Genomic DNA, 144,179 nt, shown 5'->3' with positions numbered 1-144,179 from the left:
GCAAAACAAAAATGTAGAGCTTGCATGTAGACTCTTCCCTCTTCACCCCATGTGTAGACTATTTCGGCATTACAAACTGTAAAAATTAAATTTAATGTTCAGCTTTTCATCCATTTTTGTCAAATTAAATACATTTCAACAGTTAAAAATACACGTATTTCCATTTTTTTTTTTTTTTGGTTGCTTTTATACATTTAAATTTGTATGACCATTTAATGGAAGTTGTATTCATGTACTGGAATATTATTTTAACAGATCCATTCTGATCAAATAACATTGTAATCCTTTACCTAATATTATGTTGTTTATATTGAGATGCATAAAATGAAAATTGTTGCACGAAAAGATCTGAATTTCAAGCTTCATTTTGATACTTTTTAAATAAAATAATAAATTTAAGAGTTATCCTTCCTGGCTGAGGATCGGATATCCTTAACTACTACAGTTAGAATTTAAAGTTAATTTCAAGGTTTGTCCTACAGACGGGTCTCTATCCATTTAAGCCGTAGCTATAGGTCTAACCAAAACCAGAAGTTAAACTTGGACCACATGAGAACGAATGCTTTACGATTTGAATAGGTTAGGTTACGAGTTCAGCTCCAGACCAGGCAATTTAGGACTTAAAACTAACGTTAAATTTACAAGAGTGGAACACATTTTTAATGGACAAATCTAAAATTACTTATACTGGTAATAAGCAAATAACTGACAGTTAATAAACTCACTGGCGTCTAGAGCTCCGCAGAATGTCCCCTTGGCGATGTGCATGATGACCATTATTTCATACACAAAGCACCACGGAATAATGGCTGCCGTTATAGCGTTACCAAGGACGGCAATAAACAGGAGCAAGAGTTTATTGTAGCTGTCAAAAAGGACCCCACAAAGGAGGGACCCTGTGAGGTACCCCACAGAATTAGCCGTCATAAAGGCGGATCCTTTCTTTATGGTGGTGGAAGTAATGATTTGTAAGTCAAGGAAAGAGGGGCCGAATTGTCCTATGATCCACCCCTGATGGAAAAAGTAGAAGTAACAGAAATAAAACATTATAACATGTATGTAATAAAAATACTGTCAAATACATATGTAGATGTATCATGGCAAATTAATTGTATTTATTAGAACTTTAATGATCGCGTTGTAGTTTTTTTTTTCTTTTGCATATTTTTTTTTATTTTGGCTTTTTTCTTTTGACTGTTTAAGTTTTCAGAATATACATTCGCTTTTAATATTGGGGTTAAACTGAATAGCCCCGAAAATATCAATGTAAAGCAAGTATAGATTTTGATTTTTTTTTTCTCCCACTAAATAATAATAATGAAAAAAACAAAACATTTTTAAAATCATTTTTTACACTGTTTGGAATTGATCATCGCGGGTTTAGTCTATTTCCTCCCTCTCCCCATATAACAAAGCATTTTGTATGTCTAGCAGTAGTCTTTCGATATACTAACTACTAGCATGTATAATATTAAATATGTCTTTTACTTTTAGTATTAATAAATGTGTTTTTCAAGGTGAACATTTTAAAGATATTATAACCTGCAAGAAGCGAAAATCCGTCGTTGCTTACCAGGATCATAAAAGACCAAAGCAATCCAACAGTTAAGATGAATTTTCTTCTAAAGTCCAAATCATTTTTGAGCCTGGTCAAAAATTTGGGCCTCTTTTTCTTCTTTTTCCGTCCTTCCTCATCCTCATTTTTGCTTTTTCCAAAAGGGACTCTTTCATACATCCGCCGGATTCGCTCTATGATTTCGAGATCAGGACCATCGTAAGTCAGGCGGAACCTATCTACTGTTGCTAGGTCATTGTCCTCCTCCATTTTTGGAGCATATAAATGCTGGAGACCTGTACACAAAGCAGAAGACGTTATCTATTTGAAGATTTCTTAACTTGAAATGTTTTAAAATACAAGTTATTGAAAGACGCAAAAATTTAATGCTATATACATGTACTTATGAAATGAATAGTAATTATTAAGACATAAACCAAAACAATAATTCTATTAATTAAATTTATTTAGATAAATGATAAAAGAATGTTTTTGTATATCAGTTTACATCGTGCTGTATCCGGAGAGGGCTTGCACTGTTCCTAATTTTTTTCAAATGATAAAATTATATTGTTTAGAGCGAAAACACATATGTATACCTGGAATCACGCTATCAAACTGGATCATGGTGACTCAAATTGTTAAATCCTCAATAATTTAATAAACTATCCTATTAGTGATTATCAAAAGTAACTTGAAAAGCACCAGCACATATTTAGTAGCTTATTATATCCACATATCAAAAACAGTTCGATGAAACGACAGTCTGTGTCAGAAGATGAACATCTATTAGTAGTTTTGAACACTGACAAGAATTTTTTCAACTCTCTGCATTGTTAAAATAAATTGCACAATAACTTAATATGTCTGACATATATTAATGTTTATATGTTTTAGTCTTTCTGATTTATCACGTTAACTATGTACGGACGTGCCCTTGATGTATTAATTACATTGATTGACGGCGATTGGAGTTCAATGATTGAAATGTAAACATGTGCCCCCAGGGCCTGAAAAGCTGGTGGTCCTTATCGACGGTCGCCTTCCAAGACTTTTATATGCATTTAACTATTTACAAACGGTATATATATTACACCAATATATATATATATTTAAAATATTCAATTAAATTAATACTCATAAAAATAGCATCTTTATATAAGAAACAATTAATATATTTCAAAATTCAATCAAATTTGATATTTTGAAATTTAAATCGAATAAACTCCAAGAACAAATGACAGTAAAAGCGAATAGCTTTTTAAACATCGTCAATAAATGTATGTCTTAATGCATTTGTGTTTAGTAGACTTGTTTGAATTCCAAATATCATAGAGAGTTTCTTTTTCCCCGATTTCTAGCTATTATGATAAACTATGTTTAACTGAATATTAGCAAATAGGTGTTATGGCGAAAAGTAAATGAGGAAAAATAAATCGTCTCTACAAAAGTATTTCTTACCTTATGAAATCAAAATTTGGAACAATTATCCATGTAGTTTCGATATATTCGCCGTCTTATACAAAGACTTCTTAGAGAGTTCGATGATTTGTGCATGTGTGATCGAATGCAACATCAATCAACCGATTTGTGTAATTCTTTTTCTTTCACTTTTGTACTTTCCTTTTCACTCATTCAGAACTGACTAATTGATCAATTGAATTATTTTTTTTATCGTCCATGACGCAAAATGAGATAAAATTCATCATTGCATTTTGCTTTTTTAACATTTTTCGCATCAGTATCAATTTTTTAACGACAATTAAAAAAAAAGAAATATGACTTCCGGGACAAAGGTGGAGCCAAACAATTGGGGTTTAACATTTTATATAAGATTATTTTGAGAAATATTTCTAAAATATTTATTATAGTAAATCAAAGAATGATAAATTTTATTTGAAATTCAGAATCTTAAATTTCAATAATGGGAATTCTCAAATTAGATTTTTATATTAAAAGGAATATAGTCGCCCGCGTGGCGCAGTAGTGTTTAGAGCGTTCGCTCTAGAGGCGCGGAGTAAGTAGTTGATCCTTACATGTAGGTCGCGGGTTCGAAACCTACTGCGGGAAGTGGAGACCGGTTCTTCGAATAAGACCGTCTCGTGTCGCAGTAGGTGGTGGCACGAAAAATATCCTCACTGCTGAACGGCCCTGAGTGCCGAGTACAGGTCAAAATTTGCAGCCTTCAATCGGCAAGTGGTGGTGTCTCGAGAGGGACGTTAAACAACAAACAAACAAACAAAACAAACTTAAGTCTTGTATTTTCCAATATTGTTTTCAAAAGTACCAGCATTGATATGTAGTTTGAGAAATATTAATGCTCTAAATCTAAAAGATTAAAAAAAAAACCATATTCAGTAAAGGTTCATATTAAATCAAAGTCTCATAGTAAATCAAAGTATTAAAGTATATGCTATAGTAAACTATAGTTCACTACTGTTGTCTATTGTTAACTATAGTATATTTTATTTAGGGTAGTCCAAGGGTTATAATTTGAAATCTTATATCTACATTGTATGAAGATGGTTGCGTATTAATGAACAGTAATCGTGCTGAAAAGTTCAATTAGACATTACAAATTGAAAGCAAGAGCAAACATGGTTCAGATGGAGTAAGCCGTAGAGAATTCAGTGTAAAAAATAATGGCCTACCAATAAACAAAATTCGACTTAATAAAGGTTGTTTTACAAAGACGTCATTGTATCGACCATAGAATTTGTACTTGAAACGAAATTGTTGGCATCCTTGGTACATCAACTTATTTCTCAGTTGCCTGCCTCGGTTTAGAATTTGATTAGTTGTGGCACTGCTGTTCCCGAGAACATTTTCCAGGTTTTATATTCTATATACTCACAAATTGAAGTTAGTTTTCTATTGTGACCCTACCTTATTCCCAAGGGGGGACAATTTAAACGAACCTGAATTTCAGTTCTTGGGGGATGCACACATTAATTGGATCATTGATGCTCTGTTAATCTTGAAATGAAATGATAAAATGATCGATCATAAAAAACACCACAATACCAAACTGATTTAAAAAATACATACATAACTATATCTGAAGTCCGAGGAGGATTTTCTTGTGTGGAAGTGTGAGAACAGAATAATTGATGTTTTTCGAAAGACCCATCGTCATGACATACAATTTGTGATTTTTATTTCAAATATTTGGCTTGTTTTTAGTTAATAAACAATGTCATGTTATATATAATTTTAAAGAGGAAAAAATAGTCTATCAGGATCACTAAACACCTGAAAATGTGCAATTTTTGACTAAAGGATGGTTTCTGCTTGATGGTCATCAGTTTATTACTTGTGTGAGGAAGCTTTCACATAATTTTTTTTTTCTAGTTCGGTTTGTGGAGAAGAATTTTAAATGACCCCATCCTATTTTTGCTGTTTCCGAATTATGTTCCCTTCAAAGAGGACTTGGCCCTTAATCTTTAATCCCCTTCGCCAAAGGATGCTTTGTGACAAAATGGTTGAAACTTGATAAGAAATTTAACAGAAACCTGACGCCAATTGACGGAGAAATATTGACCAGAAAACTAAAAACTACCGGGAGCTAATAGTGGGTTTGATATTACGTAAACAGATATCCATCAGTGGGAGTTTGAGAACCATGTTTCTTTATAAAATGTGACACTTGTAAAACAATACATCAGAAAATCTCAAATATTTCTAAATAAAAACATCATATTGTAGCGGACAGCATAAAGGGAACTTATGCGATAAAAGTTAGTGCGATAGTTAAATTCTATCGATGCCGTAGTCTCCCCCAATTTCAGCTTAGTTAAACTACAGCGGACCTTATAGAGCTTGGATGGGTGACGACCTCACTTTACTTTATTCCATCGTTTAGAAATCTGCTGAATTGAAGTAATTTAACGCTCCTGTAATCGAAGATTTTTTGTCTGCTGTCTGTCTGTCCGCAAAAACTTTAACCTTGCAAATAACTTTTGATTGATTGGAACTAGGACATTTATGTTTCATATGTGTAATCCTTGTAACAAGAAATTTCTTTGGATACCTATCGGTACCAATATGTTTGACCTTTTGACTTTTAGTTTGACGCACTTTTGCAAAATTTTACCGAACTTTAATCTTAGTCATAACTTTTGAACGGTTGGTGCTAGGACTTTCATATTTCACAATGTACATTTCTTGTAACAAAACCATTTTGGGTTTACCAACATTTTTTACCTTGACCTCTGAGTATGACATACTTTTGAGGAAAAAAATTATTCTTGTCCATATCTTTTGAAACGGTTGGTGCTAAGGCTTGCATGTTTCACATGTGTATTACTTGTATAAAAACCTTCCTGGGGTATCAAAATGTTTAACTTTCTACCTCTGACCTTAGATTTCAACCAGGACCTACCTTTTTAAAATCACTAACCTTTGGTTGTGTGTTACTTGTGACAAGACCTTCCTTTGGGTAACAATATATTTGACCTTTTGACTGTGACCTACTTTTGAAGAACTTTGTCCTGAGTCATAACTTTTGATCTGATGGTGCTAGAGCTTTCATAATTCACATGTGTATACCCTGTAACAAAACATTTCCTTGAATACCAACAATTTTGACTCTTGACGTTTTGACCTTGGAGCTTTACTTACTTTTAAAATACACTTTAATTTTGGCAATAACTTTAGAACAGTTTATGCCAGGGCTTTTATATTTCAAATGTGCATTACTTGTAACAACTGTAACACTTTTCTTACAACATTTTTACCATTTAACGTCGACCTTTGAGTTTGATCTACTTATTAAAAACTTTAACCTTAGCCAGAATGTTTGAAGGGCTGGTGCTAGGGCCCTCATGTGTTACTTTTATGTTACTTGTGACAAGACCTTCCTTTGAGGGAGCAACATTTTTTACCTTTTGACTTTGACCTACTTTTGAAACAATTTAAACTTGGCCATAACAGCTTTCATAATTCACATGTGGATTCCTTGGCACAAGGCCTTTCCTTGAATACCAACAATTTCGACTTTTTACCTCTTGACCTTGGGGTTTTAGTAACTTTTAAAAAAAACTTTAAACTTGTTCATAACTTTAGAACAGTTGTTACTATGGCTTTTATACTTTACATGTGCATTACATGTTCTTGTAACAACTGAAACAATTATCTTTGGGTTCCAACATTTTTTTACGATTTAAGGTAGACTTTGTAGTTTGACCTACTTATTAAAAAGCTTTAACCTTAGCCAGAATGTTTGAAGAGCTGGTGCTAAGGCTTTCGTATGTTACTTTTGTGTTACTTGTGACAACACCTTCCTTTGTGGAACAACATTTTTGACCTTTTGACTTTGACCTACTTTTGAAAAACTTCAACCTTGGCTATAACTTTTGAACTGTTTGTGCTAGAGCTTTCATAATTCAATGTGTATTTTTGTCAAAATACATTTCCTTGAATACCAACAATTTTGATTTTTGACCTGGAGTTTGACCATAATTTCTGAAAGGTCGGTATAAGGCATTTCGAATTCACATGTATATATTCCTTGTGACAAAACCTTTCTTTGTGTACCAATATATTTGACCTCTTGGCTTTGACCTTAAAGTTTCTCTTGCATTTAAGAAACTTAATGTTCGCATACAGGGGCACAGACACATCTTGTCTGGTTTTGTTTTTTATATTGTCCTATTTGTGTGTTATCAATTTTTCCCGTTGATGGGAATACCCCCATAGACGTCATTATCATATAGCTTGTTTGTAATTGTCCATGGAAATCTCCCCGAGAAAGATCGAGATCGGATGAGAGGTGTTGTATAATAATTTCCAGAGGCAGCACTCCCCAACACCTATACTTCATTAATTAAAACTAATCCAACTCTGCATTGGTATCTATTCCGCGTACATCATGATTTACGAGAACTATTTTCAGTATAAGGTACTAGTATGACGTGTTGAATGGTATCTCGACAATTGAACCAGGAAATCATCAATGGAAGGAATTTTACTTTCCTTTGACGTGCGCCTCATAGAAATAATGGACGAGCAGGTGTATTTTTCAAATGCTGGTTATTCAAAAGTGAATCAAACACTTCCAAGATGTTGAAGATGCAAATAATAGACTCATGCATTTCAAGATGACTTTTTTGTTCATGCTAGGAGACACTGCGAGTTCCTTTAATTTTTGTTAAGTGTTGAGGTACATAAGTATACCATGGCGTACTGATAATATTTTTTACCCCCCAGGAACGAGGGCACGGGAACAGAAAAGGCAAGGAAATGGTATCGAACGAGATCGTCAATTACGGGTTAACACGAGGGAGCGAAGGCAATAAAGCAAAGGAGGGATGTAAATCAATTTCCTCGTTTTCTCCCCCTACCCTGTCCCTCATTTATCTCTCCCGTGTTTAACTGCCCTTTCGCACCAAAAATGAAGGAGAGATAACCCCTATCATTATATCTTGATTCTGAATGAACAATGGCAAAACACTTCTGACATTGAAATCTAATTATTATTATATATGATAAACAGTACTACTTACTCTTTAAAGATTCATTTAATACATGTGCATAGACACATAACAAAATAAATACATAATTCAACCCAAGCAAGACCAATAAACGACAGTCACATTTCTCTCAGTATATATATACTAGAATTTTATTAAAAAAATAAATTTTCACACTATGTCCTATACCAGCTACCGAAACAACTTGATATCAATTCCTGTAATTAATGGGGGAAATGCTATAAATTCCTTTAACAAAGATTTTTACAGAGAAGGAATTTCTGCGAACATGAACAAGACATTCGATACCAGTATTGACGAACAGACTGTATTTAGTAACTTGAGAGGAAATTTTGTATTACAACATCGATTTAGTGTAAGCTTGAAAATAAAGACAGATTAAATAAGTTAACAGTCAATTTAAAATAATTCTTAAATTTTTACATGACTATGGATTTTTTCTCCTAGAGATGCTATTTAATCTCGCTTTCATTGATAATACTTCTGGACTCTATGTTATCGGGATGCTCAGACTGGCTCAACTGTCTTTTTGCATCGTTTGATTCTGCTGCTTATGGTCCATATCAATACAAATACTACAAGCAACACGAAAGACTCTCCTAACATGATGTAGGAAAACCACATCGAGGTAAAATTGTCCATTAGAAATCCTAAAATAATGGGATTTATTGTAGATCCAGCAGAGGCTGCTATCATAAATAATGAAGCTATAAACCCTGTCACTGGAAGGATAGACTCCTCTGTCCAGGAGAATACTAAGGGGAAGATCATAGACATTGCCGGTCCAATCAATCCTGTTGAAATCCAAATTCCTTCAAAAATCATGAATCTTGCGGCCAAGAAAAATCCAAGAAATCCAATGAATAATAATACACAAAGGATGAAAATCATCGTGACAGGCTTAAAAATGCGAGCTAGGAAAATGCCTAGAAATCTTCCAGCTGTGAAACTCGCCCAAAATACAGAAGTCACCACTGAGGCAGTGTATTTAGTCCATTTAATCTCATTTACACAAAAAGTAGCCAAAAAATTATTGAAACCATCTTCCATAGCACAATAGAATCCTAAAAACAGCATGATTATGATCAATATCAGTACTTTCATTTTTGCAGATAACTTTTTGTCATCACTGTGTATATTTTCGGGACTTTCTGATTTGATATCAGTTGGTCTTTTAGATATGCAAGCCAGCACAAATAATGGAACACTGGCTGATAGAGCGAGGAAAGCCGCTATTGAAAAAGGAATATACAATCTAGACTCTGTCGTAAACAAGCCGGAAGATTCCCACCGTGAAACATTACTCACAACAAAATCGTTACTAATAGTTTTATTTCCAGTAACATCTTTGATGGGTAGGGTGCTGTTTTCATCCGGGGCCAGAAATGGGGCAGTTACGAAAGGCGAAATTGCTCCCCCGATAGCGAAGGAAAAATAGATGCTCTGCAAGAAAGACTTCCCATCAGCTCTCCAAAGACTAATGAGGAGAGCATTGCCATCTACAAAAATAATTTTCATGGATAAATATACAATTATCTTGTTAATTTCATATATACATATTATGTAATGACTTGGAGCAGTCAGTGACTTCTAGAAGTAACGGAGAATATAAGCAAAGGACAAACGGTTAAAATAAATTACTTATCTGAACTCATTTCCCTACTTTTTTTTTGTACTTACTGGTGTCTATTCCACCTCCTGCCATTCCTTTGAATACATGAATACCAATCATTAGCTCATAAATTGAGCACCAGGGAATGACACCAACGATCACAGCCAGACCTAGGACACTCGAACATACACAATATGTTCCCTCCTTCATCTTGTCAAAAATGAGCCCAGATATTACGGAGCCCAGAAGGTAACCCACGGAATGGCCAGTCATAAAGCCTGATGCTTTTTTTAATGATGCCTTGGTAATTATTCTCAAGTCGAGGAAGGATGGACCAAATTGTCCAATAGTCCAACCCTGTAAGATTTAAACACACATAAGCACTAAACTATACATTAGAGCGGAACATGTGCATCTGGTATTTTAAGTTTTAAAAGAATCTGTTCTACGACAAGTATAAAAATGAAGTTATTATACGAAATAATTTTGAAACCGAGAGCATTTAAAAGCTCATGCATTTATTTAATTCAAAATTTGCATATGGCAAGAATTTTGGAAGAGGTCAAGATCACATTGCACAAAGGTATTAAGCATATCAACAACTTTGAAAAGAAGAAACAATGAAAGCTTACACTGGAGACAAAGGTTGCTTGTGGCTTGAGGATATATCTTACCCCTTACTCAAGATAATTGTGTGGGATTTACGTCACATATTATTTAATGCCTTGGCCATAACTTTGAAGCTGTGAGACATTAAATAAGGTTTTTTGTAAAATGAAGGTGTGTTATAACCCTGCACCATAGTCATTAGATAATAACAAATTCGTGTCCATGGCATAACTTTGTAACTGAATATCTTTAGATGAAAATATGCTAAAAAGATAAGTCATAAACATGAACAAAGGTCATTAAAACATGTCAAGAACAGAGAACTCAGATGTATCAAATTCTGTAGGTTTTTGAAATGTAAAATTCTAACAGGCAAATTTGGTTCGTGTATTTGAGGGATATCAGGAGGTCTTGGCACAAAGATTGCTTCTGACCAAAGGGTCCATCGTGAATCTTAGCTATGGTTTTGTGTATAAGATCAAGGTCATATAACCCCAGATTTAAACTTAAAATTGAAATTCAATAATGATATGCAGGTAGGAAATGCCACTCACTAAAACAAAGAAGCTCCACACAATTCCTAGAGATATAAGAAATTTCTCTCTGTATATGGCATTACTCTTGAGTTTGGTCAGAATTCCAGCTTTATCATCATAATCACCAACACCTCCATTTTGATGGCGACATGTTTCATTATTTTCATGGTCAGTATAATTTTCATGATCCTCATCTATGGTGAATGGAGATCCTTCATCATCTTGGCCTTGTTGGCAGTTTTCGTTTTGATCTTCGTCTATGGTGAATGGAGATCTTTCATCATCTTGGCCTTGTTGGCAGTTTTCATTTTGAATTTCTAGCTCCATTGTATCTCAGTGATCAAAAATGTAAGTAAGAGGAATTTTCAACTAAAATTACACATTTGAATAAATTGCACATGGATTTCCTTAAAATTTAAAACTTTTTGATAGTGTGCTCATACAAATATATTTTCAGCAATATTCAAACCAGAAGTCTCTGAAGAAAGTGCAGTCTTACTGATTTGAAGTCATGAAAGTGTACACGAAAAGTTTCTTTCAGTTTTGGTAAACAAATATGGAAATTAAACTAAATCTTTGCGAGGTTAGAAATTTGATTCTTTTATTCAAAATATTCTACTTTTTGGTAAAAATAACATCACCGTTCAAATTTTAGTAAAAACAAACAAAACGTGTTAGCAGAATATTTTGTTACCTTAATAAATATGGCAACATAATTCCTTAAAAAAAAAAAACTAATTTCAAGTATTTTGTATCTTGGTGTACGTAGCATTCTTGTGTTATATAATTACTGAAATCAGATCAAAACTGTATCAGGAGTAGGATTTTGAAAGAACTTTACAGATTGTACTCATTAACAATCACGAATTTGATAACACTGTTTATCCGAAAAGAAAATTATGTATCCTGGCTTCGGGGCCATATAAAACATAGACGAGCTCACTTTTTATCTCAGTTTCACTTTCACATAAAGAATTCATAACGAAACAGTAAGACTGAGATCAAAAGTGAGCTCGTCTAAGTTTTATATGGCCCCGAATGTTGTTTAATTGTTGCACATTTGTATTCAAGTACGAACAAAAAAATAAAATTTGTTTAAAAGAATCCATCTAGACGAACCTCCAGTGCGTAAGCTTTTCAATCAAACATTAATATATAAAGAAGAATATGATTTATTATAATTTCCATGTTACAATTTTTTTTATATACAATCATTTTGCTAGTGTACCTATTTTTTTTTAAATCTAGGTTCTTCTGCATGATTTGTTGAGCTACCTATGTTTTCTATTATGTTAACTTATCTAGCTATTTTTACATACATTTAGTCTATACTCTCAAGCATTTTAGCACAAAGTTTTTTTTTCTTCTCGTGTTTTTGTTGTTGCTTCATGTGATGAATAACAAAGTTCAGTTCAATAATAATCTTCAGAATGAAACAGAGTAGCTTTTGTCCAGTTTCAGAGGGAACAGGAAAGATAGGTTGGATTTATAAACATTAATTTATCACATAAATAGTCAATAAGAAATCCTAGAAATTATTATGTAATAATCAGAGATTATTCCTCCATCCCTAGGCAACAATTAAAGAATTAGTTATCACTATCCCAACTAGTTATTAGTTATTACTATCCCAACGACAAATTGGAATTAAATAGCATTGCAAAGAAGTATGTCCAATTTCCGATTTGTTTCGTCAACCTCTTACATATAGTCTTGTTTTTACTTTCCAATCTTGATCTTAAGCTTGCTTCTGATTTTTCATTATTACAAAATCATATTTTAGCGATGGAAAAAAAGAAAACAGGCAAAAAATTGTCGTGATATGCAGCAAGTTTGGTTTGGTTTTCCAAAATTCTTCTCAGAATACAGTAAATACAATATTTCCTATTTTACCTTACTGTACATGTGTGATTTTTACCAGAGTTATATTTTTTGATGGAAAAATTGTAGCGAAATCATTTCGCAATTTCAAACGCTATAAAAGAAGGCTTAAAACAAAATTTTAAAATGGAATTTATTTGGAAAAAAGGAAATATAAGAACAAAATCAAATTTTTACACGATATTAAGAAGAAAATCAGCGATTAATTAGACCAAGCTTACGTCTATATCAGCACCTTCACCTATAAGCCTCACATATAATTCACTTCTCCCTTTCCCTTAGAGCATTTTCCCATAATTTTCTCTAAGATAAGATATTCTTCTATCCATATAAATTTACTTAATTTGTCTCAATGCGTTAGTTCATACAGGGTGATCTGTCCCGCATTATTTTCGCTCTGTCACTCTTAATAAGGATTTTTCCTCGTTTTAAATTCCCCCAGACAGAATGAGGTTTGTTGAAAGAGAGATCTCTGTTAAATTCGCCCTGTTTTGAATTCGCCCAATGACTGACGACGGAGAAAGAGGCGAGAACAAGAGGCCCATGGGCCACAACGCTCACCTGAGTATAACTTTGGCCTTGCTGTGTTTCATCTGACTATCCCCCTTGTAGTACCTATCGTGGCCCCGCCCTACCTCCAGGAGTCATGTCTTGAATAATTAAGAATCTACACTACCCCAGGATACTTCCACATAAGTTTCAGCTTTTCTGTCCCTGTGGTTCTTGAGAAGAAGATTTTTTTCTACATATTTCAATGTAAATTTTGAATTCCCTACCCCTGGGGGTCATGATTTGAACAATTTAGAATGTACACTACCCCAGGATGCTTCCACATAAGTCTCAGCTTTCCAGGCCCAGTGGTTCTTGAGAAGAAGATTTTTTTAATGACCCCACCCTATTTTTGTCTTTTCTTGATTATCTCCCCTTGCAAAGGGGCTTGGCCCTTCATTTTAACAATTTAAACTCCCCTTCATCCAAGGATGCTTTGTACCATGTTTGGTTAAAATTGGCCCAGTGATTCTTCAGAAGAAGTTGAAAATGTGAAAAGTTAACAAACGGACGGACGGACAGCTAGACGGACGGACGACGGACAACAGGTGATCAGAAAAGCTCAGTTTAAAGGTTTCAGCTCAGGTGAGCTAAAAAGGGGCGGAAACCTTACATGTAGTTTTTTTTTTCGTTGGGGCACTTCGCATCAGTTTTATTCAACTAACTCACTATTAGGTACATGTAGTTTGCAAATGGATAAATAAACAAACCCGGATAAAAATAATCTCCATCAGACTTTGTTTGTGATGATAGTAACTCTACCCATCTCTGAAATTTTATCAGACGTTATATAATCACATAAAAAATGTTTACTGCAAGCTGATAGTTATTATACAATCTAACAAGCTGATTATTTTTATACTAAATCCATAAGAGTGTGACTTGAATGATCGATATAAATATATATTTTGTATGTTTTTATCAGTCCAGATTTAACTATTGTAGTTTTTATAATTTCGTTTTAGAAGCAATGTATTTTCAATGTTTTGTTAGTTTTACTTTTTAAAATCAGAGTTAAGTCTATTTCAATCGGAATTTAATTCAGTTTTAAATCTTTTGAAGAAAAAAAAAACCTTAATTTGATTTTAAACATAAAACTTTGTAAAAACGGGCTTTCTAGTCTTAACCTTTATAAATTTTAATTGAATTACAAATTGAATTTCTAGGAATAAACTTTAAGATATAGGTATGCAGAGTAAAAAAGATGCCACTTTACTCTAAATTTACAGATACATGTAATAACTAATTAATCCAGGTTAAATCGAAAGAAATATTGTTTGTCGACAAAAGACTCACCTTCTTATTGTATAATATTAAATTATCAAATATCAAATAATGGGTGGGTTTAAAAGAGTCTTTGAAATTCCAAACCCGACTACTGTTTCTGAGCCCGACTAGTTCAAATATTTCAGAATGTTCAGGAATTTTATTGTCAGAAAAATTTAAGACGTATGGTCAAGATTTAGTAAATGAAACGTACAGATTTCTCAATTTTGATGCTTTATAACTATAGCTTGGTAGTATAAGGTGTATCGGGATATACTTTTTTTGATTGGTAGACGCAACGTACAAATATATTTTAAACTTTCATTTTCAATGTAAAATGAAGAAAAAAATCAGTTATAAATATGGGATAAACGTTTTAATATACTAATTCTAGGTTAATTTTATGCTGAAATAAAAGAATTTCAACACTTCAACATTTAATTGGCATTTGATCTACATTTAAACCAATCAAAATATAATCACATATAACAAATTGTATCAGGTATACAGTCAATTACACTCTATAAACAATAAATTTATTATTGTACAACTTGAACGTTAAAGGAATTGTCAGTTATAGCCATAGAAAGACAATTATTTTCATAACTTATTTTAAAGCAACACATTTATTGAACAAACATTCATGTCCTTAGTAATGCCTTATCACACTAAGTGAGACATTTTGAAGTTTTGAACTTAACAATGATTCTTTTTTTTCTGTGCACTAGTAATACATGCATGCTACAAAAAATATATCTTTCTAATTACATGGACATATGTCAATACTTCACTAGAATCTTCTCTCACATTCCTTAGTTTAAGAATGATAAAAACATTTGAAGGATATGAAACATTTTAAAATTCTTTAACTAATACATATCTATCTTCCTTATTGATCCTTTTTCAGTCAATAAGGACAGTATCTCCAAATACAAATTCTAAACCTCGTAAAACAAATTGATCTGGAACTCTACTATATACAAAGCTAGCTGCAGAACTCACTGTAGCGTTATGGTTTTATATTTTAGTCTTTACAATACAAAACTAGCTGCAGAACTGTAGCGTTATGGTTTTATATTTTAGACTTTGACCATAACGCTACAGATTCCGTAATGCAAATATTGTGCAATTTACAGCGCAAGATTTTCTGCGAACTTTGGGGATGTATTTCGCCACTCTTCAGCATTGGTCAATCAGCTACTTTTCATTGCCCGATTCTAGACATATTCTATAACCAACCTGTATATCTTATCATCCTCCTAACCCTTTATAGTCGTCTCTACAAACAAATAAACTCGCTTGTTGTGCATTTGTCGTTGGATGGCAAAAAATTCACAACAAGCGAATTTATTGGTCTGTAGAGACGACTTAAAAGGGTTAGGAGATGGATAAAATAGAATATGTCTAGAAAAGTAGTTGATTGACCAATGCTGAAAAGAGTGGCGAAATACATCCCCAAAGTTCGCAGAAAATCTTGCGCTGCAAATTGCACAATAATTGCGTAACGGGATCTGTAGCGTTATGGTCAAAGATGTAAATATAAAACCATAACGCTACAGTTCTGTAGCTAATACAAAACAAGCACCAAAACCCGACTCATCTAAGAAAGTAACTTTTAGAAATTTCTGGATAACAAGTGATAGACAGATAAAAGTACAACTTATATCCCCAATTACCAGTTAGAGTCCAAATGGGAAGGTTATACATTATTGCTTTTTAGACATGCAAAGCCAATCATATTTTGATTCATCAACTATTTTCCTACCCCCTTCTCCCCTTGAATCTTCAAAGTACCGTATAAGCAGAATTTTTTTTAGCGAGGATTCAATTTTGGTATCATAAGCAAGACTGTTGAGGTCCCTAAAATTGAATATCGCTAAAATTATTTCTGTGTAGGAGGTAATACTTGTCTTTATTGGTAGAATATAATCGCTAAAATAACCTCTCACTAAAATTATATATCAATATTTGTGAGCAAATCGCTAAATTTGCGTCTCGCTAAAAATACTTCTTACACGGTAAAATGCTACATATCCTTCATCTATATATGTTATTAATAAAGATTATAAAATTTATTCTAAAAAGATTTATATGACTTTTGCAGACTGTGAAATAATATAGAAGCAGGTTGATAATCAAACATAAGTTACTAAATTCATATATGTTTACAGATACATACACAAAATTCACGGAATCTTGACATGTGATGCCATTGCCTTAAGTATTACATTCTAATAATCTTAATAATTAGCACTGAAAGACACCTCGACTAGATAGGGGACAAGACTGTAAAGTCAATTATACATACTATAAACATATTCCAATACATAAATAAAAAAATATATAGATTTTTGCATGTATGTATAGATATCATTTGTCCCGGTATGATATTAATGATACATATAATATATAATAATAAATTTATAATTTTAAAATTATAAGCCGATCGAGACAGAACAAATTATGATTACATTGTAACTATTTAAAAAAAAAAATAAATCCAGGTAGAGATGTATCTTGGAATAGAATGTCAATAATATTTAACAAAAGCAAGTCTGGCAAAAAGCGACAATAGCTTATGGGCCACATAGCTCACCTTAATCATCCTGGCCCTGCTGTTCTCCATTAGAAGATTTTTCCCCTCTATATTACCTATCCTACATGTATGGCACAAATCATAGTCTCCAGGATTTATGACTTAACTTAAATCTACACAATTTAAGTAAGCTTCAATGTCTTTATATTGTATATTGTATTTATATTATATTAATGCATTGCTTTTCTGGAGAAGATTTTTTAACACCCACACTAGCTTTGCCTTTTCTTGATTACATCATATTTCTTGATAGTGGTGTTCTCTATTTGAATAAAATTGTTTCCCCTTTACCCTAGGATGCTTTGTGGCAAGTTTGGTTGAAATTGATTTGGTGGTTCTAAAGAAGAAGTTGAAAATATTAAAATATAACAATGGGATGGGCAGACAGAAAGACATGTACAGATGGAAGAAATATAATCTTTCATAAGAAAAGTTCACTTGAGCCTTGAGTGGTAGGGGAGATGGTTTAAACAAAATTGAATCTGCACTACCCGTGCATGCTTGCATATTAATATCCCTATCATGATCCGGCCGTTCTTGAAGAGAAAATTTAAAATCATTTCCATGTACAACTTTGATCCGGGAGTAGGGGGGGGGGGCAAACTTAAATCTGAACTATCTGAGGATATCACTTCCTGGCCATCTTTTTCTTGATACAAAGATTTAATCTTTTCCTTGTAAATAATCCCATGTTAAACCGCACTGCTTGAAGATGATTGTAGCTAATATTCTGCTGATCTTGAAAAGAAAATTTTAAATATTTTTCTTTTATATTCACCTTATTCACCCCCTCTGTTGGCCCCATTGAACCCCGGGCCATAATTTGGACAAATTTAAATTAACATCACTTGAAAATGATTGCAATTTAATCTTACTTATCATGACCTTGCTGTTCTTTTTTCCTGTACATTCTAATGTAAAACTTTGATCCCCTATTTATGGTCCCATTGTATCCCCAGGAATCAGGAATTGAACAAACTAATACTGTATTACCTGAGGATGATTGCGTCTTATTATTACTAATTCCGGCTATGTTGTTCACAAGAAATCATTTTTTTTTTCTTGGCAAATATATTCCCATGTAAAACTTTCATTTCCTATGGTAATCCGAACTTACCCCTAGGGGGCTATAATTTGAACAAATTCAAATCAACACTATGACAGGAAGCTTTTCCTTTAATAAGTTAATTATAGTGATAACTTTGACACTATGAAAACTATAGTTAACTATAGTGATAGCTTTGACACTTTGACTTACTATGGTGAAAACTGACATTTTTTATTTAATGTAGTGATCACTATGACACTATAGTGATCACTTTGAAAAACTTTGAAATACTATAGTGATCACTATGACACTATAGCGATAACTTTTAAAACTTTGATGTACTATAGTGATAACTTTGAAACTTTGATTTACTATAGTTAACAATAGTAAACTATAGTTAACTATAATTTACTATCGTATTTTTTGTTAGAGAGTGGTTCTCAAGAAGAATTTTGACTCCACCTAATTTTTCCTAATTTTGAATTTACTCCCCCTCACCTTGGAAAAGGTTGTTGCACTTCTATTGAATAATCTAAATTCCTTTCACCCGAGGATACTTAATGAGAAAACTGGATGGAATGAGCCTAGTAGTTCTTGAGAAGAAGACAAAATTGTGAAAAGTTTACGACAACAAAGACAACATACAAAAGAAAAATTTCCATCAGAAAAGCTCACAAGAAACATTGGCTCAGGTGAATTAAAAACCAAACTCCCTCAGGAAATTAAATTGTAGTGCTATGTGAATTTGGTCTCCTTAATCTAAATACCTGATGGGAATAAAATTTGTTAAATTAAGGATCGAGTGAAATTTTCAGATAGTAGATTCCGTTTTCAAAAAAAAAAGTTTTATTTGCGTTCACTTTCAGCAATAATACTCCTGCACTCAATGTGTTCATGATCTTCTGAATGAATTTCGATTTTGACTTCTTTGAATGTGTTCTTGGCTAGTTTGATTCTGTTGGCAAATATCCATGCCAAGAAAAACACTATCAACATTATGGCAGACTCCCCTAACATAATATAAGTGAACCACATAGGAGTGGAATTGTCCATCAAAAATCCTATAATAATAGGATTTATCGTTGACCCTGCAGAAGATGCAATAAGAAACAAAGAAGCTATAAATCCTGTGACTGGGAGAATAGATTCCTCGGTCCACGAGAAAATAGACGGGAAAATGATGGACATCGAAAATCCTATAAGTCCTGTAGAAATCCAAATCCCTTCATAAAACTTGAACTGAGCAGTCAGGAAAAATCCCAGAAATCCCAGGAGTAGAAATATGCTGAGAAAGATAATCATTCTTACAGTTTTAAAGCTGTGGGCCAGGAATATGCCAAGAAATCGTCCAGCTGTGAAACTCGCCCAAAATACGGCAGTTACTACAGAGGCTATGTATTTGGTCCACTTTAACTCACTGACACAAAAAGTAGCAAGAAAATTATTAAACCCATCTTCCATGGCACAATAAAGGCCCATGAAGAGCATGATGATGACCAGCATTAGCACCTTCATTCCTCTTGATAATTTCTCTATATTTCTCTCTTTGTTTTCATCTTCATTTTCAGGCTTCTGCTTTATCATGTTTTTTGGTCTTTTCGATGTGCAAGCAAGAATATATAAAGGGACAGTTGCTGTGATTGCAAGAAAAGCTGTTATGGAGAAAGGAATAAACAGTCTGGATTCCGTCTCGGACAAGTCTGAAAACCCCCAGTCTGTCGAATTGCCTACACCAGGGTTGGAAATTACACTAGCATTTTGTAAGACATTTCTCTGGTGTTGAGTGTTATTTCTATCTGGTGCCAAAAATGGGGCCGTTACAAATGGTGAAATTGCTCCCCCAATAGCATAGGCAAAATGTATACTCTGGAAAAACGATTTACCATCAGCTCTCCACAGACTTATTAAAAGGGCATTACCAGCTGAAAATTAAAACATTCTTCTTAAAAAGGTTTTACTCAAGAAAAAATTATATATATTAAAAGCAATAGAGTTTGGAAGAATTATTATCATATTAACAGTAAAGAAAAACGTACAACATTTCAACACTTTATAAATGAATTCCAGACAATAAATTAAAGGTCAAGTTTTGTGACATCAGAGACAACTGCTTCTTCAAAAACAATGGAACTCGTAAATTTTCATATCTTTTCATTGATCATCTGAAAACTTGTTTTGTAACAAAACATTCTGTTTCTACACAAGTACTACAAGGTTGATACCGGTATCAAAAGATTTTTGAGTTACTCATTGAAATATCTAGTTTTCGGAAACCAGGTCTTCCAACAATCAGTTGGAATTTCATGGGTACCAATTCTGTCCCGTTATTAGCAGACATGTTTTTTATTCTTATGAAGCAGGGTTTCTACATTAAATGTAGAAGTCTCTTTTTTGTGGCCTTAGATTCGAAATTTAGATACATTTATATCGACGACGTTTTATCATTTTCACTCCTACTTTGATTCAATATATCCCACTGAGTTAGAAATACTAGTAAACAAAAACGCAGAATCTCTCACATTTGTTTCATATTTGGATATTTTTACTAGAAAAAGACATTATGGCAAAGTAGCAACTCAGTTTATGAGAAACGCGATGACTTCATCTCTTTTACCGTCAACTTCCTTTATTTATGTAGGAAAATACCATTATCGCCTGCATATGGAGTTTATATCTCCCAGTTGAACTGATACGCAAAAGCATGTTCTACATATGAACTATATCTTAAACGGGGCAGATTATTGACAAATAAGTTATAAGATAATAAGATACAATATGAAAATCTCTTAAGTTTAAATTTCGCATATCTTATGGTCGATGCAATGACCTTCTTTGCAAACATAATCTGTTTTAAGGTAGAATGTTGACTGAAGTCTTTCATACAAATTGTTAGGCCATAATTTTCACATTGAATTGTCTACGAATTTTTTTCGTTTACCTAGTCATTACAAGGGGCACGCGGTAGGTATGACCGGTCGACAGGGAATGCTTACTCCTCTATCGCACCTGATCACACCTCTGTTTTCAGAGGTCCAAGTTGGTTCTGCTCACAATTTGTATTTCTGAGCATGATCACTTATCGCTATCTTCACATTTTATATCCATGATGAAGAAAGTTTGGCTGCAAAGTAAAAAGGAAAAGTTACGTTTAAAAGACTTTACATAAACAAAGTCAAAATAATATATTCAAATCCCTGTTACCCCTGCAACTGACTGTTAATAATATTGTTGGATGTGTTGTGTTAAATGATGGAAAAATTAACTATTTACCTGAAAACTTCATAATAGCCATAAATCTTGATAATTATCTTGATAAGAAGTCCCTCTTCAAATAAGTCCTAATTTATCGCCCTCTTTTAGAGTTGTGAATAATTAATGTCATTTTTAGATTGGGAGTAGAACTTATGTTAGGTACTAGTAATCATACAGTAGGAGGCGAAAAGTGTTGAGTAAAAAATGGCGTCAGGTTTGACGTTTCAAACACAATAAAGACAACTCGAAAGACTTACTAGGAAAAACACGAAATAACTCATCTCAATATTTAGTAAGGTGACCCTTCAATCTTTTGACCTGCTGTATTCTTCGAGGAAAAGAATGATAAAGGTATTTGATGTAATTTAAGTTAATGTCCTATCTTAAGCGTATGTGGAAAAGTTCGTCAGTGGAATTTATATTGAGTATCTGTGACTACAGTTTTCTTTTCATAAAGAGAATCATTTTAATGATAGTGTAATGTAAATGGTGTTACTAAATTTGAATTTGTCGCCATTAGTTGGCAAGTTACGTTGACTTCCGCTCTGAGGGTATATAAACGTCATACCGCTACAGTACAGTACAAAAGACATGCATTGTTCTTGTCAAATAAAATCTATTGCACGGAGAAAGTGTGAAACTTTTAAGTGTCTTATGCAGCTCCTGCTCGTACTACACAGCTTTTGAAATTATATTTGCAGAAAAATATCTCCGAAAGGAAAAGGATGAGAACACATGGAGAAGAAACGGAAAAATCAAGAAGAGGCGGAAAGAAGAAGGACCGGGAATGGGAAGGTGCCTACTATGTTTACGGAGTGCTAAATAACCAAAAATGCTATAAAACATGTAAGGAAAAAGTAAGACCATATTGCGTCACCACAAGCCATAAAAGTCCAATACACCTAAGGAAAAGGAACGGGTATCGCACTTCCAGCGGGAATTCTTGAATACTCGTGAGTCGTTTGCACATCTATCTTATATAGACTGCCTCACATCTCTCATTTTTAAATGCCACGCGTGGCGCAGTGGTTATAGCGTCTGCTCTAGAGTCGCGAAGTAAGGAGTAGATCCTTACGTCGCGGGTTCGAATACACTGCGGGACGTGGTGATCGGTCCTTCGGATGAGACCGTATAAACCGAGGTACCGTGTCGCAGTAAGTGTTGGCACGAAAAAGATCCCTCATTGCTCAATGGCCTGAGTGCCGAGTACACATGTAGTATAAATTTGCAGCCCTCCACCGGCAAGTTGTGGTGTCTCCATATGAGTGAAAAACTCTCGAGAGGGACGTTAAACAACAAAAAACAAACGACACTTTTGCGGAGATCACGCCACACTAACGTTGTTCTAACACCCACCTTACAAACTGCTTGCGACCTATTTTCCCATTTCTACCTCCATGGTCTGTACAATTCTTATCTACGACGAAACACGCAAAAGGCATGGTTCAAAAGACCCTGCGGCCAGATATGACTGAGGCTTAAAGCACTATAAAATTCAAAGTAACGATAACATTTATCTTTTATGTATAATTGGTACTTACTTGTGTCTAGTCCTCCCCCAGCCATTCCTTTTAACACGTGAATGCCAATCATCAGTTCATAAATAGAACACCATGGTATCAAAACAATAATGACAGCCAATGCTAAAGTAGAAGAGGATACACAATAAGTCTTTTCCTTCATTTTGTCAAAAATCAGTCCTGATATTATGGAACCTACAAGGTATCCCACAGAATGACCAGTCATGAAACCAGAGGATTCCTTCAGTGATGCATTTGTGATGATCCGTAAGTCCAGAATAGATGGACCAAACTGACCATATGCCCAACCCTTTGAAAAAATCGATAATATAACAATATTGGAACAATAAATACATACACGTATTGTAATTCACCCACCCCCTACATATTTATTTTGAAAACAAAAAACAAAACAAAACTATATATATATATATATATATATATATATATATATATATATATATATATATATATATATATATATATATATATATATATATACACTCACCAAAACAAAAAAGCTCCATGTGATTCCTAGTGAAATAAGGTATTTTTCTCTGTATATGGCATTACTTTTGAGTTTGGTTAGTATACTTCCTTTTTTATCTTTCAGAGAAATTGAGTGGTCTTGACAATTTTCCATGCCATTCTTCATTACTTGTATACCATTTCCACTGGCTTCTCCTTTGGTAAAAGGAGTTTTTTCATCATCACTTTTGTGCTGCAATTTTTCATTTTGGTTTATTTCTCTGGTGGCTGACCCCATGTTGCCTCAGGTATCTGGAATTTCTAAAGTGTATTTTTATAATATGAAAAATGTGGAGATAACGAACAGTATTCGAGCTCAAAAGTCCATTAAACATTACAAAATAGGAGCAGAGCAAACACGGACCTCTAAGACATCAGAGGTGGGATCAGGTGCCATGGAGGGGTGAGCACCCCCTGCCTACCGGTCACACCCGCCGTATGCTCCTTGTCATGATCGGGAAATAATGGAAAAATCCGTCGACAATTCAGTGTGTAAATAGTGGCCTAACAATTAGTATGAAAAAAGTCAGTCAGACTTGTGCAAAGTATTACAAGAATGAATAAATACTATAAAATCACATATTTTCATGGGGTCAATTTTTCGTGGTTTGAGGAAAAAATACTGGTACGCGGGGACTTGATTTTGTGATTGAAGACGTATAGCGTTGTCTTCTTTACAATTTTTACACTTCGTGGAGGACATCTTCATACCTCGAAAACAATGAAAATTAAACACCCACGAAAAAAGTATGTCTGTTTATGATGATATAAATCACTGCTACTGTCAAGCTCAGAAGACAAATATTCATTTCGCATCCACAAACTTAAAGGAAGTAATAAACCAAAACTTCAAATTAGAATGCTGAATTAAATATTTAAAGACATAATGATAGCATGATCAAAGACTGATGAAAATGCTTTCTAGATTGCCCGAGAAAAACACAATCTGAAACAAGTCATAGTTTGAGGCTAAGAAAAACACTTCATTGCAGAGGGGATGTCAGCAGACCCTAAAGAAGATCAATGCTATTAAATCACCTGCAATTCCTTAAAATGCAGGTGAACGTGTAGTCCTCTTTGAATAGCCAACTACATTTGCCATTCCATACCAAACTTTACAGAAATTATAGCTATGCTACGTATTTTCACCAACCAGAACACCACTTGGCATCGGGACAAAAAAGATCTATCCGCATCTTATGAAATGAAAGACAAACTAAGCACCGATGTTATTATTTTCATCCTGCAAAGAGGACAAAACTAATGGTTGATGCGAGTCTCGTGGGACTTGAGTAGCACTCACTCAAAATGGAGGGATTACGTACGCAAACAATTTCTCTCTCTCTCTCTCTCTTTGATGTGGAAATACCTATATAGAAAGGGAAGTGATAGCAATAGCATGGGGAATTGAACACTTTCACTTCTATTTCTTTGGAAAAGAGTGCTTACTAACTACTGCTGACAAACCCTTGTATATAATTATCAATAAACTTATGATCAGAGCAAACTCCTGACAGAAAAAACAGATGGAGGTTGGGGGTAAGATTCATATGACTATCAGGCGCGGATCCAGGAATTGAAGTTGGGGGGGAGGACGCAGAAAGTAGGCAGGGGGTCTGGGGGCCGCCTTGAGGCCCCCAGTGGGGGCCCAGGGGGCGAAGCCCCCGGAAACCCCTGGATTCTAGAGATTTTGTAGGGTAAAAATGAGGTCTACCAAGTAGACATTTTTACATTTTCTTGACGAAACTATGATTTACGCTAACTTTGACAGTTTTTTTTGGGGGGGGGGGGCGCCGGGTGCGCCCCCCCCCCTTAAATCCGCCACTGACTATACTGTTGAATATCGCTCTTAGAAAGAAGTCTGACTATATTTTCATGCATTCCATGAGATCAGAAAACACGTTTCTACGCTCATAGATAACAGAGGCATACTTGAACTTTTTCTATCTACAGCAAAACTAACGGTCCTGACACTTAAACAGATTACTAGTACTACCAACAATGACCGAATCATTGAAAAAGTCGTATCAAGAATGCTGATATGAGAATGGAAACCGACTCTGAAAATCCGGTCGTATTTTTGCATTCCAGATAAATTGATTATCGCATCAACAGAATATGGCAGCACACTACTATTCGAAAACAAAGATTACAGAGCTCACCCCAACAAGTATTCTCTTTAAGTAAGACAATGTCCCACACTTAATAAATAATCTTGTTGTCTGCATCCCTAGATGCAACATTTATGCAAATTTTTGTCCAGGTAGGGCTTGCAGTTACTTGGAAATGGACTTGTCCTAAAATGTATACTGGTCACTCCTCCAGAAATGCAGGCCAGATCTAGCAAACAAAGCAAGTCTGTAAGTGTGTATCCCTTGATCCATCACCCATACTTGTTTGCTCAAAAAGCTTAACCTAGTCAATCACCCAGAAAGCCTAGGTCAGATCCAGCATCCAAAAACTTTGAACTCACTTATCCAGAAATATAGGTCAAAACCAGCATCCGAAGCACATCTGGTAGTGTGCATAACTGTTCTTTTTTAGTCAGATACTTCGTGTGTCTTTGCGTCACTCCAAGATAAATGTGATAGACATTACTTATTTTGAACTCCATGCAACATGACATCCCTTTGCAGCAGCTACATATTGAAAGGAACTCTACGGTGAAGATTGCCAGATATCACAGAAATTGAGACAGCTGTTCAGAAATATTTTTTAAAGAAACTATACCTTTGTAACACCTGGACAGTTCCGCAGGTTAGAGCCGTCAGACCACACATGTATACGTAGTTCCGTAAAATTTCGAACCCGATCAATATTGTTGATTCCTTATAGATACACTGAATATTATAAAGCAACAGTAATATAATTTAAAATATAAAGGAAAAACAAACAAAAAGTCAAATGTAAAATTTAAACAATGGTTGAAGAATTTAAGTGGCATAGACATAAATTCTAAACACGGCATTCTGTGTAAACATAGGTAAACGTTTTACCGAACTCGAGCTTGGTGTAAAATGCGGAGAATGGAGTCTCCAAAATGGAGTGTCAGAAAGTGCAAGAGCCGGAGCCTCGCATCTCAATTTCAACACATTTGCCTGTTTTATCTTTCAATCATTTTAGAAACTAAATTCAACTGGGTTATTTGTAGGGCTCTCCATCAGTGATTATATGTGCCTGTCAAAATTAATTACTAAGTCTAGATATATTGTCGTAATTTTTTTTTACTGCAGATAATTTTGTCATGGGTAAACCACGACAAGAAGAAACAATAAAATGTCAACTGAAAATGAGATTTAGCAAAAAATAACGACCTAGAGATATTTCAACAACAAAGGGGAGAGGCAATTTCAAATTGTGTTTCTTTACATTAATGTATTTTTTTTAATTTCATGTTTATTAATACAGTTTTCCCTAGAGGTTTCGGTGATCTAGCCCTTAGCAGTTAAATTTTTGCTTTTCAGATATTTGATACCTATACTAATAAAATCTGTCAAGACTTCATGGGTTACTGTGAGATAGCAGCATGAAACATAAATCTTACAGAAGTTTCCATTGCACTCAGCGTCTGTTATCTAACAAAATTTAAATCAAAAGCAGAAGCTGCATGTGCCTCATTTGTTTCTCATATCTAAAGGTCATTTTTGGGTTTCATTTTGTTGTTTCTTGATCATGTTGCATTCTCATTCTTTATAGGAAAAAAATAACAACAATTATTGCTCAGAACTCTCTAATATAAGAATCAGTTTATTTACTGAATCTTTAACTAATTATTTTTAATTTTTCTAAAATGTTTTTGTGTCCAGTATATAATTGAGATGATATTTCTGAGTGAATAATGACATTACGGCACAGTTCAAACATCGGACATTGTCTTCGACAACAATAATAATTCAGACGGTAATAGGTGTTTTGTAATGAGGCCGATACTCTCTGTATCTTTGAATTAGGGCTTAGATACTTCCTGTGATAATAATGCTTTAGAACAAGGTCATTTGGTGGTTTAACTTATCTTAAAATTGCTGTCCACATCCATCGCACTTTTTAACCAAACCAGCAAGAAATGTGAGATGAAATGGTTGTTCTAAATTACTTTTTTCTGAAATAGCGTAATCCATTACTTCTAGATCTGTAAAAGTCTTATTGTTTCTACCTTTCCTAAATGGCGTTCCCTTTCGTTTCTGGCCCATATTCCTAGGCATTCCTGTTAGGGAAATTACTGTTAGATTTCTTTCATTTCTATTGTATTTCTTCGTATACTGTTGTATGTAATCCATTAATAAATTACAATAAAATTCTGTCGCAATTGTATGTTCACAAAGTTTGTAACAGTTGTAGCGGTGGCATTTGATTTCACGCGTGAATAAGGTTGTGCATTTAGATTTGTACACTTTAAATGGATCACATCTTTGATTTTTATTGAAGACAAAAAATAAATGTAGATTTGTCATCACACCCAGGCATTTGAACGATTCCATTTGCAGACTGAAAAATAACTTTAGCATCTTGGACGATGCGTTCAAGTATTGGAAATGGAATGTTGGTTATATCTGTGAAATCAGAAGAAGGATATGAGGTGAATAAAGACTGGGCAGCATCTTCAACAGGCCTATTTTCTACCACTTTTTCTTCTCCTTTTGATCGAAGAGGTTCTCGGAGCATTCTATCAATAAAATATTTATCCTATTATTTATTACATATAGTCGATATTTACTCATAATATTAACAATTACTATTTTGAAATATTGTAGCTTTGAAGAGGAAAGATGTCTAATGTATTAAACTTTAATTTTTTAGTGTAATTTAACATTCTAGTACTTACTTTTCAAATACAGCCTCTCTTTGCTTCACATACTTTCGCCAGTAAATATCTTCAATAAATTCCAACTGCTGATATTCAGTTTTCAATCTGTATTCACCCTTTCTTATCAAAGCTAATTTTACTACTGTTTCTTGTCGTTTTACAATTTTTTCCAGAGAGATGACAAAGTCTTTCTCACTCATCTTTAATTTTCCCTGCTCAGTCTTTCTAAGGTCTCCTTTGATGATCGCATTCATACACTCATTTGCATTTTAGCTGTATGGTTGAGAGGGGTAGCCAAGTCCAGCCAAACTTCGTTTATCTGCATTCATACAATTTTTTATCAGATCAGCTTTATGTTCCAAGAAATAGTTCAGAAATGATGATCCGCTGGAATGACGAGACTTCCACTCATTTTGTAAACTAGACAATTTTTGATCAAATTCCTCTGGACTCATGGAATCAACAAAACCCTTGATTTTACTTTCATGAGATATTTTTCCAAATATATCCTCCATGTATAATTTAGCATCTTTATTTTAGAATTCCAAGTTCTTTTAATTTTTTTTCAATGTTGTCTTGCATGTGAATATCACATAATAAGTGTTTTGCTGATGTAAAACAAACTTCGAATGCATCTGATAATTTTGTATCTCCATCAGTCCCAAACACTTTAATTTAGAGATTTCATTTCAGGACATATTTGCAAGACTGAAGAAGAAAGTTTGAAATAACTATCGAAGTTTTTTCCCAGGTGTATTAAAATCGGCCCAATCATCACAGGTTCGGTTTTTTGGTTAATAACATGGTATTTCGATATGTTGTAAATGTAACAAAAAAGCTCCAATGTTAAAAGTTGTATCTACTCCTAAAACAGAAAAATTCTTAAGATTTGTACAATATCTCTGTATTTGTCTTATTTGTCGATCAGTAGCCATGAACACTGTAAATTCAGGCACACAACATACTTCGCTGACAAAGATGTTTTTAACCTTTTCTTGTGACTTTGCTAAATCCATAAGCTTTTCTATGGAATCATGATTTTTGTTTTCGGAATTTCTAGCAAAATTTCTTATTTGCTGCCTGTCTCTTGGTATATATGCACCTTACAATGCGTTTTCAACAACACCTTGATCTTCAACTATTTTGTTGAATACTGTCTTTGGTTTCATTTTATCATCATTTATCAAACATTTAATTTGCTGCATTATTGTTTCATTTGCTCGCCTGTAGTTTTCATTTTTTTATTGTTCTTATGAGGAACGGACTGAAAAGAATTGGATTCCTTAACGAAACAGTATTGAACAAATACCCGATCAAGTACAGTTCCATCAGCTTTTTCAAGATGTATGACAATTCTGTGTAGATCAGGTTGTGTACTGTTCACAAATTTATGTCGAATTGATTTCAGTACTAGACAAGCTTTCAAATCATCTTTCATTTCACTTGAAATGTCGTAACCAATGTCATGAATATCGAAAGTATTTGTTTGCTTTCCAGTTTGTTCCATCACATAAAACATTTTTCCAATGGCCAGTGAATTTGATACTGTATACAAATGAAATGTTTTTATTGATATGTGATGGAATGTTTTTGGCTATGTTATTTTCATCTTGAATACTAAATAAAGTTTGCACAGCTTATTTTGTGTCCACGCCCTTTAATGATCTCATAAATTGGCATTAAGGGGTCGTTTTGAAAGTATACATTCTCGGACTCAAGTGAGAATGGAAGTGCTTCTAGTGATGGTGATGATGATGATGATGGTAGAGGTTAAGAAGTTGGATCGGGAACTTCAAAGAGTGGGGAATCAATACTAGGTATGGAGTCAGACTCACTTCCAGACTCAGAGGAAATAGCTATACTAGTATATGGATTCCTGTAATGAAGAGTCTTCTTCTCTAAGCAGCTGTCGTCTATCTTTTTTTCAGGGATGAGGGTGATGTATATGTTAAATCTGATGGTTCGCTGATTGTGAAAGGTGATTTTTCTGGTGATGATAGGATTTCGATGATCTCATCAATATCCTCATCAATAACCTTTGTTACATCAATCCTCCTCTTCAGTGTTGGGTTCTTCAGTCTATTTCTTATTGGAAGTCTATATATTATTACCAAAAGATAATAATTTTGATGCTGTTTTTGTTTCATTCAGTCTCTGCTGTCTTAAAAAAATTCAATTAAAAGTAAAGCTGTTCCCCCTTGTTGACATGTGAGGGTCATTAATTTTTTCACTGTTTCCTATGTATTTGTTTCTCATTTTGTGTTTTATAGACTTTATAAACATATTTCATAAGTTACTGTCAAATGGTCATCACAAAATTGGGTTGAGAGATAAAATAGAGTTTCATTCAGTCAACTTCAAAGGACGTTTTTTAATTGTTTGGATAATGTGACTAACAAGTTCTCACGGAATATCGGAAAATAAGATGACAGATTTAACAAATAAGTGCTAAATTTGCAACAAGCATAATGCTCCACCTCTTGCATCATCTGACTCAAGAGGCTCCACCTCTTGCACTTTCTGACACTCCTCCGCATTTTACACCAAGCCACAGATAAAACGTGTAGTACACCGTATTCTCATTTTAAGACTTAGAAGCTTAAAACCCTGTCAGTTGATGCACTGTTAGTTGATGCATCTTGGGCTGGGGGAAAAGTAATTTCCAGCAGTAGATAACTTTGATCTTATTTTAGAAATATATAGCTATCCAAGTAAAATATTTTCCGGGTCACATCCTTCACACTGAGACCTAGTACAATTCATCTTTTATTGACACTTTGATAAAACTTGGAACAACTTGTGTATTCTTAAACACATACTAACGATTACAACTGAGCGACTCGAATACACCAGGACATTAATTAACGCAAAGTCCGGAGACAATTGAAATTATACAATCTTAAGTTCTTGCTTATTGTATCCTTGGTTAACTTTATTTTAAAGAAATGGCCTAACAATTAGTATGAAAAACATCAGTCAGCATTTTACTTAGTGATAGGTTGTATTTGCTGACAAGGTCATTGTCAATAACTTACCTCGTTTTAGAAATTGTTCATACGTAGAGCATGCTCTTGCGTATCGAGTCAGCTGAGAGATATAAACCCCATATGCAGGTGATGATGGCATATTGCTGCATAAGTAAGGGAAGTTGACGATTGAAAAGTTAAATTCATCACGTTTATCATAAAGCTTTCTTGTTAGATTACCATTAACGTCTTTTTCTGGTAAAATGTCCAAATATGAAACAGATGTGTCAGACTCTGTGGTATCTTTTATTTCAAGCTCACTGGGATATATCGTGTCGACATATGAATGGAACTAAAGTCAAACAGGCAGATCCAATAGCTTAAGAAGATGAAGAACTGCTTTGGGAAAGAGAAATACAAGGAAACAAGTCTGTAGAAACTCCAACATACACTTTTTTTTCATATGTGTAAACTATTCGGGCTGTGAGAATTTGATGAGCATGGAGACCTGACATGTGCAAACGTTACCATTGGAGAGGATGGACGAGGTAAATATATACATATTTTCGGCCATTCAAACAAGACTTTTAAGGGAGAACTTGCCCACCTATCGATATTCGTCACTATTATCAACCAGGTATGTCAGATAAAACGTACCGTGGTATTTTCTATATACATGTTTATTGATATTAAATTGTTTCAATTATATATGGAATGTTTGAAACTACAATCTACATTGATAGACGTACCGTAGTATTTCCCGTATACATATGTTTATTGATATTAAACGTTTCAATTATAATGGAATGTTTAAAACTACAACCTACATTGATGAATATGATTTCATTTTTGTTACTTTTTTAAAGGAGATGAATGCATGGCCGACTTTCCGCCAGTATCTCAATGCATTCGGAAACGACGGCGAGTTTTACTGACTTCCCCTTGCAATGAACCCTATTCGATATGATGCACAAATTGGTGGTGTAAACAAAATTAAGACCTTCATGAAAATCATCAGTAAAAAAGAGGACCTCGTTGGAAACTTTACTAATCACAGTGGCAAGTGCACTTGTTCTAGTCAGTTATATGGCACAGGCCGTAGGAAGCAATTTCAGTTGGGGGGGGGGGGGGGGGGTACAGCCAAACATTTTCAGTTGAGGGCACTGTTGCAACCACTATATAACGTTCACTATTGAAATAATCATTTCAATAGTGGTTGAAAGTGCATTTCAAAACCCAACACAGGTTGCAACCACTATTGAAATAACGTTTACTATTGAAACAATAATTTCAAAACCTAAATTAGGCTGCAGCCACTATTGAAATAATGTTCACTATTAAAATAAAGATTTCACTAGTGATTGAAATAAAGATTTCAATAGTGATTGAATTAATGATTTTAATAGTTCAATACCCAAACAACATTGCAAGCCTTATTGAAATAACCCCGCTCTTGAAAATAAATATATATAAAGATAAATTCTTCATTATGTTTCCCAACATAATGAATTAATTTATTGAGTTTAAAATATGATATATAATTCTATGTTTTAATTTCTGTCTAGAAATACTATTTATATCTGTGATTTAAGTGATCTAGTAATTTTAAGTAATTTTGGTATACAAGGTTCATCATTGCTATTAATTGCAGAAAATGAAAGTTTATAAAAACAGATAGTTTTAGAAATTAGAATATCTACATCTAAAAAAAACGAAAGAAGAAATCTATGTGACATCTATGTGTACAAACTTTCTGATGAAAATATGGTTATTTTTAATCAATAGGATATAGAATAGAAGTAAATTCTCACTTATTTATATATACATTGAAATCAACTATTCGGGAAAACCTTGTATAAGCATTATAATATGAGGTTGTTATTTCAATAGTGGTTACACATATAAAACCGCTGTTGAAATAATTACTTCAGTAGTGATCACTACTTCAATAGTTGATAGATTGTTACAACCACTATTGAAATAATGACTATTAAAAAATATTTCAATAGTAGATGTTATTTCAATATCGGTAGTATTAATGCAACCGCTATTGAAATAACGATCACTAATGAAATAATGATTTCAATAGTGGTCATTATTTTAATAGCGGTTTTATATGTGTGACCACCCACTATTGTAATACATGTAATGCTTATACAAATTTCCCTTTAAGTTCTGTTTTTTAATGTCTTGAGAAGTAGATGTTGGATTTACTATCCATATTTGTAGTGTAGGCAAGCCCATGAATATATGCGAGAATATAACCCTATTGTATATTCTTTTTATTAAAAATAACTATATTTTCATCGGAAAGTTTGTGCACATAGATGTCAGTCTTCTTCTTTTTAATGTAGATGTTCTAATTTCTACTATTATGTGTATTATGATCCTTTCCTTTAAAATCAATGGCAAAGATGAACAATATTTACCAAAATTACTTAAAACTTGCATATATTGATTGATTGTCTGTTAGCTTTTTCCGAGTCGGCCAGATTCAGGGAAAGCTTGCATGCTTTGTTTGAATTCAAGGTACGTCAGTTAAATAAAAAATGTCCGTGTATTAATGGAAATTTATAGAAAAGAAAGGAATACATAAATTTACACGTCATATTTTAAACTCGATAAATATTATATATTATGTTGGAAAAAGTAATGGACAATTCATCCTTATATTTTTTGCAACAGTGGATTTATTTCAGTAAGGCTTGCAATGTGGTTTTGGTATTGAAATCATTGCCAGCAACTATCATAATAATTATTTCAATCACAACTGAAATCTTTATTTCAATCACTAGTGAAATCTTTATTTCAATAATGAACATCATTTCAATAGTGGTTGCAGCCTGGTTTAGGTTTTGAAATGCATTCAAAACCTCTATTGAAATCATTGTTTCACTAGTGAACGTTATTTCAATAGAGGTTGCAATCTGTGTTCGGTTTTAAAATGCATTTTCAACCACTGTTGAAATAATTATTTCAATAGTGGTCGTTATTTCAATAGTGGTTGCAACAGGGCACTATCAACTAGCAAAACTCCTTGACAAGCAAAAAAAAAAACAAAAACAAAAAAAAAACCCGGGTTCCTACGGCCATGTAGCGCTGGAATGGATGAACATGCGATCATGGAGAGAACAGGTCATAGGTCGGAGAGAGCAGTGCGGAAGTACAAACGATCATGCCCAGAGGCAGCTGAGAATGGGAGTAAAATACTAGATCCTCCCGCGACGAAAGTATTGAATAGACAATCACCCTATGACGAAATAACGACAACCAAGAAACTATGTGTGCTGAACATACGCTGGATAAAGTTTTTGTGGTTCTGGAGTCTAGCAGCAATTCGTCAAAAAAAATTGACAAAGGGGCAATGACGGATTTGATCAACCAGTTTCAGTTTGAAAACTGTAAATTTTCATTCAATTTTTGAGACAAAAACACACTTATGACCATGTTGCGCATTGCAGGAAAAAAAGTTAAAAATTAATTTAAGTTCTTGATCATACATGACTAAACATATATCAACTTTTTTTTTGGTTGATAAAGAAAATATAAATATTGTTTGTTTGCACTTCTTTTTTACATTAAAAGCGTGAGATATTACGTTATCATATTGGAAGTTAACGCATGCTTGATTAAGCTCCACCATGAGCGGATCCAGGATTTTTTTCCAGGGGGTTTTGTCCACCCCAGTCAAAAAAAAAAATCCAACCCAGACATTTGTTGACAAGCAAAAAAAAAAAAAGAAAGTAAACTCGCCACCCAAACGTGAAAAACCTGTATCGGGGGGGGGGGGGGGGGGGTAGTCGTTGACTTAACACAGGTCCGCGTTTTCGAGGGGGGTCTGCGTTTTCTAGGGGGGGTCTAAGGTCACTTTTTACCTGGTTTAGTATATAAATTTAATAACTCTGCTAATTCCAGGGGGGTCCGGACACCCCCCCCCCCACCCAACCCCCACCCCTCTAGATCCGCGCTTGCTCCACCCCTTTCATTTAAATATAGGCAACTTTAAAAACAATTTATGAGAACAGCCAGAAGCGTACAAATAACAAAAATGGTATTTTTACCAATTCCAGTAAGGTGGGTTTCACATGTTATTACCAACGAACAGAAAAGAAATAATTTTCAAAAATACTCAAAACTATTGAAAATATTTAAAATATACATGGACACTGACAGTATAAAACCGAGTTCGTCACAGGTGAGGAAACTTTGGTGCTTTTTTTCCACTCAGATAGAAAAGTGATAAAATTAAGTCTGAAAGAATACTATAAACTACTGTCAAAAGACTCCTGACGGCGAAGAAGTGTCATATGCCATAATTTATTCGCAATAGGATACTGTAACCGTACTTATATTAGCGATCGTCAAAGTTCAGCACCTTTGGAGCTGGTTCTTGTCCGCTAATTAAAGTACACGCTAATATATGATTACCTGATAAATCAAATACATTAAAAACCTTGGCTCCAAAAGCGCTAATTTATCATTTGTACACTAATCATCTAATGAGAAAGTTTGCGCTAAATTTTGAGTACAGTAAAACTCGTTTAGTACGAACACGGATATAGCGAATTCAAGGATAATTATAGCGAAGTTTTTCTTGGTCCTCGGCAAAATTCTTAGCAATTCTTTGTAAAATTTTACGGTTATAACGAACTCTAATATAACGAATTTACGGATATAGCAAACTGATTTTGAGTCCCGTAGAGGTTTAAGATAATGAAATTTACATATTTTATAACGAATTTTCAAAGATATCAAAATTTGATATATTGAACTGACTTTATTTTCGCTAAGTATTTGTATATAAAATTAAATTCATGATAATAAAACCTAAGTTATCCAAGGTTTGTTTAATAATAATTTAATTCTGTTTGTATTCTAGCCTCTGGTTGGTTAATATTCAAAAAGGAACACAAATTATTTCTGTATAACCTGGTTTGGTATGGGGACACACCCCCTGACAACCAGCTGAATCATCTGTATCCATGCAATCCTCTCATTCCAGTCTTCGGGATTCATGGAAAATTCCAGATTTAATAAATGTACATTTAACCTCAAACAGTAACTCGACCTTACCACATGTAAACAAACAACATGGCTGCTAGGTCTATGTATCAGTTTTTACCTCCCCTCGCTTCCGATCACTTCCGTTACTACGGTTGTATTATTGAGCGGTAAATTTGAACTTATAAATAGCAACGAAATTTTGCACCCAGAGTTGTTTAATGATTTTAAAATTAAAATAATTGCTTCCCTAACGTATTCGGTGGTAATACTTGAAGGAAAAAGTGTATATTGCGAATTCGCTATATTTAGTTATACGAATTCGTTATACAGATATAACGAATTACGGATATAGCGAATTAAATTCACAGGTCCCCGGGACTTCGCTATAACCGAGTTTTACTGTACGCCAATTCATGTACATTATTATTTACAGTATCCACTTCTACAAGGCAAATGCTTTACTAGAAACCTGTATTCTTTCAATATGCAGACATCCAAACACTGGCAACAAAGTCATATAAAACTTTTGATGACAATGCACCAGCCCATAAATCAAAGGTCATGCAGGTTTATCTGCAGTGTCATAAATATTCTGATAAGGAATTTTGAACAAAACAAGTTTTGAACAAAACATGTTCAGACACGTAAACAGATGCATTTTTCGGCAAAGAGCTACAACTAGGGAGTTATAGGACTGGTCCCTTAATATTTCTGTTCTAGATATCTCGGAAACAAAAAGGAATTTCAGAATGGTTGTTAAATTCACAGTGAATGAAATCACATGTGTCTCAACTGTTATCGATGAAAAGGGGTTGGTCCTTTAAATCAGGGGTCCAGTGGAGACAGAAAGTTTTCGTGTCTAGCAGAGATCTCAACTAGGCCATTTTGATATTAAGTGAAAACAGAAGTAGTAGTTGATATAAAGTAACACGATGTATATAAACAAGTATATACTTACAGCCGCTCTTAACCTTTTCTTGTACATGTACAAGTGAAAAAGATAATAACAACAAGAGGCCCATGGGCCACAGCGCTCACCTGAATAACTTTGGCCTTGCTGTTTTTCACCTGATTTCTCTCCCCCCCCCCCCCCCGTAGTACTTATTGTGGCCCCACCCTATCCCCATGGGTCATGATTTGAACAATTAGAATCTATACTACCCCAGGATGCTTCCACATAAATTTCAGCCTTTCTGGTCCAGTGGTTCTTGAGAAGAAGATTTTTAAAGATTTTTTTTTTTGCATATTTCAATATAAAACTTGGATTCCCTATTGTGGCTCCGCCCTACCCCCGGGGTCATGATTTGAACAATTTAGAATCTACATTACCCCAGAATGCTTCCACATAAGTTTCAGTTTCTCTGGCCCAGTTGTTCTTGAGAAGATTTTTTAATGACCCCACCCAATTTTTGTATTATCTTGATTATCTCCCCTTTGATGGGGACTTGGCCTTTCAATTTTACAATTTAAACTCCCCTTTAGCTAAGGATTGGCCCAGTGGTTCTTGAGAAGAAGTCAAAAATGTGAAAAGTTTACAGACGGACGGACGACGGGTGATCAGAAAAGCTCACTTGAGCTTTCAGCTCAGGTGAGCTAAAAAGGATTCAAATGACGGAACGTGAATACGTGTATAACAAGTTAATTAATTATTTCCAGAAGTTTTCATTTAAAAGGAAATTTATAAAGCATTATATAATAATTATGTTATATAAATATTAAGTAGTTCTATTTTCGGACATTATTATTTAGAACAGCCGAAATGAACTTAAACTATAAGCATGATTAACCCTTTCCTCTTCAACTTCGGGTGTCAATAAGTTGACCTTAATACTCACACGAGTTGCCAACTTCCCTCTTTGTAAGGTATCAATTCATAAATCTGCTAGGATTTGGAATACGTGTCTGTGATTAAAAATCAATTAATAAAAAAAAAGAATTTTTTAATGGTTTATTGCTTAATAGCCAAGCCAAATTTCCTGCTTATTCATCAAAAAATAGTAGAATATACAACAAAAAATTATTACTGAGATGGTAATTAAAGTAGAATAACTTGGGTATAATTTTATTTGTACACTTGAATAATTATCTAAACAGCCTAAACTTTAACCGTATGGCACAAGTTTTAGACTATGAAAAAATCCAATATTTTTATGCTGCAATGCTGACATAAGGCATTGTAACAGTATTAGAAAAGTGCTAAATGTACAACAAAATATATTTGGAAAACAATTAATTACACTGTAATAAACAATTTCAAATAAAACTTTGAACACTAAAAGAATTTTCAACTACAATCCAGTGAAATGCAATTATTTTTCATCACCAATTAAAAAAAAACATTTAATTTACAGTATAGTATTTTGTCTTAAGTAATGACTTAAAACACTACATGTATTTGTCAAACTGAAGGAAGCAAGTGGATGTCTTAATTACAATGTGTTTCTTTTTTATGTAGAAGCAATAAAAATTACATTACTAATTAAACAAGAGACCCATGGGCTACATAACTCACCTGAGCACACTGACTAGGAAAAAGCACAAATCAGTTCAGTATTGAAAAGTTAACGAGGGGGGGGGGGGGGGGGGGGAGGCTTGAATTTTAAACTACCTAAGGATGCTTCCATTATGATATCAATACAACAAAGGCTTTGCTGTTCTTAGCAAATGATTTTCTCCTATATATTCCTTTTAAAAAATTTGATCCCTCATTGTGGCCCCTCCCTACCCCTGGGGGTCATGGTTTGAATGAGCTTGAATCTACACTACCTGAGGATGCTTCCACATCAATATGACTAAACATGGCTTTTCTGTTCTTGAGATTTCTTCCAATATATTCCTTTGTAAAACTTAGATCCCCCATTGTGGCCCCACCCTACCCCGGGGTCATGACTTGAACAAACTTGAATCTACACTACCTGGGGATGCTTCCATTTCTTGAGAAGAATTTTAAAACATGCCACCAAATTCTCACTATTTCTGAATTATCTCCCCTTGAGTGAGAGTGTGACCCTTCTTTTGAACACATTTAAATGCCTTTCATTCTAGGATGCTTTGTGGCAAGTTTGGTTGAAATTAGCCCAGTGGTTCTGGAGATGAAGTCGAAAATGTGAAAAGTTTTACAGACAGACGGACGGACGGACAGATGGACTACATACAAAATGTGATCAGAAAAGCTCACTTGAGCTTTCATCTCAGGTGAGCTAAAAATTGATAATATTATTTCAAAATGCTTGTTATTTAAATTATCTGTTTATATCACTACTTAAAGTCTTAAAACACTCCTTGGTTGAAATGCAAGTAAACTAAACAAGATTAGGTATTAGCATATACATGTATTGAGTTACATGTTAAATGCACTTGTTATTTGGTCCAATTCTATTATTATTAAATAGACAAGTGTACATAATATAAATAAAATTCTCAAAATATCACAGTATGTTTATAACTAGTAAGTAATAAATACAGTGCAGGGAACTAATTTTGTTACATAAACCAGCATCAGCATAAGTATTAGTAGCATCAGGATCGAGCTAGCATCAGCAACAGCATTTAAAAAACAGCATTACCAGGATCAGCATCAGCAAGCAAAGGATAAAACCAGCATTGACCTACATAAAATCAGCATTATCCTACTAGCATCAGAAAATCAATGAGTTTTAATTCAGTAAAAAATTAAAAAAGAAAGAAAGAATATTGGTTAAAGTATTCACATTATTGATACATAGTGAGATATTATGATCAAATAATTGTAAAGGGCACTTTTATTGCTTTAAACGGCAATGCTGAAATTCATTATCTACTTCCGGTAGCATGATGCTACTTCCGGTAGCATTGACCTAATTATAAAACAGCATCAGGATAAGGATTACTAGCATTAAATCAGCAAGCAAAGGAAGCATTCAAATCAGCAAGCAAAGGAAGCATTCAAATCAGCATCGATGCTGTAACAAAATTAGTTTCCTGCACTGTAGTAATCCAACAATAAATGAACAACAAATTGTTATTTTAAGTATTGCCAAATTATTTTTTTCATTGATGAAAGTGAATGTACAGAGCAATGAAATCTGTCACAGAAGTGTCACCTGTATATTATATGATGACTGAGAGATAAACAAATGAAAACTATCCTTATTTCTGCTAGGCAGGAAACATGAGGATCAATAATCATTTACATGTATTTTATACAGACTATGAGAAAGGTTATCCATTTTCAATGTTTATAATAACTGGAATGATCTATACATGTCACTTATGCATTTTTTACTTTTATTAAAAGTAGCATGAAAACAAAAGTAAAAAAACGAAACAAAACAAAAATCTTTCGATCCGGGGGCATAAAAAAAGCAAAACAAAAAATTCAAGAAAAAGATGTATTTTAGATTCTTTAACTTAATACATATATACATAATATATATTTCTTTCTCTTGATTAATCAATTTTCCATCCAATTAGCGAACCCCAATAATCATGATAATTAAAAATAGTCTAAATCCCATGAAACTTAAACTAATCTGCTGATATACAAAAAGTACCATTTAAAAGTGATAGACAGTTGAAGGTACAATAATTTATAACTCCATATACATATACTTCTATCTAATCCTACTCCCCTTTGATCCCCCACATAATATGCTGAATCCCCAATGGCCACAAAGGCTATAAATTTAACAAATTACCATCTTAATGTAAAATTTTATGATTTTTGACAACTTTAACTGTGAAGTAAAATTATAAGCAGATTAATTGATATACAAATTAATACATGTAACAGATGGGTCAGGCACTGAAAGGGTACACGTGCCCTCTATCAATATCAATTGGAAATTAATTAAAACATCCTCTAAACAGAAGCTTGTTAATAAAACTATGTAACAACCTTGCCTACACATAGATGCACAAAAAGCAAAAACATAATACAATCTTCTGACCAATATATTAAAAACACCATCACAACCAAACACATGGTCCAGTGCACACAGAATATTTTAGATGGATTGCAATTTGATCATGTACAAGGAGGTCTAATGTCGTAAGTATTTACAATTCTAAAAATCTGAATATTGAAAGTCACCTTGACTAGATAGAGGTTACAGACTGCCATGGCAAATATACATACAAAGTCTCTTCACCGAATATTCATAGATTTTTACTGTACAGTAACAAAAGTTTAATTTATAACTCTGAATTTTTAGTACAATGTTACAATCTGACATACAATGGTCATTTAAAAAAGATTTATATATAAGTAACCTATAAATAAACTAAAACCTGAGACAGAACAAACCATGGATAAATATTGATCCAAAAGAAATAATAAAACCCAGGTATAGCTGTAAACTGGAATAAAATATCAATAATATTATATGCAAGCAAGTATGAAAGAAAAACAATAAAAAAGTATAAATTACTGAAAAATATACTGACAATTTAAATCAATGCACTTTCTTATGCTTATATAAGCCACAGAACATGTACATGTAGGCAACAATGGCTTTTGAAAACATCTAAAATCAGGCACCGGGTATAAACTTTCTTTTATACAGTACGTATGTATATATGTTTAATGTGCCCTTGATTTCCTTCCTTTTTCTTTAGTGTTTAGGCTTCCTAAACAACAAGCAATGTTATCATTTAACCAATTAATTAGCCAAATATGACTAATGAGACAGTCCATCATAAGAAAATATTTCAATCATTATGAAGTATACCAAGTTTCTAATTCCATAATCATGAAAAAGATGGACTCATCAAAATATTGTTTTGGTTTGCAAAATTTTAAATACACTAGGTGAATTAAATTTGTTAACATTTCATTGAGTAGAAATTTTCGAAATTTAGTGTGGACTTAATTTAAAATACAGTCATAAATTCATTTATTTTACTTTCAGCGATAATACTCCAGTACTCGTTTTGGAAATCCAGAATAAATTTTATTTCAGAGACGGTCTTCATTTATTTCACTTTCAGCAATAATACACCTGTACACATTTTTGAAATCCAGAATGAATTTTAATTTCAAAGACGGTCTTCATTTATTTCACTTTCAGCAATTATACTCCTGTACTCAATGTCATCATGATCTTCTGAACGAATTTCGATTTTGACTTCTTTGAACGTGTTCTTGGGAAGTTTGATCCTATTAGCAATTGTCCATACCAAGAAAAACACCATTAGCATTATGACAGACTCCCCTAACATAATGTAAGTGAACCACATAGGAGTGGAATTGTCCATCAAAAATCCCAGAATAATGGGATTTATCATTGACCCTGTAGAAGATGCAATGAGGAACAGTGAAGCTATAAACCCTGTGACGGGGAGGATGGAATCCTCAGTCCATGAGAAAATAGACGGGAAAATGATGGACATGGAAAATCCTATAAGTCCTGTAGAAATCCATATCCCTTCATAAAACTTGAAATGAGCAGTCAGGAAAAATCCCAGAAATCCCACGAGTAGGAATACACTAAGGATGAATATCATTCTCACAGGCTTGAAACTACGAGCCACGAATATGCCAAGAAATCGCCCAGCTGTGAAACTCACCCAAAATACGGCAGTTACCACAGAGGCTATGTATTTGGTCCACTTTAGCTGACTAACACAAAAAGTGGCAAGAAAATTGTTAAACCCATCTTCCATGGCACAATAAAGGCCCATTAACAGCATCATGATAATTAACATTAGCACCTTCATTCCTGTTGACAATTTCTCAACATTTCTCTCTTTATCAACCTCCCCATCTTCATCTTCAGAATTCTCCATTTTTTTGTCAGTTGGTCTTGTTGATGTGCAAGCCAGAACAAATAATGGGACAGTTGCAGTGACTGCAAGAAAGGCTGCTATTGAAAAAGGTATATACAGTCTGGACTCTGTTCTAGAAAATTCCCACTGGGTCACATTGCTTAGATCAGAAGTGGTATTTCGACTAGCAATTCCAATGATGTCTCTGCTGGGTATAGTGTTGTTTTGAGTGTTTTCATCCGGAGCCAGAAATGGGGCAGTTACGAAAGGCGAAATTGCTCCCCCGATAGCAAAGGCAAAATGAATACTCTGCATGAACGATTTCCCATCAGCTCTCCATAGACTAATTAGAAGTGCATTACCAGCTAAAAAAAAAATTCAAAATTCTTTTAAAGTAGTAAGTTTATTAATATCTGGGTTGTCCCTGAGACCCGGGGGCAAGGGAATTTCCATGCCTATAATGATGTCATTCCCCAGTTAGTCTGGTATTCTGCCTCATCACCCTGTTAATGGAGGAACCCCAGATCCCCTTCTCCTTTTTAAATGTCCCCTGCTCTTTTGATTCTTAGGGACAACCCTGAATATATATGCTGAGAGCAATACATTGAAGAAGTAATACCATAGGGAAGAAAAAAATCATACAGTTCAATAAAAAAAAAAAAGAATTAGATCTCAATAGATCTCAAAGGGTTACCGTTAATTATAAAATAACACTTTTAAATAATAAAAAATATTCTATAACTAACTTTCAAAGAATTTGTTTGATGAGGGTGTTGAATGACACTGCAGTGTCATACATACCGTTAAAAATCAACTATTTTTAATAATAACCCTTCTTGAAAAAAAAAAATCAGCTAGATAGACTAATTTCTTGCACTATTTGATTATGTTTCTTAAAGCTATATATGGCGTATCTGAACTAAAAAAAAAAAAAAGAAATTGAATATAGATAAACATGATATATGTTATTTATGTTCAAATTAAAATTTTTGCCTATTTTGAACTTTGAATAACCTCATGTTTCCATAGTTAAATTGACTTTAAACTGTGTCTTTTATTTAAATGCAGAGTCGGTAAATAAATCGGTTATTGTTTTAAATTTCTAATATCTTTGAAACATGATTGATTTAAATTGTGTAATTTACAGGAAAGTCCTATCTTTATATAAAGTAATAAAACAAATAGAAAGATCTTTTTAATTTTAGTTAGTCTGAACTTATAAAAAAATCTGCCATATATGACTTTAAAATAAACCATACTTTAAAAAAAAGTTGTTAATTTGACTAAGAATATAATTTATAATATATATGATTAGTACTTACTGGTATCTAACCCCCCTCCTGCCATTCCTTTGAACACATGGATGCTAATCATCAGTTCATAAATAGAACACCATGGTATCAAAGCCACAATAACAGTCAAAGCTAGACTACAAGAAGACACACAGTAAGTCTTCTCTCCTTTCATTTTGTCAAAAATCAGTCCAGATATTATGGAGCCCATAAGGTACCCCACAGAATGACCCGTCATGAAACCAGCTGCTTTCTTTAGGGATGCATTTGTGATGATTCTTAGGTCCAGGAAAGATGGACCAAACTGACCAATAGTCCAACCCTGTAAAGATTACATTCATAATCAATAAAACATAACAATCCTTGCAGGCACAACAAATATTCTAACATCTACCCAACCACCACCATCATTTTACAAAAAAGGAAAAAAAAAATATATACTGTAAAACAAAAATATACGGCGCACTACTAATTTTAGTGCGTTTGGCGCAAGCACCCCTGAATGCTAAAATTTATTGTGCGCTAATGGATTTCTAAATATTATTTGGGGGGGGGGGGTCAAAGCTATCCCTTAAGTACATGTAAACTGGAACACGAGATAATGTAACGTACATGTAAACCGGAACACGAGATAATGTAACGTACATGTAAACTGGAACACGAGATAACGTAATGTCATTAGGGTCCCTGTATTTTTGTAAACACACTCGCACTGGTAAACTGTAGGATGGATCGAGAAAGTTCTGCCAAATTTTGAATTAATTAAACTATTGTTAGTTGTTACCCGGTACTTATTATTAGCAACTTTAAAGTTGGGCTTCTCTTCATGTATATAATATCACTTACTAAAACAAAGAAACTCCACATGATTCCTAGTGATATCAGATACTTTTCTCTGTATACAGCATTGTTTTTGAGTTTGGTCATAATGCTTCCTTTTTTATCTTTTGAAGAAGTTGAATGGTTTTCACAATTTTCGATGCCATTCTTCACAATCTGTACATCATCTCCACTGACTTCTTTTTCAGTAAAGGGAGTTTTTTCATCAGCATTGTTGTGCTGTGCATTTTCATTTTGGTTTACTTCTTCAGTGGCTGACCCCATTGTGCCTCAGATGTCTGGAATTTTTGGTAGAAATGCATGTAAGTGTATTACCAATCACAAAAAACTTGTATAATGTGAATACATGCAATTACAATCCTAAATCAATGAAATTGGTTTATACTTGACAGCTATACATACAATATATATGAGATAATGTTACATGTTACCGTACTAGTTTTCACAAATCTGATATTTTTGAACACTAATTCCTGGGTCAACATGTACATCAGTATACTAAATGTGAATTAGATACTAGCAGTATACTGACCAACATGGTCCATGATAACCTAATGTATATCTTCAGTTATATAACACCCAATACATAACATCCTTCTAAGCTTTGCCTCCAGTACTACAGATAATATCTCTCTTTCCTGTTACCAATCAACATATTTTTTTTTCTTTTTAATACAAAAATTGTAATAATAAAAATAATTCTACACAATCCAACATTTTTACAGATTTTTAATCCACCAATGCAACATTTTGATACACTATGACAATAATCTTTATTGCATACTACACCCATATGGGTATTTCACACTGGCACTTGGCAATTTAAATATTTTTATTTATTGATAAAAAAAAAATGTACTCTAATAGAATTTTTTATCCATAAAGAGATATTTAAAATGTCAAGTGCCTGCATGTGGTCAAGTAATACAATTCAATACAAAGAAAAAAATGCACTAGTGTATACATAATGCAAATCTACCTTAAATTTCTACACACTGTCACACATTTAACTTCAAGTCTTGTGTCACTGCTTGCCTGTGGGGAATGCTGTGGAAAAATCATTACATGTGTGCGTGTGTTTGATTTTAATGAAGCTCACCCCCACCACAACTAATTGATTGGTTGTCGCTATAATGTCCATTTTGGCATTGTATTCTGCCACTTTAAAAAGCCTAAATTAACAAATGCTCTTGCAGATAAATAATCGTGAAAGCAAGTTCCTTAACATATCAGAACCTCAACCACTGTCAACTGTGAGCATCAAACAGTTCAACTGTTAAATCTCGATGCAATATGACATTCCAGCATTTGTTCGGTGTGTTTTTCAAATAAAACTCTAAAGTGAAAATCTTCAGATACTACAGATATTTTCGATGAGAATGTTCCTGATAATTATTAAACATACCATACCTTTACCACATTAACACCTGTTAGTTTTTCACAGAGGGTCAGATCAGGCCAATGGATAGTCAGGCGTTATATTACTGTAAAATTTCGAGCCCGATCCATAATATTACATTCCTAATCGGCGTCAGCTAATAATTTATATTTGCAAGTGTGAATATCTATACAGAGCACAGCCTTATGTTTTAATCTCCAAAAATGTACCAAAAAATAATTAAAAAAAAAAACATAACATGCAAAATGTAAACATCGATTGAATTTTGAAGGATCGGGTTGTTTTACTTTCGATTTGGAAACGCGCGTTTCCTACTTTCGTTATGACTGATATGAGTCGATCGCTGCATGAGCTTCCCAGAGAGACGATTCGTCTTCTTGGAAGCTCACAAGTCATAACATCAGTATTCAGCGTCGTGAAGGAGCTCATAGAGAATTCACTGGATGCAGGCGCCACGTCTTTGGAGCTGCGTTTGGTAAGTATAACGTTTTAATGAATCGAATAAAATGTCAACACTGTACCAGATCTACCACAATCTCATGATATAGCTATATAGCTCACAGGGGCTTGCTCCCGGCGTGTAATAATTATTTATTTAAAAAAATCATATACGATAATACTAAAACAACACTGTTTTAGTATTACCTTATAGGCCTATGATTTTTTTTAAATAAATAATTATTACACGCCGGGCGCAAGCCCCTGTATATAGCTTGAATTATCTATATAGCTTTATTAAAATATTCAAAATAATTTGATAGCGCCATTTCAATACAGTTCCTCATAAGTATTTTTTTTATTATTAAAAATAGACAAAAATTCACAAGCACTATAAAAACTTTGCAAAAGTTATTTCCCTTTGCAGGGTCAGCCAAAAGGTCAATAGGGAAAAAATAATGTTTCAAATGGTTTGCAATGATGCAGTAAAACATAATATATTAAATACAATTAACACATTAATATTTCTAAATTTCGCAACTTTTTCAATCCCATTTGAAAGGGTACAGAACCCTGTAACAAAAAAGGGTCAAATAAGCCATATATACCACCAAGAGATTGAATTAGTTGTGATTTATCAATGATATATGATATTTGATTGATGAACAATGCAACAGCTTTAGTTTCCTTGCTATACACGGGCACTGGAAGTTAATGTACATATTGAGTAATATGTGCATGTATAAAAAGGGAGCCTTCCTTTTTTTATACATGCACATACTCAGTATTTACGTTAACTTCGAGTGCCTGCGTTGCTGTACAAAAAAAGGATAAGATATATCTTAATGAAAAATTAACTCAAAGAAGTAAGCAGGATCATCTCATGTTAAACATCACCTTGAATAATTAACTTTAGGAAAACTATGGTTTGGACAAAATCGAGCTGAGAGACAATGGATCTGGTATACCTACAGCAGATGTCCCATTAGTAGCCAAGAAATACCACACCTCCAAAATCACCAGCTTTTCTGACCTGGAGGATCTTGTGACCTACGGCTTTAGAGGTGAGGCCCTTGGGTCTCTGTGTAGCATATCTAACCTGTCAATCACCACTAGGACAAAGGATGAGGAGATCAGCACCACCTACTGTTATAATTACCAAGGGCAGATAACTTCATCTAGACCCACCCATCTTGGAAAAGGTGTGTGCATATACTTGACACCTAATTCATTTTTTTTTAATATTTGGAATACTATATTTGTACATTAACTAGTATGTGAAAATCTATTGTGAAGTTTATTGTGAAGTTACCTTTTTTCACCAAACTTTCCTTTCTCGATTCGACAGTAATGATCAAATTTATTTCACTTCATTTTGCTTCTCGATAATAACTGTGATCCATGCCGTCCTCTTCAAAGTCATCTCCAATAAGGCATCTTGCACTACATATTATGAAAAAAATGAAAAATCAAGGTACCAATAAATTAATATTATTAAGATATTTTTTACAGGTACTACTATCACTGCCCTTAACTTGTTTAAGAATTTACCTGTGAGGAGACAGTTTTACAACACAAACAAGAAAAAGAAAGATGAGTTAAAACGCATTGAGGACCTACTACTGTCCTATGGGATCATATTCCCTTCAGTACGGATCAGTCTACGACATAATAAAGATGTTGTCTGGCAGAAAAATCCTGTGTCTGATCTTAAGACAGCCATTTTTGAAACTCTTGGAAATGTTATTGGAAGTAATCTTCAGAAGAGGGAGCTTGTATTGGAATTTCCAAAGGTATATGAAGGTGTCGGGTGGAATTTTCATTCAGTAGGTAGTCATATAAAATGAAATGATAAAAAAAAACACTTTTTTTTTGTTATGATTGAGATGGGCTTGTAATAGGTACAAGTACAGTGCTTAAAATTGTACACTGATAAAGAGTGGGATCAAAATATTCTATCATATTTCATCTACATGTATATGATCTGATTTTGTAAACAACACTTAAGATAAATAACCCCCATGTCACTCAAAGACATAGATTTCTATGACATTGAATCTTTATTTCCTTTCTCGTAGGAAAATACTGTAATATGATATAATAACTTGTAATCTTTATAGGTAGAAATAGAGATGTATTTACCTTCTGTGGGATGTGAGTGGACATCAGTATCACGCAGTGTTAATGACCGAAGCTTTGTGTTTATCAACCATAGACCTGTCCATCATAAAGAAATCGAAAAGGTGAAATACAAAAATAGTCAAAGGAGGAAATTGTTTCTTAAGAGAGTTAATTGTTACACTATAAGAAATAGAAAACATATCTGATCAAAATCTGCTAAACACTAATGTGTTAAGAGATGTATTATTTCTGTACACCGCCCTTTAATGATCAAAACATCACCTGTGCCATTGAACTGATAAAAGTTTTTACTATGAAGAGTCATGTATATTATGAGTGAACCTTTTTTTAGATGATCAGGAATTACTTGGGCTTGGAGAAGGGCAGATACCCCGTGTTCATCATTTCTATTGTGATCCCACCCTCAGATCTAGATGTCAATGTTGAACCAAACAAAACTAGAGTGTTCCTGCATAAACAAGTAGGACATTAGTGATTATGCCTAAAAAGAAGGGGGGAGACTTTTGGTTGGTTTCAGAAAATTCAAAGTTTGTTTCATGCTTAATTATCTAGGACAGGTAGTAATTTGTCCAGTATTTGATCAAAGCTAGCTAGTTATCAATCTAGGACAGGTAGTCATTTGTCCAGTATTGGATCAAAGCTAGCTAGTTATCAATCTAGGACAGGTAGTCATTTGTCCAGTATTGGATCAAAGCTAGCTACAGCTAAACTTCGAAATCTCGAACACGGATATCTCGAATACCCCCGATATGTCGAAGTAAGACCGCAGTCCCGACGAAATTTGCTTTATAAATGATTAAAATAAACCCCTCTATGTCGAACACGGTAATGTCGAATACCCTGGTTATCTCGAAGTAAAATTGTGTACCCATTCATTCAAATCACATGCGTTATCTCGAAGTCAGGATAATTTTCCGCTCTAATGATCAAATCCGTTAGGTAAACTGACCGCTCTATTGATAACAGCCACCTGTCTGTCACGCACGGGTTACCTGTGTTCCTGTGATCAACAGATAATAGCGCGATAATTATATGAGGTGTATGTATGGCTTACCTTGATTTTAATTATGCAAGCTAAAGGTTGTGTGTATTAGTCTTATGCATACGCGTGGATGACACGTTAATTGTTTTGTGGCCGTGGTACTTTATCTTGAATGCTATGTGTAATATGCGCGCTTGCATAGTTTATGCATATGAAAGTGAAAATTATAAACATTAAAGTGAAACAAAATTCTGTAATTTAATGCAATTAGAATTTATTTTTCGTATATGGGCGTGCAGAATTTACAATCGTCAGTACTCGCCATCGTGCGAGCGTGTGTCGCAGTGAAAACTTGTGCTATAGTGCCCTGTGATTCAGTGTTGTTCTGAAGTTAGACAAAAGTGCGTATTTCTTCTTTTGCATTTGATTTTATTACGGTAAAATATTTTCTTTTAACTGATTATACATGTATGAACATGTTTTTCCAATAAAAAAAATTGTATATTTCGTTTCCGTTATTCTGACAGCGACCGGTTTTAAATTCACAATGCATAGACGATAACCGGTTATGTATACATGGGAAACGATGCTAGCGGTTGAGTAGACTTGCCGTGTTGGTAGAAGGATTATACTTATGTGCATACTATACATAGTTTTTATTTTGCGAATTATAAAGAGGATGTAAAATCTTTTAAATGCTAAATACCTGTACATGTATATTAAAGAAATCCTATACAGAATTTCAAACAAGAAGGAATTTTATTAAGTGCATGTTCACTACAATAAGTTTATCTGAAGTTCATTAAAATTATACCCCTCGATATGTCGAACCCCCGGATATCTCGAAGTTCATCAACGGTCCCGTCAACTTCGAGATAACGAAGTTTAACTGTAGTTATCAATCTAGGACAGGTAGTCATTTGTCCAGTATTTGATCAAAGTTATCAAGATATGAGATCATTATTGAGAATATAATGAAGCAATGAATTGGCTTTTGAAGTTTGATGTTTTTGATAGATTTAAGACATGTAAAGTGTTTCATATTTCTGCTTGCATTCAGTTGAAACTTGTACATATATGAATCTGTGATGTGACTTATAATCATATGCACTGTTAGATGAAAGGTAATCTGTAAACCTTCCTTTTATAATCTTACCTGTAGATGAAAAGTTTTTTTATCATTTTTAGGAGGCCATTTTAGAACTGTTGGAAGATTATTTAAAAAACACATATGATCCAATGAAGCACTGCAACAAAGAAAATAATGTGACATTAAATGTTAATCTGCAAATGGAAAATGGAGAAGATGAGGCACCTGCTGTTACAATCACTAAAAGTCAAGGTTCTTATAAAGAGGTCAGAAGTACTCCCATGGAAACCACAAACCACCAGGTCAAGGTCATAACCATGGATGACATGAGTTTACTTGACGAGTCCCTTCCTGTTATTAAAGTTACCTTAGCGGAAGGAGAAAAAAATAATGAAGGTCATCTTGAAAAGGTTGCTAATGTGGCTCCTGAAAGTGAACCAGGTCAGTCCAGTAGATCTGAAAATCCAAACATGTTCAGCACTCAAGGATTAAACATAAGGAGTTCAGCTCAACAACCCCATCCTGTTGGAGAAAATGGCACAATAGAAACTTTGAGTGATAGATATGATGAAAAGACTGCACTTGTTACAGATGGCTTAGATATGCCTGTTATATCATTTGATGTTGTGACCCCAGATGACCCCAAAGAGAGGTCAAATGTCATTTCACAAAACAATGAATTTACAGATGATTCTTTATCAGAACTTTTGTCATCTTGGCCAGAAACATGCAACTCAGGAAAAGAACAGACAGAAAGTGCACCAGATGTGGCTGTTATGGAAAATTATAGTAAAGAGCCTACTGCACCTAGTGGAGAGCAATGGAGCAAAGGTCAAGGGTTAAAAGGTTCAAGTGGAGAGGTCATTGAGGTAAAGTCTTTGCCACCACTTCAAGGTCTTCAATGTTTTTTTCAGAGGATTTTAAAATATTTGATCTCTAAATCCTTATTGGTGATACTATGTTCAAAGAAACATTTTTTAAAGATAAATTTGATATACACTATAAATGTACCTGTTTCCATGGGGTCATATTTCATGGGAATCACAATTTCTGTTCAATCCGCAGAAAGAAAATTACACAGATTCTTGGATTGCCTTTGTACATGTATGTCTTAAATGCATGCACTTTAATTTCAGCAGAAAATTTGTGCATGCATACATATAGAGTAAATTAATCCCACGTGGAAAAAAGTATGTCTACAGTAACCTTTTGTTGTACATGTGTAAGGATAAAAGTTAAGAGAGAACGGCTACACTATATAAAGTAGGATTTTTTCTGTAATTTTCTAACAGAAGTTACAGATAAAATGTAATTGAAGTAAATAAAGTATACTACAGTATATGAGGCAATGTTTGAGACAAATTGAGGTTAAAGATGAAAGAGTTATTTCCCTTTGCAGGAACAATCCTCCCTTAAGATTGTATGTAGATATAGAGATAATTACATGCAGACACATATTTTTCTTTTAAAGCCAGTGAAGATTCTAAATTGTGGGAAACGCCCCCTTTCCCCTGACAGTGGACATTCACCCCCAATGAAGAGGAGATCCTTAGAGGTACACGTAACAGATAAAATCTTACTGAGTGTGAATTGTTGTACTTACATTTGCTTCTCTATGGATACTTACAAAATCAAATAATAATGACTATAAATACTACAGCGGAAACTGTTATACATTTATACTCATTTTCACATCACAGTATATTATCTTTTTCAAACTTTCGACTTGTATTAAAATGATAAAAAAAAGATCTGAAGATTTTTTTTTCTTTAATAAACATAAAATGTCAATAAAAATTATTTTGATTTTCTTTTCCAGGTTAATGCTGATGACAGTGGTACATTTTCAACTCCTCAGAAAGAAAATGCATTTAAACTTTTTGCCAAAAAGATGACTTCAAAAGGTATGTAATTTCCCAACATTTATTTATATACATGTACTATATAGTCAAGATAGATGGCAGTATATTTATAAAGAGCAATACAGAACATTCTTGGGTTTGCATAAAGTACAGATCCATTTTTTGTTCCAGTTATCACAGCTAATCCAAACTGCTCCGGTAGCAGGATATCAGAATTGATCCGAGAAGCCTGGGACAATTTGTCAGTGTCAGAGAGAACCACGTACGAGCTCAGAGCTGGGGCACAGACTGCAGAGAAGGGGTGAGCTCTTTACCAGGATGGAATATTGTTCAGTCTAAATTTTACTGATCTGTGTATTAAATTTAAGGGTTCCCTTACAGTTTATTTTCACTTTATTTATCCATGCTGTACACACAGAAGTTTTGTTATCAGTCAATAGCAAGGTTGGTTATTTAAGAATCAATGAGATCAACATTGTGAAAGTCTTTTGAAAAGTTTGTTGTACTTATAATATCAAATCTTAAACATTAGTCATTTATAGCCTTTCCTTGAATTATGAATCTGAAGTTGATTTTGCCAGTAAAAACAAGTACATAGTATATTCCCATATCATTTGCAAATAAAAATGTGCTTGAATCATGGACTCAGATTTAGATCACATTATAATTTCAGTGGGACAAAACCATTGTTAAACCAGAGCTTAAAGAACAAAGTTCAGAACAGCAAACTTCACAGAACTCCCTCAATAAAGGAACAGTTATTGAGGACTGCTCGTAAACATGGCACCTCCCCAGAAAGTTTTATTCCGAGGAAGGAGAAGGCAATACCTTTCAGTCTCAGGAAGCTAAGAGAGACATTCTCATCATGTCCACCAGCAAGGTTATTTCATACAATATTTTATTACTTTTTAGCTAAAATGATAATCTAAGATAAGTACATGCAGTTCGAGTTTGTCATGGCACCATAAATCTGTTTCTACCCTTTTGTTCTCTGTATTTCTGTCTGTCTGCCTTCAAGATAGAAGCCACCTGTGTACAGACCAGGAACATACGATAATTTTATGTTTTCTGATTAAAACACCATTTCATAAATCAACAGTTTGAGATATGTGAAAAATGTTCTAGGAAAATACAGGGTTTTATTTCTGAACATATATTTTGAATTTATCTAATAAGTTGTTATTTTTTTCTTTTGGAAATGATAATTTCTTTGAATGTCCATAAAAAAAATTAGGTCTTGAGCCAATTCCTTAAATATATAGATGTATTAAACTATAATGACAGTGATGCAACTCAAAGGAATGATTACCATATTGTCTTTTTTATCAGTCAAATGACAGAAACACAATGCTGGGAACTGATTGGTCCTCTGAAGTCATGTGGTATTTGGACCTGTTACCATGACTACAAAATCCACATCTTAAATCCACATCGTGTGCATGAGACAGTATTATACCATCGACTAATGAGAGACCATGTTTTACCAACAGAGCCACTGGAACGACCAATCAAAATCACTCCAGAGTAAGTTATCAAAAGTAGTGAGCAGCTAGGGCTAGGACTACTGCAGTCAAAGACAGCTAGATCCCAGCCAAAAAGAGAGCATATATCAAACAATACTAATATACATGTTCATGTAGGTATTGACCCACAGTTCATAGTGTAATGTCATACAAAACATGTTGGTTGCACCTCCAGTTCTGATGTGGTAGAAGTAAGTTTGAAAGTAAACTTTTTAATGAAATTTTCCTGTGTGCATGTCTACATGCATGTTGTTCATTAATTTTTTTTATATTTTCAAATTACATACAAATACATGTGTATATACAAATTAATTCATGTATATAACCTATGATATTTATTACAGAATAATACTAAATGGTAAAATAAAACCAAAATATTATTCAAATAAAGTCATGCAAGAGTTAATTATCCTTTGGGAATAAGAGTTAGTACATGTATTATTAAACAATCACTTCAGGAAAATGGTGATTCCCATGGAAATTAATGAAAAAATCTGTATTTTCTCTGATTCTGCATTGTTGTTTCTCAGAATGAAAGTTTGAATGGAAGAGGCCTGAGAAAATTTAAAAAGAATTGTTTTTTACAGGAAAAAAAAAATTTGGTGTTTGAAATTCAAATCTCTTTCTCTGAGAGATTTTTTTTCTTTATACTGTAAAATCACATGTTCCCATGGTACATGTACATGTAGGTTCAAGGTCTAAATTCAAGTAATGTCCCTATTTCTTTAAAACTTCAAATGCAAACACATCACAGTGTGAAATTAAAAAAGTACAGATACAGTCAAACCTTGTTATCTCGAAGTCAATGGGACAGAGAATAAACTTCAAGATATCCGAGGGTTTGAGATATTGGGGGTAAAATACTTAAAATATTAAGTGCTTGGGACTTCCAAATCACTTCGACTTATCCATGGTATTCGAGATGTCCATGTTTGAGATACCGAAGTTCAACTGTATGTTGTATTTATACAGTGTTTTCCCCCTTATTAGCTCAATTGAGCCGAAGGCTCAAGTGAGCTTTTCTAATCGAAATTTGTCCGTTGTCTGTTGTCGTCGTTGTTGTAAACTTTTCACATTTTCATCTTCTTCTCAAGAACCATTGGGCAAGTTTCAACCAAACTTGCCACAAAGTATCCTTGGGTAAAGGGGATTCAAGTTTGTTCAAGTGAAGTGCCAGGCCTTTTTTCAAGGGGAGATAATTATGAATTCGTGAAAAATTAATGGCATCATTTAAAAATCTTCTTCTCAAGAACCACTGTGCTTGAAAATATGAAACTTATATGGAAGCATCCTCAGGTAGTGTAAATTCAAGTTTGTTCAAATCATGACCCCCAGGGGTAGGGTGGGGCCACAATGTGCGATCAAAAGTTTTACATAGAAATACATAGGAAAAATCTTTAAAAATCTTCTTCTCAAGAACAGCAAAGCCATGATTAGTCATATTTAAATGGAAGCATCCTCAGGAGTATAGATTCAAGTTTGTTCAAATCATGACCCCTTGGGGTAGGGTGGGGCCCCAATGGGTGATCAAAAGTTTTACATAGGAATATTTAGGAAAAATCTTTAAAACTCTTTTCAAGAAAAGCAAAGCCATGATTGGTCATATTTATATGGAAGCATCCTCAGGTAGTGTAGATTCAAGTTTGTTCAAATCATGACCCTGGGGTAGGGTGGGGCCCCAGTGGGTGATCAAAGTTTTACATAGGAATACATTGAAAAAATCTTTAAAAATCTTCTTCTCAAGAACAGCAAACCCATGATTGGTCATTTTTAAATGGAAGCATCCTCAGGTAATGTAGATTAATTTTTTTTTTTTCAAATCATGACGATTCAGGAGAATAGAGGGGCCATAACAGGGGATCATAGTTATACATAGGATATTCATATAAAAATTTTCTTCTTAAGAACAGCAAAGCCATTATTTGTCATATTAATTCAAAAGCACCCCTATGAAGTATAGATTCAAGTTAGTTCAAATCAACCCCCCCCCCCCCCCCCCCCGAACCACTTTGTATTAAAACTTTTCAACCAACTGATTTCTACTTTTTCCTCGTCATAGTGCTCAGGTTAGTGATGTGGCCACTGGGCCTCTTGTTTTAAAGTAAAGGGTTTGAGATCAATTTTAACATTCTGTGGACATTACAATAATTATTTCTTAAATTTTTTATTTATAAGCGGCATTTTTATCATGTGACAATGGAAGTGGTTAATATAGCTGATAGCCAGTTCTTGGGAAAAAACACTGTTTATATTCTTCAAAGTATTTTTTAGTAATATAATATAATATATATATATATATATATATATATATATATATATATATATATATATATATATATATATATATATATATATATATATATATAAGCTGTTATGCGATGCCATTTACTTGTAAAAACTTTCATAAATCTGTTTTATCTCTAATCAGTATTTCTATTTCCAGTATGTTGGGTAGTCACTGGGAGACCTTTAGGGAGTTAGCTCTCCAGTACAGAACATCAGAGATGTACCCTATCCTCAGAGATAGCAGGTTCACTAGTAATGGAATTCACATCAAACTTTTTTTTGGTATGTGAAAAATTATTTATCAATTATGATTAACATGAAACTGTATAAACATTCATAAAACTTGGTTAAATTAATTAAATAGTTTAAATCTGTTAAAAATAAAGGGTTTATGATTCATGCATAAGAAAGAGAAAAAAGAAACTTCTTTGAACGAGGGCCGTTCAAAAATTACGGGGACTCTGCTATTATTTACTCTTATAGACGTCGTATAGAATTGAAATTTCACAGAAATATATTTCTTAAAGATTCCAATAAATCCTTGGTTAAATATTTTGATTTTATTTAATATCTCTTAGAATTATTGCTGTTTTGATACTGCTGATGGTGATGTACGGAGCACGACAAAAATGTTGAAATACAAAAATGCGGTATCCAATATTTTATTCATTTATTTTCCATATTCACGATATTATTCAACAATCTTCTCTAAAATTTCTTTTTATTGTTGTATTATTAAGTATTTAGATTTCTGACATAATATTTGAAGTACTAACAGAAATATTGCAATTTTTCTCCAATGTGACCCCTACGAAATCAATTTCAAAAATGACATCTCGTAATTTGACGGAGCAGCGCACTTTTATCAAATCATGAATCATGCTGGGAAAACGCCAGCGGAGACCCAAAATAAACTTGATGAAACATATAGTAAACCAGCGGAATTTCCGACACATCTCTACAAAATATAGAAAAGAATTTTAGACTGTTAGATCTTAATCAAAAGACAGTCTGGGAGGGATGGAAGAAGTTCATCGACAAAACACTGATCTGGACTGTTAAGAATGTGATTGAGATCGACTGATATCAAACTTTACTTCAGAAATATCTGCAGTTTTGGGGTTTAACACAAACTAGAACACACAACACTAGTTTTACAGTTTTTAAGCTAGATCAGAAATGGTATATGGATGTTTATTTTGAGTGGTTGAGGTAACCCAAACTAACGGTATCAAATACTAGGGGAGAATATTGAGAAAATGAAAGCTCCCATTTTTTTAAATGCCCGTGGCGTTGAAGGTTTTACTGCGCAGTGACTTCATATGTCCTGTTAAATAACCCGAAATTGATACTGATTTACAATATTTTTATATGAAATTTTGATGACCATATATAATAAGATTCTCTTATATTATTTGTGACTTTTTGCTTGATTATTTCGTCAAATATATTTTCTGTGCAACAAGTCAGCGTAATTTTTGAACGGCCCTCGTACCTTTCATTTATGAAATCCATTAAAATTTGAAGAAGGTTACATAATTTCATTCATGTTTGTATGTGATTTTTTTTAAAAAGCTATGAATGGATTTCTGTGAAATCTTGAAAGGAGTGAGTCTTGAACAAGGAAAGATTCATATTTGGGTAAATATTTAGCATTGTTGATTTTGTAGATTCCAGTGGTGATGTGCAGGCTGAGTTATCTTCCTTGTCTTCGTGTATTCCTACATACGGAGTAGAGGACCTGAAGGAGATACTAGAACTGATACACACCACAGGGGCAGATTCCATCCCGAGGTCAAGACCCCTCAAGGTCATCAATTATCTGAAGGTATTACAACTCATGATTTTTGAACTGCGTTGATTTAAAGTAATATTATATAGGAAGATTTTTTTTCATTATTTTCATTGGCTGAAAGACATCACAAGACACAAAAAAGCACATCCATATATCGCACTACTTACTTTTTAAATACTGCGCCAAAAATATGTAGCACAACGTGATGTCATAATATTAGAAATGTTTTACCATTACAGTTAAACACGCCTATGTTGAAGTACCAGGGACAGATGATTTTGCTTTGTAATAAGCATAATTTTTATATATCTGTTAAGTTAACAATACATTCTGTATATTTTAAAGTCACCAAGAATGAAAATCACTTCACTATAAGCGTCAATTTGTTATAAGCATGTTCCCTATAACTTGGCTATAAGCATATGATGAAATGACAGCCAATCAAGTCTGTAGCATGTACAGCTAGGACTGTGTCAGATTATTCACTTAGAGTGATTATATAACTATTATGGACTTCAGCGAACGGTCAGTATATGGGAATAAAGGACCCATGTCAAGTAATATTGACCTCATACACAGAAAATTATATTGACCTCACAAGCTGGGTCACTTTTACTTTCTCTGACTTAGGTCAAGATCACTTAACATTGGTCCTTATAACCCAAATATAGACCTGCACTGAAGTCCGTAATTGTATAATATCACAAGGTATTAGAAAGTAATATCTAACAAACACACACCAACCCCTGTGGTTTAATGTACACTTGAGAATAAAGGTAACTTAACAATGAGTGTTCCAATTTTCATTAATGGAAAAAGAAATACTAGTACCTAAACTACAACATCTTTATAATTTTGAAATTTTTGAGAACATTTTGAATTAAATGAGAGTATACATGTACCTCTTCAGTTGTAAGATTAAAGAGTGGACATGTTTCTTGATTGCAAACACTTATTAAAGGTTGTAATCAGAAGGAAATTTATTTAATGCAGTTTATTGTTTTAAAACTCAATTTAACTTTTTTTTACAGTCAGAGGCAGTAAGAATGGCCAGACAGTTGCCACGACAACAAGACTATGATGACATGCAGGACCTCTTGTGTCAAGTTAGAGATCTATTACCAAAGGGCTGCTACTCTTGTCTTCATGATAGACCCTTTTTATATGCAGTTTATGACATGAGTTCTCTACCTTTAACACAGTACTCGCAGTCACAGAGGGATAACATTTAACAGTTATAATTACATGGTCTTAGATACAGACATACTTAATAAACTATGAATTAACTGACAGTCTGACTTGATCATTTACATAAAAGTTTTATCTTTGCATGTTCAGATATGTGGAAGCTCAGATAGGTATACCCCCACAACAAGGTTAGAGGTAGGGGGAGTGAATTTTAGCCTATTAATATACCTTAGTTAGCATTTCCTATGGCTTTTCTCAAGGGTAAGCCAAACTAGGAGATATTCTGTCCGTATGGTCTTGTGCAGATGTGGTGTCTCTATGGATACTTCCTGAGATTTCCTAGTTTAACAGGACTGTAAACTTGAAAAGAAATGTGAGTTTCATTGTTAAGATGCCTAGATTAGTTTTATTTTCTCAAGACGAAATAAAATCTGAAACTCTTAATGTACATGTATTTTAACATTTGACTTGCCCTGCCAGGTTTTATATATTTTGGTTAAGATCCTCTCTATGCCCATGATTCTTTAAAAAAATGTACATGAATGAGCGCTTGCTCATTTTACAAACAAAAATATTTATTTTGCTCTACAAGGTGAAGTGACAGCACACATTGTCGTTTTGTACATATTAACACTGATTAATAAGCAACTATCCTCCTCGCACATATTGTCGTCCATTGACACACACGTGTATTCTCGCCGGCTGAAAAATTATACATGTACGTATTGTCGCTGGCGATTTTATGTACCTACCCTCACTGTACATGTTGCCGCACCACAGTAAGGATTGCCTAAAGGGTTTTTTTTCTTTCTTTTTTCTTTCTTTTATGTTTTGTTTTGTGAATGAATCAATGCAATTGGTGTTAATATCACAGAGTCGTGTCTCCTAGGCTATTTCTCACAGCGCAATGTTACGGCACACATATAGTCTTCGTGTACGTCGCTGGTGACAATGTGAACATACTGTCGTCCATCGGTACGTACTGTCGCAGCTAGGCTGCAAAATTGAACATGTAGCTGGCGACAGTATATTGAGTACATCATTCCACTGTTACAGTAATATGGATGATGTAATGATGATGATGATAGTATACGTTAAATTTTCATGAGATTGCGCATTGGACATTTTTTCAGCCCAGGTGAAGCAGCTGCAAAGTATACATATATGTGTGAAGAGATGAATAGTGCAAATAACATGATTAATAGTACAAATTTATAAAAAGACCATGGCCAGGAATCTCTCTCTCTCTGAAACTTCAAACACACACCCACTTTCTGTTAAAAAAGAACCTTTTTTTTAAACTTTCGACTCACTGATGTTCAGTGCACTAAAGGATTTAACCAATTTCACATTATGACTGAAGAAACACTTAAATATATACAGATTTTTTTTGGAACGCTTGATTCTACTTTAGTTCTTAATTGTTATCAGAGGCGGAGCTTGAGGAATCTGCTCCAATAAACCTTTTCCCAGTCTTGTACAGATAATTCCAAAAATTATTTTTGAGCTTCTCGTTCGTGTGCATCGTATCTTTGCTTGATTTTTTCCTTTTCTTCTTGTTAGATTTTTTCTTTCTCTTCCGGCTTATTTGATTTTCTTCTTTATTTGTCCTTGACCAAAAGAAACCAGAAGAACTCTCCTTTTCATCGCTTTTTTCTTCGTCAGCTTCAGAAGTGTCTGACAACTTTTGCGGCTCGGGCTGACAAAAACCGGAAGTGCAAGGCCCTGTTTCCGGTGCATTAGAAGCTTTCTTTGAAATGAAGCTTCGCCTCATGTCAAGAGCAATAGCATCTTCCAAGTATCTTCTGCATTTAGAGGAACAAAAGTAGTTTAATACTTTTTAATACATACGAAAAATAAATACTGGCTATGCAGATACCTCAATAACTGTTATGAAAATTTATTCCTGAAATATTCGTCACGTCAATAAACTTCATTTTGTTTAATGATACATGCATATTCTTTTTACGAGAGTAGAGTACGTTGAGACTTGTTTGTATGCGCAGGGAGGGGGCTGGGGGAGGGAAGAGTAGTGTCAAACAAGTAAAATTACTAGTACTTCAAAGATATTTTGATATCAAACATGCTCTAGCTATTAACCAATGTTAAAGAAACGCTATCGTTGACAAGCTAGAATTTGTATATTGCTCCAGTCCGGCTATTGGAAAGAACCCTATTGTGAGGGCTAAAGGGACTAAACATATTTTGAAAAGAGCATTTTTTGTACAAGGTATGTGATGTTGAATTATGTTCCCAGAGTTTTTCCAGGGGCGAAGTTAACGACAAAAAGAGCAATTTTTTCTTTATCACCTTTAGATCTCTCATTGCAACAACCACCCTTGTTGTAGGCAGGGAAAAGTATTATATTAACCCTCACTTTTGACCAATTTTCTACCATAATTGATTCAGATCTGTTTTTACTTCTTGATTATCCCACATCTAAATATATTTCTGTTATTTCATAATCACTTTTGGCTAATCATTGCGACAGGTTAATTGTACCTGATATCCGGGTCTTTTTCCTCTTCTACATTTTCTTTCATCTTATTCAATTTCCACTGAATCCGGTTCAGTAGTGTTAATTTATCCTCTATCTCGTATAACTGCCTTACTTCCGGATCAAACAGATCCAGATTGGCTTCAACGTCCACCAGAATTTTCTCAAAATCAGAGGCATGGATTAAGTGGCTACGAAGAATAAACAGCGCCTCCTGTTTACAAAATCGTGTTAATCTCTTTTTCGCTGAAAGTAAAAATACCTTATCCTTAAATAAAAGTATTTCATCTTCATCCATTTTTATTTTATAAATAAGTCCAAATTTATCTGAAGAAGCCCTACCTTTTCTTTCCATTTCGTTTTACATCCAATGTAACGTTATATTATGGTGTACGGACAGGGCCATTTGCAAAAGCTCAACAGTGCGTTCAGAAAAACACGCCGTCGCGCTAACACAACGACGGCGTGTTGTACGAACTTGTGTTAGCGTGTTGTGTGTTAGCGCGACGGCGTGTTGTGCGAACTTGTGACAGCGTGTTGTGTGTTAGCGCGACGGCGTGTTGTGCGAACTTGTGTTAGCGTGACGGCGCGTTGTGTGTTAGCGCGACGGCGTGTTGTGCGAACTTGTGTTAGCGTGAGGGCGTGTTGTGTGTTAGCGCGACGGCGTGTTTTTCTGAACGCTCTGTTGAGCTTTTCCAAATGGCCCTATCCGGACACCATATTATATAAAGATAAACAAAAAAAACCATTTAATTTATCAGTTGTAAAGATGAGCAGGTTATCTGCTATGCGAATAATCTTATGTCACTTGCATGAAGAGATATCGGGACACATGTTAAGGGTCATCGTGTCTGACAGTATTTAATTGGCCCAGTCGTAAGAAATAAGAATTCAATGTTTCTATAATTTGTTTTTAAGAAACTCATAGTACAATTATGGGGGTATGTGACGGTACATATTGTCGTTTTGTACATATTGTCGTCGGCGACAATATGTACCTACCCTCACTGCACATATTGTCGTCCATCGGTACATATTGTCACCGACGACAATATGTACCGAGACGAGCCTTAATTTCCTCCTGCATAATGGACGACAAAATGTACAGTCAAGCACCAGCACATATTGTCGTCGGCGACAATATGTACAGTCAAGGTCGGCTTATATTGTCGTCGATATATTGTTTTGACGAATATTTACTTGAGAAAGGAAAGAGAGATTGACAAACACACACAAGCACGGAGGGAGACAGATAACATTACTCGCAATACTGTAGGGCGAAAACTTTTTGGTCAGAAAATTGTGTTCAGGATTGATGTACATCACTATGATATGCTAAAGATACCGTAATTCTTCAGATATCTGATAAATCAGCCTATTCTTTTTCTTGTAATATATACTTGGAGATTGAATACAATATGTATTAATTTTTTTTGTTCAGTAGTAATGATTATTTGGAAATTATTTTTTGCGTTATTCTTATATACAATCATGTGCCCGTGTAATTGGTGTTGGGGTTGACATTTTTAGATCACCTGAACTGGAAATTCAATTGAGCTTTTCTGATCACATTTTGTCTGACCGTCCCTCTGCCTGTTAACTTTTCGCAATTTCAGCTTCTTCTCAAGAACTACATGCACTGGGTCAATTTCAACCAAACTTGCCACAAAACATCCGTGGATAAATGATATTCAAGTTTTTTCAAATGAAAGGATTTGTCCTCTTTCAAGGGAAGTAGATAAGAGCTACTGAAAAGAGCTAGGTTCACTTTATGCATAAAATGGCCCTGTAGATATACCAATTTATTGACTAACACCTTATGTTCCATTTTAAACATCAAGATAAAGTAGAGACTTAGTGCTTTCATTTCCTATTAAATTTTTTCTCCTTAAAGTCCAGGTCTTGGAAAACAAGCTTTATGGAATTGCAATGTTCTTAAATTTTAAGGAAAACAGGTATATTTAAGTACTTTCAGAGAAGAAAAATAATATGAGCGCACCCTCTGATCTAAAAAATAAAACATGTTTTGTAATCCTCAGAAAAGGTTCTATCAGTAAATAATTGCATATTTTAGATCAGAGATTGCGCTCTATATTAAATATCGAAAAATAGCTTTAAAAATTGGCTGTTTTTGTAGAATTGTTCAGGAAATGAGGAAAATGATGCATTTCATGACGTCATAATGCATCGACTAGCCAGAAAATTACGTCATTTTTGGTAGATTCGCAATCGCCAAATGTCTAAATGAAATTTAATGCATTGTCAACTAAAACTAAACAGTTTCAGTTTTTCAGAAATTCACAGGGCCAAAAAAGGCCCTAAGTGAACCTTGTTCTTTAGTGACATCTTTTAAAAATCTTCTCAAAAATCACTGAGTCAGAAAAGTTGAAACTAATGTGAAAGCTTCACTATAAAGTGTAGATTCAGTTTAATGCTGATTATGTTCATTGGGGGAAGGGTGTGGCTACAAAAGGTGATCAAAGGTTTTCATAGAATATTGAAAACAAATTCAATCATTTGTTTTTCAAGTCAGAAGATATGATACTTATGTGAAAGCCTCATTACATAGCTTATGTTCAATTTTGATGTCGTGGCTGGCACGAAAAAAATCCCTCACTGCTCAATGACCCTGAGTGCCAAGTATAGGTCTTAATTTGCAGCCCTCCACCGGCTAGTGGTGACGTCTACATACGAATGAAAAATTCTCTCGAGATGGACATTATTACAAAAAACAAAGAAACAAAAACAATTTTTTTTTTTTTTCAAATCATGACCCCAGGGGTAGGGTGGGGCCACACTGGGTGATCAAAGTGTTTCATAGGAATATATACAGAGAATCTTTAAAAATCTTCTCGAAAGCCGGACAGATGTACATGTAGCACCGGTGCTACCCCCCCCCCCCCCCCCCCCCCGGTGGTTTGATTTTTTTTATTTAATCATTTATTTATTTTTATATTTTGCTTTGGCAAATTCTGTTTGTTTAACTTGTATATACTCTCAATTTAGTCCACAGGTAAGATTTCATAATAAATAATTTACTCAACATATACAATAACACATCTTTACATACAAATTTCATTTTTTTGGCTTGTCAAAAAATATTCTGAACCGCACTCCCCTCCGTGCTGAGAAGCGTCCTCAGGTAGCACAGATTCAAGTATCTTCAAATCAAACCGGGCCTAGGGTTGGATCACAATGGGCGATCAGAGTTCTACATAAGAATACATGGGAAAATTCTTTAAAAATTATCTCATCAAAAATAGCAAAGCAATGATTAGTCATATTTATATGGAGCATTGCTGTGCATTGTCTTGCGACATGTTCTGATTGACGACAATATGCACAGTGAGGGTATGTACACATTGTCGCCGACGACAATATGAACAGGACGACAAAATGTACCGTCACAATCACGCTGCATGAAATGGCATACGAGACACGTCTATGTGATTTACACACCAATTACATTCACAAAAATACTAAAAAACAACAAAAGAAAATTTTAAGCAACAATATCTGTGGGGCGACAATATGTACAGTGAGGGTGAGGTACATAATGTCGCCAGCGACAATATTTACATGTGTAATTTTTCAGCCGGCGACAATATGTACCGATTGACGACAATATGTGCAGTGAGGGTAGGTACATATTGTCGCCGACGACAATATGTACAAAACGACAATATGTACCGTCACAACCCTCACTGCACATATTGTCGTCCATCGGTACATATTGTCGCCGGCTAAAAAGTTACACATGTACATATTGTCGCTGGCGACATTATGTGCCTCACCCTCACTGTACATATTGTCGCCCCACAGATACTTAAGGAATGTTTTTAAGTTTTGTGTGAGTTATTGGTGTGTAAATCACACAGACTTGTCACGTAGGCATCATATTTCATGAAGCGCGTTAGCGCTTCATGAAAAATATGCCTACCTGCAAGTCTGTGTGATTTACACACCAATAATTCACACTAAACTTAAAAACATTCCTTATATTTACATTTTACATGTTGAAAAGCACCAAAAATATACTCAATGTTTGAATTATTCGCTGCCCTATATCGTTACATTTTTATTTACGTCTCTGTAGCCTTATTGTGACGTCACTTTAGCGCGAGTTTCACCGTGTAGGGCCTATATTTCTACGCGTGAGTATACACAAAAATTACTTTCAAATCAATTTCACAGTTGGCTTAGTAGAAAAACACAGCAAATGTAAATATTGTTGCTTAAAGATTTCTTTTGTTGTTTTTTGATAGTTTTGTGAATGTAATTGGTGTGTGAATCATACTGACGTGTCTCGTATGCTATTTCATGCAGCGTGAATGTGATGGTACATTTTGTCGTCCTGTTCATATTGTCGCCGGCGGCAATGTGTACCTACACTCACTGCGCATATTGTCGTCATCCGGACATGTCGCATGAACATGCACGGCAATGCTCCATATAAATATGACTAATCTTTGCTTTGCTGTTTTTGAGAAGATGATTTTTAAAGAATTTTCCCATATATTCCTATGTAAACTTTGCCCATTGTGGCCCCACCCTAGGCCCGGTTTGATTTGAAGATACCTGAGGATGCTTTCATATAAACATCACTAATCACGGACCTACTGCTGTTCCTCAGTGGTGGATCCAGAAATTTTAGAACGGAGGGGGATAGGGTGCGGTTCAGAAATTTTTTTGACAAGTAAAATAAAAGTCATTTGTATGTAAAGATGTGTTACTGTATGTGTTAAGTAAATTACTTAATTATGAAATTTTACCCGTGGACTAAATTGAGAATATATGAAAGTTAAATGAACAGAATTGACCAAAGCCAAACCAAAAAATAAGAAAAATTGAAAAAATCAAACCACTAGGCGGGGTGGGGGTTGCCCCGGTGCTACATCTGTCTTTGGTTTTTGAGAAGATTTTTAAAGATTTTCTGTATATAATTCCTATGTAAAACTTTGATCACCCTTTGTGGCCCCATCCTACCCCTAGGGTCATGATTTGAACAAAATTAATTTTGTTTTTGTTTGTTTGTTGTTATAATGTCACTCTCGAGAATTTTTCTTTCACGTGGAGAGATGATCACTTGTCGGTGGAGGGCTGCAAATTTAGACTTATACTTGGCACTCAGGGTCATTGAGCAGTGAGGAATCTTTTTCGTGCCATCACCTTAAATTGAACGTACGCTATGTAATGAAGCTTTCACTTAAGTATCATCTCTTCTGATCCAGTAGTTCTTCAAAAGAAGATTTTGAAAGATTTTTTTTCAAATATTCTATGAAAACTTCGATTATCTATTGTAGCCACACCCTTCCCCCGAGGGACAAAATTTTCACTAATCTTTAACTATTTCCCTTGAAAGACGGAATCGCCCTTCATTTGAACAAACTTCAATCCCCTTTATCCAGGGATGCTTTGTGGCAAGTTTGGTTGGAATTGACACAGTAGTTCTTGAGAAGAAGCTGAAATTGTGAAAAGTTTACAGACAGACGGACGGTCATACAATATGTGATCAAAAAAGCTCACTTGAACTTCCAGTTCAGGCGATCTAAAAATGTCAACCCCAACACCAATTATATCGGCACATGATTGTATATACGCAAAAATAATTTCCAAATAATCATTACTACTGAACAAAAAAAAAACAAAAAAAAACATACATGTATTCAATCTCCAAGTATATAAGAAAAAAAGAATAGGCTGATTTATCAGATATCTCAAGAATTACGGTATGTTGACATATCATTATGATGTACATCAATCCTGGACACAATTTTCTGACCAAAAGGTTTTCTCCCTACAGTATTGCGAGTAATGCTGTTTGTTGTCTCCCTCTACGCGCGTGTGTGTGTGTGTTTGTCTATCTCTCTTTTCTCAAGTACATGTAAATATACAAAACAAAACAATGCACCGACGACAATATATAAGGACCTTGACTGTATATATTGTCGCCGACGACAATATGTGCTTTTGCTTGACTGTACATTTTATCGTCCATTATGCAGGAGGAAAATAAGGCTCGTCTCGGTACATATAGTCGCCGGTGTAACGACGAAAAGTGACCCCCGTAGAATATTGACCGGGGGGTCAAATTTCTCCGTAGAAAAATGACCCCCCCGGTCAATTTTCTACGGCAAGTAGGGTCATTTTTCGACCGTAGAAAACCCTTCCAGGCCATTAATTCTACGACTGCACACACGTTGAAAAATGACCCCCATAGAAATCTGACCCCCTACTTTTTCACTATATTTTATAATTAAACCTTTAGAAATATGGTGTGATATGCCTTAACCCGATGTTGGGGAGGGTCGGTGAAGGCCTAGAGTCTCCTGATTTTTTTTCTTTCAAATGTATATTGGAGGAGGAGCAAGTACCTTCCCCCCTTAACGCCACTTCATATACAATGTACGCGGGGCCAAAATAAAAAATACCTTTGTTTCCCCTAACGCGACCGACCCAATTAAAATTTGCCGACTGGAAAGTTTTTTTTTTTTCATAAGATTATTCCAAAATTTATTTATATATATATTTATTTTTGATAATTACTGGGACAACAGCATTTATTTGAACATTTGTCTGGTGAAGGGCTCCAAATATAGACTTGTACGCGGCACTTTAGACCATTGAGCATTAAAGAGTTCTTTCGTACCAGTATCTACTGCGACACTGGACCTAAGTTTTGATGGTCTTATTCGAAGAACCGGTCTCAACGTCCCGCATTGGGATTTGAACCTGCAACTTAGAAATAACTCCTTACTTCGAGACTCCAAAACGAAATGCTCTAGACCCACTGCACAATTCGAGGCCTTGAAAAAGTACATTGCATAATATTATGTAAGTACTGGAAGCTGATAGTAGACCTATATGAAAAATATACTCTGATGTCAAGTCTTTGTGTAGCCAAGAATTTTTTAAACAGATGTACAATGTATTAAATTTCAAAAAATTTACTCTGGTATGAGATACATTGTATTTCACAAGTTCCATTGAATAATAGTTGTGAATTAATTTACCTTAAATGTTGAGTCTTAACGGCATTTGTATGGTATTCTAGCTGTTTACAAATCGCTTTCTTTTGTACTGAACTTATTTATACACTGTAAAGGTATCATTCCATTTAATGTGATGAATGTATTTTCGAAGCTGCTGTCAAAATAAAAATATATATTTGCCTACCTACCTACCCAACTTGAGATTTTTTGGGTCGGGTTAGGGGAAACAAAGATATTTTTAATGATGGCCTGGTATGGTTTTTTTTTGCTTGCATCCCATTGAGTATACATTATTGAGGAGCATGAATACATAATTCATATATATATATATATATATATATATATATATATATATATATATATATATATATATATATATATATATATATATATATATATATATATATATAATCCTTTTTGTTTGTTTCTTGGTTTTTGGGTTTTTTTTTCTCAGAGGATTTGTTCCGAAAATGATATGATATGTTTTTGACAACGATATACCTGTATGGAATGGATGTTATCGGACAAGTTTGTGGCCCCATACTTCTAGCTTAAAATTTGTGCCCGCTTTCAAACCTGCCTCCACCCCAGCTTTTACATGTATCAATTTCTGGATACACCATTGCATTGAAACGAAAGCGTATTGTATAATTATTTTTAGACAAGGAAAAATTAGAGAAAGCACGGCATATGAAGCGTCCAACATTAACTGTCATTACTGCTTCATTTTTAATATCATGTAATATCTTTGTCCCTCTTTTAGGTTCATTTATCCTTATTTATTGCATGAATAATAAAAACCCCGCTTCGAAGGAAATGGGGGTATATACCTTGTACCCTGCGAATCTCTCTGTTGTGTGTACGGGGTGAGTGTTTGTGTCTGTCTGTCTGTCTGTCCGAAACATTTTTTTTTCGTTACAGTTTTCTCTGCAACAACTCATCGCCGATGCTTGAAATTTTAATACACTCTTTGGTTCGGCATGCTATACAGTGATATTCATTTTGGTACAAATCTTGTCCGTTTGTCTGTGCGGGTGGGGTATCACTAGAGAGCACTGGCTCATAGATTTCTTGTTTCCCCTGTAATTTGTGTACTTAAAATTATTGTCTGTAGAATTATATTACATGTATATCTATTGTAGGGAAAAAACGAATGTATCTTAATAGCGTTTATTATGAAACACTATATATATTGTTTGTATCAGGATCGCTATATGAAAAACACTGATAGTCTCCAACCAAAAAAAAAAAACAAAAAAAAAAACAAAAAAAAAAAACACTAAAGTTTACCAAAGTTAACTATAGTTACAGTATCAAAGTTTTCACTATAGTAAATCAAAGTATTTTTTGGATATATGATTGTGATATTTTATGTTCTTAAATATATATGTGCACATTTTTTATATTTTAGGGAACTATGAGGGGTGATCATAAAGTTCATGAACTATCTCGTTATTTACAAAACCACAGGCACAGGTCGCACGCGTGGCGCAGTGGTAAGAGCGTTCGCTCTACAGTCGCGGAGTAAGGAGTTGATCCTTACGTAGAGGGTTCGAATCCCACTGTGGGACGTGGAGACCGGTCCTTCGGATGAGACCGTATAAACTGAGGTCCCGTGTCGCAGTAGGTGCTGGCACGAAAAAGATCCCTCACTGCTCAATGGCCGTACGTGCCGAGTATAGGTAAAAATTTGTAGCTCTCCACCGGCAAGTGGTGGCGTCTCCATATGAGTGAAAAATTCTCGAGAGGGACGTTAAACAACATAAACAAACAAACAAAAACACAACCACAGTTCAGATCAAAATGAAATTTGGCACACATTTAGTCATAAACATGTTCTATAAATAGCAGATATTTGCTCCACGTTTGGACGTCACAATATAAAAATGACTCAATATGTAGACGACATGACAAAAAAGGCTGACTCAGTCGTACTTAAGCAACGAACGGCTTTAAAGTTTAACGTTTATCTTAAAATTCCTTTTCAGTAGCATATAATAATTTGTGCACGATTTATGAAGACAAAAAGACATGGCAGAAGTTCAATCATTAATTGGACTGATTGTTTTAGTAAAGGAAGGGAGGTGGTTAAAATGATGTTTGTTCTGGTGCCCTATGAAAGCAAACTTGGGAAGAGATGTGTCCTTAGTTGAGCAATCTGTTACGAAAGATCGCCAAATTACAGTTAGAAAAATAGTTGAATATCTTAACAATAATATAATTATTGAATCCCTAAAATATCGTTTACCTTAGATTTTAAATATATCATATATGATAAAAAGAAGGCGCTTATACTTTATCCACAATGGATAAACGACACACCCCAATACAAAAGAGTCGGGTTGTGATGGTCACTATGCTCATTCTGGGAAAAGGTATCCTAATCCATCAATCCTATTTGTGACAAATGGTCTATTCTTGTTATAAAAAATAACTTGCATGGTAAGAAATATATAAGACTCGGAAAAATCTGTTAATTTCTGTGAACAGAACGGTACGGAGCATGTCACGTGAACGCCTGCATGGATCACGTGATTCGCGCATGGGCAGAGCATTAAAATCGGAGAGGACCACTTTAAAAAATAATAAACATCGAAATCTGATCTTTTTTTTAATGGAAGTAATTCAATTAATTCTCGAACTTTTTTATTCCCCCCTCGTATTTCTTGTTCATTAACATATCATCCCAAAGTTTTACATTACTGATATCAATTTTAAAAAGTTGCAGCTTTGAAATCTCAAAAAAGTTCCAAACAAAGTTTCATAGTTAATCAAAGTATCAAATTAAGTATTTACTATAGTTAATAATAGTAAACTATAGTTAACTATAGTTAACTGTAGTAAATTTTTGTTAGGAGTGCCCTTCGATTGTGATAGAAATACTGGCAATATACTCCCCTTCCTTGATCATTATATAGATACATGTATAATCTACATCATCATGCACATAAGCATTATGTAGCTCGGATTTTTTTCTATAGGCTAGCAAATTTAAAGAGTGGGTTACATCCTCGTTACCCACTCCCTCCAAACTTACCACTATAGATACGCTGACACGAATCAGGTACTTGATTCGAACATAATATGTGTTAGAATATTTATGGCACAGTTCTATGGAGCCTTGCAAACGCAACTTCAATTGTGCTAATATTGCCAATCATACATAGGGAAAAAATAATATGTAAATTAGGCAGAGAAGCTTTTTCATAATGCAACATTCGGTTTTTTCTATTGGTAAAAATTATTACATGTAACTAGAAAGGCAATATACGTACTACTGTGTATAAACTTGTGTCAATTCTTAGTATGCCAAACACCTCTTTTATTAACTAATCAATTTTTTTTTAGGTAAAAAGCCTCATTTTGTTTATAGGCTTTGTTGACACTAGCAAACGACAAAAGACATTGGTAAAGTTTTTGAGTTAACCATTTTTTGTGTCTCCGAGATCGAATATCAGAGAAATTTTGAATTAGTCCTGTCTGGGTTTTTTTCACAAATTTAATTTTCCTTATATTTTTATTAGAAGTTTTTTTTTTTTTTTTTTTTTTTTTTTTTATTTATTTTTTTTTTTTTACCAGAAAATCAAAGATATATATGAGATCTCATTTTCTTGATAATTGTCCATTTTTTTCACGAAGATTTATTTGGGTAGGGTTCGAAAACATTAATCTTTCTTATAACTTCTGAAAAAAAAAAACGCTTGAGACTTTATTTTCATTCTTTTTTTTACATTATTTACCCAGAGTAAAATTTAAAGAGGATCATTACAATTATACGCAGAAACCATGCATTTTTATTCACATATGTTTCTCTCTCTGACACCAGCTAAGTAATTAATCTTGTTGTTTTTTTTTACATGCAGACTCTGGAAACTTTTTTTAATATAACATTTGATAAAACAAATCTAAGAGCACGTGAATTTTTGCCCTTATAGTCGTCGAAGAGCATAATAGCCTATAGTTATTTGTTTTCCTTTAATGGGATAAAACATCTTGTATTATTTATGTACATATGTAAGGTATAGTGTAACCTTTTGTTACTTAAACTTTAAAGCTTTTAGGTTGCGTGATTTTACCTCTACGTATTTGCCTAACAAGAATATTCCTACCAAAACAAGTTTTTGTATATAAAAAAAAGACACGGGGTCATTATTCTACGGGGTCATTTTTCTACAACCCACACGGAGAAAAATGACCCCAAGGCCATAATTTCTACGAAAAAGGGGGTCATTTTTCTACGTAGAATATTGACCGGGGGGGTCAAATTTCTACGTAGAAAAATGACCCCCGGTCAATATTCTACGGGGGTCACTTTTCGTCGTTACACCGGCGACAATATGTACCAATGGACGACAATATATGCAGTAAGGGGTATATACATGTACATATTGTCGCCGACGACAAAATGTACAAAACGACAATATGTACCGTCAGAGGGTATCTGTATTTATCAGCTATACTAGTAGCTCTGCTGGAGTGGACTCTAATAAAACTATATAAGAACTTATTGGTGCAGATGGAAATCATATAATGAACTAAGATCACATATTAGACGAACAAAGGTCTTTCTTCTCAAATTTATACAAAAGTAAAAAACAGTATGGCAATCAAAAATTATTAAATGAAAGTATTTTACTAAATCATAATGTAGATTATCAGATATATACATGTACAGAGGGAGAATCGGGAAGGAATGTAGATTATCACATGTACAGAGGGAGAATCGGGAAGGAATCCTAAAGCTTGCATGACGAGTGTATGGCTGTGATGGCTTCACTGCATAATTATAGAATTTTATACAACTTTTTTTTCGGAAGGATTTGGGAATATTGGTTTAGGAGTGTTTGTTATTCGATCTTTAAATGAAGGATATCATACAGGTCAAATGTCACCATTCAAATCTGAGGGTATATTAACTTATATTCCAAAAGTTGATGACCTATCTCATTAGTAAATGTAGACTTATCAAACAGGGTCAAAAAGGTTTTGAAAGAATTTTATCAGTAATACAGAGAAGGGATTTATAAAGGGACAATTTATTGGTGAAAATATTCGTTTTCTATATGACCTTGAAATGACTGCTTTAGAGAGAACTAGAAATATGTCCATAGGACATGAAAGCCCCGCTTGCTTTTGACCAATCATTAGACATGTCATCTGCAGATTTTTCTGGATCAAGCCTTTTTCATGAAAATGATGTTTCAGCGGGTTTTTTTTTCAGATTCAAATAAAAATTACAATCTAAAGTCAGACTTTTTAGATCCGCGCCGTGTACACTCTTGTCACGGTTCATACTGTCGTCGGTGGTAATATGCACCTAGTCTCACTGCACATATTGTCGTCCATCTGTACAGGCTGCAAAATTATGCATTACATATTGTCGCTGGCGACAATTCGTGCTCTTTCTTTCTCTTTCCCTCTCTCTCTAAATATTTTGAATAATAAGAAAAATAAATTTTCAGTTTGGGTATTGAGTGTAATAGAAACGAATGAACCCCCCTTTTAAAACAAATCCCATAGACTTCATAGTGAAGAAAACCACCCTAACACATTATTAAACGTTTTGACGTTGACTGTAAAATTCAACTACTATAATTGGAATTCATTATATATATATAGTAGACGTATTTTCATGCATATCATCAGTGGCATTGTAAAATTTTAAAATTGACTACAAATTTAAAAAAAAAATTTCAGTGATTAAACTCTTTCTCTCTCTCTCTCTCTCTCTCTCTCTCTCTCTCTCTCTCTCTCTCTCTCTCTCTCAAAATAGATAAATAAATAAATAAACAGAAAAATGTGATTTCAAGAAGAACGAAGTTTAAAAAATAGTTCACTTTTTAAAAAATTATATCTATATGAATGTAAAGTTAAATAAGTGCTCACAGTCACTGAGTATCAAACTTTGTGACAGAAAGCAAACTTGCTTATCTACAGGTATTCATTGTGGGTTATTTAACTTTGGCGATATTTAGTTCATTGTAAATGTGAAAGCTAGCGAAATGACGCAGAGTTGATCAAATATAATGGTCAGCACTTGCAATTATGTCACTGAAATAATTATCAACGATCATGGTAAGCGAGGAAAATATTTGTTCTTTTTTCTTGATTATTATTTAGCTATTTTTATTAATTTATTTCCTTCTTTCTTTCCCCTTTAATTCCTTTCTTTCTTTATTTGTTTGTTTTATGTATTTATTTAACAATTTTAGTACTCATTTTAATCAACCAAGTTCCAGTTTGTTGAACGTAACATTTTTTATTTGTTGTATATATATATATATATATATATATATATATATATATATATATATATATATATATATATATATATATATATATATATGCAAGTTCTTTATAATTTTTCATCGGTATTTTAGGTGTTCTGTATATTCAATCATCATTCCAATGGATACTTAATTTAGGCTTTTCTCATAAAAGAATGAAAATATCAATTGAGATCTTTCTCGATAGACCTATGAAATTAATCATTGAGTAAGTGCACATGTATATAAAATCAAGTCATGCAGATGAGCAATGCGGGCTGAAACATTTCGGTTTTCCTCTGTGATATTCTTCTTTTCCTTACAGTCACTAGGAACTGACTATTCAGCCGATTTTGAATTTTATGACGACAGTAGTGGACAAAAAACAGCGACACCTAGTGAAACTAATTCGCATCAGGGTCACCAACCAGGATGCCAGTACTGGGATTCTAATTTTCCAAGTTTGCTCGGTAGCCTCGGAGTGGAAGCCAAACTTCCGAAAGTTAGAAGAATCCGGCCAATGAAGAGACAGGTCTATTTAGCTCTTTGTCATATTTAGATCTATTTTCATTATCTACTGTTATTAACAAATGTTTAAGTCTTAAAATCAATTGTAGCCCTTCTCTTGAGAGGACGATTTCTAAAGATTTTTCCATTTATTACTAACGCCAAACTTTGACATAGTGTGGCCCCACTCGAGGCGCGGGGTCATGCATAATTTGAATAAACTTGAATTTACACTACATGGAAGTATTTGTATTTTAGTTCAGGAGAAGTCGAAAATAAAAAAAAAACTGATCTCAAACATACATCAAGACAGAGGGGCCACGGACAAACTTTGATTAGAAAAGCACAAAATTTTATATCTGGTGATTGGTCATGTACAAATTACTTTATAAAAAAAATCATTCTGATTTTACACACCAGTACCCTGAAGTTGATATTGAAAACAAATGCTTGAGTTCCTTATTGACAATATACTGTGGAATTCAAAGGGGGGGGGGGTGTCAATGTTCTTGGGAAAGCAAAATTTTACTGAATCATGAGCAGTAGTTTCGTTGGTAACACGTTTATACAGGAACTTCAATGAATCAATACGAGTGTTGATAAAATAATCATTCATAGGGATGTTATTTCATGGGTAAGGATGAACTATGAAATCCACGAACATATGTCCCCCATGAACAACGAGTCTTTGGAGATCAGTTCTTCCCACAAATTGTTGGATTTCTGGTGGGCCATAATTGTGCTTCATCGTTAGCAGACCTGTTTGTATTATTATGAAGCAGAATTTATTTAAAAACTTCTAAATGAGAAGAAGAAATTTCTTGCTGTGACATTCAATTCGACATTTAGACAAATCACCGATGTTTTAATCATTAACAATAGTTATTTTCCAGGGCTTAATATCTAGTTCATGCAGGTCCAGTAAAAAAAATTCAGTCCCAATTGAGAAATGACTTTTTTTTAATCCAAAGTTAAGGTTAGAATTTCAAAATGACAAGTAGAATAAATTTTTCAGTGTTTTTTATCCACAATCGTGAATTTTGAAGTTACAATTGTATATAAATAAAGATCTGAATAGAATATAAGCCTACGTTCCTACTGTCTTTAAATACTAAAGTAAAAGATTAATATATAATTAATATGTCCAAATTTTGCAACTTTTTTCCCAGTTTGAAATTTCCAATTAAAAGGTTGTTGGATCTTGTACCAAAATGGGTTAAATAAGCCCTATTTTTGTTTATTTGTTGACTCGATATACCCCATTTCACAAAATAAAAGATACAACATAGTCTGGCACACTTGTTTCGTATTTGGATGTTTCACTGACACTAAGGACCTTAATGGCAAACTAACAACAAAATTATATAAAAAATATTATGTCTACAGCTTTGAATTAATATTCCAGTATCATCACATCGTGTTCTTGTTTCTCAAATGGTTAGATACATAAGAGCATGTTCTAAGTACAAATTAGGTTTTAAACCGAGGCAGACTATTGAAAAAAATATGTTGATGTTTCAGGGCTTTCTACAGTCTCGTTTCACGTTTGCATTTTGCAAGTTCTGTGGTGATTCTAAAGATCCTGTTTGCAAATACAACCTATCGTTGGACGTATTAGTATTTGAACTGAGATATTTCATACCGATACATAGGCCATTATTTTAATACTAATTTTGACTACTTAATATTCTGCTTACATGATGAATACACGTTCACAGAGAGTGTGACCTTCGACAGGGGTTGCGCTCTGTTCCTATAGACATTTGATTCCTTCTCTGGTTTTCCTGGGGTCCGTGATTTGTTCTGAATACGATTCGTATAGTTTTACAGGATTTTTGAAATCGTTCACTGTTCATAATCTTTACTTTTTCAATTGAATAGATTTCGGGTTCAACGTCACAAAAGACACCAAGAGAATCATCTAAAGCAAGTACAAAGAATTCCTCCCCTGAAGAACCCTGGAGAAGAAACGAGGTACGTGTTTATTGTTTCAATTTTGTCCAAAAAATGCTATCTAGTAATTGAAAGATTGACCAATGAGTCAAAATTTAGGAAATTATAAAATAAAAACATAGGTATCATGATTAATGTACAAGTTAAATAGTAAATAAAAAGCAAGACGAACATCGACGAATTTTATAACGTTTCAATATTTTCAAATATAGTGAAGAAGTATTCCCAATTAAGACACTTGATCATATTACGTTGTATTTTACTGTCTGGAACAAAGCCACTGAAGCATTATTTTTATGCTTGTAACGCCTCTAACGATCGGCATGTTTTGATTTTTTATTTATTGCACCAGAACTAAACAGTAACAAAAAAGGAAACAACAGAAAAAGTTGGATTGTTTGATTTCTACTTATATGAAATTAAAATTAATATTTTGTCATATTTAAATTTTTTCCATTTTTGAAGGCCAGATGGTTGAAGGTAGAAAATATTGTAAGAGAGAAGATGGAACAATTTGATGATTATTGTACACAGCTTGTGTTACACAATGAAGCCAAACGTGCAGAAAATGAGAGGAACGCCCATCAACTATACAACAAACTCTGGCTGGAGGAGGAAAAGGTAGGATAGCCCACATATCTAGGACAAAACTGTCAATATCTTCTATATTAAAAGGACTGTTTAAAAAGGCGACATTTGTACTTTATTTAAGTACATTAGTACTTTTATAAGTACATTTGTACTTTATTTAAGTACATTTTTATTTAAAAAAAAATAAAAAAAAATTAATAATAAAAACAGCTCAATATTCTAGAAGTTAAACTTCCATGTCCATTGAAAGAAAGGACATTTACAAATATGAAAAGTACTTTCAAATCCCTGTGTATGTCTCTAGTCAAGTCTTTGCAATGAAAATGTAAAGTCTTTAAAGCATTGGTGAACGTGGTTCACAAAAGATCATAATCAAAGTTTTTATATCAGTTTGGCCTTATGTGAAAATCCTCATGAACTCCAATGTCTATCAGTTCTTTTCAAAGGTTAATTTCAGCGAAATTTTAAAAAATTAAAGCATAAAAATGTAGAATATAACTTCTTGGACCCGGATGTCAATTTATAATTATACTATAAAGGTCCTCTACCTCTGTCAGGATGTCGCAAATAGTTTGGCAAGTAGATAAAGATTAACGTTAAAGTCGTTTGTAATTTGGGGGACATTGACTGTAATCATTTTCTATATACATTTATTAGTAGCCTCTAGGGATTATCATCGAATTTGTTTTTCTTTAATACTGAGTATATTAGTGCATTAAAGTGTGTATAAGATCTCGTTTTTGAAAAGATTTTAAATACTTCTTGACAGGACATTTTTATTTCATATTTAAATTTCTATATCTTGAAATAAACTATATTACAACTAATGACAAAATTGAGCATCTGATTTTTTTTATTCAGAGAAGGAAGGCTGTTGTGAAGGGCTCTACCTATGACAGAATTTGGAGGCACCATGCCCTGATGAGACAAAGGGGGGAGGACGAATGGAGGAGAAAAATGGCGAGGAATAATCAGCTGCAGTACGATGTAAGTTTATGGTCTTTAGTAACAAGTGCCCTGATACTGTTATCTTTACTGTAATTAGTATATCAAGATATGAAATCTTTCATGTGTAAACCAATTCTTTTGAAAATTTCTCTCGTCTTCAAACTAAGCTTTCTTGTAGATCAATTAATGATTTTGTTAGGGTACAGAGGCAGTTTTTTTTCCAGTAGAACTAATAATCATTTTGACCAATATTTTACTTGCAAAGGGGGAGTTTCGATAAGGCCGCTTATCGGCCCACTTTTTTTCATAAAAATAAATTTCGTTTTATTTTTTGAAAATTGGTTTAGAATTCAAGATATATATGTTAATTTTTGTTATTTATATTTTAAGAGTTTATATGAGATGAATTCACACCGTAGTTGGCACATTCTTAGATGTACTCTCAAATGCTTTAACATTAGGCTAATGGGAAAATATTAGAGGGTGGCATATATTAATCGATGGTTATAATATGAAGTGCATGAAGGACACTCACCTAGTTTTGTTCAGTAATTAGATATACTCTGCACACTAATATCTTAAAATATGATGAGTGTCGCGTGTGCACTTCATATCCAAAAATTGAAAATTGTCTAAAATTTGCATATCTAAAATTAGAAGCTCCTGGTTACTTGATCTTACGCCGTGTTAAAATACAAAGCCAAAAGTAGCATATTTTTTCTAAACCAAAGAGAACTCTCGAAAATATTAACATTAGAAAACATAATCGTATCCTATAGTTATTTCCATACTTATTTCGTCGCCCGCGTATAACGTTAACGTCACATATTTAGCTCACCTACACGAAGTTGGGGAGCTTTTGTAATACCATCGTTATAGGCGTTCCAGGTTATCAAAAGTTTTTAATCAATTTTTTCATATCATCAGAGTCGCCTGATCTAGTGTGTTTTCCTGTCATCTTACGGGTTTCAGATGCTGCATTTTCAGTTAAAGAATGTCCAGGTTAATGTTTTTTAAAGCATGCAGGTTAATGTTTATGGAGCAGTGCAGCTATAAGCACTTGTTGAGAAGACGTGCTTCATGATGCATCTTCGGATGCACACTGTCAGACTTGCTTCAGATGCTAGATCTGACTTACATTTTCTTGATAAATGCTCAGGGTATATATTTTGGAGCATGTCTTATTTTCATGTAATTATAATCCCTATCTTGAAGAAATATGCACCGATGATGCATTTAGGGTTTCACATTACCAGAACTGTTACAGATGCCGAATCTTAGATTTTCCGAATGACTGACTGAACTAAAGAGAAGTTTGAGGATTAGTCCATTCATTAACGTTCTTTATCAAGGATATGGTTATAGCCATTCCTTTGAATAGAAACTCTCCTCGCTTCAATCTGTTAGAGAAGGTTCACATATATTTCCGTGTGGTCTACATGTATGGAACGTAGATTACTTTTAAGACTGGATGTTGATTTGTACGTTTCTGCAGGATATGATTTAACACATACATTTGGTATTTACAAATGCATTTTAAATTGCGGCTATGGTCTAGCAAATCAAATAGTGACTAAAGTTGGTGAAACAACATAACCATCAAAAGGAAGTTGGGAAGCGCGAGGAATTACATGTAGGTCCTCGCTTGCCTGAATTGTCTCATTTTTGCTGAAAACATAATGCACCTCTTTAAGTGCGTAAATACTTTTAAGTTTAAGAATGAATAGAAGACATGCACTCAATGTATTTCAGTTTTTTTTTTATCATTTGGCTATTTATTCACGTATTCTGTAAGCACTGCATTAGCAATAATAGTCCACTATCGGCACACCAAGTGTAACCTGGTTTCCATTAAAAATTGAAAATGCCCTATTTGAAAAATCATTGAAGCGGAAGAAAATGCCAACTTGATCTATAACTCATATACCAAAACAAAAATCAGCTCAATATATGCGATTTTTATTTTTTAGAAAAAACAAAACAAAAAACACCGAACCCCCCTTTTTTTTAATTTGTAAAGTGCGAAAAAGTGGAACAGACTGACAGATAGACAGAGGGACGGAAGGACAACGGACAGACGATGAGGAAACCTATAGACCCCTCCGGCTTCATCGGTATGGGGCTAATAATTACTATCTTGATAAAATATTTTGACTGGTAGTAATACGCTTGGTATTATTAAATACAATGTACATTGCAGAATGATTCTTTTAAATATACTTTAAAAATATAAATAGCTGCATTTTTTAATCGTACCGAATTCCGAAATCTGTTAATTTCAAGATTTTTTTAAAAATTCAATTAATTCATTTTTTGAAAATTCCTGTCTTTATTATTCATATACGTTTTATATGTTACATTCATCCTCTTTGGAAGAAGAGTTACAATTAAAACACGAGAAAAATCTTACACCTTAAAACGCATTCAAATAAAATAAATATCATAATTTTCTGTAAAGAAAAATATTGAAATTGGTTATTTGATGCCTTTATTCACATTTGTAATATTTCATTTATGATTTTGACGTTAAATAAACTCCATTACCCCCTTTAAATATGACGCCTCGAAAAATCTAGGGAAGAGGGTATACTTAAATTTTTAATTATCACGTGACCAGAAAATGTGCAGTATAAATTTTTTTCATATTTTTAGGAAGATAACACTTTTATCTACAACATATCACAATTTCATTATATTTCTTGAGGGGCCGAAAAACAGCCTTATCGAAACTCCCCCTTTAAATATCTCGGTTTTTCTGTTTATCTTCAAGGTTTAATATACACTGTATTCGAAGGAAATATAAACATTTTAAAGAACAGTTACTTTAAATTATGATCAGTGTACAGTTATTTTCTTAAATCTGTTTACTTCTCATTCATTTCACTTATAATTCCCTTTTTCTTTCAGTCTGTGGATGTGTCTTTTGATGAAGAGGCTCTTAAATGATTGGAGGGAGTTACTTTTTTTCTCTTTTTTTGCTTCAACACACATCAAAATCACAGGAAAAAGGAGAAAAAGGCAGAGGGACAAACATTTAGAATCGATGGAACCTTTTTTTGCCCTGGGAATTCACATAAAATGACATGTAATTATTGCCTCTATCATCATTTGATATAATTAATAATAAAGCAGTATGTATAATTACGTACCTCACTTTTTATTGCTACATGTATACGCATCGTGAATTTTCATGTGTTTACGTATATTAAGATTAAGTCCCATTGAGAGTAACACAGTATAATACTTCATTTTTTTTTTTTTAATTGCTTTAATTTTGGATTATAAGCTCGACGTATTGTAACTGCAAAGTATATATATATATGAATGCTGAAAACCTTAATTAAATGAATTTACAGACAGAATGGAAACTAAAAAATTTGTTTATAGAATATACTCAGCCTTCGACAGAATTTGAGTCATATCGGGTTTCACATATCCATTTTTGATTGCAATGTTAATTTATCCTTAACTTGATATAGTTTATAGTAGTTTGATGTAGTTTAAATTGTATCCCAATCAACCTTTTCCCATATTTAAGATTTTGGAAGTACATGTACATGAGTAAGCTGACGAAAAAATATCTTAGCTTTAAGTATAGCTTTATCATTATGTGGAGAATTGCACTGAACATATTGTCAACTCTTGGCAAATATTGCCGCCAAGGACACGGTGTGCAGATCCGTGCGAAGAGCACATATGTCAACACCGAACGAAGACTGTGCTACAATTAAAATCAAGCTAAAGGTATTAAAAGATTCGTGCCAAGGTCTTCTGGCCGCTCTTACTATAATCATGAGTTTTAATGAACAATCCTGATACTACTTGTTAAAGGCATCCTTTCTAAAGAAAGTTCTGGTATCTCAAGTATCTCATTGTTATCGTGGAGCGATTGTTCGTCTGTCACACTTTCTTCTTCCTGTAATTCCTTTTACAATTTAAAAAGGAATCAGTTCATCTTTTGGAATGTGATAAGTGATGTCCTGTAGATGTGCAATAAGGTTTCAAAGTTTTCATTTTTATCCTGGGGGCCAAACAGGAATTGAAAAACGAATTTTTTTTACTACAGAGACCTGGTTCCCCAAACTCCTCCTATAATTTAAGCAGCAGCTAAATCATCTTTTGCAGAATGATTGGTGGTGTCCTGTAGATGTGCAACAACGCTTTGGAATTTTCATTTCACATCGGGGGAAGGGGGGGGGGGGCAAAAGGGTGTTTTTCATTTAAAAATACCTGATTCCAAGAACTCCCCGTACATTTTACACATTAGCCATTTGATCTTTTACAAGATGAAAGGGGGTGTCCCGCAGATGTACAATAAGGTTTCATTTTCTCCCTGGAGGTTAAATAGGGATCGAAAAATGACGTGTTTTATTTTTCAAAAAACTGGTTCCAAGAACTCCTCATATATTTTTCTCAACCCATCTCAATTCTTTACAAGATGATTAAGGTATTCTGTAGATGTGCAATAAGATTTTGGAATTTTCATTTTCACCCTAGGGGCAAAAAAGATTTTCATTTTACGAATATCTGGTTCCCAAACTCTACCTTTACGCAGTAACCATTTCATCTTTTGCGAGATGATTGGTGATGTCTAGCAGATGTACAATAAGTTTTTGGAAATCTCATTTTCACCTATTGGAACCGAAAGGGGTAAAAAAAAAAAGAGAGACCTTTTTCAAGTTCCGTTTTAGACTGATTTTTTTTTCTTTTCTTTCTTTTTCTTAACGGAAAACATTTTTCTAAATTTTCCTCTTTTAAAATCAGAATTATTTCCGCACAATCTTTTATTTCAGACCGGTAATGAATTTATTTTAAAAATACAAACATAAGAGGCCCATGGCCATAAGCTCACCTGTACATTTAATGCCCAATTTGATACATTTATAAATATTTATGCAAATTCTATAATAACTTTTGAGGCTTCTTCGCTACAAGGAACAAGGTAAAAGGAAGCTAGCGTACATTTAGAGACAAACAAGTACGCGCAAGTATTACTGTCTTATGACGGCATCTAAAATTTTCAGTGGTCACGAAGTAATATATAGTTCAGTCTAATAAGCCCTTAGCTGTAGGCCTTTTTTATAAAGGTTGTGGAGAAAGTTTTTTTACTACTGCTAGGCCCCTAATCCCACCTCTGTCGTTTCCAGGAGTCGGTGTTTTTGTCTTGTTCCTGATTAGTATTCTCTACGAGAATTATGAGATTAATCACTGATCGTTATATTTAACTTTCACATTGTAAATGTAGTAAAAGAATATATTAGGATCTCAAAGTTAGTATCATTTTGTGATGACAGCTTAAATATACGGAGATTTAAACCTCGAACTGCGCACTTCCTTAAACGCAATAAGACATTTACATGGTGACAATATGTACAAAACAAGAGTACACTGTTACGTATTCTGCAGAGGAAAAAAGGCGCAAATCGGCACTTATTGCCGATTACAATATGATATGAGCCAATTAACATGTACATTGTACTTCTGCACATAATGCCAATGGCGACAGCAATATATGCCGTTATATATGTTTTAAAAAGCAAAGCTCGAACTTTATATAAACAATTTATATATACAGCTATTTAACAATATATCGATTTATTTAATTTTTTGCAAAATCATTGGTTTGATGTTTAACCAATTCAAGAGTAAAAGTAATTGTAGGAAAGGGATATATATATTTCAAAACAAAGACAAATTTAACTGAATCCATTACCAACTTGAAACATGTTAATTATTTTTTATAGTAATATACTGTTGATCAATTAAAAGAACACGTCATTTATGCCTCATGACTTTATATCTTCAGATTACCAAAACTTTATATATCCATTGTTTTCCTCGTCTGAATCAGAATCACTGTCGATCTCTCCGTCTAATTCGGCTTCCTCAGCGTCTTCTGATCCTCCTACAGCGGCACCACCTCCGCCTGTCCCTCCTGCTCCTACTCCTCCACCTCCAGCCATCCCTCCTCCTCCAGCCAATCCTCCTGTCCCAATCCCAATGGATCCTGATTCTGTTTCAACATCTTGACTTCCTCCCATACCCCCACTTCCACCTCCTTGTTCTGCCATGTCTTGCAATCGATCAATACTTCTCATAAAGATTTCCTCGACACGTTCTTGGTTGTTCGAACCAGGCTGAAGATACTGATAAAACCGAATCAGTTGGAGAAGCTTAGCTCTATACGATTCATTGAATATTTTTGTAATCCTAGCATTGTTTTGAAGATTTATATAACCTTTAAGAATTGTATCCAAAGTCTGCTGATGGTTTCTAGAGGTGCGCAACAGTTGAATGATATCCTCAGAGGACATTTGCATTTGAGCCATTCTAAAAAAAAAATCCCCCATGCTTGTTTTTGAATTTGGTCGACTACGTGATATGGTGGCATGTCCAGTTTGCATACCACCCACTACCTGTCCGCTTCCCATGGTTCCCCCAACATTTGTTTTCTTTATAATTTTTCCACCTTGATTAGTGTTTGCAGAATGTAAACCAGTTGCAGCCTGCCGAAGACGATTGTCTCTGGCAAAGATAGGGAATTTAAGAGTGTGAACTCCAGGTTGAAATCTTGATTGATCTAAACCTCGAACGTGTCTCAACAAGTCTTTTGCAAAAAGCTGACTATGTAGAGATGTTTCGGATATTCCAGGTACTCTTACCAAATTGCTTGATGAAAACACTTTTTTTCTTAATGGTCGCGTTGCTTGACGGTTGGGTATGGTGATTTCAACGATTTTTGGACGAGGTTGAAAACGTTGTCGAGGTACTTGATTTGTCTGTGGACCTGGTTGAGGATTGAATTGAGGAATAGCCATTACAGCCATAGGTAAACTGTGCAAACTAGGTAACTGAATCGATTTGCTAGAAGGAGATAAACTTCCTTTTAAAGAAGGAGATGGGCCTGGAATATTTGGCGTGGGAATTTCATTAATATTTTGAGGAGTAGGTAAAGATTTTTGAGGTGCTGTATGTGATGGAGGCCCAAGAGGAGGACTCAATGGCGGAACAGACATCACAGCTAACGGTAAACTATGAAAATTAGTTATCCCCAAAATTTTTGGCGAATGTGGCAAATGTGCTGGATGTATAGATTGACTTTGGAAATTAGATATTCGGGATTTTGATGTTATGAATTGCTTAGGTTGGATGTTATTGGAAATGAAACTTGGTTGAAACTCGTGTATTGTGACTGATCCCTGGGGTTTAGAAGGTAATGGAAAAGCAGGTTTCTCTAATATAGGCAACGATGGAATAATTGGTTCTTGAGGTAGATGGACAGGTATTCCTTTGATAGGTCGTGGTTGTAACGGTTTCCCGAGAGAAGGAATCTGAAGATCAGGAGTGGTATTAATTTTCAGTCTCTTATCTGTCAATGGAATCATAGGATACGACATCCAGGTGTTAGAGGTATCTGGTCTGCGATTAAAATAGGGATTGGATATCCATACATTTTTGCCTATAGCTGCTATATTGTCAAGTAGACCTGCTTCAAAATGCACGTCTTTGCCTTGGACGGGCTCAACAGGCGAATGCACGAAGGAGACGTGCATGTCTGGCAGAGTAGGTATCATATCCTGGCTAGATTTTAACTGTGGTGCTGACGTCAGAACGTTCTGATCATTGAGAAGTTGTATCTCGTGTTGAGATGCCGGGATTTTGGACAGGGGGCTCAGATCTCCCTGTGTGGCACATTTACCCGTGTACTGACAATCCCACGCTGTAGGGTTCTTGAATTTAGAGCCTTTCTGGCCCAAAATTACATTACCTCCTACAACCTAAATAAATGAGAACAATCAGTTGTAAGTAACAATTGGATATTATAGAAATACTAACTTGGGTTAAGTTTTTTTATGATTCATTTTAAAATCAGAAGCTTTAATTTTTTTGTACATGTGTAAAATACGTAATTGTTATTCAGAGATCTCTGTTCAATCTCCCTTCCCTTTACAATTGTAAGTTAAACCAGGACAGAAAGCAAATGTTGTATTGATTTACAAAGACAGATACATATTTGATTGTCTCGATTTTTTAAAATACTTTTGGAACGACTTTACCGGTCCCCAGAAAAACGCGCTAAAATATAGTGTCACCGTAGGCGACTTCAATATATATGAGATCGCGTGAGCGATCGAAAAAAAAAAAAGAGGTTTTAATCCTTTTTGACCCCAAATTCGAATTCTACGGTTAAAAGTTTAGTTTAAAACTTCGTTTTTAAACGAAGTTTTAAACCTCGTTCTCTGAAAAAAAAATAAATAGCCATTTTTTCATGTAAACAAACCAACGAGATGTCGTTGAAGCTGAATCAAGATCTTGCAAAAAATACAGATGCAACTGAATTTCTTAATTAATCTAAAAGAACAAGACACTAACCTTAATCTCTCGGATGGTATGCGAGGACAAACCCAAATCTCCCAGGCGGATGCTAGACCATGCTAGACTAACCCATGTGCGAGGACTAATCCTAATCTCTCGAATGGATGCGAGGCTAACCCTAATCAGTCGAAAACTTATGCAAGGACTAACCCGAATCTTTCAGGTGGGTGCAATACTAACCCTAACCAGTCGTCGAAAAATGTGCAAAACTAACCTAATCAGTTGAGTGACGTAAATCTTACGTCATAGTGCAATGAGCGCGCGGATCTTGCGGATCTGGGGACCGGTAAAGTAAAGTCTACCCATACTTTTAATCCACGATTTACTTATAATATATATATATATATATATATATATATATATATATATATATATATATATATATATATATATATATATATATATATATATATATATATATATATATATATATATATATATAGACAGGCTAAGAATTAAATGTATATCATTTAGTGGATTCACAAGATTCTATTTCTATGAGATAAGGTTAAGCCGAAAGTTTGATTGAGGAATACCAAAAACTTCATAACAGTGGAGTATAACAATGATAAATTTTACTATTTCTCTCATGAGTTATACCTATTATAATTAAGCATGTTCATTCATGTTCATGGTTAAGATATATATATTTATTCACAAAACATATAAAATAGTTAACTACATGTATATTAGCAACTCAGAAAGCTTAAAAACTTAATAAATGAGATAGGATAATTCTTTTCAAGAAGCGTCATTTTTGATAGTCATGAAAATCTTGTAAAAATGTAATATAATCAATGGCTGTAATTGACATCTGAATGCCAAAACGTATGTTATCTAAATATGAATGTTTTATGGCTTTCTATCAATTGATGTTTCCTTTTGTAGTTCTCTAATACCAATAACCTTTATTATGTCTAGTTTGTTCGGTTATTACTGGTTTATTCTCTAAGTTTGACAAATGATGAACACATTCTTGTCTGTTGAAAAGGAAATTAATAAAACAAGAAGAAATAAGATCTCTGGTTTTGATGTAGTGTTGGCAAATAAATGAACAAGCATGTCAAGCGGTTAATGATTTTTGGAAACGTAGAGACACACTTTAAGGTATTCTGTTTATTTCAATAATTTTCGGCAATATATTATTTAAAGAAAAGTGACACAATAGATAAAAGAAATGTCCGAATATTGTTACTTCGACCGTGTTGATAATTCGAGGATCGAATCATCAAAAGTATTTTCTACATAAAGTTAAAAAAAAAACCTTTTATCTATCAAGGCAATACCCTGTAAGATAGGCAACCTTTCGGTGCTTGTTCATCGATTTTGAGTTCCTCCCCTTTTTTTCCTCAGTATAAATTGTACAGAACGATATAACGTTTCTTTTCATTTAGCAAAAATATTGATCGAGATGATCCAATCATTGTTTTTGATAAAGCTTCTGTGCAATATTAATATACTCATATATAAAATTTATTTCTTTTTCCTTATTCTGTCCCTGTAAAATCAAAGGAAATGTGAAGTGTAAAAAAAAAGTCGAATGAACCCTATTTTGAACAAGGGTTTGATGTTGAAATGAAATCACTCACTTCAAATACTTATTTATAAACGTGTATATTAAAGCATATCTAAAATAATATTTTTTTAATGTGCTGAGCGTGATTATTATCTTTTTCTTCTTCCTTTTTTTGAAAGCACATTCAATTTATCGTCTTTCAAAATACATGTATTTTATACTATTACTTGATACATAAGGATAATCAAATGCTGTAAACTAACTTTTATTCCGCGGGTTATAATTCCCCGGAATTACAATTTTTATTTAATCCGGGGTAGAAAATTACGCAGATTTCCTGAATCATCATTGTATTTCTTAGATTCACTCTAAGTACGCTGTGACAAATTTCTATGGAAAATTGATGACTGCGTACATGGCATAAATTAATCCCACGCGTAAAAATGTACGTCTACAGTACATTTACCAAAAGTGAAAGTTGCGGTTCTTCAATACAAATTTGTACAAATATATCATTATCAAAATATATACGATTAAATGTCAGTTTTTTTTAAAATGTAAATATTCATCCTAGCATTATTATTATTATTTTTCTTCATAATTGTATGCTAATAAGTTTTTAAAAAAATATATAGAAACAATCATCAGATACTTACTAAAACGAGAAATAATCTCCCCAAAATATTTAGAGACCTCATGGCCTTTGAGCCACGTTCGTCCCTAATAACAAATGCAATACCAATAATTTATTAAACATGAAATTCTGTTACTTTTTACAACATCTTGTTTAACATCAAGTTTAATAACCACATGCTTGTCACAGCGTTAACGGTTCAACGACTTAACATGCAATGTTTTTTTCTTTAAAACTTTGTTTAAATAAAACAACTTCTTGTAGATTTGTAATTGTTTGAGAGAAAAAAGTTATTTTTGTTAATGAATTTCATCAGGTAATTGACGAGAATTCTGCTTGATTTTCGCTCGTAGGTGAGACATTACGCACAGGAAATTAATGGTTCCTAACTATCATTATAAAGATATCTTTACATTTATAGTGAAAGGTGTTTCCGCTCTTAAATGTGCAGATTCAATAAAATCAAAGTAGTTAGAATTTAATAATTAATTTTTTACTAAGATGAAACATTCGGTTTTGGCATTTTTGTCGGTCGATCTGTCCAGTTTTCACAAAAAAATGTGTCCATAACTTACGACGCCTTGACTGGAATCAGCTCAAACATTAGGACGTTTTTACTTTGATTGATATATATCAACAGCTGATTTACATCACTTCTCAAAAGTTCATTCAAACAATACAAATCATGAGCAAAGCAAACAGGGACTTTTAAAAACATCAGAGGTTGGATCAAGTGTCATAGAGGGGCGAGATCCCCCTGCCGATCAGGCACACCCGCCGTTGTGCTCCTTGTCATGATCGGGAAAAACGGGAAAATCTTTAGACAATTCAGTGTGTAAATAATGGCCTATCAATTAGTATGAAAAAGATCATTCAGCATTCGAATAATTGATAGATTGTATTTACTGACAAGGTCATTGTATCAACCATAGAACTTGCTAAATGATGACTTCAAACAAAACTGTTGATATTCTTGTTTCATCAACTTCTTTGTCAGTAGCTTGCCTCGTTTTAGAAGTTGTACGTGCAGAGACATAATCAAATTTTGAAAAAGTTACTTGGAATTTTTAAGTATCCACAGCTGATTTACATCACTTCTCAAATGTCTTGTTGTACAGTACTAATGAAGTTTCTAATTCACTCTGCCAATATTTTAGTGAGGAGTAAAGAAAAAGCTCAATAAAAGCTCAAGATCACTGAATGGAATTAGGACACGGAATGGAATTATACAGATTTTTATCACAAATTCGATCGTGTAAAAGTAACATTTCTTCAAATCGTGATTCTTTAGAAGCAGAGTTCCAATATTTTACCATTCCATTCGACAAAAATGTAAAATTCTAGAAAGACTCCATCGAACAATGAAGTTTTAAGAATTTTTTTTTTCAAATTGAGTAAATATATAGTGCCCTACTTCATTAACTCAATAAATTGAATAATTGCTCTCTGTCAGTCAGATTTAGCTATTAAATTTCATGTTTCTCCTCTCTAATTAATTTACAGTATTCTCATTCAGTGGTAATTGAAATCCTTTCAACGTTTTTTTTTATATGGAGGAACACACTTTAATCAAAAAGATGTGATTTGATCCTAAGATTGCTCATCCATTAATGTTTGGTGTATTTCATGTTATGAAAGATATATACTATTTATACCTTTCAATGTGACATCGATTTCAGTAATAAGGAAAGATGTTATATTTTATATCGTTGTACATATGATTGGGAAAGTTGTATTTGACCTGTAAGTAATAAATAAGAAACATTTAAAGTGCATTAGACCAGAAATTGTATTAACTGTCCAATATTAATTAAAAATGATTGTCAGTTTACATTCTGAGAAAGGGCGGTAATCACTTCATTTACAGGTAAGAACAAAAATGTAGGAAACAATTAATAATCTTCACAAAATACAGGTGTTAATCAATTAAAAAATGGCATAAGTGTCAAACAATGTACATACAGTAAACAGACAAGTACACGGACTTTAAATAGATCGAAAAAGTATAAGATTTGGAAATTAGTAAATACTTTAATTACTACAGTAAATTAGAGTACTTTAATTACTTTAATTATTACAGTAAATTACTATAGAGATGATACGTGCTATCATTTCAATTTATAATTAGGAATTGATAATTAAATGAAACAGTGCATTTTAAATGAATTATTATTTAATTTACCTTTTCAAGGAACTGATGAATATAAAGCATAATAATTAAATATTGTTCCCGATACTTAGAAAAATATTAAAGTTTTCAGTAAATGTTGCATTATCATGAAAACACATTTCTATTGATGAGGGTCACGGGGCTATGGAAATGTGTTTTTAATGTTATAAAACAATGATAGGGTATAGCGAATACTCAGTATCTATATTTCACATCATCAAATGTGCTGTAAACCAACAACTACATTTATGTATAAAAATGTACAGTGTGTACACGATAAATAAATCACAGTCTTATGTTAATCAAACAATATGCAAATAATACATGAAATCTTTGGTATGCAATGACTTATCAAAAACAATAACAGTACAAAGTTAATTTAAAACAATATCTACATGGTCATAAATAACTTATAAATATAACAAACTACATGCATTGAATCTTAAATTACCTCCTCCAAAATTTCTTAGTAGTCAATTATACACACCTCCCTTGATATAATTTCTTTGATGTATACCTCTCTGTTTTTCTACTTTTCACACATTTATTGTGTTATTACAGTCAACTATTTTTTTATTTTTGCAAAACATTAAATAATCTATAAACGATAAATGTACTATGAAGTTATAAACAATATTATTATACATCATAAATAAATATATAGATATTCTTAATTCACTGAACTCTAATCTTAAAACAAACATATGTTACTGATCACAGAGAAGCGCTTGTTAATGGAGAGCTCATGAAATTCGCACACTGAGATTCAGGAGCATGAAGATAGTATTAAATATAGATTGAGACAGGTCAACATGTAAAAAGAAAACTACATCTGTACAAGACTATCGAGTAAAACCCAAATACAATCTTACTGTGATCAAGGACAAAATCTGCTGCCTTAATAACTATACCATAAACCATTTACAGTTTGAAGCATTAACTCTAGTAAGTTATATATTTTCCACTGTAACTTCACCTTTCTTGCTTTTCAGGAAACTATTATTTCAGATTATTTCACTGTAATGGCTTTTGGCAATCTCTCTATTCCTGAATAAAACAAATATCCTTGATCACACCTCTCTTAACAAGAAACATTCAGTTGATCGGGACTTAACGGTTTACATTCGTCTATTTTTCCGTTTTGGTATTGACAAACACCATTCTCCTTCACATACACCTTGTTTTTCTGTAATGGATGAAGTTCCTCGTTATATCCAATAAGTGACGTTTCTCGGGTACAGTTTCCATTCTGGTGTTCTTTTGAATCTTGAGAATTTGTTGTTGATCCCAATGAACCTCCACGTGTGTGCGATATAAATGATGTCATAGTCTCTCGAGTGCTCTTTCGACTAAGCCCTTGACCACGTGATATCAGAAACCGTCGCCATTTTTTCTTTATTTCTGCCTGTACCTATCGTATTGTAATTTTTTTTTTATAATTAGACACATTGAACCAATTTAGTCTGAATAAAGTGAACATGAAATTAATAGCTTTAAGAAAATCTTAATTCATCAATTAAAATGGGAAACGTTAGGATATATTCAATGTATGTGATTTACCTCTCCATTGAAGAAACAGAAAATGAGAGCTACTATGAAGCCCTGCAAAAGAGATAGATTAAACCTAGGGTAAATCATTCCTTGATCTGATAATAAAATCAATTTAATTTTATCAATTCTTGTCAAAATATTACATGGAAAAGTGTTAAAAATATGGAGTTACTCTTGTGAGGCACTATATACACAGAGCTGTTTCAGCATGCAATAACGCATTCAGAATGAATAGAGTGCAATATGCTGAATGTACGAAAGTTTCACAAAGGTAAGAAGTGCACCTTACAGTATTACCTGAAACGAGTTAAAGAACATTTCAAAGTAGAGTTTGACCAGTTCCGCCTCGTCACTGACTCTATCCGGTAGACCAATAAACACAACATAATGGACCCCAAACAGAGGAATCAGGACCAATGTCGCTTTGGCTAGCTTCCTGAAAGGTAAAGTTTACCTCGTTATTCAAAAGGCTAAATATTAACAACTTCAACAATACAAAAAGCGGCAAAGAAATTATTTTTATTTCATCATACATTTTGCTCAGCTGCAAAATATAATGGACGTTGAATAGTAAGGACGATATATGCTAAATTTTATGAATATACATGTATATCATTAACACATGGTATTTTAAAATTATTCATGAAGATAATCATGAATATTCATGAAGATTCTGCTTGTTAGGAACAGGTGTTAGACTGCAGAGTTGAAATAAAAGAGTGCAAAAGGCCAAACCGTGATAAAATCAGAGACAAAATACGAAATTCAGAAGAATAAAAACGAGAGGTGGTTTTCAGTCAAACTTAAGCTATAAGATCATTCGTTATCAAATACCAATATGTCGTTTAACATGCATTTCTAATACAAAGTGACAACATAGTTTTCTTTTAATTATATGCTTATCAAGGAGGGTTTTAAAACATTAGACCTGGTTTTGTGACTCATATCAGCAAATAGAAAACAATTTAAAATACAGATGGATCACTTAAATCAAAATTAGGTTAAAGCAAAGTTCACTACAACACAAATGTTACATTCATCTACATGTAAAATAGAAAAAATGAAACTATATTAAGTGTAAATGAACTTAGTACTTATCAAAACAATGATAACCTGTAATGAAAAGAATTATCCCATTGAAAAAGGTATGGTCTTCAGAATAGATGTTACTCAGTTAATAACATAAAAACCAGTGTTAATATCTGTAGAACTTTACTTAGGTCATGCAATGATACATGTATATTTGACAAAATGTTTTTCAAAAGTGCATTAAGGGCATTAAATCCGATATTTATTTGCTCATACACATATCTAACTACAAATTAGGATACAAAAATACTTACTTATACCTAAATTTCTTCGTTTCATTTGCATTAAAAGCATTAAGTTTCGTGAAGAGTATTCGAATAATGTTGATAAAAATCACAAAGTTAACCTGTAAATAAAAAAAAACAACCATATCGTAAAAGTGCACAGTGAACTGAAGTCTTTTTGGGGAGGCATTTCAAAATCTTATTTCCATTTGTCATTGAATCACCACTGGCTTTTACAATTTTTAAATAAACAATGAACTTTGTTTCCTACGCCTTACTCTCCAAAACGAAGACGAGTCTTTGTTCAACGGGATAGGACATATGTTAATGAGACTTTTGTATATTTGGAAACAAATGATATAATGCAACTAATCACTGTTTTATATAATTCCGTTGATGATTCGAATCATTTAAGGCGTTTTGAATAAAATTTACATTATAATCTATTAAAATCCCTTACCACAACAGATGCTACTATAGGACCACGTAAAATCCAGAAGTACCCCGGAGTAGGGTGAGTATTCCAGCACCTTCAGAAGTGTCAGAAAACTTTATTATTCAGCACAATTTATAACTGTTCAAGCAAATACACTATTTTTGATATACATCTATCTTAACCCAGATAAGTTTGAAAATAATTTTTTTTTCTGTAGATATAAATCATAGGACAAAAATGTTTATAAGAGGATAAAAAAAACCCTACAGAACATCTTCTAATGTTGCTCTGACTATCACCCAGGGTACAACACACACCAGCTGTGAGGCTGAAAACATTATAATAGAATTTAATTTATTAATTTACCATTTGAAAAAAAAAATGTTAAATTGAAATAGATTCTGAAAATTTTTTATTTATTCTTCCTCAAATTTTTGCTGAATCAGAATGCAAGTCATATGTCTTGCTCCTTAAATTCACAAGAATTGTCTTTCCTTCAAAATATCTTTCATCATAAGTATTCGCTTTTTCGCCATATTTAGCTGTTTCATAATTAACTTCATAAACAAGGTGTAATTTTAACAAAAGCACCCCTTTAGAGTTCCTGGAATTTTTACTAATTCAATTTGTTTTAAATTGACAGTAATTAAGAAGTAAAGATTTGAACATAAGCACAAAAATTGTTCTGTCATCAACAAATACACGTGCACCTCACAACTTCGACTTACCCCATCCAAACAGAACCAGCCATTTAACACCACTCTTCTCTGAGAAGACTGCCACTGAGACGAGAAGATGTAAATACAGGCCTTCCACCAAAATCCACATGTAGTTAGCGCCCAAGAAGTAGTAGAAGATGGTAAAGAAAAGCTTACACTGCCAATGCTGAACAAAGGGAAACATTTTATTTATACTCTCTAAAACACCATGTTCATGTTATAGTATCTTTGTATTATTTATTTCAGTAAAAAACATTTTCAGTTCTATATTTTATGTCAAACTTGTATTTATTTTCAGCAAACTTTATATATTGTGTGTGCCTTTTATAACTCTAATGTATGAATTCAATAACTCATTATTTTATATTTCTCATAAGTCATCATTATCTCGTATGTATCGCAACATTGCATTTCATATGTGCTATTCAAATATGTACATGTATTTTGTTTGAAATAAATAAGCTTACTGTGCCCTCGCTTTTGAATTCTACGTGTCCGTTGTCTGATTCTATGACGTCACCGCTGAATCCCACTCCACTAACCAATAAATTTTCCTTCATGAATGAGAATGCAGCTCGAATCATAAACGACGCAAACAAGTTTACGTGAATTGTAGTCCGTGGACATCGGAGTTTCCTGATTAAAGTGTTACAAGGCAAAAGAAAAATAAATAAATAAATAATAAGAACAACGTTTTAATTACCATTGAAATACGATAGAATAAATATACATGTATAAAATTAAGGAATCTAAATGAAATTGTGCATAATATCAACAGTGCTACAACCATTTTCCAATTTACAAAAAATTAATACTAGTATCTTTTAAAAGACATTTTTTGTTCCGTAAAGAATTAAACAAGTACTATTTAACGCTCAAAACATATATCGTATTCATTAAGTTTAGCATTTATTCCTACATCAAAACTTCCAAATGTAAACAATAGAAGCCATGTAACGTGTTTAAAACAGTGAAATTATCATATTAGTATTTGTAGAGTACATTCAGTCAAATGACTAGTTTTGAGTAGACCATCTTTAAGATGACATACCTAAACATAAGCATGATGACAGTGGCCAAGAGTAGAGACACGAGAGAGACGCCATAACCAATAGTGTACATCATAGTAATGGACGCCATGTGGTCCTGTGAGGAAAAGCAAACATTAAGTACACGTAAGTACTAATTACTGTAAGTACTAATTATAAGTACAGCGTACTTTATTATTTTTATTAATGCAGATGATAAAGTCGCAGATGTACATTGTATGAATGGATCCGATGTATTGTAAAAGTCATTTTTAATTTGAAATTACAAATTAAAATATGCTTTTTACAATAATTTTTTATTCTATCAAAGTCTTACTATCCGTGGATTTTTATTACATGTACAGTTATAGCAGGCGACACAGGCGTTCCTTGGAACACTCTAGTCAAATTAAAGTCTTCTACGCCTTAAGGAGGGATTCTTCTCATATTTCCTGTATTTAAAAATTAATGAAATTTTCATAGATTCAAGAAGACATTATCACTAAGTGATGGTATCAGTTACACGTAGATTGAATTTGACCGTTTTATTTTAGCAAGGTTAGGTCAAGGTCATTATCTTTTTCCTTGACATTTAGATTAAAAAATTACTGTTGCTAATCATGAGATGCCTACTTCTATTTTAAAAGTAAAAATGCTTTTCTTTTTACACAAAAAGATGTAACCAATTCGGGTCTATCAGATGATTCTACCAAATTAATTGACATAGTTTAACTAAAAGACATATTGGCTAATCCGAATTTCCTCTGTTTTTCTTAATTTTTTTTAGGACATATTAGTTATTTTTATATACTTCTTATATTTAAATATTTCTTATTTTCACATATGATGAAGTAGTCATAGAAATATACAAAATGATATGAAAACAAAAAGATTTTACCGTTTAGTTAGAGAGAAAAACACTTTTTACTGATTTTTTGCTCGAATTTGTTTTTAGATCTGAAGCTTTCAAAAGCTATCAAAATTGTATTTTTTTTAGGAAATCATTATTATTTGCTATAGTTTAATACTTTAGGGTTTTTATTAATTCTAGCTAATTTCAAAATTTCTTTTAAGTCTTTGATTGTTTAAAAAAAATTAACTAAATGTACTGTTCTCTAAGTGATTTTCATAGGCAGAAAAGGAGATATTTTCATATGCCACAGTTGCGCCAATAGTATAGTCCCTGCTGGATTTCAAACTCAGTTTACCATTTCTATTTAAAATTGTACAATTATGATGAGTAAAGAAAAATATGATCTTTTAAGTACATTACAGCTACGTATAAAAGACATATATGCAAATATACTTGGATTATTTCGTCTAGTCAGAAACCAGAGAAGAATCCCTCCTTAATATCAATTACAATGACAAAACATGCAGACTTTTCTACACTTGTATTATGATTCAACAATACGAAACCTTAAAAGCTTCAAGAAATTAAAGCTTAATTAAATTAAACTAAAGCACTACTAAAGCTTAAATACTCCATTTGAGCTTAATCGACTGATTTACTGAAGGAATGATTTGCTAATTTAGATTATGGTTTCAAATTCAACCTAAAACATTTTAATGTGGTTTAATTTTTTTAGTGATATTTTGACAACACCATATGAAATCTTGCTATGGCAGAAGAGATGATTCTTCATCGCACCAACACAAAGGTTTCAAAGGTCTTATCAAGTAAACTTTCTGAAGTCTTTGACAAAGGCACAGTCCCAGTACACTTTAATTAAAACTTTATTTCAAATAAAAGTCTACTGGGACTTGAACTGCCCAGTCTCTACAAAAAAGTGAATATTGTTTTGGTTAAGTCACTTTTACTTTCTTTTTCTTTAAAAATTAAGTATTTTTTGTAAATAAATGTCATGTATCTCATAGTATAAAATAAATTTTCGCCTTATCCCTGTCGCTGGTTTCATATTGGAACAAACTTGAGTTCTAATTTGATTGATGAAATCTTCCTTCTCCCTTTGGTGTTATTTAGAAAGATAATCTAATAAAACATTGTCACATTATCGAAAAGAAGAATACTGCTTGTAAATAGGAATGATGCATTGCAATCAGATGATGTTAAAATTGACAAAAACTGAAACCCCCCAGCAATTTTCAATTTTATTCATGTTATTCTGAAAAAAAATGTGAAACGTTTTACAGAGTTTAAAGTATTTATCGATTTTATTTTGAGTTTCAGTCAGTAAAGTAACAATAAAACAATTTTTATTTTAGTTACGACAAGCATTTTTGATATCTAAAATAGCAAGGATAAATAACTGCCATTATTTGATACATATCTTTACTAGACTTATTTAGATGTGAACAAAGCAAAATAAAGAGAGTACCATTTACTTAAATATGAAATGGTAATATTTTTCTTTATCGTTTCCAGCAATTTGTTTGGCTTAAACTAAATCACAGGATCATTTATAAAACATCTTATAAACTGGGTGTTTTAAAAATGTTTATAAACCTGATATCGATGTTTCTCAAATTGGAAACAGTCTTCTATAAAACAGCAATAGTGATGATGTAACAATATAGTCAATATAGATTGGATGTTCAAGAAAAGAACAAAAACAAAAAACGATACTTCAGCTGCTATTTGTAATTTTGACGTCATTATAACGTAACAATGATTTATATGAGAATGTATTTAGTTTTACATGAAGATATATGGATTTGAAGGATATTTTTCATTAATTGATATAAAAATAATGAAACAAATACGGCCATTTAAATCGGTACAATCCCTAGATATATAGAGCTTAGATAATGCATATCGACCTCGCACTAGCTGATATACATGTATGTCTCGGATTCGCCTCTTCAAAAGGTTCATAACCAAAAAACAAAGATGTTCAGACTTTAATTTAAGGAAACAAGAAATGCTCAGATAAACCTACTGAAATAAAAAATACCTTTTTTCCCCATATGTACCCACGTCATCTTATTATCAAAAGTATGTTCTTTTCTTGTTTACAAAGTCTGTAAAAGTTGTATTGTTGAGGTTTTTTGTAATATTTTTTGTTGAAGCGACAATGACCATAATTCAATTTCTTTTATTAAAAAGAATTGATGTAAGCATTTCTATAATATGATCTGTGAAACTAAGTGAAAAACAAACATATAGAATCTAACACGTTTTTGTCCATGACTTATCATTGACCTTCACTTTGACCTTTTACTTAATAGGCTGTCAGCCATCTCTATCACATATGAGATTAAAAGATCAAATTGATAACCTAGAAATTGTTTCCTCCTCATCTTCAAGTATTATTCACAGGACAGGTATTATATGTCATTCCATCTCTGTTTCGAGAGTATATAACTTCCCTGGTCATCGACCAGAAAAGCTAGGAAAAAAAAATTAAACAATCCTTGCGGAATATCCTTTTCACTGGCACGTAGAATATTTGGAATTAATAGATTATTAATTTCAACCTTACACGATTTTTCATTAAGGATCCCTTAAAATCACTGACACTGAAAACGTTTCCATCTCAGTTGTAATCAGATGTTAGATGTTGTTTGCAGTATACAAGGACTACTATTTTTGATAATGTTAAACCAGACACTTAATAAAAATTACTATTTAAAACCTTTCCTTCATTGTCTAAAGAAAATCTAAGATGAATTGAGTGTGAAAAATTCAAGTCTCATTTATTCTCTCTCTCTCTCTCTCTCTCTCAATGGAATGAAAAACACAATTGTGTCAGTCTTCATCATTCAAAATTGCAATCGAATACAACTGTACTCTTATTTTTTTTAATTATATTGCATTTTTCATAACATAAAAATTAGTTTACCCTATGCCCACCTGGATTAGTTTGGGGACGACAGTGACCCCAGGATCTGGTATGACACACTCCCGATAGTCCGACCAGGTAGAATTTAACTGTGGGATAAATAACCAGGTGCCATTTTCTGTACAGTTTCTGTAAGCTTTGGCTATGTAGGAAAAAAAGTAAAAGATAAAAAAAGATAAATTGGTACCGTATATGATTTACATTCGTTAGTGTTAGGAGTCGAAAACACATCAAATAAATTTACTTTAGTTTATAAATACACAAATAAAGGTTGGGATAATATTAGGATTCTTACATGATTCCTAAATGATATCTAATGATAACTAAAAGTACCTGCAGAATCAAACGAGTTGAGATAATTCGGGCATGGTATAATGGCGGTTTCGCCAGCCTTTGTCTGGGGCCAACAGGCTAGAGAATCCCATGTGGCGGAACAGTAATCGGTTTCAGAAGCTGGGTAAAAATATTGAAAAAACACATTTTTTATTTCATCAGTTATTATTAATATTCAGATTTTAAAATCAATAAATTAATTACTATCATTATAACACTATAATCAATGTGCTTTTCAATCCGAACCCTTATTATGCAAACACACTAGTTTTCTATTTGGTTGTACCCTGGTAGTATCAGAAAAAAAGAATGGCATTTGCGTCAGGGGAGTCTCGGATTACATACACTCTTTAGTCAAGTACAGCGATGATTTTAATTTCGATCTGTTATGTTATCTATCCAATAACCATACACTCTCCATTTATCCTCACTGGCAACACTACAACTACGTTACCATATATGAACTTTCTTCTAATATTGAAGGCGAGAAAATATTCACAACCTCATTAGTTACTGCTTGTCGAGAACTTGGGTTTTAATGCAGATTTCTTTTTTAATTGTTACAAGTTTTTTTTATTCTATGATGTCGATGTAAAACATCTGTGAATGCCTAAAGACTCGGACGCTCTGTCAATCTTTAATATGTGTTTTACCTCACATCCATGAAGTACCTGTTTAATCATATATATTAATTACATTCTGTAGTGTTTTAGGTTCTGGGACGGATTCAACTCTTTCCTCACATTCATCTCATGCTTAATGTCATACTTTATTACGTCATGCCGCAAATCGGTGACAATATGTAAGAACTGGCGTTTATTTCGCCGACCAAAAATATTTGCGACTATCGTTATTGGAGTTAAATGTTCAATAGAGAGAGAATATAATCTCTTTTGTGTTACCCGTCTTATGATAAACTGACCACTGTAATTCAATCACTTTAATCTTTTAAAACCTACAGACTTCATTAATATTATATAAGTTTAGTTTGCAAACTCCATATTTACTACATTGTTGAAGACTGGTAAGATGAGGAAACGTAAATATTTTGGGATTACTTGATCAAATGTCAAGTCCAATGTCCAGATTAACTAAAATCTTTGTCATGCATCTTTGAACGTAACCTATAAACTATACAGATCGTGAATGTTCTAAAGAAGACAACTATAGATTTTAGAAGGGTTTTTTTTTTTCAAATTAAAGGACCAAGACAAGGGTGCAATAATTTATTTTTTTTTTTTACAAGCGCAGTACCTTCAGTAATTCTAGATCTTGTACATCATTTTCAAAACTTGTAAGAAATCTTCACTACATTGATAAACAGTGGTCAGGTAACAGGAAGACAACTATAACTTTTTTGATCGTTCATTCAAACGTCAAGGTCAAATAGTACATTTATAAATGAATACATTTTTATACAAGATTGAGTATACTTTAAGATGCAGCCTCCTATTCAAAACACAATCAAAAGAGGTCTGAGTAGATTCTAAGACAACTACTTCTTACATGTAATTGGTTAAGATCAAAATTATTGATATAAGCATATTACTGGGACTTGTAAACTTTATTAAATTTAACAAATAAATAAAATACAAAAATGCACCTCTAAACTTGAGTATTAAGAGAACTCAAGGAATAAATCCTTTAGTATTCTATGCAGTCAAGGAATCAACATTCCAAAGTAAAAAAAATGACGAAGTGAAAGTTGTTCTTTTGGCCAATAATTTCATAAGACTTCGAATTCTTCTATGGTTTATGCAGTTATTTTTATAATTTTTTCTATTTCTATTTTATTTCCATTTATATGTCGACGCCATATATCGCAGTGAACATGAAATACTAGTAAAAGACATCAAAGAGTCTGACACATTTGTTTCATATTTAGATATTTTACTGACTAAAGACGATAAGGGCCAACTAACAACTAAATTGTATGACAAACGAGATGACTTCAGCTTTTCCATCGTCAATTTTCCTTACGTATGTAGTATTATTTATTCACCTGCAAATGCTGTTATATGTTCCCCTATTGATTCGATACTCAAGAGCATGCCCTGATTACGATCAGTTTTTAAGCCAAGGCAAGCTACTGACAGATAAGTTGATGTTACAGGGATTCAACAACCTCGTTTAAAGTCAGTATTTCGTAAATTCCGTGGTCGTTATAATGATCTTGTCAACAAATATTACCTATCATTGGGTCGTATTTTGGCAGACGTATTTTATGCCAATTGTTAAACCTTTATTTTTATACATGTTCATATACATCGCATCACATAATTCTATGTTGCTTCTTCAACAGAATGGAAAGGAAAAGGACTACAATAAAGGTCATTTGGTCACAACACTCTCCTGAATCAGGTTTTGTTTTCTGACAAAGAAATGAATGGCATCTCTTTTTATGGCCCAATGACATTATTTGGTCATTTTAACTTACAGTGGTTGACACTAAATTAATGAATTGTGCCTTACTCTATATATATGTAAAAATTTGAAATACTCTTAAAAATCCTATTTTCCAAGTTCCCGTGCGAGGTATTAATATTACTGAAACTGCATCATATTGGTGTATTTTAATATTACAATTAATGGAAATATGACAAATATTATAGCAACACTTTTGAAAATTAAAAAGAAATTCATTCATGGGTAAAACTTTGATCACCCACATTGCCCAGGTCATGAGATTAACAAACTTAATTATACAGAGTCAAATAGGATAGAAATGCCTGCACTTTGTTTTGAAAAATTTCTGCTCCTGTTATTATTAAATAGAATAATTTAAATGACTTTAGCCAGATATACCTATGTTTATCCTTGATCCCTATACCATAACGAAAGCTTCCATAAATAGTAAATCAAAATTATTAGTCCCCTACCGGTGAAACCGGAGGGGACTATAGGTTTCCTCTGAGTCTGTCCGTCCGTCTGTCTGTCTGTCTGTCTGTCCGTCCGTCTGTCTGTCTGTCCGTCCGTCTGTCTGTCTGTCAGTCTGTCCCACTTGGTTTCCCGCACTTCTTTTCTTAACGCTTGCAGATATTGAGCTGATTTTTGGTATGTGAGTGTATCTTGATGAGTTACAGATCAAGTTTGCATTTCGTTCCGCTTCAATGATTTTTGAAGGAATGACGACCTTTTCAATTTTTCAGAGTTTTCCGCAATTTTCTTCTAAACACTTGCAGATATTGAGCTTATTTTTGGCATGTGACTTTACCTTGATGAGTTATAGATCAAGTTTATTTTCTCAACGTAGTAAGGGGCATGACTCTTCATTTTCATAAACAATCTCCTTTATTTAGGAATTATATCTTATGTTCAAAATGATACGGTTTTTTAGGGAAAAGCGACAGACGAGTGACATCAGATATACTGATACATTAAAAAAAAAATAATTGAGATTCTGACTCATGTAAACAAATAAAACTCAACGAGTAACATATAAAATGATAGCTACTAAAAGTGTCATCAAATTCCAGGTTACAGAGATTTGATATCGCTCTCTAGAGAATACAAACTGATAAAACAGATACGCCTACAAATGAAAATAAACAAACAACAGAGAAAAGTGTTAGAGTTTTACTACCTCTTAAGTACCTCTACTGAACAAAGAACAGGGCTGGTGACTTCAACAACCGAGGTCACATCGTTATATATATCAACAATAAAAGTATAAACGAAATTTCACTTTAAATAGATGATAAAACCAATGTGACCTTAATTATATTTAATCTCTGGAATTATAATGAAGATAAACAAAAATCCCAGACTGCCTTTTAGTTGAACCAAAACAATCTTTGTCATGTTATATAACTAATGAATACGAGTTGTTAGTTAGGATATAGTGTTTTCCCGGACACTTCAGTGTTTTTACTCACAAACCTGCTTTAATAATATAGATCATTAAAATTTAACTTCTTTGGTATACATTAATTGAAGAAAAATTGTATTTGTTGTTTTCTTTATGTTTTTCTTTTTGACATTGGTTTAGTTTTTAAAAAGAAAGAAAATTTTTGATTTTGTTTACTATTGATTTACATGTATGTTCTTTATTACGAGGAATTTATTTTAACAAGAGGTAAGGGCCTTAACTGTCACCTGAGTATTATTTAGAGGATCCATAGAGTATAAAATGAACTGAAAGGTGAAGCTTTGTTGCCCAAAAGCAAGAAAAATAGGGTGATCAGGATTAACAAAATAATTAGTCTAGTATTCATTAACAGTTCATAAATTAGGTTCTAATCTGTTCCCCATTTATCACTCTCACCAGACAGTATATTAAGAAACTATCAGTGCTTCTGTACTCTTTTAATTCCTTGTGGAAATCTCTTACATTGGCCTGAGTAAGACTCTTGGTCTTTGATGAACATTTAAGGTACTGGTATTCCATCCCTAATAGCCTCAGATTCAATGAATTTGAATACATAACAGATGTGTACGGGTGGAATACTCAGTATATTTAGACATAATCTCCATTCATTACTATTAGCTTGTAAGAATGGAAGTGTCCTAATTTATGACTTGACCTTTGTTGAAGAGTTATCTCCCTCTTTTTTTAAGTAATAAAAATCAATTTTAAAAAAATATACGGTAAAAAATTTGTTTTCAATTGTCATTCTATTTCTAATGATTTAGTGGATCTTTCCACCACAGTAGTTATTGATATTCTTATTATCTGAATTTTTATTTTAAAATAATCGCTTGTCTCCATAGACTTCAATGCAATTTCTATTAATTAAATACTGCTTAGTTAATTACGTTTTTGAAACTTTCACTTGGTAAATCCTTTTCTACTGTAAAGTTCTTTGAATTAATATCAGAGTATTATATACGTGATTGATATTTAAGGATAGAGAATTACTTCCTATTAGGGATGGAAAACCTTAATAAGACAAGTCTACCTGATCATTAAAACTATGAAAGTACTTTTTGTATTATACAATAAAAATTCTTGCATAATTCTCTTATTCTATTAACCTTTCAAGTACATTATTTACAGTGATTAATTATCACAAGTAAATGGCAAAGGGGAATAACTCCTCTCAGTAGAATACAAATTAATAGAGCCCTGGCCTGGACTAGAACACTTGACCAAATGGTCTTGATGTTCAAAAATCTGGTAAAAATACCCTTCCTTATTAAAACTTTTACTCTTTTTGCCTCTGATATGCCCAGGTGCAGAGAAGATTTTTAAAGCATTAATGCATTTTCGATATATAATAAATAGAGTCCCGCCCTAACATCAGAACCTCTGATCCAGGGGTCATGAAATTCACAAATTTGGAAAAGGCATCCTTGCTTATCATAACCATGTATTTGTTTAAATAATACCCAGGAGAAGAGAAGAAGCTTTTCAAAGAAATAATGCACTTTCACTATATGATCTATATAGCCCCGCTCTAGCACCAGAACCCCTGACCCAGGGGCCATGAATTTCACAATTTTGGTAGAGTCACTCTTGCTCATCATAACTATGTATTCAATTTGTTTCAATAATTCCCAGGAGTAGAGAAGAAGATTTTCAAAGAATTAATGCATTTTCATTATATAATCAAAAGAGCCCCGCCCTAACACCAGAACCCCTGACCCAGGGGCCATGAATTTTACAATTTTGGTAGAGTCACTCTTGCTTATCATAACTATGTATTCAATTTGTTTCAATAATACCCAGGAGTAGAGAAGAAGATTTTCAAAGAAATAATGCACTTTCACTATATGATCTATATAGCCCCGCCCTAACACCAGAACCCCTGACCCTGGGGCTATGAATTTCACAATTTTGGTAGAGTCACTCTTGCTTATCATAACTATGTATTCAATTTGTTTCAATAATACCCAGGAGAAGAGAAGAAGATTTTCAAAGAAATAATGCACTTTCATTATATGATCTATATAGCCCCGCCCTAACACCAGAACCCCTGACCCTGGGGCTATGAATTTCACAATTTTGGTAGAGTCACTCTTGCTTATCATAACTATGTATTCAATTTGTTTCAATAATACCCAGGAGTAGAGAAGAATATTTTCAAAGAAATAATGCACTTTCACTATATGTTCTATATAGCCCACCCTAACACCAGAACCCCTGACCCTGGGGCCATGAATTTCACAATTTTGGTAGAGTCACCCTTACTCATCATAACTATGTATTCAATTTGTTTCAATAATACCCAGGAGTAGAGAAGAAGATTTTCAAAGAAATAATGCACTTTCACTATATGATCTATATAGCCCCGACCTAGCACCAGAACCCCTGACCCAGGGGCCATGAATTTCACAATTTTGGTAGAGGGCTCAATGCTTATTACAATCATGCCAACAGTTTGACTGCTTGATGTCCAGGAGTAAAGAAGAAGATTTTTAAAGATTGCATTAATTTTGATGGTTTTTGCCCCACCCCTCAGGCCCCAGGGGGGCAGGGGCCACGAATTTCACAATTTTTGTTCCCCTTCACCCATAGATGCTATATGCCAAAATTGGTTGAAATTGGTTCACTGGTTTTAGAGAAGAAGCTGAAAATGTTCAAAAGTTTACGACCGACAAACGACGGACGACGAACGACGGACGACGCACGACGACGGACGAAAAGAGATAGCAATAGGTCACCTGAGTGACTCAGGTGACCTAAAAAAAGGATACAATGTAAGTCAATAAAATGATGTCCAATTTAACTCTTGAATTAAGAATATGAATTCCCTTTTCACACAAATTTTGGTGAGGGCTTAATCTCAAAAGAATTTTTGAAAAAGAAAGTAATTGTAATGCAAAAAGGTTATACATGTTATATGCAGAGAATAAGGTCTCAAAAGAACTTACATACACCCAATGTAGTTTATGAATAACAGCAAAGATTTTTTTTGTTATTTAGATAAACAAATGGTATACTAGAACGTGATGTTAAGATGATATCAATTAGGTTTGTACAAGGTTATTAAATAGGCAAGATTTTAAGACTGGTTCATAAGTTTCGTCTTTGCCGTAAGTTCTTTTGTTAAGACCTCTGATCGTTGAAACCAGAAAGAAAAAAGTATTGAGACTTTTTTTCAGCTCAAACGTATCTTTCATTTAATTGTTTGATTTCGTATTGCCCTTGTGTATTTACTGTTACAGGTTTTAAAAGGATTCACATAATGTCGTCTTAATAAAGTGCTTCTTAAAATTGACAATGAATCTCAACTCGCCACAGCTTTTATACATATCTGTACCTACACTCATTTCGACGGATTATATCAGATTATAATACCAAAATTACATTAATAAAGTAAAATATGCATTTCTTATTGGTTCACGTCTCCAGCTCTTTCTTTTCTTTTTTAATTAACCTTTTCTTCGTCTCAAGGTATTATGATAAGGTAAAAAATATATTTGTGAATATAGCGTTACCTTAATGCAACGTCGAAAATGTCATTTCTTTTATAAATTGTTTTCGACAGTGGTTTTCAGAAATGAAAAAGTATTTTTCAAGAAGGATTTAAGATTTATTTCTAAATGTGCTATACATACATGTATATGTTATAATCTATATAATGCGGTTCTAGTATAATTTTTCAAGCTTGATTCTCTGAAAAGTTTCTTTTAGTTCTGTTCAGATTCATCTCGTTTGTGTAAATTTCCCCTAGCTTTCTTACTGGGAATACAAATAGCTGTTTTAAGTTAATCTAATCAAATAATTCAAACTCACCATTTTGAAAACTAGAATTCTTCTGGGAGTCTAGAATGTAGATGAGACATCTGTGCATTGCATCGTTCAACAGTTTTGTTTGCTCCTCCAAGGATACAACAACAATATTCTACAAGGGAAATTAAAAAATAAGTGATGTTATCGCTACGTGTAAATTAACAGAGCAACCTAGGTACTCCAAAATTATGATAGCTTCTTTTATTGAGAGAGAGTTCCATCTTGCTATAAGCATCAATGTTTTATAATTGAGTGTGGGATGTTGTATAAAGACCACTATGATATTTTATTTAAATCTATAGAGTTAACAAGTACAATTAAATAACAAATATATGCCTAAACAACAGATTTACATGTAGAATAACAAAATGAAACTGAAAAATGAATAATCTCCCATGCGTACCCCTTTGACTCTGGCTAAAAATAGAACCAGGAGAAGGGAAAATCCAAAACACCATGCAGTCATATCTTGGTGACAGCTATTAGGTCACGTGACGAGCTAAATGAAAACGGATAACAAAGGGATATGAATTAACTGTACCTAATATGAAGTAAACGTTTGGAAAAATTTATCAATGGTATCATAATTCCGTCTAATCTATTTGGTATATTTAGAATGAAGACAGGTAGAAAGAAGGACAAAATCAATTTAAGCGGTTGCAAAACATGCACTCGAAAAAAATTTCATGGTTATACATACATGTATGTTTACATGATCAAAGATATTTCGAACTTAAATGATAAAAAAAAACTTTTTTAGAAATTATATTTTTCTTTTCATATATGGTTAAGTTCAATTCAATTTTTTTGATAGTACATAATTAAATTTCAAATCACCATATATATATATATATATATATATATATATATATATATATATATATATATATATATATATATATATATATATATATATATATATATATATGTATGTATGTATGTATGTATGTATGTATATTTTTTTTAAGGATCCCTGTTCTTGATGAATAATCACAATCTAAAACAGGTTTATAAAGCAAAAAAATGAGGCTATACATCCTATACTCACGTAGAAATATTCTGGGACTCGCATTCTCATTGCTTGCGTGCCTTTTAATGGGTCTCCATACAATGATCTGAAGCAGAAAATAAAGTAATTCAATATATTCCAAAACATCCTATACTCGTGACAAATCAGGGACCAAGCAAGCTGTTCTTAAGAGTTAATGCAAAGATCAAATTTCCCTACATCCGTATAAGAATTAAAATAAGTTCAAGGAGTAGTAGCGGTAAAAAGCAACTGAAAGATGCTTTTATCGCAGACCCAATTCATGTGAACCTGAAAGTCAGATCGTGTTCGATTTGTCAGTTGAATGAAAGGGAGATTTGGCTTCAGTTTCCTGTAGGAAACCCCCCCCCATAGGATTCTATATTTATGCCCCCGGATCGAAAGATCCCGGGGGTATATTGTTTTTGTCCTGTCTGTCTGTTTGTCTGTTTGTTTGTCTGTTTGTCTGTCTGTCTGTTGTCAACTTTAACCTTGCCCATAACTTTTGATTGGTTGGAGCTATGACTTTCATATTTCACATGTGTATTCCTTGTGACAAGACCTTTCTTTGGGTACCATCATATTTGACCTTTTGACCTTGACCTTGGAGTTTGACCCACTTTTACCAAATTTTATGAGACTTTAACCTTGGCCATAACTTCTGAACAGTTGGAGCTTGGGGTTTCAAACTTCACATGTGTATTCTTTGTGACAAGGCCTTCTTTTGGATACCAACCACTTTGACCTTTTGACCTTGACCTTGGACTTTGACCTACTTTTGAAAAACTTTAACCCTTGGCCATAACTTTTGAACAGTTGATGCTTAGGGTTTCAAACTTCATATGTGTATTCCTTGTGACAAGACCTTCCTCTGGATATCAACCACTTTGACCCTTTTTACCTTGACCTAGGAGTTTGACCTACTTTTGAAAAACTTTAACCTTGGCCATAACTTTTGAATGGTTGGAGCTAGGGCTTTCATACTTCACATATGTAATTCTTGTGACAAGACCTTCCTTTGAATACCAACGACTTTGACCTTTTGACCTTGACCTAGGAGTTTGACCTACTTTTGAAAAACTTTAACCTTGGCCATAACTTTTGAATGGTTGATGCTAGGGCTTTCATACTTCACATATGTATCCTTGTGACAAGACCTTCCTTTGGATACCAACCACTTTGACCCTTTGACCTTGACCTAGGAGTTTGACCTACTTTTGAAAAACTTTAACCTTGGCCATAACTTCTGAATGGTTGGTGCTAGGGCTTTCATACTTCACATATGTAATCCTTCTGACGAGATCTTCCTTTGGATACCAACCACTTTGACCTTGACCTTGACGTTTGACTTTTATTTAAAAAACTTTAACCTTCACCATAACTTTTGAACAGTTGTATCTAGGTCTTTCAAATTTCACAGGTGTTTTCCTTGAGACAAGATCTTTCTTTGGGTATCAACATTTTTTATCTTTTGGCCTGGATTTCGACTTGCATTTGAGAAACTTTAACCTTCGACATAAGCTGCCATACGGGGGCATTGGTACTATTACTGAATAGAAATGCATATTTGTAAAATAATGAAGGCGCAAAACTTTTCATTTCTATGTCATTTATACAGCCTTGGAAGTAAAAAAAAAAAATAGACACACTTGACAATGCTCAATAAAATATTTTCTCCTTACAACATTACTGAAGGCTACTGCTGCTGTTTGAAAAGATAGGTTTCCTCCTTTTTTTATTATCAATTTTACTATCAATATAAAATTTCATTAAGAAAAAAAAACATACATTGTACTAGTAATAACACCAAAAAGTAGCATTATAAATTTGATTTGTAGCAGTTTCGAAAGCACAAATTTTCACATTGAAATGAAAAATGAATACATTATCATAATTTTACAATACCAAACTAAGTTCAATGTCAATAAAATCAGAAAAATATATTAAGTAGGGAATCAAAAGCTCAAGGAAACTTATACTTTAAAACACCAAGAATGGTTGAAATTGATCAAAAAATTAAAACATGTCGAGAAGCAATGCGTTTTGTGCCATTATGATTATGGAAATGGACAAAAACCGTGGCTCGCGACAATGGTCAAGAGTTCTATAGATCAGATGTATCGTAAAGCATTTTCTAAGAATCTCTTGTTCCTTTAAACTCGCATTCATTGAGCTCGAAATGGTTTGCGATACATTTTACTCTCTAACTGTTGCAATCCTTATAGTTCAGCTGAACCTATGTGTATCCTTAAACCGATACGTATTCCACGTACGAGTGAATAGACCTACTACATAATGAACGATAACTCGTACTATGAGCGATAACTCGTGTTCGCCTACCTGTACATTGTACCATCTAGTGTTAATCCTTACCTCTGATATGCAACCTTATTGAATGATTTGTATGTCGACGAAAGCATGTCCCTATGAACACAATGCACGAAAGGTGATTCAACAGTAGCACTTAATGTAAAATTATCCGTAATACAAAACATTTTTTTCTATTAAGAAGCGTTAACAACGGGTTTAAAAACATTTTTCAACAAAGATTGATGAATTACGTTGAAAATTATTGTCTTTCAGAGATATATCGAATGATTAAACATTCAGAACTTAATCAGAAACGTTTTAGTCAACGCTTAGTTATATTCTTTCCTACACTTATAGAGGCATAAACATTGCAGTTTTCAAAAGTCATGTTTTCTGAAAAAAGTTTAGCTTGTTTCATAGGGACTAATTATTCAAAAAAAGAAATTTCATAATTCTGTGAAGCTTCCTTGTTTTGTTCTCTTGTTTTTGTTTGTTTGAATGCTTTGTTTATGTATTTGTTTGGTTATTTTTAGCTAATTAGATATATTGCTTCAAATTAGATATTCCATATAGACATATTTTTTTTACGTATCATGCTTGTAAAGCTGTTTGTGAGCCTCTTCACTACTACATCTCCGAATTCTTCATAATCACTAGTACTTCCATAATTTTATCCATACTTAAATAATGTATAATGAAAATTAACATTAAAGATCAATGGTGCGATATTGATCCTAATTGACCCTAATTATCAAATATAAAGTATATGAAGGATAGCTATTTTTCACAGTAAGGTTGTATGTTAACCCTTAATAATTAAAGAAATAAGAAAGGTGAGATTGAAAAGCGATCCAGTCTTTAGTCTTTCAAAATTCCGAAAAGTTTACTTGGCTCTCTCTGAATTTTTAACAGGAAGCTCGATGTGTCAAAAAACGACTTAAGTATAAAAGTTTATGGCAGAGTAAGGATCTTTTTCTTTTTGTCGAAATATCATCGAGAAGTTAATTTGTCTAGACAACAACAAGTTCTTTTGTGAATTCCAAAATGTTCGTGTTTTCCTAGTTTGACTGTGATTTAAAGATAGTAGGGGTTTTTTTAGGTCTTCTCAGTGAAAAAGCAGACATTTTAGCTGGAAGAACAAAGTTATGTATTAAATTCCAACGTTTTGTGACATATCTGGAACACGCCAAAAACTATCCGACAGCAGAGGACAGAATTATACTGTCTGCTGCTGCTGATGGTTGTCAATGAGTTCACAGTGTCAAATAATTCATTAGACTATAACTAACAAATATCATCAAATCAGAAAGTTAATTATTAAATTCCTGCCATTCCCTTTACATGTATATAGAGTCTTTATATTTAGATTTTTATATATAAAGAGCTTCAAGTTTACAGATTTTATACACAATCAATGCATAAAACTTTATCTTAACTTCAGTGAAGCAACTAAAATAGCTGATGCTCAAATAAATGAAAGGTATCATTTAACATATAGGCATTATCCAGAAATCAATCGAATCAGAATTTATTGTTTCTATTTTTATGTCTGTAAAAGTTATGATCCTCTTTCTCAATATCAAAACTAAAATGCCTTTTTGTGATGGAAGAAGATTATTTTCGTGTCATTAACTGCACTATTCTTTGAATTGGAACTTGCTTTCGTATTTGTATGCAAATCAAAAACAAGCGAATTACGCTTAAGTGCACGACTCCTAAAAAGCAATTTGCAAATAATGATAGAGGAAAATAAGACACGAGAAACTAGAAACACAAGCAGCGGTAAAATGTCATTGAAAAAATACACATAAGACATACAGTATAATTCTTAAGCTCATGGACAAATAGCCCTTAATGAGGAAAATATATGTTGCTTAAGAGACCACTGATCATTAAAAATTATTTTACAAAATACTCGATCAGAAAATTGCATGGTATAACTATCATTTAATTTGCATAGTTCTGTCTTGTAAGAAGTTCCACGAGAGATTTGATGAACCAGTCAAAAAGATGCTCAGTCACGTGTTTCAGGAACAGGAAGTTTCGCACAAGACAGTAGCTTCAATGGTCTGAACTTGAAAAAGTTTAAAAAAAAAAAAAAAAAAAAGTACAGGGTGCACTTTGAATGTAATTTATTTATTTCAGTCCAAAAATCAAATCATTAAAAACTAGAAAGGCGTATTCTGTTATATTCAATTTTGAAGAATTCTACTGGAAAGTACTAGCAAATTAGAAATTTTTTTCTATTATTGTAACAGTGTAACAGAAGTTTTCATTGAAATTAGAAATGAATTCATTTATCTTGAAGTTTTGATGAATTCTACATTTGTGTATGTTTCATTCAAATCAAAAGTGAAATGTTTAGGAATTTGTAATAATTTAGCAGATATTGTAACTTTAAGTTACATGTAAGATGTACTAATTCATTTAAAAGTATTCGTGAACATTCGTTTTCGGATCTTTCATTTCTTGTTGATGTTGTAAGTGATGGATACATGAAAACATGTTTCACATTAATCGTGCTAGTAAGTTAATAAAAAGACTAAGTTTGATCAATTTCAAAACATTTTTTAAATTTCGTATCTAAAAATGTTGTTTTTACTCAGTGTAAAGAGTTTCGTATTGTGAATTGTAATAGTGTAATTAAAGAACTCAACGCGATGAACCTTCTAGGAGAAAAATGCAAGGTGCCCGATCACAGTATACTTAAGTTTGAACTAGTCTTTGGATACACCGTACATGCAGATGTTGATGTAAATAAAAGCAACCCGAAAAAGCGATATAACCTCAGACGAATCCCAAGCGATTTCATGAATTCTAATTCAGCCATATACGCAATAAATTCGCTTATTAGAAAAATAGAGTTGTGTCGTGAAACTCAAAGAGAAATAAACGATATCTATGAAAATTTCTGTGATATGGTGATTAGTGAAATGATTGAATTAATACCTAACTATGATTGGTCAAGAAAATCCAAGAAAAAGTTGCGTATTCATAAGCCATACTGGAACGACGAGCTAACAGAACTGTGGAAAACGATGAGAAATCATGAAAAACAGTTTTTGAAATGCAATGTAAAAGATCGTCGTAAAACGCGTGAATTACGGGAAAAATATAAATATGCTCAAAACGTCTTAGACAAACGTTTTCGTTACTATGAAAGAAAACATAACAGAACCTTAGCTCTAAATATTGAGTCTGTGTGCTCAGATGATCCTCGGAAATTCTGGGAACATATTAAACGGCTGGGTCCTAATCGGAAAAAACATTACCCAACAGAATGTTATGTCGAACAAGGAGAAATAAGTTCAGATGAAAAATTACTGAAACAAACATGGTATAAAGAATTTAAAAAATTATATAATCCTGACTCCGATCCAGATTTTGACGCCGCATTTAAAAACGAAGCTATCAACCAAAAATTACACTTGGAACGTATGATGCTTGATCCTTTGTATGTGCCAAATACTTCTTTGAATACTCAAATAAACGAAGAGGAAATTCGAAAAGTCGTCTACAAAGCAAAAAACGGCAAGTCAGTCGGAGTAGATGAACTGCCATACGAAGATCTAAAAAATGAAAACGTTGTCAAAACATTGCATAAAATGTTTCAGTTATGCTTTGATACTGGAATTGTACCACATACTTGGCGTAAAGCAATAATATGCCCAATTATGAAAGATAACAAGTCGGATCCTAGAATTCCCTTGAATTATCGTGGAATCAGTCTCTTATCTGTAGTAGCCAAAATATTCAGTTCCGTACTTAACAACAGGTTCCTAGTTTATTTGGAGGAAAATGATATCTTGGTGGATGAACAAAATGGGTTTCGAAAAGATAGATCCTGTATTGACCATATATTTACTCTAAACAGTGTAATTGAAAATAATGAATCAACATTTGTTACGTTCATAGACTTGCAAAAAGCGTTTGATACGGTCGACAGAGAATTACTACAATTTAGTCTGCTGAAGCATGGTATCGATGGAAACTTCTATCATGCAATAAAATCTCTCTATCTTAACACTGAATCTTGTATCCGGATAGGAGACCGCTACACAGGGTGGTTCGAGTGTTCTTCAGGAGTTCGACAGGGAGATAATTTGTCGCCCACGTTATTTGCGCTTTTCATCAATGATCTCGCTACGGCCATCAAAGCATTAAATAAAGGAGTGCAGATTGAAGAAAATTTTAATTTAAGCATTCTATTGTATGCGGACGATATCGCAATCATTTCTCCGAATGAAAAGAATATGCAGGACATGCTCAATGTTGTGGACTCGTGGTGTAAAAAATGGCGTCTTCGAATCAATCCAAATAAATCCAAAATAGTTCATTTTCGGAAAAAACGCAAAAAAAAGAAGTACTCATACATTTTATCTAGGAGGAGAAAATTTAGCTTATGAACATTTCTACAAATATTTAGGTGTAATCTTTGATGAGAATATTGATTTTAGAAGAAATGCGGAAAATTTAGGAAAATCTGGAGGACGAGCTCTTGGATCTATGATATCTAAAATTCACTCCCTTAAAATGGTCGGATTTGAAACATTTGAAAAGCTGTATCTCAACTGTGTTGCTCCTATTCTAGATTACTGCAGTGGAGTTTGGGGAACCACAAATTATTATTGTGCAGAGATGGTGCAGTCCCGCGCCTTGCGGTATTTTTTAGGAGTACACCGATTCACCCCATTGATTGCAATCCAAGGAGAATGTGGATGGATGCCATGCTACTATCGACATCAGATTAACGTCTTGCGATTCTGGAATCGTCTGGTGACACTAGAAAACGACCGTCTGACGAAGAAGATTTTCCTTTGGGATCGGAATCAAAATAACAGAACAAATTGGGCCTCAAAAACTAAACTATTATTTGATTCTCTGAATATGCCGTATACGTACACAAACTTATCAACATGCAGCATAGAACATGCCGAAAGACTCCTCTGTCAGAAAATTAAAAGACAATGGATTGAAGATTTACAAAAAATTCCCAAACTAAGAACTTATCGTCTTTTTAAAAATCAATATGAACTGGAGCAGTACGTCAGTATGGATTTACCGAAACCTGTCCGATCAGTTATGGCAATGTTTCGTTGCGGTGTATTACCACTTCGAATTGAAACTGGACGTTATAAATCTGAGCCACCCCAAGACAGAATTTGCCAGTTTTGCGAAAATAACGAAATTGAAAATGAAAAACATTTTTTACTACACTGTAAATTATATGAAATTAAAAGGATAGACTTCTTTCGTAAAATAGGTTTTAAAAATTTGTCAAATTTGTCTTTAGATGATACATTCTTTTCAGATATTTTATGTAAATTTCCCAGACATTCTGCAAACTTTATATTCGATGCTTTTAAAACTCGTCAGAATTTCACAAAAAGAACATTCTAATATAATTTATCTTCATTTATGTGCCTGTATATATGTATATTGTTAACATATAAACAGTGACATATAGGTCCTTTGGGCCGGGTGTAAAAAAACTAAGTATATTGTTGTAAAATACACTGTATAACTGTATAATACACATTTCACTATAATAAATAATTTACTTTCTTACTTACTTAAAAATAATGAAACAAGAATAATTTTCATCGATTTTATTTGTGTGTGTACTCGTCTAAATATGAAATGGTAGCATATTGTCACAGAATTCTCATTATTACAGGTAAAAATAGATTAAAATAGAACTTTGACAACGACATAAAAATATCTCGTTAAACATAAATGTAGGTTTTAAGTCCCAATATAGAAGGTCATACACGAGAAAGGAATGTATGATAACCTTAAAATCAGGTCAAATTTGCATATGATAACCTAACCTGTTCACGTGGATTTTGAAAATCATATGATACAAATTGTCTTACACTTACATTCATGTGTTTCCCTTTGCATGTCCCATTCTAAGGCGAAATTTACTCATTTGACCTACGTATATTTCATATACATAGGTTTTTACCTAAGTGGGCAAATCTGGTCATTTAAGCATATTTGCTCATTTGCAAATTTTACTCCTGTATGTTAATTTATAACCACCTGGTATTCAGATAAAATAAACCTAACTATATTTCATGCTACTTTGCCGTTTAATGGCACGGAGAACATACTCATATGATCAATTGTATGAGAGCTATATGTGCTTTATAAAGTTTATTTTTTCCTTGGAGGTGGGTTCCTTCTTTAAGAAGTCAGTGAATAACTTCAACTTGAAAATCTGTAGAAAAACCTAGACATACAATTAGAACGAAATGACAAGGAAACAAGTGCTCTCTTCATTTAATGTAGGAGGGAGCAGATGTTAATAGAATAGTGAACAACAGACTACATTGGGAATGACAAGTTATCTATACAAAACAGTATCAAGAAACCAGATATGGAAAAGAAGCCCATTTTCGGATGAAGTGATACATAAATCTACTATAAGGGCGTATCAAATACATATATACTTTTACTTATGTTAGTGGATTTACTTATATACATGTCTTGTTGAAAAATAAATACAACACCAAAATGTTCCTGTATGTAAATTGTCACCGTGTGACTTAGTTTTGGTAAGAACTAAAGAATCACCCATCAATTACTGAGTAATACGACTGCTTTAAATTTTGTCACATTTTTGAGCACAAGAAGAGAAAAAATGGTACCACTTTAGGAACTGACTGGGTTATTTTTATATGTTTATCAATGTTTAGATCACATTATACATTATACATTAGTGACCATTCAAATCTGTTACTGAAATTTGGCAAGAGAATTTATGAGAAATATTAATTGTTGCAGTTTTAAGCAAAAATTCTGACTCATTTTTATTCAAATACTATGTGATTAGACAGAAGGCTACTATTTCAATTACCTCCTCCGATAAAGAACTTGTAGATAAGGTCGGTGCTACAGTAAATAAATCATTGGAAATTTTCAAATCGAAGAGAAAAATAAAATCAATGTTAATACTTGACCAGATAATATTCAGTACTATAATAAAGATGTAACGATTTTCTAGCTGTCAAAGTATACGAAATGTATTTCCAGAGTTCCCGGTACACATCCGGTTAGTAATTAAGATATCTGTTATTTAATATCAACGTTGCATAATATTATTTCTACTAGCATCATTTTGTCCGAAAGTTATGAATGTTTATGGCATACAAATATAAACATTATTCAAATTCTTGTAAATATTTTTGTATGTTTATAAATAAGTACACTCTTGCCATTGGTATTGATTAAAATGAACACGGCTCAAGAATTGATGGCCAGTTTTTAAGTTCTTATCGGTAAGTTTAATAATTTTGAATTGGAAGTTTGTTGACATACTCTGGTTAACTTTTTCATATTGTATTTGAAAATTAAACAATTGTAAGAGAAAGAAGTCTTTATTCAATTTTTTTTTTTTTTTTTTTTTTTTTTTTTTTTTGAAAAATTAATTTAAAAATGTGGTTGTATGTGAAACAAGGTCTTTCATGACTAATCTAGTTGATCAGAAACATGTATTATTATACCTCTATTAAGAATACTCAAATTTGATTGGCTTTTTAGAAGGCTTTTAAACTCAATAATGACTCCAAGAAGTACCGTTTACAGCAATAATGACCTAGGAATCATTGCACGTGGGGTATAATGACCGGTCAATAAAATTAATGACCGCTAAAAATGACCTGTTAATCCAAATTCCATTCAAATTAAAAAAAATATGCATACAGTAATGATTGTACATTACAAAAATTGCCGTTATAAAAATATGTATAGTATTTTTAGGATACGGAACACGATTGGCCTTTAGATGCGTCATAACATTTATCGTTTTCATTGAAATTAACTTTCGTTACAATACAATGTCAAATTCAACGAACGCAGACTCGGCTCTCTTGTACAGTAAAAGTCTGCACCAGATTGTCATTGTAGTCGGGAATGGTATCTGTGAATTTATAAAAATGCAATGTTACTGACAATCACAGAGTGTTTTAATAAATCGGCGGTGCAAAAACTTACAAGACTAGCAGCCGAAAAGTAAACAACTTCACTAGCGAATCCCGATCCCGATGGAACACTGATAACAGTTCGTAGGTCTTATACATGTAATTGATTATTTTAGTAATTAAGCTTACAAAAATTGCCTTAACTTATATCGGTATAATAAAACAATTGATTACCCCTTATGAGTTCAACATGGTAAAATAAGGACCCTCGACCTGGCCCACTCGCTGACCTGACCTGACCTCGGCCGCTACGCGGCCTCGGTCAGGTCAGGTCACCTCGTGGGCCAGGTCTCGGGTCCTTATTTTACCATGTTGACCGCATAAGGGGTAATTAATTGTATATTAAGTACTGAGCATTCCAAAGTTAAGAACGTTACGAGTATAAATGCTTTATTGAATTTCGCTATGGATAGATTTACTAGTGCAATAAACCTATTTATCATTTTACTAAAACTTTGAGTTGATTAGAGATATATTTATTTCCCTTCCTTTATTACACTACAATCCGCCATCGTCAAAATTCCCCAAATCACATTTAATGGTAAAACAGGATATTATTGTTTGCTTTAATATTATTCTAATTATGAACTTTGAAATTCTTATTGAACACTTTTGAAATTACTTGTATTATCAATTTCAAATCTCTGCTTACTTTCAACCATCACTATCCGTTGGCCAAACATCAGCAGCAATTTTTAAGGTGGTAGTATTATAATTACATCATATCATAATAAAAGTTTTTGTATTTTCTGTGCCTCTGATCAAACGGAAAATACAAGAAAAAATCAAATTCAAACAAATTCTTCATCACTATTGCCTCTGTTTATCCATGAACAGAATATGAAGCAGGAATTATCTTCAATTAAAAATTAGATTTCTCTTTTCTCTATATTATAATGTTATATATAACTATATTTTTATATACGAATAACATCACTTTAATATTCATTCGAGACAGCAAACAGGAAGTTTTAAAGTTCTTCTGCTTTATCAAGATTTTATATCTAAAGTTATTCATATATTGTAACATTAAATTAGTTTCATTAGACTGGATGTATCTGTAGCCTTTATTTCGACATTTAGATATCGAAGCCGTATTTTCAGGCATATGTCGAGGGATATATACCAATAAACTAGAAATAAAAGACACCATAGAGTCTGACATATCTGCTTCATACTTGGATGTTTTACTGGCTAAATACCTTAAGGGCCAACTAACAACTTAACTACAAAGTTGTATATGACAAATGCGATGAGCAGCTTTTCCATCGACGACACCGCAGTTATATTCCAATATCACCTGGTGTTTATGTCTCCTAGCTGATTCGAACAGAAGAGCATGTTCTGAATTTATTCAACATTTAATCTAATCTTCTGACAAATAAAATTGATGTTACATGGCTTTCAAAATCTCGTCTAAAATTAGCATTTCCTTAAGTCTATGGTCGATATAATGGCCTGTTGCCAATATACATGTAACCCATCCTTTGGTCATATTTTGACTGAAAGTTGCATTGATTGCTATGGATAAAAAGAGGGTGTTGCAGTTCTTTTGTTATTTTCCCTAAAGTTGTAGCAGTTTAAAAGAAAAATTTTAAGTAACAGGAAACGGTCTTAAATTTTTTCAGATACAACTGTATATACAGCACAGCATAGAACAATATTTAGAAACTGCATATCGTCTTCCAATTTGCCATTAAATGAAATGTAAATTAGTCACATAGCAAAATAAGTCAAGTTTTCTGTTTTTCAGATAGGGAATCCCCTTTGTTCTGAAAAATTGCCTCCTTGAAACAGAATGAATTTGATATACGCATAAAGAGACAGGATTTTTCTTCAAAAGTGCCATTTCCGATTTTTGTTTCAAAGAGGCATATTTTTGAAAATCACAAAAATCGAATAAAAATTATTATCCATCCGAAATACAAAATGTTCACATAAAATAACACATTATATTTCACTGTCGGAGCTGGTCTAGTGGTTAAGCGTGTGGGCTCTATGCAAAGAATCTTTTTCCCGAGAATGAGTTCGAATCCTGGAATGGCTGGTATATACATACATATTTTTTTTCTTATATAATGGAAGTACAATCTAACATCTCTCTTGAAAGAGAAAGAGAGAGGGAGAGAATGTCAGAAAATTAATGGATAATATTTTAAATGCACGCAGAATTAAATTGTTTTCCTTGATATTGTGATCTAAAACTAATAAGACATGTATTTAATGTTATTATTTAATTGCGATGTCTTAAAGTACTATCATTTTAAATAATTTAATTTTTTTCATACGCATTTCGTTTAATAATTGTTCAGTAAATTAGTGGCTCAGATTTGACTTGAAACAACTAAATTGAAATAACTCAATGGAATTTCTTGGATATTGCTTTAACAGCGTGATAAGTGGACACATTTTTATATATTGAAAAATATTAAAGCACGCTGTCTACAGTACATGTACATCTTTCAAAATGATGTGCGAGGTGCACTTGCCATTGATTACCGTCTTCCTTGTTGTGCTTTTTATCGTTTTAACTTTTCTCGTGCAATATGACGACAGTGACCATAGATATGAAAAAAAAGTTTACTTACAGGTCGCCAGTCTATGTTAGGAAAAAAACTTTGCATAAAATAAACGTAAAATGTTAAATGTTTTGTTATAACAAGCTGGACATACCCGTCGTATAAATAAAGTCATCTACGTTGCATTATCTATATTTAGACATAACTCTTCATGCGTCTTGGGTATTTAAATGTCCTTCTCGATATAGGGAATAATCACGAGTTTCTGAAACACCCTATTTCAACAAAAAAAATATTTTATATTTTTACAAAACCATACTTATGAATAGTTTAAATAACATTTTTCCGCTTATCATGAAATGATATGAAAGTCCAATTTAACAATGCGAATTGAGATAAGAGAAAATACAGACTCCTGTAATCATTAGAGATGGGATCAGGTGCCTTTGAGGAGAAAGCATCACTTGTTTCCTTGAGCCCTTGTCTTTTGATCGGGTAAACAGAGTATTCTGTAGACATTCATTATGAAAATAATGGTCGAACAATTTCTTCTTTTTTTTTTTAAAGAAAGAGACATTAGACCTAAATGAAGGGGGCGTATTTCCAAACAAGGTCATAGTATTTACCATAGAATTTGCAAAATGTTGACTTTAAACGATATTGTAGATACCGTTGTGTCATAAACTTATTTGTCAGTACCCTTTCTCGGTTTAGATATGTACATATGTAGAACATGATCTTGGTATCTAATCAACTTGCAGACACGAACTCCATTTACAGGTGGTAATGGTATATTGCGGCATAAATTAGGGACGTTGGCGATAGAGAAGTTGAAATCATCCATTTAATTAATATTTTTTCATCAATGTCTTCTCTGGTAATATTCCACTCATCAATTAACATGTTATGTAAATATGAGGTAGGTTAGAATGAGATTTTATTTCTTTCCAAATGTTTTATTTTTCGGGGAAGCATATCCCAAATTTTTCCCAGTTCACTTCAATAAATTGAAAAATATCACAAATCATTGAATATTACTGCATATCAAGATTTCAATTTCAAATTACACTTTCAGTCGATTTATAATAATATTAATACTAATTCCAAAAGTTCTTTAAGTTAAACGTTAACTTCAAAGAGCCATGGGCATATGGTCTGAGTAAAGTTGACTTTTGTATCATTGTAATTATTCAGCGGTTTTTCTTTTCATATTGTACTCTTCAAAAAGACTAAAGTGAGACAAAATATGTTCTGGACAGAGACATATGACATTAAATATCCATGCTTCTCTCAATATAGTTATATATACATGTAGATCTTTACCGTTTCTTTTCTAAGTACAGGCAGTTTCAAGATTATGTCAAAGAGAATTATAAATCTTTCATTATATTAAGATCCGATTTTAGACACATTTATACAGCATGTCTCTATAAAGAGATTTAGTTTTCCCTACCTTATCTGAGACTCGTCAATGAAATGGCTCACATTCTGCGTGGAGGCTTTTCTACATTGCCTGTGATACTGAGTGACAGACGATGCCTATTTTCCAAGAAAAGCTGTTAATGAGAAGAGATAGAAAGGGATTTTTATACGTACTGGATTTGTTTTCTTATATAGATGCTGAAAGAATGAACAAAGCAAATGATGAAAATTGAAGACATTTCTTTCATTTCTTTACTTGGAGATGACTATATTAAAAAGTCTTACTAATCTTAAGGTGAATTAAACATCTCATTTTACCATTTCAAAAGCTGCAAAAAACTATCATGTTTACAAAGGACCTTTAGTGGGTACTTGAGAACTTTGAAAAAGGTTACTTTAATGCAGTATTTTTCCTGGAGATGTTGACTTAATAAGGGGGTTACAGAACCAGTCATATTTGAATAACCTTCTTTGCATGTATGGTACCCTTATCCTGGTCTAAGTTCGTGTCAACAGTTAATGCAAGTTTAACATGTAGCTAATAAAGAAAAATGAAGTGGATTTTTTTATTATCATTTCTTGGTTAAATTCTTATTTAATAATGCACCAGCAATCACTAAAGCTTGCTAAGTCCAATAAAAGAAATTTCCACGTTATATTATGTATTCATTAATTAAAGTCTCCAAATTTGAGGGGTTAAGTATTGGTTTTGGGTTTATACGTCTGATTGTCACGAAATATTAACTTCGCAATAACTTTGTAACCCTATGGCTGAAATCAGTTCAAACTTGAAAATAGTGTTGCCCGTCAAAACTCAATAATTGACTGAATAAGGAGACATATCTTTTAATTTAAACTAAGCTTACTGTATCATTCTGTAGATCTGTTCTTAATTTCTAATTAATTTTTATAGGAAAAACAAGGAAGAGTATGACGGTTATTTTAAATTATTTATCACTTATTTTTAGTATACTTACGATAAGAAATCAGGAAAAATTTATCCAAATCCGTCTGTTCTTAATTGTTTTTAGATGTAATCATATGACATGTAGACTTTGAAAATCATATTTGCCACGATATGCATGTATTTTAGATATAACACATAGACAATTGTAACGTACTTGCACTAATTAACAAGAGGAAGGAACGAAATATTTATAATTTACATCATTAAATACTCTCAATTGAACATTAATTTTGCTTCCTTTCCTCTCCAATTTTCAACTTAACTGAAAAGTTTAAACAGCTGTAGTAATCCTGCTTAATGTGTAAAAATATCATCAAAGATATATATGTCTACCTGTAATTAAGATTTATGTTAAGCACTAGAAATGTACGTTATCTGCTGATTGTCTGCTCCTCTCACATTTTTTTGGGGGGGAATCTTGTTATTTTTTTTTCTGAAGCGATTTCGATGTTATTTATTAGAGGAATTCTTGCAAATGTCTTAACACTGTCCAGATCACCAACTTAAACGCATGACTATCACTTTGTCATTAAGTGGAAGCAATTTCAAATCAAATTTTCAGGTGGTATTTCACTAGACTGTCACTAAAACGAAAATACTTCTTTGATGAATAGAAAATTGACTCTTTTAATATTCAAGTGTAACATGCAATTTGTAAAATGTAAAGATAACGAACACTGACCGACCTCGTGTGATTATATTATATACAGTGATTATATCTCGCAAATAAACGTAACTGTTTTTGGTCTCGCAAAACCAAGGTCTCTCGAGATCAGAGATTTACAGAGAAGGCGTTAAACAAAAACTTTAAAAGGTAGGATATTAGCAATGCAAAAACTTTTGGCTGCTGATAAATTTCATTTCCTTTCAGAAGCACGAATGTTTCATGATTACATCAAAAAGGAACAGACTATGTATAAGGTTTGCTCAAAGTTTGGCATGAAGTGGAGATTCAACTGTTGTAGGCCCAACACTAACCAAAATTGCCTAGATTTTACTTTAAAATGAATATTGTGACAGTGCATATATTCGTCCTGTACATATTGTCTTCGGCAATAATATGCACCTGCCCTCACTGCTTATATTGTCGTCCATCGACATGTATTGTTACTGGATGAAAATATACATATTGTCGTCCGCGACAATATCTGCATATTCTCACTACACATATTGGCACTTCATGGTAAGGATTACTTCAGGAAGGTTTATCTTTTAGTTTTGTGAATGGAATTTATAAAATATGTGAATCACAAAGACTTATTTCATGAAGCGTGTTATAATAGTTCGAGTTTCTCTTTCTTTATTCATACATGTAAGCACACTAAAAAAGTTGTTCATTTTCAGATTTCATGAGATCAAATGGTCAGTAAAAGACAAATCATTGTTTTTGTGCACAATTTTCGTTTTCAACTCTAAAGAAGCAGCTGCAATGAAATGCCATATCAATATACAAGTTGCATTATGCTTTATGAATAAATTCATAAAAATGCACATAGGGGGCGACCATTTTATTGGGGGGGGGGGCAAATTTTGTCGAGTCTACTTACATGCCTTCGCAGGAAAGAATATTTATTTCTCAGATGACCAAAGTTACCTTACATTCTTCCCGGGAAAAAATTTGCCGCACAGAAATAATCAAGGTCAACTTATTTATTTTCTTCCCAGTGGAGGACAGATGATTTATTTTCAACATTTTCAAGGAGAGATAATTTATTTCCAAAACCAGCCAGCCACCCCCCCCCCTTTCAGAATTAATGGTCTTCCCCTGAAAATCTTTCTTTCTCCCCGACCCCATTAAACATTGGCGACAAATTGTGCCAATGTTCAACATAGTGACATCCCTGTATGCAAGGTATATTTTGTTAATCATTCTCCTGGGACTAAAAAATTGCTGCCGGTGTCAATATGTATGGCGTATAAAACGTTACATTAATATACAAATCTAGTTATATTTGATAAACCTTGTGATTTATATTCAAAATCTTGTTTTCTGATTCATATGTAAAATCTTGTGATTTGAAATGAAATTCTTATTCAAAAACTTGTTATTTATATTTATGGAGTTCCTCATGACACCATCTATGTAGCCTACAGAGACCAGGTTTTCCAACATATTGCTGGAATTCGATAGACACTATTTGTGCTCCTTTATTAATCGACCTGTTTTTATGTTCTTTTAGAACAGGATTTATTTCGGAAAAAAAACTTCTACATGAGAGGAAGAAAACTTCAACTCGACATTCAAATATAACAACGACGTGTTATCAATTAACAATGGTTACTTTCATTCATACGTTGACTCGATATATCCCAGTGAGCTCGAAATGAAAGATACCACAGTGATTGTCACATCTGTTTCATATTTGGATGTTTTACTGACTATAGACGATAAGGGCCAGTAAACAACTATGTTCGACAAACGAGATGACTTCAGCTTTTCAATCGTCAACTTTCCTTATTCATGTAGTAATATTCCACTATCACCTGCATATGGTGTTTACGTCTCCCAACTTATTCGATGCCCTATAACCCATCACTGGGTCGTATTTTGGCTGACGTATATCTACCAATTATTACGCCTTTGTTTTATACTAAATTTGACTGCGGAATATTCCGATTACCTCATCAATACATGTACATAAGGCGGGTGTGACTGGTCGACAGGGGATGCTTACTCCTTCTAGACACCTGATCACACCTCTAGAATCTCCGGGGATCCGTGTTTACAGATTAGTATTATTTACTATTCGCTATCTTCACCTTTTTCATTCAGAAAATACGTGTTAAAATGTCGTTCTTCGTCCTGTAATATATAAGAGTCACCACGAAGCACTCTTATCAGCGTAACGTCATTAACATAAACCTCATAACAATTTGTCAAAAATACTCCACCTCTTCATTTTACACACATACACACAATCTGTTGTACCTTATCCATTATTTTTTTTTTAAAATTCTATACCAATTTACACTTACAACGTAGTTTCCTACCAATTATTTGAGTCAAATTAGTTTGTCGATGTCTTAGAATAGTTTTACTACATGACTCTGCTTTCACAAGCTCTGCAATAGTGAAATGCACATCCCTTTTTAATGACGTTACTAACGGTTATAACAGGAGTTTTACTATTAATCTATTTCCTAGAAGGTCGCCCATCGTCCAATATAGAATTTCTAACTCGGAAAAGTTCCTGTGCAATTTAAATACATATGCACGGCAAACCTCTGATACATTTCCTAATTCCTCCAACATTTTCAGAGTTTGTTACGGAGTTTTCCAGCGTGAAAACACAAACTGTCCCGTGACCGCGATGTAATCCCTCCCATTTTAGTGACTTCCTGTCTTGATTTCTGTTCAACGAGCAATAAACAAGATCTGGAATTGGCATATGAAATGATGTAACCACTTTTGATAAATATAATTAAATTGAATTAAATTAAATTTGATAAATATAATTAAATTGAAATAAATATGAAATGATGTAACCACTTTTGATAAATATAATTAAAAGGTAATATGCCTATTCAAAAACTTGATATTCATATTTGAAACTTGCTTTTTATATTCAAAATCTTGTGATTCATATGCAATATTCTTTAGATTTTTTCTGTGAAATCTGGTTGTCATTTGAATACAATATAAATCATAAGATTATCGAATAAAGCTCACAAGGTCTTGCATATAAATATATGTAACAAAATTTTTTTAATAGAAATATCTATTTTTCGCATTTAAATCAAAGACTATCGCATATCATTCACAAGATTATCTAATATGAATCACAAGTTTCTTGCATATTAATGACAAATTTTCAAATATAAATACAGAATATCGCATATTAAACATAATGTTATCTTCTATAAATCACATTTTTTTTCATAGAGATAACTTTCTTTCAAATATGAACATCCCCTTTTCGCATTTAAATCACAAGATTATAAAAATAACAAATAATGTCATATGAATCATCTGAATCAAGCCTCTGTATATAAATTACAATATGAATATCATCTTTTGGAATATGAATCAAGATTTCGGAAATAAATCACAATAGATATCACTTTTTGAATATAAATTACAATATTGCACATAAAATCCAATTAAGTTTACGAATATTAATAAACAGTTTTCAAATTTGAATATAAATCACAGGATTAATCCAAGATAACACAAGAGAAGTATATTAAAAATGCAAAGTTTTACACGTCATAAGTACCTACCGATGGACGAGAATATATGCAGTGAGGGTAGGTACACATTGTCGACGACATATTTACATAGCGACACAATGTACCGTCACAAATCTCATTAATAAATGTACGTCGAACTCTTCATGAACAGACAGTCGTGATTTTTAAAGCAACTTGACTGCACTAAAACTGCAGATCAAGTTGTTTAATTTCTACTTCTTATTTGGTTATGACAAGCCCAAATCCGATATACTTTAAATGCTAATATGCTCTTAAGTTTGATACCCGAAAATGTTCAAATATGCACAATAATAGAATGCTTTCCTTTTGACTGATAAAAAATTATTGCAAAAATTTCTGTGTACAATTTTTACAATTTATCTATAGAACAAGATAGACAGAGGGGGTCGACGAAATGCGTTTATCTATAGTAGTTATATACCGACCTGGTCGTGATACTCCGTAAAATTGGTTCAAGAAAAAAACTTTAAACCCAATTTCTGCCTTCCAGTAGATACTTGAATAACGCGGAAACAATCAAGTTAAATATATTCAAAATAGAAAGTTGCATTAAACGTCAAGTATCAATTTTGCAATAAAAGTGTACGGATTTAGTTTCCTCAATAAAAATATCACTATCAGTTGACACAATTATATCTCAAACGAATAATCTACAATTATATTTCCCTCAGATAACATTACAACATTAGACTATCTACCGAGTACGATATAGCGGGTATGTAGAGAGGGACCCAGTGACAGAGGTTGTTTAAATACGTTTAACTTTGCTGGCTAAATAGAAAAATGATACATCTTATATATAGGCTGTCAGAGATTTAATTCTTTGCTTAATTTAAAACTGTCGAAATCTCTACACCAAAGTTTTGGATCAGTAATATTTTTACTATAAAAAGAAACGCTTTAAGATATTTTTGAAACAAAAATAAATTCATTACTTATTTGTTGAAAGTAAAGCTGATATATTATGGAATTCATTATTTTAAGAATGAGGAATGGACCAGTCCCCACCATAATGGTGCCCATTTATCATACAATTTCTTGCTTAGAGAAAGAGGAACCCTTCTTAGATTCCCCGCACCCCCTATCCAGACACCTAAAGAAGGCCATGCCACTGTGTCCTGGAAGCAAAATGGAAGAATCGATTTGACTACCCCTCTTTATTAAAAATATAACCAATGAAATATGGAGATAACGGACAGTATTCAAGCTCAAGTCCATTAAAACAATACATAGCAAACACGGAAGGGAAGTTGACGATTGAAAAGTTAAGGTCATCATGTTTATCTTAAAGGTTTGTTGTTAGATTACCATTAACGTCTTTTTCTAATAAAATATCCAAATATGAAACAGATGTGTCAGACTTTGTGGTATCTTTAATTTCAAGCTCACTGGGATGTATTGTGTCGACATTTGAATGGAAGTAACTATAATTAATTGATAATACGTCGTCGATATATCTAAATGTCGAGTTGAAGTCCACAGCAAGAGATTTCTTTTTCTCATGTATAAGATTTTGAATAAATTCTGCTTCATATGAATAGGTGTGCTTACAACGGGGCGCAATTGGTACCCACGGGAATTCCAACAGATTGCTAGAAGACCTGGTCTCCAAAAACCACATAGATATTGTCAATCAGAAACTCAAGCATCTTTTTAATATCAACTTCAGAGTACTTGTGTGTACAATCAGAATGTTATTTAACAAAATTTTGGAAATGACCAATGACAAGGTACCATGACAAACTAAGGCAAGTAAATTTACGAGTTCCATTTTTATTGAAAAAGCAGTTGTCAATGATGTTAAAAAGCCTGGACTTTAATTTATCGCGGGGAATGGTTGCATACAGAGTTGAAAAGTCGTAAGTTTTTATGTTATTGATTTTGACGAAATTTTGTGAAAACATTCCATGATTAGGGGCAATTGATTGACAAATACTTACAGTTTTATTAATTTTGATCCAGAAATACTCTTTCTTCCGTCATCCCATAAAACAAATTGAACTATGAAAATTCCAAAGATCAATACATCAACTTGTTCATTAATTCCATTCTTTAGCTTTCCCACATAGACGTATAACAAGATCCTTCCTTTATAATTTTACTCACACAAAAACAGAACACTATAAAAACAATTACATCGTTCAAACACCAGCCAGACCTTGTCAATTAGCGGATGCAGGACTGAAGTATTGGAATGCTACCAGGGTTGAATACTTCTTTTCTATTCTGCGGTGTCTCTCAAAAGGGGACAGAGTATAAGGACATTGTTAAACCAACAGTAGTTGTAGAGGGTTAATATTTGACTTTCATCACAAACAAAAACAGACAAGCCCTCGTCAGCAATTGTCGGTGGAAAATCGAACTACTAACACATGTGTATAGTAGTAAAGAGGGCTTTTTAAATTGCTTTTATCAAACATGAAAAATGTTTTTCGAGTATTAACTTGTTAATAGAAAATATTTTCACCGCTTTTCTCAGGATTGAAGGGTTTCATTGCATCAATAATAGATAGTTTGGGGGTATTTGTATGTATTTGGGGTTGTTCTTTCTATTGAGTACATGTAGGTTAGACGTTGTTTTCGAGGGTACACACAGTTCACCTGAGAGATTTTTTTAAAATGAACATGTGCACTCGTTTAACTTGATTAATATGTACATTGTATATAGACGATAAAAGGGGTGAATTGCAAAGAGAATTTTACTGAGGCTCTACTTGAAGTAAAATGGACCACAGAAAAGGTACAATCATGTTACACTTCGTAAAAGGTATTTATTGTTAATATTCTAATCGTCGACCTCTTATAAGCTAATGTAAACAAAAACGTTTAAAATGTCTTTTATGAAATGTGAAAATAAAGAACAATGGTCATTCTTAAACAATTATTCAAATTATGAGCAGGAGCAGAGCCAACACGGACCTCTGAAATAAGAGGTGGGATCAAGCGCCATGGAGGAGTACATGTAAGCATCCCCTGTTGACCGGTCACTCCCGTCAGGTGCTCCTTGTCATGATCGGGTAAATGGCAAAATCTATCGACAATTCATTGTGAAAACAATGGCGGAAAATTCGTGTATATATATATATATATATATATATATATATATATATATATATATATATATATATATATATATATATATATATAAATAAAGGGGGTTAATTCTCAATGGATTTACTTTTGCACAAAACGTTTTTTGTCTGAATCCCAGAGAGATTTCCTAAAATTATTATCTTTCTGTGGTGTTGTACTTCCAACAAGTTATATAATCTTCCAACTTCTGGCATTTTAATTTACATTAATGGACGCTTTAGAAGAACAGACAACAGTGAATCCTATGTAATTATTACATAATACGGCAATAAACCCCTGATCGCCTGCAATATAAATGTGCTTTGCATCTTCTGGTATGTAAACTTTTTTGGCCAGATTCTCCATTTGTCACAGGTTGTCCCAAATTTCAGCATTTAAAACTGATTTTTACTCCTTGCATTTTTTTCCTTCTCCTTTTGCTATTTAATTTTTCATTGATTTCTTAAAATATATTTTGCTTTGTTTCTCATTTTATATAGACGTCTTGACGAGTTAATGCTTCCTAATTACATATTACTTAGATATAATTTGGATTGAGGGTGAAAAGAAACATTTGAATGGAAACTATCAAACTTGCAGTCAATCTGATACAGCGTTTAAATTCACTATGCGAAATTGACATCTGCCGTAAAATTGTTTGAATTTCAATCTGAGTTACTGGATGGTAAATGACTGCAATGTTTGTAAATAATTCCTCTCTATATTTAGGCTAGCAAGCCAATTACAACCTTGTTCCGAGGTAATAAATCGGGATTTAAGGGTCTTACCGGATTCCTTCTGTTTGATTGTAGCTCATATTTCTACCTGGCCTTGAAGGAAATGACGGGTGGGCCCTAAAATCTGAATTGTTTATTGGCAATAAATGAAGTGTCAAACTTTTCATTGTGTCGACAAACTACGACGATTAATTACTGACATCTAATAAACTTTTTTCTATAAAAATAGTGACCCCTAATTTACCCCTCGCTATTGATAGATATAATTGATTTTATTTACTGCGGTATTCATTTCTTTTTTCAATTAAGATATAAGATATCATCACTTATGGTGATTCATAAATTTAAATAGACAATGCATTTGAGCATTTGTTTGATTTCCCACATGGAATATTTGACAAAAAGATTTCTATATACAGCAGATTCAAAGCAAAATTTGGAAAGGTACACTTTACCATAATTTATAGGCAATAATGCATTTTATTTATCATCGGCTTCTTTGAAATCAGATTGATCAGTAAAGGTAGAAATTATTATTAAACAGATAGCTAAGATGAGCATTAACTAGGCCCGATAATTTGACTTTCAGAAATATTTGTCTAAACCAGGTAGCCAGGTCATGGATTTTTTCGTGTATTTTTTCATTTCCTTATTCCAGATGTCTTGTGTATATGTTGGTTAAGAGTTTACTTCACTTTTCTTCAGTATACATCCTTCATACATAGTTCATTTTCTGATATACCATGATAGTGCAAAGTTTGAATCCTCCCACATCATGTCAACTTTGCAAATTTTATGCGCAATTCGTCACTTTCAAATAAATTCGCGAATATTAATTTTCGCGACTGAGAAAATATTCCATGTAATTAACAATTAGGTAATTTATAAGAAGCGATTTTTTAAAGGTGGGGTCTAAAACCCCAATCTTCTATAAAATGGCTATTTAAAATGCACGATGTTTGGGTAGTTTCATAATTCAAAATTTTCTTAGTAATGAGATTTAAATTATTTGTTAGATAGTCTTGCAATGGGTTTTGCTTGCTAAGGTGTCAAATGATTATAAGCAAACACCTCAACTGACTGATATAACAGTATATTTTATGAATGTACATGTATATTCATCAAATCAAATGAACACCACCGAATCCGAACGATTAGATTAATAATATGGAAATTCGTTTTTTACTTTTGTTTGTTTTTACAACCTTTAGAAACTATACATTTAAACATTAAAAATAAGCTTGGCAGTATTTTAAATTAAAGATTTTTTTCTAAATGCATAAATATTTTTATTGACTCAACAGCAAGTAATTCAAAAGTTATTTTTCATTCTTGGACTGATTTGAGGAACAATTTGTATCGATGTGCTTACGTCAATCCTATACTTAAAGAATAACGATCTGTGTTGCATTCAGTGACACATACTAACAAGCCGTTGGTTGGGAACATATAATGTAAATACAGCATGAATGAAAACATTCATTGGACTAAGATATGAAAATATAGGTTGAATTCAGCTGTAAACCCTGAATCATAAAACTTTAAAAATTTCACAAACTGAAGTCAAATTTCTATAAATTCAATTAAAATCTACACTGTGTATTTGTGAATTCGTGACTTGTGTTTTTTCTTCTTTTTAAGAGAAATATTTAGTCAAATTTCAAACATCTAAGAGAAGAATTGTCGTATTGGATGACAGTAATGCATTTTTAAAAAGTAGTTTTAGTGGGTTTCTTTTAAACACCTATGTGGTGCCAACTGTTTTATATCAAACCATGCTCAGAGGTTTATGTCATTTAGAATTTTTTTTGCGAGGGCATACACTTCTCCTTTTAGACTATGATTTTGATACAAGGAACATATGAATTAAAATATGTTCCTATATAGTATAACAATACAAAGTATACAATTAAAAACTACATAGTGGACTACTAAGGTAGAGAATAACTTCTGTACTTCCTTAAGACTACATACAAAGGTGATATATTAATTTAAAGTCTGCAAAATCAGAAGTACTGCTATTTTCATAAAAATTGAATCGGCATTGAGCTCAAATTGTGGCAACAAGGACTTTACATGCAGAAACTTGTACCCGTTGTTGTTATGAAAGTTCAAACAGACAAACAACCGGTTATTTATCTAAATGAACAGATAGATAGACATACCTCAGATTAAGCTTTATAAAGCAAGCACCATTAAACGTTTTCAATCCTAACAAAAAATACTATAGTAAACTATAGTTTACTATAGTTTACTGTAGCTAACTATAGTAAATCAAAGTGTTTTTAAGTTATCACTATAGTTAACTATAGTATTCAACGTGTCAAAATTATCACTATAGTTTACTATCGTATTATTTTGGTAAGGGAAATGCTTAAACATACATATATACACGTGTATGAATGCATTGCAGTATTCGATACATGTATGTCTCATCAATAAACTTTAGGATGTTTTTTTTCTGTTAAACATTACGTTTACAGTACTAGGTATATGAGACTTTTCTTGTCATATTTATCAGTGAAAAACTGACCTACAAGGTTACCGCAAAGTGGAGCATTCCCTTGCAAAAGAGCACATCGTTTTTCGTTTATACACACACACGCAATCACTCACTCACTAACAATAGGCTAGCAACGGTTTTAGAGGGGATAACCTCCCTTTAAAAAATCTGACAAGACGTACGTAAACTGTCCAAACTCCAAATACAATTTCATGAGAGGGGGGATGTAATATAGGCTTTTCTCTAACTTTTAATTATATAAGTATTTTTTTTCCAAACGCTGGAATTAACCAGTACTAGACCTCACAGCAACAAAAAGTGTGTGTGGGAGGGGCAACCAGCATTTAAATGAAAATGTACACATTAAAACTATAACAAGGACGAAATCCCCACCCGCATTCTGCGGGCCTGAACACACACTCAATCGCGTTACTTTATCTCCTTCAACTTTGCTGCAAGGAGATAAATCCCATGGTAATTTTTAATTAATAATTATTTCAAAACTTAACAGGAATTGCTGCTGATTCTGCGAAGGGTATTCCTTTTTGTATATTTTCCATGACTTTTGAGCTAGAACATTTTTTTACAGATAAAAACATTACATTTTTTATCAAATGTTAAAAACTCATTGGTTAAATCATGATATCGACTGTGGACGTTATGAAATCTCTGAGTGCGGGATGACAACATCTAGATGCTGGCTATGATTAAGGGCTGGGATTAAATTCTGACATTTTGTCATTAGCGTGTAGAAGTTAATACTCTGCATTACACTATTTCTGCAGCTGCCTGAATAAGATCAAACAATCATACCAAGAAAATCATATCGTGCTGCAAAGGTAATATAAGACTCAAGACATGGACAAACCATAGATAACTAACAAAAAAGACAAAATCAACACAAGGGAGACATTTAAAAGTACATGGTATATGTTATGAGCAATTACGTATATATTTATTTCGGTGTAAATCACGCTAGTCTTCTAATATTACCCCCATGTCGACAAAAACATTCACTCCACTGACTGAAAATAGAACTAGATTTACAAAGCTCTTTCAGTCGAAAGGCCAGAACAAAGAAATGGGTTTAATAAAACATGTGTTAAATCTTCCGGGGTCTTCCTACTTACAACGATTGCTCGTTTCTAGGTAAGATTTTAAGGTACGGATTTGGTAGACAAATTCATTTGTTACAACAATCGACCACAAGTCTTTGCTTGATTTATTTCAAACAATTTATTTTTACTTAGGAAAATAATTTTTCAAAGTGCGGATGTCTTGATTTAAAATAAATAAAAGATTTTCTTTTGATAAAAAATTCAAGGTCACGCATTTAACACGACTAGTCATTTTAAATGCTTATTCCTCCTCTAGATATTTATTTTTCTTTTGATGCCTATTATATAGTTGATATCGTTTACTAAGTGACCTACCATCCTGAGTACTCTACGGGGTATATCGAGAAGGTAAGAAAAAAATGCAAAAGAGCAGCACAGACTGTTTAAACACCAAAATTACAAGATACAATGTACAGAGTAAATGATAAAAGTGTATTTTGCGTTTGCTTTATACGTTATAATCAAACAAATCGGTAAATGATAATGCTGTATTTTGCGCTGCCTGGAGTGAGAACAAAAATGCCTCCATGTGATGTAACATAACCGTGGGTCCTTATAAACAACTAAAGATATACAGAGCTGTACATGTTTATATCTCATTAATTAGATGTACAGTAATTTTGAGTTTTGTCGTATTCTCTTTATGACGGAAATGAAAACAGATAAATGTGAAATTTACCGACATCCTATACACTCTACTAGTCGACAAATATATTCATTGCTACTGCAGTATATAGGCTTGCATAGGGATACAAGTTGTATAGAACATTACTTTTATGAAAATCTTGCAAAAATCAGTAATTCAAATGGCAGAAAATGATATTAACCAATGTTTGCAAAGCTTCTGATGACAAATTCATGTTGAAATATTTCACACCACTGTAGGTGATTTTAAAATTCGAACAAAAAAATCAAGAATGAATGATATAATGAAACGAAAGATAATTTCCGTAACTTACTTGGAAGAAATGCTATATTCTCGACAGAATTAATTCACCATCACAGCTAACTCGGACTCGGCGCTAATTCTATCAATCCTGGATGCTTGGAAGTCCTTGAGAATATTCCATCGTTTATTAGAAGACAGACAAATCGTGAGTGGTCTCGATATCCCTCGATTTATTTATCCTTGTATAACGAGTTATCTCGGGGGCTTGCACCATATGTTGAGGATCACCCGCTCGCTTCTCAGAGAAAAGAGTAAGAGGGAGAAAAAAAAATCTGCGACACTAACGATTGTATCTTCTCAAGACCCCACTGTCCGATATTTCATTGTTGAGGTAATGTTTGAATTATTTGCTCTTCTCACACAAGACAATAGGAATCTATATGGTATACTGCACGATATCAGGTGAAGGCGATCCTCCTCCTATTCTCATGTAACCTTTGCTATTTTTACAGAGGAATCCCGGAGATCTAGAGCAAGCACCACCACTAAGTATTGACCCCGAGTACAAGCATTCCACCCCCAGACCGTGTACCTCTTCTATCCCAGGAATAATTTGCTCTGTCATTATTGAATTCAATAAATGCAGATATTTTTGGGTTCACTATTGTTCAAGTTTAAATACAAAATGTTTGAATGGTTGAAGGCAAAAGTAAACGCTTTAGTGCGAAATTCAAAGAAAAGCATTTAAATAGAATATGGATAAGTATTTGCTAGACAATTTCGATTTTCTCTTTTTTAAAGCACAGTGGTGGCAAAACGACTTTCACACGGTTACCAATTTGACAGTATTGATTATATCTTCATCAAATTCTTTGCAAGTTTTCTCAACAACTAAAATGATTTTAAACAGATTTTCCTTATATTCTTAAGTTTTTGACTAACGGTGACCGGTATTACTTATAATCCCGAAAAAATTATGATTATCCCTCACTTAAATAAATCACAATTCTTAGTCTTCAGACTATAGTCCATGATACTTGGCCATTACTTTTAAATGGTTGTTCCTAGTGATTTCATTTTCAAAGGTGTATCCAAATATTTCCCCTGTGTACCTACAATTTTGACCCTTTGACCTTGAACTTGGAGTTTGACCTTCTTTTGAAAAACTTTAACCTTGGCGATAACTTTTGAACGGTTGGTGCTATGGCATCATATTTCACCTGTATATTTCTTGTGACAAGACCTTCCGTTATGTACCAACAGCTTTGACCTTTTATCCTTGACCTTGGAGTTTAACCTAATTTTGAAAAAATAAACATTTGCACGGTTGATGCTAGGGCTTTCATATTTCACAGGTGTATTCCTTGTGACAAGACCTTTCTTTTGGTACCAACAATTTTGATCTCTATACCTTGACCTTGGAGTATAACTTGAATTTGAGAAATTTTTACCTTTGCCAGATACGGGGTCATCAGTGTTTCACAAACACATCTTGTTATTTTCTTTATTGTAAGAATAATGATAAAGTATTTATTTTACACCATGAGAAAAAAAGTACGAATACTAAGACCTTGAGATAATCTTGTTTACGGACCCAAATGTGAAATATCAAAATAATATTGTTGATTCTATGTACAACAGACGTGTATTTCAATGACCAATGTAACCATTTCTCAATTCTAACCCCCTTTCTTTATACTCTTTTACCTGTTATTTCTTTGTTTCCCTGTACTTTAATAGTTTACATTTGGTTTTCTTTTTGTTTGTTTGTTTTTTGTTTTTTGTTTTGTTTTGTTTTTTTTTTTTGCTTCTTTGTTTGGTTGTTTGCATGTTTGTTTCTTTGTTTTTGTACATTATGTGTCTTAAAACTCATTTTCTTTATGTTGAAGAGAACAGTCTAAGATGGTACAACTTGTGTGTCCAATTACGTTTAAATAAAAAATGATTGAATCAATCATCAATCAGCGGGGTTTTTTTTAAATTTGGAATCTATTAGTATTATCTCCCTGGCTATACGCCTATATAAAGCTCTTCATACTATTTCACTTCTTCTCTATAGAGTATCATTGGACTGGATTAAGCACTAAAGATAAATGAAAATCGAAATCCAGTTTTATTCAAAAGAAATCCGCAAACTATTCTCATGGACAGAGAGCTAATAACAAGTCGAAGTATAGGTAAAAGTCTCCAAAACGGCTTTGTGCATGTCGATCCTATAATTTACGACACTAACTATTAATATTCAGGTGCAAATCTGTTTACTCATATGCAAAAGCAAATAATGTGTGCTAAATGGTTCATCTATGGTTTTTTTGATGGAGAAAGCTTTCTAGTAAGCCTTTTATAGACGAAAAAGACCAGTCTCCTTCTTAATTCTAAACTTCTCAAACCATTTTTTATCATTTATCTTAAAAAGAATAACATCTCTAACTAAATGCTTCATTGTGGTTTTCTTTTAATTTTACACTCAATCCCTTAGCTTATTAATGCATATGCACGTATGGGATTTCACACTGTATGGAGTATGCCTTAGGAGAATCTAAACTAGCCAGTCAACAGCAGGCTAATTTGAAACTTTTTCCCAAATTGTAAAATGTGTTATGTGGTGGGAGTCGACTGCTAGAATTCTAGCATCATGCCTCTCCAAAAATGTTTTTCCATCAATCCTAATTAATTAATTTGCCACTTTCTAAAAATTTCAAATTTCTATTGATTTTGTTTTCGAGCTACCAGTATATACGCAAGTGGTAGATTGTGTTTTCGTTGCATCGTGCAGACATGTACAGATTTAAGTTTTTAAATTTTAAAATACTGAATTTTATGCATTAATCAACAATAAGAAATGAATTCTTCCGAATAAATAATGGTTATATATGTTTATCCAAAACAGTGGTTCTTTAAAAGTTGCCTCTAGATTTTTACCAATTGTTATTTATCTCCACTTGAAAGAGGGCGTGTTGTAAAGACGAATAATTACCCGCGTAGAATAATGACCGGGAATTATTTTTCGGCGTCGAAAAATGACCCCCGGTCATTATTCGACGTTCAAAAAATGTCCCTTTTGCCTGTAGAAAAAGTGGCATCACCCTTAAAATCTGCATTGCGAAAAAATGCTAAATAAATAATACAACTAGTTAACTTATCTATCTGCAAAAGACTCTCTCTCTCTCTCTCTCTCTCTCTCTCTCTCTCTCTCTCTCTCTCTCTCTCTCTCTCTCTCTGTGTGTGTGTGTGTGTGTGTGTGTGAATCCCTGTCTTTCTCTCTTCACGACTTTAGTAAAATATTCCCCCAAACGACCTATCGGCGACAAAAAGTGCAAATGTTCACAGTCCATATTGTCGCCGACGACAGAATGTGCCGATGCAAAACTGTACATATTTTCATCCATTATGCAGGAGGAAGCAAAGGCTCGTTTCGGCACATTTTATCTGCCCGACAGTATGTACCGATGGACGACAAATGTTCAGTGAGGTATGTATATATTGACGCTGACGACAATATGTACCGATGGACGACGAATGTGCAGTGAGGTATAAAGCCTTCTGGGCTTTCGTAGAGGTATGTATATATTGACGTTGACGACAATATGTACAGAACAACAATATGTACCATCACAATGGTACATATTTTTTCAAAGCAGAAGGCAAGTGCATTGTGTGCTTGAATCTTTAAGAATTCACTGTGAAGTGGAATAATTTAAAGGTGTCCTAATTCCATAGGAATTTTAATGTTTAATAATAAAAAAAAACTTGATGAGGAAAGACGACAACGTTGAATTGTAGGAATCCAATAGAACTAGGTGTGACCTATGATAATGAACTTGAACAGCGCTAGCAATTTCAGTGAGTACAACTTAATCAATATTCATTAAGAAAAGACCAAGGAATTAATGATACATGAAAAGCAAAGTTAAACCAATAATTTTACCGATTCTTGGTTTTCGCAAATGATCTCGATGATCTGTCTTGTTGAAAACATGGATTAGAAAGCTATAATGATATAATAAATAGAGGTATCAGCGGATTCTTATTTCATTAAAACGATGACGAATGAATACTTAATGTGCTTTTTTTCTATAACTACAAATTAAGGAGACATCGACAAACAGAATATTTTCTTTTGATCACATTTTGATGCTAGAAGTTTTATTTCGAACTGCAGTGTATATTTGCTTGCATGCAGAAGAACAACCTTTCGAGCTAGGTCTCAATTCCAGACGGTGTAAATATATGCTTAATATTTTAAAAGTCATACCTCTTAAGATCAATAATTTCAATATTACAAAATATTACTAGGACTGAGGTTAAAGGTCAGGATAAAATTCACTATATGTTATAAACCCTACAGGGATTAAAAGCTACCAAGTCCGTTTAAGAAGCAATATGTCTCCAAATTCTTATCATTATGATTCAAAAATATCGACTTAAACAGGTGGACAGATAGGCTGGAAATAGACTTTAACAGGTGGACAGATAGACTGGAGACAGGCTTTAACAGGTGGGCAGACAAACTTTAACAAGTGGACAGACAGACTGGAGACAGACTTAAACAGGTGGACAGAAAGACTAGAGAGAGACTTTAACAGGTAGAAAGACAGACTTTTACAGGTGGACAGACAGACTTTTACAGGTGGACAGACAGACTTTTACAGGTGGACAGATAGACTGGAGACGAACTTTAACAAGTGGAAAGAGAGACAGGATAGAGACTTTAACAGGTAGACAGATAGACTGGAGACAGATTTGAACAAGTAGACGGTCAGAATGGAGACGACTTCAACAGGTAGATGGTCAGACTGGAGATAGGCTTTAACAGGTAGACAGATAGACTGGAGACAAACTTAAACAAATGGACAGAGAGACTGGAGACAGACTTCAACAGTTGGACAGATAGACTGGGGCCAGGCTTTAACAGGTAGACAGATAGACTGGAGACAAACTTAAACAAATGGACAGATAGACTGGAGACAGACTTTAAGACTTGGACAGATTGACTGGAGACAGACTTTAAGACGTGGACAGATTGACCGGAGACAGACTTTAACAGGGGGCAGGAGAAGGATTTTAACAGGTGGACAGATAGACTGGAGATAGAGACGTGATCCCTTACTTCTCGGGCCTTCCCGACAAGCGGAAAAACGCAGGGCCACACCCGCCGTGCTATATAATGCCAAAGAATAAAAAGGCTGTAAAACTGACGGATAAACCAAACGAATGAATCTGGCAAAAAGTGAACAGATCAGAGTTTGTTTTAAAAGTAAAGAGAGCGTGTTCCCCGGCGAGTATTTTATGCTCAAAGGGTAATTATGATCCCGGTTATAAATGTACTTTCTTACTATTTCCCTGACACCTTCGTTTATCCGTAATCCTGTCCTTTGACCAATGAACCCCAACATGATCAAGGTATATCCCTGATTTTGTGTATTCATGATTTTAGGGTTTTTTGGCTCAGTCCCCATCCAATAATAACAGGGGGTCTGGACCAAAGCTCTTTTAATGTAAAGTTTCCAGTTTTATTGCTTCACTGTAATTCTTAAAAATCTTAGTTTTAAGAGCTGTTCTCTGTAATCACTGAAACTTCTTTGCCACGCATGATCGCCGATTTTGAGAAACTTTGCTCATTAGACCAACTTGAAATCAAAAAAATATATAAGAAATAAAATTTGGTTGACATGGTAACAGCCGGAAAAGTTTTTTTAAAAATTGAGATTTTTAGCCATTTTTAATCCTTTTTTAGCCTTAAAAAGACCACAAAAACTAACCATTCTTACAAAAACATTACACCTTGTTGCCATTTATGCTATAAAGAAAATAGGAAGAATATATCTCTAAGTAAGCGGTAACCATGAGTACATTATGAATACAATTAAAATGCAGAAAAATGCTCAATATTCACTAATGATAGATGTAAAATGATCCAACTCGATCAACAATAATTAGGTATTGGCAATATCTAAAAAAAGAAAAATAACTTTCATGATTACTATGGTTACATAGTGCTGTCATACAAACTTTTTTTCTGCTAAGTTTTGGATAATGCTACAATCCCGAGGAAAGCATGGAAATTCAAGGCTGGCAAATTTTCATCGCTTGAACCTTATAATACAGATAACGTAAGAAAAAATGGGATAAATTGTTACTTTGCAGTGTAACCATGGAAACAGCGTACTAGTGGTTTAAAGTGATATTTTTTGCTGCTTTAGGAATTAAGTTACCTTTTAATTAAAAAAAATATTATTATTTGACTCAACTTGAATGGTACTTATCTGATAGAACTAAAATTGATTATCATACATTGATAAAGTTTAATGA

The 144,179-nt window shown here is 33.2% G+C and overlaps 7 protein-coding genes and 1 pseudogene across 9 annotated transcripts in view; 2 read left to right on the top strand and 6 right to left on the bottom strand.

Annotated features, from left to right (window-relative positions):
- Positions 1–2,182, bottom strand: part of LOC133188175 (sodium-dependent glucose transporter 1A-like) — a 3,456-nt gene extending 1,274 nt beyond the window's left edge. The window contains exons 1-4 of the mRNA XM_061323556.1: positions 2,155–2,182; positions 1,574–1,851; positions 726–1,011; positions 1–76 (exon numbers count right to left, since the gene is read on the bottom strand). The exon at positions 1–76 is cut by the window's left edge and continues 1,274 nt beyond it. Coding sequence (XP_061179540.1) covers positions 1–76; positions 726–1,011; positions 1,574–1,851; positions 2,155–2,182 — 668 coding nt within the window. The remainder of the gene's footprint in view (positions 77–725; positions 1,012–1,573; positions 1,852–2,154) is intronic.
- Positions 2,183–8,498: 6,316 nt separating this feature from the next.
- On the bottom strand, positions 8,499–11,137 carry LOC133188174 (sodium-dependent glucose transporter 1A-like; annotated as a pseudogene).
- A 7,323-nt stretch (positions 11,138–18,460) lies between these two features.
- Positions 18,461–23,691, bottom strand: LOC133188495 (sodium-dependent glucose transporter 1A-like). Its single transcript, XM_061323944.1, has 3 exons — positions 23,424–23,691; positions 22,937–23,225; positions 18,461–20,065 (listed from the first exon to the last, which is right to left on the bottom strand). The coding sequence occupies exons 1-3, from the start codon at positions 23,679–23,681 to the stop codon at positions 18,990–18,992; spliced, it is 1,623 nt and encodes a 540-aa protein (XP_061179928.1). The 5' UTR covers positions 23,682–23,691; the 3' UTR covers positions 18,461–18,989.
- Positions 23,692–41,411: 17,720 nt separating this feature from the next.
- LOC133188494 (sodium-dependent glucose transporter 1A-like) lies at positions 41,412–46,547 on the bottom strand. The gene is made up of 4 exons (XM_061323943.1): positions 46,504–46,547; positions 45,100–45,371; positions 44,284–44,575; positions 41,412–43,326 (listed from the first exon to the last, which is right to left on the bottom strand). Exons 2-4 carry the CDS (start codon positions 45,355–45,357, stop codon positions 42,233–42,235), a joined length of 1,644 nt encoding a protein of 547 aa, XP_061179927.1. The 5' UTR covers positions 45,358–45,371; positions 46,504–46,547; the 3' UTR covers positions 41,412–42,232.
- Positions 46,548–46,752: 205 nt separating this feature from the next.
- On the top strand, positions 46,753–59,902 carry LOC133188493 (PMS1 protein homolog 1-like). The gene is made up of 14 exons (XM_061323942.1): positions 46,753–46,967; positions 47,847–48,132; positions 48,443–48,723; positions 49,051–49,173; positions 49,404–49,532; positions 51,243–52,013; positions 52,616–52,699; positions 52,964–53,048; positions 53,178–53,307; positions 53,680–53,886; positions 54,336–54,530; positions 56,973–57,097; positions 58,486–58,643; positions 59,642–59,902. The coding sequence occupies exons 1-14, from the start codon at positions 46,815–46,817 to the stop codon at positions 59,840–59,842; spliced, it is 2,928 nt and encodes a 975-aa protein (XP_061179926.1). The 5' UTR covers positions 46,753–46,814; the 3' UTR covers positions 59,843–59,902.
- Positions 59,903–75,824: 15,922 nt separating this feature from the next.
- Positions 75,825–82,612, top strand: LOC133188173 (uncharacterized). The gene is made up of 5 exons (XM_061323555.1): positions 75,825–76,085; positions 77,942–78,034; positions 78,479–78,634; positions 79,466–79,591; positions 82,460–82,612. Exons 1-5 carry the CDS (start codon positions 75,825–75,827, stop codon positions 82,496–82,498), a joined length of 675 nt encoding a protein of 224 aa, XP_061179539.1. The 3' UTR covers positions 82,499–82,612.
- A 2,747-nt stretch (positions 82,613–85,359) lies between these two features.
- Positions 85,360–89,790, bottom strand: LOC133188172 (uncharacterized). Its single transcript, XM_061323554.1, has 2 exons — positions 89,773–89,790; positions 85,360–87,330 (listed from the first exon to the last, which is right to left on the bottom strand). The coding sequence occupies exons 1-2, from the start codon at positions 89,788–89,790 to the stop codon at positions 85,360–85,362; spliced, it is 1,989 nt and encodes a 662-aa protein (XP_061179538.1).
- A 2,396-nt stretch (positions 89,791–92,186) lies between these two features.
- LOC133188942 (secretin receptor-like) lies at positions 92,187–138,122 on the bottom strand. 3 transcript variants are annotated; one of them, XM_061324414.1, is made up of 16 exons: positions 137,938–138,122; positions 124,401–124,503; positions 110,155–110,221; positions 109,510–109,605; positions 109,110–109,218; positions 101,432–101,551; positions 101,110–101,240; positions 97,319–97,413; positions 96,735–96,903; positions 96,277–96,433; positions 95,816–95,876; positions 95,573–95,642; positions 95,143–95,234; positions 94,097–94,235; positions 93,809–93,850; positions 92,187–93,659 (listed from the first exon to the last, which is right to left on the bottom strand). In XM_061324414.1, the coding sequence occupies exons 4-16, from the start codon at positions 109,570–109,572 to the stop codon at positions 93,330–93,332; spliced, it is 1,578 nt and encodes a 525-aa protein (XP_061180398.1). In that variant the 5' UTR covers positions 109,573–109,605; positions 110,155–110,221; positions 124,401–124,503; positions 137,938–138,122; the 3' UTR covers positions 92,187–93,329. The 3 variants fall into 3 exon arrangements, with proteins under 3 accessions (XP_061180398.1, XP_061180397.1, XP_061180396.1); XM_061324413.1 differs by lacking the exon at positions 137,938–138,122 and adding an exon at positions 131,489–131,571; XM_061324412.1 differs by lacking the exon at positions 137,938–138,122 and adding an exon at positions 131,489–131,571 and having other exon boundaries at positions 95,149–95,234.
- Positions 138,123–144,179: the final 6,057 nt, after the last annotated feature.

This window comes from Saccostrea echinata, unplaced genomic scaffold (genome assembly GCF_033153115.1).
Source record: "Saccostrea echinata isolate AGI-Se365-2 ecotype Australia unplaced genomic scaffold, CSIRO_AGI_Sech_v1 ptg000016l, whole genome shotgun sequence".
NCBI classification, from domain to species: domain Eukaryota; kingdom Metazoa; phylum Mollusca; class Bivalvia; order Ostreida; family Ostreidae; genus Saccostrea; species Saccostrea echinata.
Note: the sequence above shows the minus strand (reverse complement) of the source record. Positions and strands in the feature narration are given on the sequence as shown.

Coding starts and splice junctions, on each gene's coding strand:
- LOC133188493 (XM_061323942.1), top strand. CDS start 46,815: ATGACTGATATGAGTCGATCGCTGCATGAGCTTCCCAGAGAGACGATT. Junction 49,533..51,242: donor GAGTGTTCCTGCATAAACAA/GTAGGACATTAG, acceptor TATCATTTTTAG/GAGGCCATTTTAGAACTGTT. Junction 53,308..53,679: donor GCACAGACTGCAGAGAAGGG/GTGAGCTCTTTA, acceptor TTATAATTTCAG/TGGGACAAAACCATTGTTAA.
- LOC133188173 (XM_061323555.1), top strand. CDS start 75,825: ATGCGGGCTGAAACATTTCGGTTTTCCTCTGTGATATTCTTCTTTTCC. Junction 76,086..77,941: donor TCCGGCCAATGAAGAGACAG/GTCTATTTAGCT, acceptor TCAATTGAATAG/ATTTCGGGTTCAACGTCACA. Junction 79,592..82,459: donor ATAATCAGCTGCAGTACGAT/GTAAGTTTATGG, acceptor TTTTTCTTTCAG/TCTGTGGATGTGTCTTTTGA.
- LOC133188495 (XM_061323944.1), bottom strand. CDS start 23,681: ATGGGGTCAGCCACCAGAGAAATAAACCAAAATGAAAAATTGCAGCAC. Junction 23,226..23,423: donor CATGGAGCTTTTTTGTTTTG/GTGAGTGTATAT, acceptor ATTTTTTCAAAG/GGTTGGGCATATGGTCAGTT. Junction 20,066..22,936: donor TGGGGGAGGACTAGACACAA/GTAAGTACCAAT, acceptor TTTAATTTTCAG/CTGGTAATGCCCTTTTAATA.
- LOC133188942 (XM_061324414.1), bottom strand. CDS start 109,572: ATGACTGCATGGTGTTTTGGATTTTCCCTTCTCCTGGTTCTATTTTTA. Junction 94,236..95,142: donor ACGAAGAAATTTAGGTATAA/GTAAGTATTTTT, acceptor TTTACCTTTCAG/GAAGCTAGCCAAAGCGACAT. Junction 93,660..93,808: donor TCTGTTTCTTCAATGGAGAG/GTAAATCACATA, acceptor ACAATACGATAG/GTACAGGCAGAAATAAAGAA.
- LOC133188494 (XM_061323943.1), bottom strand. CDS start 45,357: ATGGGGTCAGCCACTGAAGAAGTAAACCAAAATGAAAATGCACAGCAC. Junction 44,576..45,099: donor TGTGGAGTTTCTTTGTTTTA/GTAAGTGATATT, acceptor TAATCTTTACAG/GGTTGGACTATTGGTCAGTT. Junction 43,327..44,283: donor AGGAGGGGGGTTAGATACCA/GTAAGTACTAAT, acceptor TTTTTTTTTTAG/CTGGTAATGCACTTCTAATT.